We start from the raw sequence: 144179 nt of genomic DNA on the forward strand, positions 1-144179 counted from the left end.
TTATTCAGGTCAAAAAACATTTTTAACTCCTGTTATTATATGTAGACTGAGATATTCTGCTGGTCCGAGTTGACCCTTTTATTCAAGGTCATTTTCTAGTTACATTATCAGCTGGTACTTGGTAGTCATGCCTTGACTCCAGGGAGGCTCATACCTGGGAGTCATGTCCCATGCTGGGGGGAAGGCAACACATTTACATGCTGAGTTTGGCTTCGAAATTGGCCACATTTGAGCAATATGGAGGCTCTCAGGAGGTAACTCTTAGGCACCATGCAGCTCTAGGCCTTGTTCTTATTTCAGGTGCACAGGCTCAAAAGCATAGTCATTAGTATCAAGGGCTCATTGTTGGACCTTCCTTCGTTTTTGGATTTGCTGTTGCACTTGGGGGATTGTTGCTGTTAGTTTAGGGACTGTGACAGAGCTCGGCACTCCCTTGGTTGTTGTTTTTCATTGTATCCACTATGAAAATATCCAAACATTTTTATGTACCCTGGATATATGCCCTGTAGAACTCCCTGCCAACCATGTGTCCCCTGTCAATAACATACCACACCAGTATTCCTCCCCTGCCATTGTTGAACCTCTCTGTGATCCAAAACTTGAAAAGTGAAGCCCAATATATTGCCAGGTTCCATTAATAGTAAAATGGAATATAGTGATGAGTTTAAAGGTTAGATATAGAATACATATTAATTTAGAAAAATTAAGGTAAAAGTAAATTGGGGTATCAAAAAATTTTAAAAACGCAAAAACTTTGTTTTTGATGTGTTGCCTTCCATCACTGCAATAAGTGTTTCCCTGTATGCAAATTGGCAAGGCAACTTCCTCCGTCTTTTCCTCAGTGTCTACGTCTTGTCTTTTACTTTTTTTCCTAATTATTAAGCTTATCTTCACAAAAGTTAGATCACAGTAATTCATATATACAATATACAGTACTCCCACATATCCAACATAAAACCCTTTTCCCTTCCATAGCAATAATCTTTTTACATGTTCATGCTATATTTACTGAAACTGATGCACAGATATTGAGACAATTGCTTTCAAACAAGGTAACATTTGTGTTTACATTGTGGTTTATATTTTAGACTATACAATTTTCTAAATTTTAAGTTATCTTATGTTTTACATTATGACTTACATTTTAACCTATCAGCCCCTATACATATTTGGTGTGATTTAACATGTCTTATATCCAACCTTGCGTAATCTTGTGGAACACTTCTATTGCCCACACAGGTACATTGATTCCATCTATTCAATACCTCTTTCCCCCTCCCTCAGTGCCTACAGTGACAGTTTATCTTCATTGCTTGAAGGGCGATGTTCAGAGATAATTGTAACAATGTTCAGGGCTTGACATGCTCAACTGCCCTAATGCATTGGGAGCCATCATTTCTCTTGAGAGATACAATTCCCTCTATTTGAGAACAACAGTCCTCCCCAGGATTTGGGTATACCTTCACTCTCATTATATGGGTCTCTATCCAATGATATAACCCACAATGGCAAAATGAGCACTCACACACTCCCTAGATGCCTGTCCTGTGCCAGATTATCCCCTTTAAGTATCATAAACAGGTAACATTATTATATTTTTGAAAAAGTTTTCTCAGCATTATACTCTCAACCAAATACCTGACAATATCCTATGTTCATATGTTCCCCAACCTGCCCACAAATTTCTAGGGCAATATTACCCATCCTATCATCCCTAGCCCCCCTCAATCCCACAAAGCCCCACCTAAAGATAACCCTTTGCCCCCATTTTATCCCTTCCTTGTACAAATACTTACCTCCAGCTCATCATATATTTCACCCATGTAGGTGTCAGCTTACATCCTTCCTCTACCCCCCAATTTTCTTTAAGCCTATCATCCAGTCTCTAGCTCTCTGAGCAGCTTGGTTTACTTATTTCATGTCACTGAGGTCATGTAGTATTTGTCCTTCAATGCCTCGGTTGCTTCACTCAACATAAGATTCTCAAGATTCATCCATTTTATCACATGTGTTTGTAGAGTATTCGTTCTTAAAGCTGAGTAGTATTCCATTGTACGAATATACCACATTCTATTTATCCATTCATCTGTTGATGGGCATTTGGGTTGATTCCAACTTTTGGCAATAGTGAACAATGATGCTATGAACATTGGTGTGCATATATCGGTTTGTGTTCTTGTTTTCAGATCTTCTGGGTGTATACCCAGCAGTGGAATTGCTGGGTCATATGTCAAATCTATAGCTAGTTTTTTTTTTTTTAATTTTTTTATTTTTTATTGACTTTGTAATAATATTACATTAAAAATATATATGTGAGGTCCCATTCAACCCCATCCCCCCACCCCCCCCTCTCCCCCCCCCCAACAACACTCGTTCCCATCATCATGACACATCCATTGGATTTTGTAAGTACATCTTTGGGCACCTCTGCACCTCATATACATTGGTTCACATCATAGCCCATACTCTCCTCCATTCCATCCAGTGGGCCCTGTGAGGATTTACAATGTCCGGTGATTGCCTCTGAAGTACCATCCAGGGCAGCTCCATGTCCCAAAGACGCCTCCGCCTCTCATCTCTTCCTGCCTTTCCCCAATACCCTTCGTCCACTATGTCCACTTTTCCCATTCCAATGCCACCTCTTCTATGTGGACATTGGATTGGTTGTGTCCATTGCACCTCTATGTCAAGAGGAGGGTCAGATTCCACCTGGATGCTGGATGCAATCCTCCCATTTTCAGTTGTAATCACTCTAGGCTCCATGGTGTGGTGGTTGTCCTTCTTCAACTCCATCTTAGCTGAGTGTGGTAAGTCCAATAAATCAGATTGTAGGTGCTGGAGTCTGTTGAGGCTCAGGATCTGGCTATCACATTGTCAGTCCAGAGATTCAAATCCCCTAAATATATCTTAAACCCCAACATTAACTGCACCTCCAGCACATTGGCATGAAAGTCTTATGAAGGGAGATCCCATCTGAGTCCAGATTCATCACACATAAACACCATTTCCAAAGAGGGGCCATCTGCCCTGGTAGTTAACCCCATCGGCCATGACCATAACTCCCGTGGGTCTCTTTAGCCCTCAAAGGAACCAATATCTGGGGGTTGTATCTGCTTTATCTGTCTCTCTGACTCTGCTCAGTTGTGCATGGGGGCAAACCTTCTGCCAGCCTCCAGACTCTTTTTTAGAAACTCGTTTTTTGAGAAAAGGCCAAACTGTCCTCCAGAATGGCTGGATTCTCCCGCATTCCCACAAGCAGTGGACGAGTGTTCCCATTCCTCCACATCTTCACCAGCATTTGTAGTCTTCAGTTTTCTTCATAGCTGCCAATCTTATGGGAGTAAGATGGTATCTCATTGTAGTTTTGATTTGCATTTCTCTAATATGTAGAAATTTGGAGCATTTTTTCATGTGCTTTTTGGCCATTTGTATTTCTTCCTTGGAGAAGTGTCTGTTTAAATCTTTTTCCCATTTTTTAAATGGGTTGTTTTTATTTTTATTTTTGAGATATAGGAGTTCTTTATATATGCAGGTTATAAGGCTCCTATCAGATATATGGTTACCAAATATTTTCTCCCATTGGATAGTCTCTCTTTTCACTTTCTTTACAAACTCCTTTGAGGTGCAGCAGGCTTTATTTTTGAGGAAGTCCCATTTATTTATTTGTTCTTTTGCTGCTCGTGCTTTTGGTGTGAAGTTCATGAAGCCATTTCCTATTACAAGGTCCTGTAGATGCTTCCCTACACTGATTTCCAAAGTCTTTATGGTCTTGGATCTTATATTTATGTCTTTGATCCATCTTGAGTTGATTTTTGTATAAGGTATGAGTTGGTAATCCTCTTTCATTTTTTTATATGGATATGTTTTGAAGTCAGGTAGTGTGATTCCTCCAATTTCGTTTTTCTTTTTCAATATGTCATTGTCTATTCGAGGCTTCTTTCCTTTCCAAATAAATGTCATAGCTAGGTTTTCTAGTTCATTAAAGAATGCTGTGTTGATTTTTATCGGGATTGCATTGAATGTGTAGATCAGTTCTGGTAGGATAGACATCTTTTATTTTATTTTATTCATTTTTTAAAAAAATATTACATAAAAAAAATATGAGGTCCCCATTCACCCCCACCGCCCCCACCCCACCACTCCCCCCACAGTAACACTCTCCCCTATCATCATGAAACATCCATTGCATCTGGTGAGTACATCTCTGGGAATCGCTGAACCCCGTGGCCTGTGGTCCACACCATAGCCCACACTCTCCCACGTTCCATCCAGTGGGCCATGGGAGGACATACAATGCCCGGCAATTGTCCCTGCAGCACCACTCAGGACATCTCCAAGTCCCGAAAATGCCTCCACATCTCATTTCTTCCTCCCATTCCCCGCACCCAGCAGCCACCATGGCCACTTTTTGCACACCAATGCCACATTTTCTCGATTATTAACCACAATAGTCCATGAATAGAATATCATTAAGTCCAATCTAATCCTTACTGTATTCCTCCTTCCTGTGGACCTTGGCTTGGTTGTGTCCACATCAATGTCAAGAGGGGGCTTAGATTCCACATGGATACTGGATGCAATCCTCCTGCTTTCAGTTATAGGCACTCTAGGCTCCATGGTGTGATGATTGACTCCATGTTAGCTGAGTGGGGTAAGTCTAATAAATCAGAGTCTAGGAGCTGAAGTCTGTTGAGGCTCAGGGCCTGGCTATCATATTGTCAGTCCAGAGATTCAAATCCCCTAGATATATCGTAAGCCCCAGCACCAACTTCAATTCCAGTAAAGTAGCATGAAAAGCTTGTGAAAAGAGATCCCATCTGAGTCCAGCTCCATCACACAGAAACACCAGCTCCAAAGAAGGGCCAACTGATATGATAGTGAACTCCATCTGCCATGATCATAGAACCTGAGGGTCTCTTTAGCCCTCAAAAGAACCAATACCTGGGGTTGTATCTACTTTATCTGTCTCTGAGACTCTGCTCAGGTGTGCACAAGGGCACTCCTTCTGACAACCTCCAGACTCTTTATTTTAGAGACTCATAGTCATATAAACTCATTTGTCCTTTCCATTTCCCCCTTACTTTAGGTCAAACAGCATTTTTAACTCCTGTTATTATATGCAGACAGGGATATTCTGCTGGTCCACATTGAACCTTTAATTCAAGGTCATTTTCTGGTTATGTCATCAGCTGGTACTTGGTAGTGATCCCTTGGTGCCAGAGAGGCCCATCCCCGGGTGTCATGTCCCACGCTGGGGAGAAGGCATTGCATTTACATGCTGAGTTTGGCTTTGAGACTGGCCACATTTGAGTAACACAGAGGCTGTCAGGAGGGAATTCTTAGGCACAGTGCTGCTCTAGGTCTTGTTCTTATTTCAGGTGTATAGGCTCATAAGCATAGTCATTAGTATCAGGGGGTCACTGTTGGACCCTCATTCCTTCCTGGTCCTTGCCATTGCACTTGGGGGACTTCCGCTGTTCCCCTAGGGACCATGCCAGAGCCCTCCCCCTGACCAGGAACCCAGTACCCCCCCAGCTGTTGTTTTTAATTGTTTCCATTATGAGTATATCCAAACATTTCCATGCACCCTGGACACATGTCCTTTGTAGCTCCCTGTCAACCATATATCGCCTGTCAGTAACATGTCATACCAGTATTCCTCCGCTGCCATTGTTGAACCACTCTGTGATCCAAAACTTCCTGAAAAGTGAAGCCCAATATAATGTCAGGTTCCCTTACTAGTAAAATGGAATATAGCGATGAGTTTAAAGGTTAGATATAGAATACATACTGATTTGGAAAAATTCTACATCCTATCTTTTCCTTTTCTTTTTTCCCTAATTATTGACCTTCTCTTCACAAGAGCCCTCGATCACAGTAATTCATATATACAATACACAGTACTCCCACATGTCCATTATAAAACCTTTTCCCTTCCACAGCGATAATCTTTTAACTTATTCATATCATATTTACTGAAACCGATGAACAGATATTGAGACAATAGCTTTCAAACAAGGTAACATTTGTGTTTACATTGTGGTTCATACTTTAGGCTATACAGTTTTCTAAATTTTTTAGTTATCCTATGTTTTACATTATGGTTTATATTATTAGTCTGTCGTCCCCTATATGTTTTTGGTGTAATATTACATGTTTTATACCCATCCTTGTGTACTCTTGTGAAACACTTCTTTTGCCCTCACATTTACTTTGGTTCCATCTATTCAATATCTATTTCCCCCTCCCCTTGGGGCCCACAGTGACTGTCAATCTTCATTTCTTGAAGAGCCATGTTCAGAGATACTTGCAACAGTGTTGAGGCCTTGATTTGCTCAACTGCCCTAATGCCCTGGGAGCCAGCATTTCTCTTGAGAGATACACTTCCCTCTGTTTGATGGCATTAGTCATCCCCAGGTTGTGAGTCTACCTTCACTCTCATTATATGGGTCTCTACCCAATGGTATAACCCACTCTGGCAAAATGAGCACTCACATATTCCCTAGGCATCTGACCTGCATCAGATTATCCCCTTTGAGTATCTTAAACAGGTAACTTTCCTACTTATATTTTGAAAAGATTTTCTCAGCATTTTACTCTCAACCAACACCAGACAATTTCCTATGTTCCTGTGTTGTCCCACCCTTCCCCCAATTTCTTGGGCAATATTACCCATCCACCCATCCCTAGCCCCCTTCAAACACCCAGAGCCCCACCCGAAGGTAACCCTATGCCCCCATTTTATCCCTTCCTTGTACACATACTTACCTCTAGCTTATCATAGATTTTGCCCATGTAGATGTCAGCTTACATCCTTCCTCTACCCCTAATTTCCTGTAAGCCTATCTTCCAGTCTCTAGCTCTCTGAGGCAGCTTGTTTATTTCATATCATTGAGGTCATGTAGTATTTGTCCTACAATGCCTGGGTTGCTTCCCTCAACATAAGGTTCTCGAGATTCATCCATGTTATCACGTGTGTTTGTAGTGTATTTGTTCTTAAAGCCGAGTAGTATTCCATTGTATGTATATATCACATTTTATTAATGTAATCATCTGTTGATGGGCATTTGGGTCAATTCCAACTTTTGACGATAGTGAACAATGCTACTATGAACATTGGTGTTCCTATATTGGTTTGTGTCCCTGCCTTCAGTTCTGCTGGGTATATACCCAGCAGTAGAATTGCTGGGTCATATGGCAAATCTATGGTTAGTTTTTTGAGAAACTGCCAAACTGTCCTCGAGGATGGTTGGATCCTTCTGCATTCCCACCAGCAGCGGATGAGTGTTCCTATTTCTTCAGATCCTCTCCAGCATTTGTATTCTTCTGTTTTTTTCATAGCTGCCAATCTTATGGGAGTAAGATGGTATGTCATTGTAGTTTTGATTTGCATTTCCCTGATAGCTAGAGATTTGGAGCATTTTTTCATGTGCTTTTTAGCCATTTGTATTTCTTCTTTGGAGAAGTGTCTGTTTAAATCTTTTTTCCATTTTTCAAAAGGGTTGTTAATCTTTTTATTTTCAAGATATAGGGGTTCTTTATATATGCAAGTTATAAGTCTCTTATCGGATATATGGTTGCCAAATATTTTTTCCCATTGTGTAGTTTCCCTTTTTACTTTCTTGACAAACTCCTTTGAGGTGCAGAAGGCTTTAATTTTGAGGAAGTCCTATTTATCTATTTGTTCTTCTGCTGCTCGTGCTTTTGGTGTGATGTTCATGAAGCCATTTCCTATTACAAGGTCTTGTAGATGTTTCCCTACACTGCTTTCCAAGGTCTTTATGGTCTTGGCTCTTATATTTAGTTCTTTGATCCATCTTTTTTTCTTTCCAAATTCTACTCAATTTATTCATTTTTTAAAAAATATTACATTCAAAAAATATTAGGTCCCCATTCACCCCCACCACCCCCATCTTGAGTTGATCTTTTTATAAGGTGTGAGATGGTGATCCTCTTTCATTCTTCTACATACAGATATCCAGTTCTCCACGTACCATTTGTTGAAGAGGCCATTCTTCCCAGTTGAGAGGGTTTGGTGGCTTTATTGAATATTATATGACTATATATATGAGGATCTATATCAGAACTCTCAATTCGGTTCCATTGGTCTGTGTGTCTCTCCTTGTGCCAAAACCACGTTGTTTTAGGTACTGTAGTTTTGTAGTATGTTTTGAAGTCAGGTAGTGTGATTCCTCCCATTTCGTTTTTCTTTTTCAATATGTCGTTGGCTATTCAGGGCCTCTTTCCTTTCCAAATAAATGTCATAGATAGGTCTTCTAGTTCATTAAAGAATACTGTGTTGATTTTTATTGGGATTGCAATGAATGTACAGATCAGTTTTGGTAGGATAGACATCTTAATAATATTTAGTCTTCCTATCCATGAACAGGGAATATCCTTCCATTTATTTAGGTCTTCTTTGATTTCCTTGAACAGTGTTGTGTAGTTCTCTGTGTATAAGTTTTTTACATCTTTAGCTAAATTTATTCCTAGGCATTTGATTTTTTTATTGACTATTGTAAATAGTATTTGTTTCTTGATTTCCTCCTGTGCTTGTTCATTATTGGTGTACAGAAATGCTACTGATTTTTGTGCATTGATCTTATAACCTGCGACTTTACTAAACTCATTTATGAGTTCTAGAAACTTTGTTGTAGACCTCTCAGGGTTTTCTATGTATAAGATCATGTCATCTGCAAATAATGAAATTTTGACTTCTTCCTTTCCAATTTGAATGCCCTTTATATCTGGTTCTTGTCTCAGTGCTCAAGAAAGTACTTCTAAGACAATGTTAAATAGAAGAGGTGATAGTGGGTATCCTTGTCTTGTTCCTGATCTTAGAGGAAAAGATTTTAGAATTTCACCATTGTAAACGATGTTAGCTGTGGGTTTTTCATATATACTCTTTATCATGTTCAGAAAATTTCCTTGTATTCCAATCTTTTACAATGTTTTTTATCAAGAAAGTGTGCTGTATTTTGTCAAATGCTTTTTCTGCATCTATAGATATGATAATGTGATTTTTCCCCCTTCAATCTGTTTATATGGTGTATTACATTGATTGATTTTCTTATGTTGAACCATCCTTGCATACCGGGAATGAATCCCACTTGGTCATGGTGTATAATATATTTATTTAATGTATTGTTGAATATGGTGAGCAAGTATTTTGGTGAGGATTTTTGTGTCTAGGTTCATTAGAGAAATTGGTCTGTAATTTTCCTTTCTTGTTGTGTCTTTGGCTTTGGTACTAGAGTAATGTTGGCATCATAGAATGAGTTAGGTAATGTTCCTTCTGTTTTGATTTTTTGGAATAGTTTCAGCAAGATTGGTGTTAGTTCTTTCTGGAATGTTTTGTAGAATTCACCTGTGCATCCATCTGGCTGTGGGCTCTTCTTATTTCACAGGTATTTAATGAATGATTCTATTTCTTTCTTGTTATTGGTTTGCTGAGACCATTAATTTCTCCTTTCATCAATATAGGCTGCTTAAGTGTTTCTAGGAATTTGTCCATTTCCTCTGAATTGTCTTTTTGTTGGAATATAGTTTTTCAAAGCATTCTTTTATGATAATCTTTATTTCTGTGGGGTGAGTGGTGATATTTCCTTCCTCATTTCTTATTTTGTGTATTTGCATCTTCTCTCTCTTTTTCTCTGTTTGTCTAGCTAAGAGTTTGTCAATTTTATTGATCATCTCAAAGAATCAGCTCTTCGTTTTGTTTATATTTTCAAGTGCTTTCTTATTTTCTATTTCATTTAGTTCTGCTCTTATCTTTGTTATTTCTTTCTTTCTTCTTCCTGTGTGGTTACTTTGTTGTTTTCTTGCTAATTCCTCCAAATATGCGCTTAGTTCTTCAATTTTTCCTCTATCTTCATTTTTGCTGTAGGAATTCATGGCTATAAATTACTGTTTTTGCTGCATCCCATAAGTTTTGGTATATTGTGTTATCCTTTTCACTAGTTTCAAGGTAGTTATTAATTTCTTTTGAAATTTCTTCTTTGACCCACTGTTTTTCTAAGAGTGTGCTGTTTAATTTCATATCTTGGTGTGAAATTTGGGCCTCTGGCCCTTGCGGATTTCCAGCTTCTCTCCACTGTGGTGAGAGAAATTGTTTTGTATGATGTTGATATTTCTGAATTCATTGAGCCTTTCTTTGTGGCCTAGCATATGGTCTATCTTGGAGAATGAGCCATGTGCACTTGAGAAAAATGTATATCCTGCTGTATTCACGTGTAATGATATGTATATGTCTATAAGGTCCAGCTACTCTAATATACTTTTCAAAGTTTTTGTTTCTTTATTGATTCTCTTTTGAGATGTTCTATACAAAGTTGATAGGGGTGTATTAAATTCCCCCACTATAATTCTAGTGGTATCTATTCTTTCATTTAGATTTTCCAGTATTTGCCTCACGTATTTGGAGGCGCCCTTGTTACGAGCATAAATATTAATGAGTGTTTCATCATCTTGAAAGATTATCCCTTTCATTAATATGTAGTATCCATCATTGTTCTCTCACAATTGTTTCACATTTAAAGTCTATTTTGTCTGATATTAATATAGCTACTCCTGTGTTTTTTTGGTTATTATTTGCTTGTAAGATTGTTTTCCAGCCATTCACTTTCAACCTCCATGAATCCCTGGGTCTAAGATGTGTTTCTTGTAGACAGCATAGAGATGGGTCATATTTCCTTATCCAATCTTCTAGTTAGAATCTTTTGACAGGTGAGTTTAATCCATTGACATTCAGTGTTATTACTTTCATGGAATTATTTATGTTAGCCACATTTTGTTTGGAGTTGTGTCTGTCATATATCATTTTTTTTCCCTTCTCTTTTTGTTTTTTTTTGTTTTGTTTCTCTTTCACTCTCCTCCATCCCTGCCTCTCCTGTTTTTTTTCTTTCTTTCTGCAGAACTCCATTTAGTATTTCTTGAAGGGCAGGGTTCCTGTTGCCATACTCTTTTAATTTCTGTTTATCTGTTTTTATTTTGAACTCTCCATCATTTTTGAATGCTAGCTTAGCTGGGTAGAGTACTCTTGGTTGGAAATTTTTTTCGTTTAGTACTTTCACTATATCATACCACTGCCTTCTTGCCTCCATGGTTTCACATGAGAAATCAGCACTTAATCTTATGGAACCTCCCTTGTATGTGATGGTTCTCCTTTCTCCTGCTGCTTTTAGAATTCTCTCTTTGTCTTGAGCATTGGATAATTTGACAAATATATGTCTTGGGGTGGGCCTGTTGGGATTTATGGTGTTTGGTGTGTGTTGTGCTTCCTGGACATGTACATCCATCTCCCTCAGTAGATTTGGGAAGTTTTAGGCCTTTATTTCATCCAATACTCCTTCTTTCCTCTTTCCCTTCTCTTCTCCTTCTGCAATGCCTTTGATATGTATGTTTGTGCATTTTGCATTGTCATTCAGGTCCCTAAGTCCCTGCTGGATTTTTTCTATCTTTTTATCAATTAGTTCTACTATCTGTTTGATTCCAGATGTACCATCTTCCACATCACTAGTTCTCTTCTCTGCCTCTTCTAAACTGCTGCTATTTGCTGAGAGTGTATTTTTGATTTCTTGAACTGTGGTGTTCATCAACATCATACCCGTTATGTTTTTGTGTATGATTGCAATTTCTTCTGTATTCTCTCCAAGTGTTTTCATTATGTTGTTAATCTCTTCCTTTACTTCATTATGTTGGTCTCCAATATATATTTTGAAAGCTTTAATTAATTTTCTGAAGTTCTGTTCCTCTTACTTGTTTTTAGTTTGTTCATTTGATTTTGCAATGATTTTCTGATTATTGGTTTGGTTTGTAGTTTTTTGTTATTGTCTGGTCATCAATTTATTTTGACGGGTTTAATCAGTTCTTTGGCCTCTTTGTCTAATCTTGGGGATTAATTAGTTTTTTTTGTGTGTAAGTGTTATGCCTTCTCTTTGTCACTTTGTTCTTACTCTATTTTCTTGTTATTGGCTAAATTCACTTTGAAGGAAAATATTAGGGGCAGGGAAAGCAAAATGAATAGGAAAAGAAAATGTATAAAGTAGTATTTATAATAAATGTTAACAGAGAAACAATATGAGATCTACGAGAATGGATATTAGACTCATGTAATTTGTGTAAAGTTATAGCAGTAAGTAGAGTACCTATAATGAGACAGTCAACTGAATATGGGGAGGAATATATTATGAATTAAAGGGCCAGTGTTTTCATGAGAGAGGGAAAGAGAAAATAAAGTCAATAATGTAAACAGAGAATAAAAGACAGAAAACATAACAAAGGTATTAGAAATAAAAAGTCAGACAGTTTGGGGGCCAAACAAAGTGAGGTGGAATGTGAGAAAAGCAGTAGATGGTGAAAGATAGAAAGATGGAGAAGAAAGGGGATAGTGCAGGTGGCCAAAACCAATACACACAGAAAAGAGGAAATGGAGGATGTGGAAACACTGGAAATGTGAAGTGCTCCCTGCATCACCTATTATATAAAGAAAATAAAATAAAAAAGCAGAAAAAGAGAAAAAAAGAAAAAAAGAGAGAAAAAGGGGGGGCAAAAAAAAGAGAGGGAGACAAGCAAGTAAAAGAAAAAGAAATAAATGACAGAAAAGAAAAAGGGCCTTGGGGTATAAAATGGGAGACAAAACCAGGAGACAATGCAACAGTAACAACCACACACACACACACACACACACACACACACACACACACACACAAAGAACCAAAGTTTCAAGCTAGGAATCTTCTTTGTAGTTAAATAAAATGCTTAGGGATCTGACATTCCCCCTTTCTCCCTTCCTCATTTCTCTCTCTCCCAGGACAGCAAGAAAGCTGCATGAGGGAACCAGTAGGAGATTCAAGTGAGTCCTTGTTGAACCAACTCAACACAGAAGACAATGATGATTTCCAGCATGAGAGCACCTACACCTCACCAGAAACCCCAAAATGTTATTGGAAGCTTGGATAGCCCATCCTACAGTCCCTCCCCCTTAGGTGTGCTAGGGGAGGTCTAATTCATTTTCTGACTCCAACTTCTCCCAGACCAATTTCCTATCTCAGGACATTTAGGTAAACTTGGCTTTCTCAGCAGATTTGCCTCTCCTTTCTTCCCAGTCTCTCCCCAAGTCAGCTGGTACGCTCCTCCAAGCTCAAAGAGAAAAAATGAAAACAAAAACAAAAAATACAGAGGGCTGGGGTAATCATGGACCTCAGACGGACTTCATGGCATGCTGGTTCTGGGAATGGGAAATCTGGAATATTGTAGACTTAAGGTATGTGAGTTTGTGGAGTGTGAGCTACCAGGATTTAGGGGATAAGGACCTGGGAACCATGCATCTGGTAAACACAGGGTTTGGGAACACCACAGCAGAACAAAGATTTCAGGGATCACTGCAGCCAGGCCGCCAGCCCTAGGGGGAAGAGTCCTGCCCACAACTTCTTACCTCCATGTCAGAAACCCAAAATTCCACCTCTTGCAAGAATGTCTTCTGTCGCTGTCTCAACAAATCGACATCCAGACACCTCCTGCCCTGCAAGCTCCTGAAACAACCAACTCAGGGTTTGCAAACACCGCAGCACAACAAAGATTTCAGGGATTGCCACTGCCAGGCTGCCAGCCCTAGGGGAAAGGGTCCCACCCATAACTTCTGACCTCCGTGTAAGAGACCCAAAATTCTACCTCTTGCAAGAATTTCTTCTGTTGTTTTCTCACCAAATCGATGTCCAGACACCTCCTGCCCTGAATGTCTCCAAAACAGCCCACTCCAGCATGACTCCAACCCTACTCAGCTGCTTCTTTGCAGGAGAGATTATGAGGTGCACTCCCTCAGATGCCATCTTGCCCCACCTCTCCAGCAGAACATGCTTTACAAGCTTCCAATAGTATATTTAGGGTTCTTGGCAAGGGGTGGGTGCTCTCTCAAGAAATTGAGACATTATTTTCTGAGATGGCTTGGTTCACTAGGGACCCATTTGAATTTTCTACAGGAGTCCTCATGCAGCCTTCATGATGCCTTGGGAGAGAGGGAAGTGAGGAATGGAAAAAGGGGGAAGGTCAGACTCCTAAGCAGTTTATTCAGTTGCAAAGAGAATTCATTGCCTGAGGTCTTCCCTGGTCTTTTTTGCTGGGTTTTCTTCCTCTTTATCCCCCCCACGGCCCTTTTTTTTCCCTCTCCCTCTTTTCTTGCATGCTTTCTTTTCCCTCTTCTCTCTTTCTTTTTCTTGTTATATTAGGTGCTGCAGGTGACATTTCTTTTTATTTTCTTTTTTTAAAATTTCATTTTATTTATTCATTTTTTAAAAAATATTACATTAAAAAAATATGAGGTCCCCATTCACCCCCACCACCCCCACCCTACCACTCCCCCCAGAGTAACACTCTCCCCCATTATCATGACACATCCATTACATCTGGTGAGTATATCTCTGGGCATCGCTGCACCCCATGGCCTGTGGTCCACACCATAGCCCACACTCTCTCACGTTCCATCCAGTGGTACATGGGAGGACATAAAATGTCCAGCAATTATCCCCACAGCACCCATCAGGACAGCTCCAAGTCCCAAAAATGCCTCCACATCTCATCTCTTCCTCCCATTCCTTGCCCCTAGCAGCCACCATGGCCACTTTTTCCACACCAATGCCACATTTTTTCGATAATTAACCACAATAGCTCATGAATAGGATATCATTAAGTCCACTCTAATCCTTACTATATTCCTCCTTCCTGTGGACCTTGACTTGGTTGTGTTCATTCCACTTCTATGTCAAGAGGGGGTTTAGATTCCACATGGATATTGGATGAAATCCTCCTGCTTTCAGTGGTAGGCACTCTAGGCTCCATGGTGTGGTGGTTGACATTCTTCAATTCCATGTTAGCTGAGTGGGGTAAGTCCAATAAACCAGAGTGTAGGAGCTGAAGTCTGTTGAGGTTCAGGGCCTGGCTCTCATATTGTCAGTCCAGAGATTCAAATCCCCTAGATATATCATAAGCCCCAGCACCAACTACAATTCCAGTAAAGTAGCATGAAAAGCTTGTGAAAAGAGATCCCATCTGAGTCCAGCTCCATCACACAGAAACACCATCTCCAAAGAAGGGCCAAATGACATGGCAGTGAACTCCATCTGCTATGATCATAGAACCTGAGGGTCTCTTTATCCCTCAAAGGAACCAATACCTGGGGTTGTATCTACTTTATCTGTCTCTGAGATTCTGCTCAGGTGTGCATAAGGGCACTCCTTCTGACAACCTCCAGACTCTTTATTTTAGAGACTCATAGCCATATAAACTCATTTGTCCTTTCCATTTCCCCCTTACTTTCGGTCAAACAGCATTTTTAACTCCTGTTATTATATGCAGACAGGGATATTCTGCTGGTCCGCATTGAACCTTTAATTCAAGGTCATTTTCTGGTTACATCAGCAGCTGGTACTTGGTAGTGATCCCTCGGTGCCAGAGAGGCTCATCCCCGGGTGTCATGTCCCACACTGGGGAGAAGGCATTGCATTTACATGCTGAGTTTGGCTTTGAGACTGGCCACATTTGAGTAACACAGAGGCTGTCAGGTGGGAATTCTTAGGCACAGTGCTGCTCTAGGCCTTGTTCTTATTTCAGGTGTATAGGCTCATAAGCATAGTCATTAGTATCAGGGGGTCACTGTTGGACCCTCATTCCTTCCTGGTCCTTGCCATTGCACTTGTGGGATGGCCACTGCTCCCCTAGGGATCATGCCAGAGGCCCCCCCCCAGGCCAGGAACCCAGTACCCCCCCAGCTGTTGTTTTTAATTGTTTCCACTATGAGTATATCCAAACATTTCCATGCACCCTGGACACATGCCCTGTGAACCATATGTCCACTGTCAATAACATCCCATACCAGTATTCCTCCGCTGCCATTGTTGAACCACTCTGTGATCCAAAACTTCCTGAAAAGTGAAGCCCAATATAATGTCAGGTTCCCTTACTAGTAAAATGGAATATAGCGATGAGTTTAAAGGTTAGATGTAGAATACATATTGATTTGGAAAAATTCTACATCCTATCTTTTCCTTTTCTTTTTTCCCTAATTATTGACCTTCTCTTCACAAGACCCTTAGATCACAGTAATTCATATATACAATACACAGCACTTCCACATGTCCATTATTAAACCTTTTCCCTTCCACAGCGATAATCTTTTAACTTATTCATATCATATTTACTGAAACTGATGTACAGATATTGAGACAATAGCTTTCAAACAAGGTAACATTTGTGTTTACATTGTGGTTCATACTTTAGGCTGTAAAGTTTTCTAATTTTTTAGTCATACTATGTTTTACATCATGGTTTACATTTTTAGTCTGTCGTCCCCTATATGTTTTTGGTGTAATATTACTTGTTTTATATCCATCCTTGTGTACTCTTGTGAAACACTTCTTTTACCCTCACATTTACTTTGGTTCCATCTATTCAATATCTATTTTCCCCTCCCTTGGGGCCCACAGTGACAATCAATCTTCATTTCTTGAGAAGCTATGTTCAGAGATACTTGCAACAGTGTTGAGGGCTTGATTTGCTCAACTGCCCTAATGTCCTGGGAGCCAGCATTTCTCTTGAGAGATACACTTCCCTCTGTTTGATGGCATTAGTCATCCCCAGGTTGTGAGTCTACCTTCACTCTCATTATATGGGTCTCTACCCAATGGTATAACCCACTCTGGCAAAATGAGCACTCACATATTCCCTAGGCGTCTGTCCTGCGTCAGAATATCCCCTTTGAGTATCTTAAACAGGTAACTTTCCTACTTATATTTTGAAAAGATTTTCTCAGTTTTATACTCTCAACCAACACCTGACAATTTCCTATGTTCGTGTGTTGCCCCACCCTCCCCCAATTTCTTGGGCAATATTACCCATCCACCCATCCCTAGCCCCCCTCAAACACCAAAGCCCCACCCAAAGGTAACCCTATGCCCCCATTTTATCCCTTCCTTGTACACATACTTACCTCTAGCTTATCATAGATTTTGCCCATGTAGATGTCAGCTTACATCCTTCCTCTACCCCCCCATTTCCTGTAAGCCTATCTTCCAGTCTCTAGCTCTCTGAGGTAGCTTGCTTATTTCATATCATTGAGGTCATGTAGTATTTGTCCTACAATGCCTGGGTTGCTTCACTCAACATAAGGTTCTCGAGATTCATCCATGTTATCACGTGTGTTTGTAGTGTATTTGTTCTTGAAGCCGAGTGGTATTCCATCGTATGTATATACCACATTTTATTGATCCACTGATCTGCTGATGGGTATTTGGGTTGATTCCAACTTTTGGCGATAGTGAACAATGCTGCTATGAACATTGGTGTTCATATATTGGTTTGTGTCCCTGCCTTCAGTTCTGCTGGGTATATACCCAGCAGTGGAATTTCTGGGTCATATGGCAAATCTATGGTTAGTTTTTTCAGAAACCACCAAACTGTCCTCCAGAATGGTTAGTATCCCCTAAGGTCTTTTTTTTTCATTTATTTAGGGTTTTTTTGTTGTTGCTGTTGTTGGTGTTCTATATCTTCTTTTCTTTTCCTTATTTGTTCCCCTCCCTTTTCTTTACCCACCTCCCCTTTTTCTTTCTTTCTTTCTTCTCTTGTTTTTTCTCTCTTTTCTCTTGTCCCTCATTTTCTTCTTATTTTTTTATCTTAATTATACAATAGGTGCTGCATGGAACACCTCACATTGCTGGGTTTACTCATCCTCTGTTGCCTCATTTCTGTGTGAATTGATTTTGGCTGCCTACACTATCCCCTTTCCCCCACATATTGATATCCTCCATCATCTACTGTCTCTCCTATATTCCACCTCCCTTTCTTTGATCTCCAAATCATCTAACTCTTAATTTCTAATACCTTTGTTTTGTTTTCTGTCTTTTATCCACTCTTGAAACTATTGTCTTTCTTTTCTCTTTCCCTCTCTCATGAAAACACTAGCTTATTAATTCATACCATATTCCTCCCATATTCAGTCAACTACCTCATTATAGGTACTCTACTTACTGCTATAACTCTACACAACTTACATGAATCTAATATCCATCCTCCCAGACCTCATATTGTTGCTCTGTTAACATTTGTCACCAATACTACTTTAAACATTTTCCTTTCTTACACAATTGCCTTTCCCTGGCCCTAATATTTCCTTCAAAGTGAACTCAGCCAGCAATAAGAAATTAGAATAAGAACAAAGTGACAAAGAGAAGATATAACACTTATGCAAAAACAACAGCTAATTAATCCCCAAGACTAGACAAAGAAGCTAAGGAACTGATTAAACCCATCAACATAAAATGATGACCAGACAGCAACAAAAATCTACAAACCAAACCAGTATTTAGAAAAATATGGCTGAATCCAATGAACAAACTAAAAACCAGGAAGGGGAGCAGAACTTCGCACAAGTAATGAAAGATCTCAGAACATATATCAGAGACAAATTTAATGAAATAAAGGAACAGGTTAACAACATGAAGACAACCCTTGGAGGGGAAATTGCAGACATATGCAAAAAGATAACAGATATGATGGGAATGAACACCACAGTTCAAGAAATCAAAAACACACTCACAGCAAATAGCAGCAGATTAGAAAAGGCAGAGCAGAGAATTAGCGATGTGGAAGACGGTATATCGGAAATCAAACAGATAGTAGAATTGATCAATAAAAAGATAGAGAAAATCTAGCTAGGACTTAAGGACCTGAATGACAATGCAAAATGCACAAACATACGTATAATAGGCATCCCAGAAGGAGAAGAGAAGGGAAAGGGATCAGAAGGAGTGTTGCAGGAAATAATGGCTGAAAACTTCCCAAATCTACTGAAAGACACAGATGTACATATCCAAGAAGCACAGCACACCCCAAATATCATAAACCCCAACAGGCCCACCCCAAGACATATACATGTCAAATTATCCAATGCTCAAGACAAAGAGAAAATTCTAAAAGCAGCAAGAGAAAAGAAAACCATCAAATACAAGGGAAGCTCCATAAGATTAAGTGCTGATTTCTCATCTGAACCCATGGAGGCAAGAAGGCAGTGGTATGATACAGTCAAGGTACTAAAAGAAAAAAATTTCCAACCAAGAATACTCTATCCTGCTAAACAAGCATTCAAAAATGATGGAGAGTACAAAATATTCACAGATAAACAGAAATTGAAAGAGTATGCCAACAAGAAACCTCCCCTTCAAGAAATTCTAAAGTGAGTTCTGCAGGAAGAAAGGAAAAAACAGGACAGGCAGAGCTGGAGGAGAGTGTAAGAGCAACAAAAAGGGCAAAAAGAGAAGAAAACAAACAAACAAAATATGACAAACACAAGTCCAATAAAAATATGGCTAACATATATAATTCCTCGAAAGTAATAACACTGAATGTCAACGGATTTAACTCACCTATCAAAAGATTCAGGCATTTCTTATTTGCTGTTCTTCCTCGTCCCCAATTTCCTCTTTTCTGTGTGTACTGATTTTGGTTACCAACAAGATTCCCTTTCCTTTACATCATTCTCTCCTCCATCATTTATTTTTTCTGTTACATTTCTCCTCTTTGTTTAGCACTCAATATTTCTGACTTTTGATCTTTAATATCTCTAATCTTTTTTATTGTATATTCACTTTTTACATTATTGTCTTTTCTTTTTCCCTCTCTCCTGACCACAATGGTCTTTTAATTCATACTATATTCCTCCCCATATTCAGTTTTCTATCTCATTATAGGTACTCCACTTTTTTATGCTTATAACTATACACACCTTAATCACTTAAATATCCATTCTCCTAGATCTCTCATGGTTCATCTGCTAACATTTTCTATCAATACTACTATTACATTTTTCTTTCTTACCCCTTTTGCTTTCTCTGGACCTAATATTTTCCTTCAAGGGAACTTAGCTAAAAATAAGGCAATAGAATAAGAAGAGCAAAGTGACAAAAAGAAGACTCAACATGCACACAAAAACAACAACTAATTAAACCCCAAGATGAAACGAAGAAGCTGATCAACTGAATAAACCTAACAAGATAAAATGATGACCAGACAGCAACAAAAAACCACAGACCATACCAATAATAGGGAAAACATGGCCCAATCCAATGAACAAACTAAAAACCAGGAAGAGAAGTGTAACTTTGAACTAGTAATTAAAGCTTTCAAAACATGTATCATGGACCAATTCAATGAAGTGAAGGAAGAGATTAAGCATATTAAGAAAACACCTGGGAGGCAGAGCAAGATGGTTTCTGAGGGAGTGCACCTCATAATCTCTTCTGCAAAGAAGTGGCTGAGTAGGGTTGAAGTCCTGCTGGACCGGGCTGTTTTGGGTGTTTGCAGGGCAGGAGGTGTCTGAATGTTGATTTTGTGGGACAGTGACAGAGGAGATTCTTGCAAGAATGAACTTATCCAGCAACAAGAGAATAGAGTAAGAAGAACAAAGTGACATAGAGAAGACACAACACTTACACACGAACACAACTAATTAATCCCCAAGACTAGACAAAGAAGCTAAGGAACTGATTAAACCCGTCAAGATAAAATGATGACCAGACAGCAACAAAAAACTACAAATGAAACCAATAATCAATAAAACATGGCCAAGTCCAATGAACTAACTAAAAACCAGGAAGGGATAAAAAAAAAAATAGAATAGGCTAAAATCTTAGTAATCTGAAAAAATACTGGAATTCAATTTATGTAAACAATTTTATATAAAAATTGAATTAATTATGTAAAAATTAAAGCAGATAACACAATGCAGGACATAATTTTGTTGTAATTTCATTTACTATTGAACTGTACAAATATTTGAGAGGAATTCAAGGGTTTATTTTTAATTTGACATTTTTTATTTTATTTTCCTATGAAAATGGTATCATTTGTGCATGAAAAACAAATATAAGAGGATAAATATTTATTAAAATTAAAAAAATAAAATAAAATAAAAACCAGGAAGGGGAGCAGAATATCGGACATGTAATTAAAGATCTCAAAACATATATTAGAGATCAACTTAATGAAGTAAAGGAAGAGATTAACAATATGAAGAAAATACTTGGAAAGGAAACTGCAGACATATGCAAAAAGATAACAGATATGATGGTGATGAACACCACAGTTCAAGAAATCGAAAATACACTTTCAGCAAATAGCAGCAGATTGGAAGAGGCAGAGGAGAGAATTAGCAATGTGGAGGACAGTTTATCTGAAATCATACAGATAGTAGAACTGATCGATAAAAAGATAGAAAAAAATTCAGCAGGGACTTAGGAACTTGAATGACAAAGCAAAACACAAAAACATACGTATTATAGACATCCCAGAAGGAGAAGAGAAGGGAAAGGGGACAGCAGGGGTGTTGGAGGAAATAATGGGTGAAAACTACCCAAATCTACTGAGGGAGATGGATGTACATGTCAGGAAGCACAACACTCACCAAACACCATAAATCCTAACAGGTCCATCCCAAGACATATACTTGTCAAATTATCCAATGCTCAAGACAAAGAGAGAAATCTAAAAGCAGCAGGAGAAAGGAGAACCATCACATACAAGGGAGGCTCCATAAGATTAAGTGCTGATTTCTCATGTGAAACCATGGAGGCAAGAAGGCAGTGGTATGATATAGTGAAAGTACTAAACGAAAAAAATTTCCAACCAAGAGTACTCTACCCAGCTAAGCTAGCATTCAAAAATGATGGAGAGTTCAAAATAAAAACAGATAAACAGAAATTAAAAGAGTATGGCAACAGGAACCCTGCCCTTCAAGAAATACTAAACGGAGTTCTGCAGGAAGAAAGAAAAAAAAAGGAGAGGCAGGGTTGTAGGAGAGTGCAAAAGCAACAACAACCAAAAAAAAAAAACAGAAAGAGAAGAAAAGAAACAGACGGTATATGACAAACACAAGTCCAAACAAAATGTGGCTAACATAAATAATTCCTTGAAAGTAATAACACTGAATGCCAATGGAGTAAAATCACCTGTCAAAAGATTCAGACTGAAGATTGAATGAGGAGAGATGACCCATCTATATGCTGTCTACAAGAAACACATCTTAGACCTAGGGATTCATGGAGGTTGAAAGTGAATGGCTGGAAAACAATCTTACAAGCGAACAATAACCAAAAAAAACCCACAGGAGTAGCTATATTAATATCAGACAAAATAGACTTTAAATGCTAAACAATTGTGAGAGACAATGAAGGATACTACATATTAGTGAAAAGGATAATCTTTCAAGAAGAACGAACAATCATAAATATTTATGCTCCTAACAAGGGCACCTCTAAATACGTGAGGCAAACACTGGAAAAACTAAGTGAAAGAATAGATGCCTCTACAATTATAGTGGGGGAATTTAATACACCCCTATCAACTCTGGATAGAACATCTCAAAAGAGAATCAATAAAGAAACAAAGACTTTTAACAGTATATTAGAGGAGCTGGATCTAATAGACATGTATAGATCATTACACCCAAATACAGCAGGATATGCATTTTTCTCAACTGCACATGGATCATTCTCCAAGACAGACCATATACTAGGCCACAAAGAAAGGCTCAATGAATTCAGAAAGATCAAAATCATACAAAATAATATCTCTGACTACAGTGGAGTGAAGCTGGAAATCTGCAAGGGCCAGAGGCCCAGATTTCACACCAAGATATGGAAATCAAATAGCACACTCTCAGAAAAACAGTGGGTCAAAGAGGAAATCTCAAAAGAAATTAATAACTACTTTGAAACTAATGAAAATGATAACACAACATACCAAAACTTATGGGATGCAGGGAAAGCAGTACTGAGAGGGAGATTTATAGCCATGAATTCATACATCAAAAAAGAAGAAAGAGCAAAAATTGAAGAACCAAGTGCATATTTGGAGGAATTAGCAGGAAAACAACAAAGTAACCCCACGGCAAAAAAAAGAAAGAAAGAACAAAGATAAGAGCAGAAATAAATGAAATAGAATATAAGAAAGCACTTGAAAAGATAAACAAAACCAAGAGCTGGTTCTTTGAGAAGATCAATAAAATTGACAAACCCTTAGGTTGACTAACAGAGAAAAAGAGAGAGAAGATGCAAATACACAAAATAAGAAATGAGGAAGGAGATATCACCACTCACCCCACAGTAATAAAGACTATCATAAGAGGATACTTTGCAAAACTATATTCCAACAAAAATGACAATTCAGAGGAAATAGACAAATTCCTAGAAACACATAAGCAGCCTACATTGACAAAAGAAGAATTTGATGATCTCAACAAACCAATCACAAGTAAAGAGATAGAATCATTCATTAAAAACCTCCCAGCTAAGACGAACTCTGTACCAGATGGTTTCACAGGTGTATTCTATCAAACATTCCAGGAAGAAATAACACCAATCTTACTTAAACTCTTCCAAAAAATTGAAATAGAAGGAACATTGCTTAACTCATTCTATGATGCCAACATTGCCCTAATACCAAAGCCATACAAAGACACCACAAGAAAGGAAAATTACAGACCAATCTTTCTAATGAACCTAAATACAGAAATCCTCAACAAAGCACATGCTAATCGTATTGAAAAACACCTTAAACAAATTAAATACCAAGAGAAAGTGGGCTTAATTCATGGTATGCAAGGGTGGTTCAACATAAGAAAATCAATTAATGTAATACACCACATAAACAGATTGAAGTAAAAAAATCACATGATCATATGTATAGATGCAGAAAAAGCATTTGACAAAATACAGCACCATTTCTTGATAAAAACACTGCAAAATATTTGAATACAAGGAAATTTACTGAACATGATAAAAAGTATATATGAAAAACCCACAGCCAACATCGTTTACAATGGTAAAATCCTAAAATTTTTCCCTTTAAGCTCAGGAAGAAGACAAGGATGTCCACTATCACTGCTTCTATTTAACATTGTCTTAGAAGTACTTGCTCGAGCACTGAGGCAAGAACCAGATATAAAAGTCATTCAAATTGGAAAGGAAGAAGTCAAAATTTCATTATTTGCAGATGACATGATCTTATACATAGAAAACTCTGAGAGGTCTACAACAAAGCTTCTAGAACTCATAAATGAGTTTAGTAAAGTCACAGGTTATAAGATCAATGCACAAAAATCAGTAGCATTTCTGTACACCAATAATGAGCAAGCACAGGAGGAAATCAAGAAACAAATACCATTTACAATAGTCAATAAAAAAATCAAATGCCTAGGAATAAATTTAGCTAAAGATGTAAAAAACCTATACACAGAGAACTACACAACACTGTTCAAGGAAATCAAAGAAGACCTAAATAAATGGAAGGATATTCCCTGTTCATGGATAGGAAGACTAAATATTATTAAGATGTCTATCCTACCAAAACTGATCTATACATTCAATGCAATCCCAATAAAAATCAACACAGCATTCTTTAAGGAACTAGAAAACCTAGCTATGAAATTTATTGGGAAAGGAAAGAGGCCCCGAATAGCCAACGACATATTGAAAAAGAAAAACAAAATGGGAGGAATCATGCTACCTGACTTCAAAACATACTACAAAACTACAGTACCGAAAACAACATGGTTTTGGCACAAGGAGAGACACACAGACCAATGGAACTGAATTGAGAGTTCTGATATAGATCCTCATATATATAGTCATATAATATTCAATAAAGCCACCAAACCCTCTCAACTGGGAAGAATGGCCTCTTCAACAAATGGTGTGTGGAGAACTGGATATCCATATGTAGAAGAATGAAAGAGGATTACCATCTCACACCTTATACAAAGATCAACTCATGATTGATCAAAGACCTAAATATAAGAACCAAGACCATAAAGACTTTGGAAAGCAATGTAGGGAAGCATATACAAGACTTTGTAATAGGAAATGACTTGAAGAACTTCACACCAAAAGCACGAGCAGCAAAAGAACAAATGGATAAATGGGACTTCCTCAAAATTAAAGTCTTTTGCACCTCAAAGGAGTTTGTCAAGAAAGTGAAAAAAGAGCCTACCCATTGGGCGAAAATATTTGGTAACCATATATCTGATAGGAGACTTATAATCTGCATATATAAAGAGCTCCTATATCTCGAAAATAAAAAGACAAACAATCCGTTTAAAAAAAGAGAAAAAGATTTAAACAGACAGTTCTCCAAAAAAGAAATACAAATGGCTAAAAATCACATGAAAAAAAAATGCTCCAAATCTCTTGCTATTAGGGAAATGCAAATCAAAACTATAATGAGATACCATCTTACTCCCATAAGATTGGGAGCTATGAAGAAGACAGAAGACTACAAATGCTGGAGAGGATGTGGAGGAATGGGAACACTCGTCCACTGCTTGTGGGAATGTGGAAGGATCCAGCCATTCTGGAGGACGGTTTGGCAGTTTCTCAAAAAACTAGCTATAGATTTGCCATATGACCCAGCAATTCCACTACTGGGTATATACCCAGTAGAACTGTAAACAAGGACACAAACCGATATAGGCACACCGATGTTCACAGCAGCATTGTTCACTATTGCTAAAAGTTGGAATCAACCCAAATGCCCATCAACAGATGAATGGATAAATAAAATGTGGTATATACCTATAATGGAATACTACTCAGCTCTCAGAAAGAATGCACTACAAATACACGTGATAAAAAGGATGAATCTTGAGAATCTTACATTGAGTGAAGCAACACAGGCATTGAAGGACAAATACTACATGACCTCAATGATATGAAATAAGTAAACCAAGCTGCCTTGGAGAGCAAGAGACTGGATGATAGGCTTAAAGGAAATTGGGGGATAGAGGAAGGATGTAAGCTGACACCTACATGGGTGAAATCTATGATAAGCTGGAGGTATGTAATTGTACAAGGAAGGGATAAGTTGGGGGCATAGGGACAACTTTGGGTGGGGCTTTGGGAGCTTGAGGGGGGCTAGGCTTGGGAGGATGGGTCAGATGACCCAAGGAATTGGGACAAAGGCTGGGGGGAACGGGTGAATATGGGAGAATGTTAGGTATATGGGTGAAACTGTACAGTTGAGAAAACTCTTTAGAAAATATAATAAGGAAGGATCATGTGTTTAAGGTGCTTAAGGGGGGGCCATCCGGTACAGGGACAAGATTCTAGGGAGTATGTGAGTCCTCATTTTGTCATAATGTGTTATATATTTTGGTGGAGAACCATATAATGAGTGTGAAGGTGTACCCACATCTTGGGGTGACCTCATGTTCCCAAATAGAGAGAATTGTGTCTCTCAGAATTGCTGGCTCCCAATTAGTTAGGGCAGTCTAGTAAGTCAAGCCCTCAGCATCGTTCCAGTATCTGTAAATACGGTTCCTTAAGTAGTAAATATTGATTGTCACGGTGTGCCCTTAGGGGAGGGGCAGACAGGTATAGCATGGATGGAAGCAGGGCAACTGGGAGGCAATGGAAGTGCTCCACAAGATCATGCAATGATGGATATAGGGCGTGTTAAATTTCAACTAAATTGTATAAAAGTCTATAAACTAAAATGTAAACCATAATGTAAAACACAAGGAAATCAAAAATCTAGAAATGTGTACAGTCTAATATATAAACAATAATGTAAGCCAAAATGGAACCATGTTTGATAGCTATGATTAAAAATCTGTACATCAGCTGCAGCAAATATAACATGAACATGTAAGAAGAGCATTGCTGGGGAAAAGGGAAAAGAGTTTGATGTTGGAAATCTGGGAGTCCCCTCTATTGTGCATGTGAATTACTGTGATCTAAAATTTTTTTGAAAAAAACCCAAAAAACCTTGTCCTGTTTTGGCAGGGAGAAGAAAATGGCCACTGCCCACCTGATAGGCAGTATCAGCCTGTTTTTTTTCTTTTTCTTTTTCCCTGCCATGAGGGCAAAAATTATAAGTTGGCTCTATTCTTAAACGGGGAAGTTTCTTTTCAATGTCTTTTTTCTCAGGGGTGAGGTGGGTGGGGATTGCTGCTGCCTTAGCCAGAGGAACTGCATTGCTTGAGTGTGTGCTGCACACACACATGTGTTTCTTCATGCTAGTTGCTTTCTGCTGCTGCTTCCTGCTTCTCTGGGACTCACGTGCATAACGTGATATATATAAATGGATAAATATGTATTTTATTTCTTTTTATTTCCCTGGAGACTTTTTTTCCCATCAGCTCCTGCTGTCAGTCATAGGAAAATTCTCCTTTCCCTAACTTCAACGTCCATACTGTTCATTTCTTTTGTTGTACCTCAATATAAAGATATAGAAAGGTCAAAAAAAAACTTTTTTGAAGACAAAATTAAAAATTAGAAAATAAAAAGGATGTAGACACTGAGGAAGAAATGAAAGTGCCTTGCCTCTGTACATAAAGGGAAACACCTATAACGGTGATGAAAGGCAAAACATTAGAAAAAAGTTTTATAATATTTTTCATTTTATTAATACACCAATTTATTTTTACTTTACTTTAGTATTTCTGAATTACTATGTATTCTATTTCTAAACTTGAAACTAATCACTATATTTCAATTTCCTATTAATTGAATTTGGCAATATATTAGGAGTCATTCTTTTTTTAAATTTTTTTTTCAAAATTCTACTCAATATATTCATTTAAAAAAATATTACATTAAAAAAATATGAGGTCCCCATTCACCCCCACTGCCCCCACTCCCCCACTCCCCCCATAGTAACACTCTCCCCCATCATCATGACACATCCATTGCATCTGGTGAGTATATCTCTGGGCATCGTTGCACCCCATGGCCTGTGGTCCACACCATAGCCCACACTCTCCCACGTTCCATCCAGTGGGCCATGGGAGGACATACAATGTCCGGCAATTGTCCCTGCAGCACTACCCAGGACAACTCCAAGTCCCGAAAATGCCTCCACATCTCATCTCTTCCTCCCATTCCCCACTCCCAACAGCCACCAAGGCCACTTTTTCGACACCAATGCCACATTTTCTCAATTATTAACCACAATAGTTCATGAATAGGATATCATTAAGTCCACTCTAATCCTTACTGTGTTCCTCCTTCCGGTGGACCTTGGCTTGGTTGTGTCCATTCCACATCTATGTCCAGAGGGGGTTTAGATTCCACATGGATACTGGATGCAATCCTCCTGCTTTCAGTTGTAGGCACTCTAGGCTCCATGGTGTGGTGGTTGACATTCTTCAATTCCATGTTAGCTGAGTGGGGTAAGTCTAATAAATCAGAGTGTAGGAGCTGAAGTCTGTTGAGGCTCAGGGCCTGGCTATCATGTTGTCAGTCCAGAGATTCAAATCCTCTAGATATATCCTAAACCTCAGCACCAACTACAATTCCAGTAAAGTAGCAGGAAAGGTTTGTGAAAAGAGATCCCATCTGAGTCCAGTTCCATCACGCAGAAACACCAGCTCCAAAGAAGGGCCAACTGACATGGCAGTGAACCCCATCTGCCATGACCATAGAACCTGTGGGTCTCTTTATCCCTCAAAAGGACCAATACTTGGGGTTGTATCTACTTTATCTGTCTCTGAGACTCTGCTCAGGTGTGCATAAGGGCACTCCTCCTGACAACCTCCAGACTCTTTTTTGGAGACTCAAGCCATATGAACTCATTTGTCCTTTCCATTTCCCCCTTACTTTAGGTCAAACAGCATTTTTAACACCTGTTATTATACGTAGACAGGGATATTCTGATGGTCCGCGTTGAACCTTTAATTCAAGGTCATTTTTTAGTTAAGTCATCAGCTGGTACTTGGTAGTGATCCCTCGGTGCCAGGGAGGCTCATCCCCGGGTGTCATGTCCCACGCTGGGGAGAAGGCATTGCATTTACATGCTGAGTTTGGCTTTGAGACTGGCCACATTTGAGTAACACGGAGGCTGTCAGGAGGGAACTCTTAGGCACAGTGCTGCTCTAGGTCTTGTTCTTATTTCAGGTGTGTAGGCTCACAAGCATTGTCATTAGTATCAGGGGCTCACTTTTGGACCCACATTCCTTCCTGGTCCTTACTGTGGCACCTGGGGGACTTCCGCTGCTCCCCTAGGGACCACGACAGACCCCCCCCCCCGGCCAGGAACCTAGGACCCCCCTCAGCTGTTGTTTTTAATTGTTTCCACTATGAGTATATCTAAACATTTCCATGCACCCTGGACACATGCCCTGTATAACTCCCTGTCAACCATATATCACCTGCCAATAACATCCCATACCAGTATTCCTCCGCTGCCATTGTTGAACCACTCTGTGATCCAAAACTTCCTGAAAAGTGAAACCCAATATAATGTCAGGTTCCCTTACTAGTAAAATGGAATATAGCGATGAGTTTAAAGGTTAGATATAGAATACATATTGATTTGGAAAAATTCTACATCCTATCTTTTCCTTTTCTTTTTTCCCTAATTATTGACCTTCTCTTCACAAGACCCTTAGATCACAGTAATTCATATATACAATACACAGTACTCCCACATGTCCATTATAAAACCTTTTGCTTCCACAGCGATAATCTTTTAACTTATTCATATCATATTTACTGAAACTGATGTACAGATATTGAGACAATAGCTTTCAAACAAGGTAACATTTGTGTTTACATTGTGGTTCATACTTTAGGCTATACAGTTTTCTAAATTTTTTAGTTATCCTATGTTTTACATCATGGTTTACATTTTTAGTCTGTCGTCCCCTATATGTTTTTGGTGTAATATTACATGTTTTATATCCATCCTTGTGTACTCTTGTGAAACACTTCTTTTGCCCTCACATTTACTTTGGTTCCATCTATTCAATATCTATTTCCCCCTCCCCTTGGGGCCCACAGTGACTTTCAATCTTCATTTCTTGAGGAGCCATGTTCAGCGATACTTGCAACAGTGTTGAGGGCTTGACTTGCTCAACTGCCCTAATGTCCTGGGAGCCAGCATTTCTCTTGAGAGATACAGTTCCCTCTATTTGATGGCATTAGTCCTCCCCAGGATGTGGGTCTACCTTCACTCTCATCATATGGGTGTCTACCCAACGGTATAACCCACTCTGGCAAAATGAGCATTCAGATATTCCCTAGGAGTCTGTCCTGCGTCAGATTATCCCTTTGAGTATCTTAAAGAGGTAACTTTCCTACTTATATTTTGAAAAGATTTTCTCAGCATTTTACTCTCAACCAACACCTGACAATCTCCTATGTTCATACGTTGCCCCTCCCTCCCCCCAATTTCTTGGGCAATATTACCCATCTGCCCATCCCTAGCCCCCCTCAAACCCCCAAAGCCCCACCCAAAGGTAACCCTATGCCCCCATTTCATCTCTTCCTTGTGCACATACTTACCGCCAGCTTATCATAGATTTTGCCCATGTAGATGTCAGCTTACATCCTTCCTCTACCCCCCGATTTCCTGTAAGCCTATCTTCCAGTCTCTAGCTCTCTGAGGCAGCTTGCTTATTTCATATCATTGAGGTCATGTAATATTTGTTTAGGAGTCATTCTTGAAGAAGTTTTGGACCACAGAGAGGTTCAACTATGGCAGGGGAGGAATACTGGTGTGGGGTGTTATTAACAGGGGACACATTGTTGGCAGGGAGTTCTCCAGGGCATGTATATAGGGGACATAAATATGATATATATTGGATATCTTTATAGTTGTTACAGTTATAAACGTCAACTGAAGGAGTGCTGAGTTCTTACCCAGGGGAGCTCTGTCACATTCCTCAATGGAACAACAATAATCCCCCAAGTGCAATGGCAAAGATCAACAAAGAAGGATGGTCCAGTAATGAGCCCTTGATACTGATGACTGTGCTTATGAGCCTGTGTGCCTGAAATGTGAATTAGGCCTAGAGCTGCAGGGTGCCTAACAGTTACCACCTGAGAGTCTCCATGTTGCTCAAATGTGGCCACTCTCTAAGCCAAACTCAGCATGTAAGTGCATTACTTTCCCCTCAGTGTGGGACAAGACTCCTGGGGATGAGCCTCCCTGATGCCAAGGGATTACTCCCAACCACTTCCTGGTGAAGCAACTAGAAAGAGACCTCGAATAAAAGGGTCAACTCAGACTTGCAGAATATCTCAGCTTACATGTTGGTCAAGTGTTAAAAATTGCTTTTTGACCTTGAATAAAAGAGGGAAATGGCAAAGACAAATGAGTTTTTATGGCTAAGAGTCTTCCAAAAAGAGTTGGGAGGTCATCAGAGGGGTTGTGCTTACACAGACCTCAGCAGGACCCCTGAAAAAATCAAAGTAGTTACAACCCTAGATACTGGTTCTCCTGAAGGCTACGGAGATCCACAGGGTATATGGTCATGGGAGATGAATTTGGAGTTCTGTGCCATGGCAGAGGGCCCTACTTTGGAATTTGTGCTCCTGAGTGTGATGGAGCTGGACTTTTCTACACATACCTCTTCTGTCACTTTTACTGAACCTGTGGTTTGCGCTAGGGATGGTGCATACTCAGGAGACTTGAATCTCTGGACAGCCCCTGTGTCAGCAGGGCCCTGAGCCTCAGTAGAGTGGTGACTCCTACTCTCTGGTTCATTGGTTTTACCCAGGTAAGCTAACAGGGAGGTGAAGATGGTCAGCCATCACACCAGGGAACTGAGAGTGCCTACAACCGCAAGCAGAGAAATTTCATCCATCATCCATGTGGATCCTAAGCCCCCTCTTGATCTAGAGGTGGAGAGGGCATCACCATACCAGGGTCCACAGAATGAAGGAGTAACGTATGGACTAGTGTGGACTTACTGATATACTACTATAAAACTATTGTGATGAGTAATAGAAGAAATTTTAACATCGAGGTGGAGAAAGTGGTCACAGTAGTTGCTGAGGGCAGGGAGAGGGAAGTAGAAACGTGATGTGGTGGCATTTTTGGGATTTTGAGTTGTTCTAAATGATATTTCAGGGTCAGATGCTGGACTTTATATATCCTGCCATAACCCACTGAATGTAATGTGGGAGAGCGTGAACTACAGGGTAAACGATTATCTATGTAGTGCAGCAGTGCCCCAAAATGTGTTCACCAAGTGTGATGAGTGTGCCACAATGATGGGGGAGGTTGTTGTTGTGGGAGGAGTGGGGTAGGGGGTGAGGGGTATACAGGAACCTCTTATATTTTTTAATGTAAAAATTTTTTGTGATGTATGTATTTTAAAAAAAATACAATTTACAAAAATAATGAGGTTGTGGGTGGGAAGTAGGTTATATGGGAACCTCTTATGTTTTTTGTTTTGTTTTTCTATGTAATGTTCCTTGTGATCTATTAACATTAATACAAAAAAACAGGAAAAGAAACCTAAATATAAAAACCAGGACTATAAAACTCCCAGAAGAAAATACAGGGAAATATCTTCAGGATCTTGTGTTAGGCAATGGTTTCTTAGACTTTACAAGCAATGAACAAACAGCAAAGGAAAGAATTGATTAATGGGACCTCACCAAAATTAATAACTTTTGCACATAAAATGACTTTATCATGAAAGTGAAAGACAGCCTACTCAATAGGAGACAATATTTGGGAACCACATATCCAATAAGGGGTTTCCAGCCCCAGTTGAGCTGCCTCAGCAAGTGCCACATGGAGAAAAGCTCTGCCCAAATTGCAGAAATATAAGAAAAATGACTGCAGTATTTTAAGCCACTAATTTTTTGTGTAGAGTGTTGTAGCAAAATAATCAGAACATCATGCAAGCAGTTCTACTCCAGCAGCTGCAGCAGGCATACTACTCTGTGGGTGACTGTGCTGCTTCTAGCATAGCCTGTTTCTATTATGGATTGTAAGTCCCTGACATTGTTTCATAAATTACAAAAAAAACGTAGGATTCATGTAATAAAGTTAGGAAATATAGAGAAGCAAAAAGAAGAGAAAGTTTCATTGAGCCATTGTGTAAAAGCCACCTAGGGATAACCACCATCAATATCATGACATTCCAGATAATTTCTAAACATGTAATCATATATATATATACACACACACACATCCATAAGTAATTTTTTGTTATGAAATTGTGGGTTTACAAAACAATCATGCGTACCATACAGGATTCCCATTCATTGCCCCGCCACCAAAAACTCACATGTAGTTTTTTACACTTCATGAAAGAACATCATCATATTATTACTGCTATCTATATTCCATAGCTTATATTTGGTGTATTTTTCCAACAAACCATCCTATTGTTAACACCTTTATTAGTATTGCGTATTTATTATAGTTCATGAGAGAATATTGTCATATTTGTATTGCTAGCTACAATCCATCATTTACCATGGAGTTCACTGTGTTATACTGTCCCCTGCCTTGTACAATTCATCCAAACTGTACCCTCAGTGACTATCACTTTCATCACAGAGTTGTGCTGTCATCAGCTCAGTCCATTGGGAATGTTTTCATTACTTTAAAAGGAAAAAATCCCATACCACCCTTTACATTCCCACTGTTGACCCTTAGCATTGATGTAGTACCTTATTTGCCATTGCTATAAAATATTATAATATTACTGTTAACTATAGTCTTTGTGTTACATTAGTTGTATTTCTCCAAGTATCTTTATGTTCTTAACACCTTGTAATAGGGCATTCTTGTGCTTTACAATTAAGTACAAACATCACCTGCCACTTAAATAACTGTTATACAGTCCCTAGATTTTCCTTTAGCTTTCTTTCAATTGATATTAACCTCCATAGACTACAATATTATTATTACTATAGTGTGTTACCATCACCTCTACCCATTTCCCCACATTTACAATCTACCTCATTAAACATTCTATAAGAATTCAACATCAGCTCCCTCTTTTCAACCCATAGTCTATTTCCTAGTAACCTATACTCTAGAGTTTAAACCCATGATTTTACTTATTGTATTTAGTTTATATTAGTGAGACCATACATTATTTGTCCTTTTGTGTCTGGCTTATTTCACTCAACTGAATGTCCTCAGCCTTCATACATGTTGTCATAGGCACCCCAAGTTCATTTCATGTTACAGATGAATAGTATTCCATTGTATGTATGTACCATATTTTCTTTATCCATTCTTCAGTTGATGGGCATGTGGGTTGTTTACACCTTTTAGCAATTGTGAAGGATGCTACTATGAACATCAGTTTACAAACGTCTGTTTGTGTCCTTGGTTTCAGTTCTTCTGAATATAATCCTAGTAGTGGGATTGCCAGGTCATATGCAGTTCTAAATGTGGCTTCCTGAGGAACTGCCAAATTGTCCTCCAATAGAGGCTGCACTATTTTACATACCACTGACAGTGAAGGATTGTTCTGCTATCTCTGCATCCTCTTCAGCACTCGTAGTTTTCTGTTTTTCCTATAATGGCCATTCTGTAAGGTGAGGTGTTCCAACCTAACTCCCAAAGGCCACGAGTTGGTGTAATCATAAAGCTAAAGAATGCACTGTACAGTGAATCAGACCTAAGCTTTATTGGGGCTTACGAACAAGAGATACTTTGATGGTGGCCAATCAAAGAATGAATTAAGATAGTGCTCTGCAAAGAGATGAGAAAATGAAGGGTGATATATAAGGGTTTTCAGAACAAGGACATTCCTTAGGGTATGAGAAGTGTTCTTGCTAGGGCCATGTGAAGCATACACATGGAGCGTGGTGATGTTTTCACTGCGCTCATAGGAAGGACATTTACCAAGGACGTTGTAGCAGTTTGATTTGGTTATGAATTCCAAAAATAGATACTGGATTACGTTTGTAATCTGGTCTGTACCTGGGCATGACTGAATTATGATTAGGGTGTTGAGTCCCCACCCCTTGGTGGGTGGGGATGCACAGATAAATGGCATGGGAAAGTACAGAGTTGAGGGTTTCTGATGTTGGAGTTTTGATGTTGGAGTTTGATGCTCAAGACTTAAGCTGGGGCCCTGGGAAGTCAGCATGCAGAGAAAAGAGAAGCCAGCCCCTGGAAGAAAGGAACCTTGAGCCCAGAGAAAAGCAAGCTCCAGGAATGTAGGAACCCAGGAAACCTGAACCCTCACTGATGTCGGCTGCCTTTTGGCTCCAAATAGACTTTGGTGAGGGAAGTAACTTATACTTTACTGCCTGGTAACTGTAAGCTCCTACCCCCCAAAATGCCCTTTATAAAAACCAACCCATTTCTGGTATTTTGCATCAGCACCCTTTGGCTGACTAATACAGACATCTACTGCTTTTGGAAGATTATAGTTTATGATAACATCTACACATTTTCTCCCCTCTAGGGAGGGCTGTTAACCTTTAAGTTATGTCTAGGTAATGCAGGCATTTATGTGCTGAGGACTTGGAGGTGGTCCCTGGATCCCCACAATCCACCCCCATGTAGCAGCCTATGCTGACCATAAGAGAAGAATTAAATCCACATTCCACAGAAACAGCATAAAAGACAACAGACTAATAGGAGTAAATATACACAACACTGAATATTAATGAGGGCACAGGTCCCACCTTGTGACACAATGAAAATATCTAAAGTTATCTTGTTTCATAAAACTCCCTTTTGCAATTGGGTAGTTTCTTCACTTAGTAATGAAATTGTTACTTTGGAGTAATTAAAGACATGAACAGTGTGATCGAATACAACCGTTATGTTTTTCAGTAACAATTTTAGCACCACCAGGCACAAAATTGGCCAATGGGAATCACCAGGGGGCACGATTTGTTCTATATCGCGCCTTAATAGCAAAATTATACAACTCAGGAGGTAATCACCCCACACCACGGATTCCCTCATCATTCCAAGCAGACAGGAGCAATGTGATCTAGGGTGACAGACTCAGCCATTAACCATCTGTAGCAGTTTGAAATAGTTATGAATTCCAAAAACAGATATTGGATTATGTTTGCAATCTGGTCTGTACCTGGGCATGATTAAGTTATGATTAGGGTTTTGGTTGGGCCACATCATTAGGGCATTGAGTCCCCACCCCACCAAGGGGTGAGGACTCACAGATAAAAGGCATGGCAAAGGACAGAGTTGGAGGGTTTTTGATGTTGGAGTTTGATGATGAAGCCTTAAACTGGAGCCCTGATAAGGAAGTTGTCAATTGGTTTGTAATAATTTCATTAGCCAAAGACTTACAATTTTCATCATCTTAAATCTTTAACACATATAATGCTAATTTATTTTATTAGTATCCTATAAACCTAGGGAGATTACACCCAAGCTAAATGAAATTGAAACCATTATAGTTTATGCAAGATATGTTCTTTTTTCTTCCTTCCTCCACAGGAGCCTAAACCTCTTTTTTTCTTTAATAAAATTTTAAAATTGTGAATAACCTTAAAAGCATACTGATTGTCAGTTTCTGGAATAATTATAATTGTTTAATTATAATTTAGAAAAATCTTTCCATAGATTTCAAGAACTTTTTCTTTACTTACTGAAATTTGACCATTGAATTACTACTGTCATCTCAAAAGCTGTTAAAATGTAATTGGGGAATTACAGGACAGACTATACACAACTAGGTTTATTCTGTAATATCCCCTCTGTCTCTATTATTTTAATTTCCAGGCCTAGTAGACAGAATTCTAGGCCAAACTCAACTCTCCCTTATCTTTCCATACCCAAGCTATCCCCTTAATTTCTTCAACTGTTTTTTAAAATAGATTTTATTTATTTTCTTAAAGATACATAGATCACACAAAATGTTATGTTAAAAATATAAGAGGTCCCCATATACCTCCACTCCCCCCCCCCACTCCTCCCACATCACCAGACTCTTTCATCATTGTGGCACATTTATTGCATTTGATGAATACATTTTGGAGCAGTTACATAGCATGGATTATAGTTTACATTGTAGTTTACACTCTCTCCCAGTCCATTCAGTGGATTATGGCAGGATATATTATGTTCTACATCTGTCCCTGAAATATCTTTGAGGACAAATCTAAATCCCGAAAGACACTGGAATTCATTCAAGCTTAGGAGAACACTCTGGGGGTATGATAGGCTATAGAATGTTTATTGGAGAATTCAGGATAAACTTTTTAGTTTCTTTTTTTTTAAATAGTTCCTTTATTCAGATTTTATATGACTTTTTTTCCTGTTTGGTTTCTCCAATTTGAGCTTCAGGAGTTCTCATTTACTTATATAAGTACCTATTTAAATTTTAACAATTTGAATAGAGCTTTTTATAAAGAATTTTAATTTGTTGATTTAATATTACCATCCAGCAGTACGAAAATATACACTGAACAAACAGAAAAAGAATTAAGACACAGCAACAAAAACATAAAACTCACTAATTCGACTCACAATTCTCATTCCTTTGGTATGACTGTGTCCAAGCTTCCATCATTTCACATCTCTAATTTTTACCACTTTTAAGATCTCCTCTGAAATAAATGTTGCCTGTAATATGTAAGCTTATTCTTGGAAAATTATTAGTAACTAGCAACCAGTTAGGAATACTTGAGCAGTATAAATTCAGTTAAGCACTAATTTAGAAGTTTAGACAAATATTTCATCTTTATATATGCTGGATTACGCTTCTAGAATACACTTAGCCTCGAAATTCGGGAGTAAGGTATTGATTCAAACCTGAAAATTCTTTTTAACGTTTTGATAAAAATTCTGATCAAAATAAAATGTGAATAAAACTTAAAACATTGTCAAAACAACATCCCATTAAATGCTTCCACTTTGCACAGTTTAATTGGTTAAGGAAACTTTTATCTCTGCCTGTGCCAGGACTTAACTTTTGTAGCTTTAACTTTCCTTCTAAATGACACACAGAGGCCTTTTGCACATCTTCTGCCTTGGTAACCACCCACGAGTCTCCTAACAGGGGCCATAAATAGCTGTCACTATATGGCACTTTTTTCCTTATTGAAGTACAGCTGCTCTGCTCTCTACTTAGCACAGCCAACATACTTGCTGGAGTTTTTCAGGCATCCCATATTCTCTTGACAACCCCCAATCATCCTGGAGAGTAGCCACTCCTCCCCAAATGGATGTTATTGGCCAACCTGAGATTTGGCCCACGGATTCTCCTTTCCCTGAGCTCATGTCTGCTACTGCTGGTGGTCCTTTGGTCTCCTGGCTCGTGACTCACCAACTGTTACAACCCAACTCCTGAAGGGGATGAGTTGGTAAGGCCACAAAACTAAAGAACACACCTGGCATTTAGTCACGCATAAGCTATATTGGGACTTACAAATAAGGGAGATTCTTTGATGGCAGCCAATCAAAGAATGAATGAAGATAGTGTTCTGCAAAGAGATGAGAAAATGAGGGGTGATATATAAGGAGTTTCAGAACAAGGACATTCCGTAGGGTATGAGAACAGAGTTCCTACTAGGGTCATGTAAAGCATACTCATGGAGTGTAGTGATGTTTTCACTATGCTCATAGAACAGACATTTACCAAGAACATTTACTGCTTTGGGAAGATTATAGTTTACAATAACATCTATACATTCTCTTCCCTCTGGGGAGGGTTGTTAATCTTTAAGTTATGTTTGTGCTATTAAGCACAATCATCATCCATCGCTGAAATAACTATGCTATGCATTTCCTAAACTATCCTTTAGCTTTCTTTCAATTGACACTAACCTCTATAGATTACATTATAATCACAAAAATGTGTTACCACTAACTCTATCCATTTCCCCACATTTACAATCTACCTCATTAAACATTCTACATGCATTCCATCAGCTCCCCCTTTTCAACTCATTCTATCTCCTAGTAAACTATACTCTAGAATTTAACTCCATGTGTTTACTCATTGCACTTAGTTCACATTAGTGAGACCATACAATATTTGTCCTTTTGTGTCTGGCTTATTTCACTCAACTTACTGTCCTCGGGGTTCATCCATATTGTCATAGGCACCCCAAGTTCATTTCTCCTTACAGATGAATAGTATTCCATTGTATGTTTGTACCACATTTTCTTTATCCACTCATCAGTTGATGGGCACTTGGGTTGTTTACATGTTTTAGCAAACGTGAAGAATGCTCCTATGAACATCAGTTTGCAAATGTCTGTTTGTGTCCTTGCTTTCAGTTCTTCTGAATATAATCCTAGTAATGGGATTGCCAGGTCACATGGTAGTTCAATATGTGACTTCCTGAGAAACTGCCAAGTTGTCCTCCATAGAGGCTGAAACACTTTACATACCACTGACAGTGAATAATGGTTCTGCTATCTCTGCATCCTCTCCAACATTTGTAATTTTCTGTTTTTTTTTTAAGGAAGGGCAATTTTGTAAGGTGTGATATGATATGTCATTGTACTTTTGACGTGCATTTTCTTAATAGCTAGTGATATTGAGCATATTTTCATGTGTTTTTTTTTCATTTTTAAAAATATTTATTGACGTATATCACTCACACATAAACATACATAAACAATAGGTGTATATTAATAGCTGTGAACTTAAAAAACAAACATACATATTGCATCATACAGGTCTCTTATAACTCACCCTGTCACCAATACCTTGCACTGTTGTTAAACATTTAAAACTATCGATTAAAGGGCATTGTCAAAACATTAGTACTAACCAAAGTATTTTCCCTCAACCCATCCTATTATTATTATCTTATATCATTTATATATGTACATACATAAACAATAAGTGTATAGGAAAAGTTGTGGACTTACAAAGCAAACATGCATAACATTACACAGGGGTCCCATACATCAACCCTCCACCAACACTTTGCATTGTTGTGAGATATTTGTTACAGATTATGAAAGAATATTGTCAAAATCTTACGACTAATTATAGTCCTTCTTATCTTACATTTGGTGTATTTTCCCCCTAACCCACCCTATTATTATTTTTAAATATATTTTTTATGACAGAAGTTGTAAACTTATAAAACAATCATGCACATGTGCAGAATTCCTAAACAACATCATGTGTTTTTTGGCCATTTGTATTTCTTCTTTGGAAAAAATATCTTTTCAAGTCCTTTGCCTATGTTTTAATGGGGATGCTTGCCTTTTTATCATTGAGTTGTATAATCTCTTTATATAACCTGGAGATCAAACAATTATATGATATGTGGTCTCAGAAAAAGTTTTCCCATTGAGTAGAGTGCATTTTTACCTTCTTGACAAAGTCATTTGAAGCACAAACGTGCTTAATTTAATTAAAATTTTAAAAGATTTATTTATTTATTTATTTATTTATTTCTCTCCCCCCCCACCCTGGTTGTCTGTTCTCTGTGTCTATTTGCTGCGTTTTCTTTGTCCGCTTCTGTTGTTTTCAGCGGCACGGGAATCTGTGTCTCTTTTTGTTGCATCATCTTGTTGCATCAGTTCTCCGTGTGTGCGGCACCATTCCTGGGCAGGCTGCACTTTCTTCGTGCTGGGCAGCTCTCCTTATGGCGAGCACTCCTTGCGCGTGGGGCACCCTTACGCGGGGGTATAAGGTTTAAGAAGCCACAAATTACCACAAGATTTTAAAGATGCTTCACTACATTTTCTTCTAGGAGTTTATGGTTTTAGCTTTTATATTTAGGTCTACGGTTAATTTTTGGTTAATTTTTACATAAGGTATGAAATAGTGGTCCTCTTTCTTTCTTTCAGCTATGGATATCCAGTTTTTCCAGCACCAGTTGTTGAATAGACAATTCTGACCTAGCTAGGTGGGTTTGACAGCCTTGTCAAAAGTCACTTGACTGTAGATGTGAGGGTCTATTTCTGAATTCTCAATTTGATTCCATTGGTCAATAAGTCTATCTTTATGCCAGTACTATGCTGTTTTTTTTACCACTGTAGCTAAGTAATATGTTGTTAAGGAATGAAAGTCCTCCAACGTAATTCTTATTATCTAAGACATTTTTGGCTATTTGAGACCTATTACTCTTCCAAAAAATTTGATAATTGGCTTTTCCATTTCTGTGAAAAAGGCTGTTGTGGTTTTTATTGGGGTTTCATTAAATATGTAAATCAGTTTGGGTAGAATTGGCATCTTAATGAAAGTTTGCCTTCCAATCCATGAACATGGAATATCCTTATTTATTTAGATTTTCTTGGTTTCTTTTAGCAATGTTTTGTATTTTTCTGAAAAAGATTCCTTTATGCTTTATGTCCTTGGCTAAGTTTATTCCTAAATATTTGATTCTTTTAGTCCTATTATAAATGGAATGTTTTTTTTCTGACTTCCTCCTCAGATTGCTCATTAGTAGTATATAAAAACATTGCTTATTTTTGCATATTAATGTGGTAAACTGCCACTTTGCTGAACTTACTTTGTTGGGAATTTTTCAAGATTTTCCAGGTATAGAATCATATCCTCTGTGAATAGCAAAAGTTTTACATCTTCCTTCCTATTTGGGTGCCTTTATTTTTTTTCCTTGCCTAATTGCTCTAACTAGATCTTCTAGCACAATATTGAATAACAATGGAGACAATGGTCATCCATGTCTTGTTCCAGTATCAGCGGGAATATTTTCATTCTTTCACTGTAAGTACAATGTTAGCTTTGGGTTTTTCATATGTGCACTTTACCATGTTGAAAAAACTTTCTTTTATTCCTATCTTTTGGAGTGTTTTATCAGGAAAAGATGCTGTGTTTTGTCAAATTTTTCTGTGTCAATTATGATGACCATGTGATTTTTCTTCTTCAATTTATTAACGTGGTTTATTACACAAATTGATTTTCTTGTGTTGAAGTAACCTTGTATACCTGGGTTAAAACCCACTTGATTTTGGTGTATATTCTTTTTATGTGATTTTGCATTTGGTTTGAAAGTACTTTGGGGGGGATTTTTGCATCTATATTCATTAGAGATATTGGTTGGTAATTATCTATTTTTGTTGTATCTTTCCTTGGCTTTCATAAAATGAGTTTGGTAGTGTTCATTCCTGTTCAGTTTTTTGGAAGAACTTAAGCAAGATTGGTATTAGATCATCTTTGAATGATTGGTAGAATTCACTTTTGAAGCCATCTGGTCCTAGGCTTTTCGTCTTTGGGAGGTTTTCTTTCTCTATTTCTTTATTTTTCACTTTTATCATTTGAAGTATATCATTCATAAATGAAAATACATGAAAAATAAGTGTTCAGGAAAAGTGAACTTATAAAATAAACATGCAAACATCATACAGGGGTCACATACATCACCCCACCATGAACATCATGCATTGTTTTGAAACATTTGTTACAAACTATGCAAGAACATTATCTAAATATTACCACTAACAATAGTCCATATCTTATATTTGGTGTATTTTCCCCCAACCCCTCCTTATTATTTTTAAACTATATTTTCATTACAGAGGTTGAGAACTTACAAAACAATCAAGTGCATGTGTAGAATTTTGGGAGGTTTTTGAAGACTGTTTCTATTTCTTGTTTGTTGAGGTCTTCTATTTCTTTAGGGTCAGAGTAGGTTGTTCATATGTTTCTAGGAACTGGTCCATTTAGTTTATGTTGTCTAGTTTGTTGGCATACAGTTGTTCAGTGTCCCTTTATGCTCTTATGATCTCTATTTCTATGAGGTCAATGGAAATGCACCCCTCTCAGTTCTGATTTTATTTATTTGCATCTTCTATCTTTTTTTCTTTCTAAGTCTAGCTAAGGGTTTGCTGAATTTGTTGGTCTTCTTGAAGAACCAACTTTTGGTTTTGTTTGTTCTCTCTATTGTTTTTCTGTTTTCAATTTCTTTTATTTCTGCTCTGATCTTTACTATTCCTTTCCTTTAGCTTTGTTTGTGATTAGTTTGCTGTTTTTTCTAGTTCCCCCAGTTGTGCAGTTAGCTCTTTGATTTTAGCTCTTCCTTCTTTTTAAATGTAAGTACTGAGGGTTATAAATTTCCCTGTCATCACTGCTTTGGATTTATCCCATGGTATTGATATGTTGTGTTCTCAGTTTCATTGGTCTCAAGGTATTTACTGATTTTTCTTGCAAGTTTTTCTTTGACCCACTGTTTATTTAAGATTGACCCACTGATTATTTAAGATTGTATTGTTTAATCTCCAGATATTTTTGAAGTTTCCTTTTCCATCCATTATTGATTTCTAACTTCATTCCATTAAGATCAGAAAAATTGCTATGTATAACTTCAATCTTTTGAAAGTATTTTAGAGCTGTCTTGTGACTCAATATATGGTCTGTCCTGGAGAAGGATCCATGAATACTTGAGAAGAATGTATATCCTCCTCTATTGGGGTGTAATGCTCTATTTATGTCCATTAGAGCTAGCTCATTTATCTTATTATTGAAGGTCTCTGTTTCTTTATTTATCCTCTGTTTAGATTTTCTATCCAATGCTAAGAGTGATATATTGAAGTCTCCAACTATTATTGTAGAGAAATCTGTTTCTCCCTTCAGTTTTGCCAGGGTGTGTTTCATATAATTTGGAGCACCCAGTATAGGTGCATAAATATTTATTATAGTTATTTCTTTTGGTTAATTGCCCCTTTTACTACTATATGATGACCGTCTTCATCACTTATAGTACTTCTGCATTTAAAATATAATTTGTCTGTTATTAGTATCACTACTCCAGATCTTTTTTGGCTATTATTTGCATGGAACATCTTTTTCCAACCTTCCACTTTCAACCTGATTGTGTCCTTACATGTAAGATGAGCTTCTTTTATACAGCAAGTAGATGGCTCATATGTATCTTTTTAATAAATTTTGTCAATCTAAATCTTTTGTTTTGGAAGTTCAATCCAATAATGTTTAATGTTACTATTGTAAATGTATTACCTTGCCCGTTTTATCCCTTCGCTTTCCATTGTCATACCTTATTATCATATATCTTTTTACTCTTAAATTACTCATACTAATAATCTTCATTTCTACACTGTTCTCCAAGTCTCTGATCCTTAGCTTGTCTTTTCAGGCTGTGGCAATCCCTTTAGTATCTCTTGTAAATCTGTTCTTTTTGTAACATACTCTCTGTTTTTGTTTGTCTGTGAATACATTAAACTCACCCTCATTTTTAAAAAATTTTATTTATTCATTTTTTAAAAAATATTACATTAAAAAAATATGAGGTCCCCATTCATACCCACTGCCACCACCCCACCACTCCCCCCACAGTAACACTCTCCCCCATGATCATGACACATCCATTGCATCTGGTGAGTACATATCTGGGCATCGCTGCAACCCATGGCCAGTATTCCACACCATAACCCAAACTCTCCCACGTTCCATCCAGTGGGCCATGGGAGGACGTACAATGTCTGGCAATTGTCCCGGCAGCACCACCCAGGACAACTCCAAGTCCCGAAAATGCCTCCACATCTCATCTCTTCCTCCCATTTCCCACACCCAGAAGCCATCATGGCCACTTTTTCAACACCAATGCCACATTTTCTCGATTATTAACCACAATAGTTCATGAATAGAATATCATTAAGTCCAATCTAATCCTTACTGTATTCCTCCTTCCTTTGGACCTTGGCTTGGTTGTGTCCATTCCACATCAATGTCAAGAGGGGACTTAGATCCACATGGATACTGGATGCAACCCTCCTGCTTTCAGTTATAAGCACTCTAGGCTCCATGGTGTGGTGGTTGACATTCTTGAACTCCATGTTAGCTGAGTGGGGTAAGTCCAATAAATCAGAGTGTAGGAGCTGAAGTCTGTTGAGACTCAGGGCCTGGCTATCATATTGTCAGTCCAGAGATTCAAATCCCCTAGATATATCTTAAACCCCAGCACCAACTACAATTCCAGGAAAGTAGCAGGAAAGGCTTGTGAAAAGAGATCCCATCTGAGTCCAGCTCCATCACGCAGAAACACCAACTCCAAAGAAGGGCCAACTGACATGGCAGTGAACTCCATCTGCCATGGCCATAAAACCTGTGGGTCTCTTTAGCCCTCAGAAGAACCAATACCTGCAGTTGTATCTACTTTATCTGTCTCTGAGACTCTGCTCAGGTGTGCATAAGGGCAATCCTTCTGACAAGCTCCAGACTCTTTTTTAGAGATTCATAGCCATATAAACTCATTTGTCCTTTCCATTTCCCCCTTACTTTAGGTCAAACAGCATTTTTAACTCCTGTTATTGTATGCAGACAGGGATATTCTGATGGTCCACGTTGAACCTTTAATCAAGGTCATTTTCTAGTTACGTCATCAGCTGGTACTTGGTAGTGATCCCTCAGTGCCAGGGAGGCTCATCCCCGGGTGTCATGTCCTATGCTGTGGGGAAGGCATTGCATTTACATGCTGAGTTTAGCTTCGAGATTGGCCACATTTGAGTAACATGGAGGTTGTCAGGAGGGAACTCCTAGGCACAGTGCTGCTCTAGGCCTTGTTCTTATTTCAGGCTTATAGGCTCACAAGCATAGTCATTAGTATCAGGGGCTCGCTGTTGGACCCTCATTCCTTCCTGGTCCTTACCGTTGCACCTGGGGGACTGCCGCTGCTCCCCTAGGGACCACAACAGAGCCACCCCTTGGCCAGGAACCCAGGACCCCCCCAGCTGTTGTTTTTAATTGTTTCCACTATGAGTATATCCAAACATTTCATACCCTGGACATATGCCCTGTATAACTCCCTGTCAACCATATGTCCCCTGCCAATAACATCCCATACCAGTATTCCTCCACTGCCATTATTGAACCACTCTGTGATCCAAAACTTCCTGAAAAGTGAAGCCCAATATAATGTCAGGTTCTGTTAATAGTAAAATGGAATATAGCGATGAGTTTAAAGGTTAGATATAGAATACATATTGATTTGGAAAAATTCTACATCCTATCTTTTTTAAAATTTTTCCTAATTATTGAGCTTCTCTTACAAGAGCCATAGATCACAGTAATTCATATATACAATATACAGTATTCCCACATATCCATTATAAAAACTTTTTCCTTCCACAGCGATAATCTTTTAACTTATTCATATCATGTTTACTGAAACTGATGTACAGATATTGATTCAATAGCTTTCAAACAAGGTAACATTTGTGTTTACATTGTGGTTTATACTTTAGACTATACAGTTTTCTAAATTTTTAGTTATTCTATGTTTTACATTATGATTTACATTATTAGTCTGTTGTCTCCCATATGCTTTTGGTGTAATATTACATGTTTTATATCCATCCTTATGTACTCTTGTGAAACACTTCTATTGCCCTCACAGTTACGCTGGTTCCATCTATTCAATATCTACTTCTCCCTCCCCTGGGGGCCGACAGTGACAGTCAATCTTCATTTCTTGAGTAGCCATGTTCAGAGATACTTGCAACAGTGTTCAGGGCTTGACTTGCTCAACTGTCCTAATGCCCTGGGAGCCACCCTTTCTCTTGAGAGATACAGTTCCCTCTATTTGATGGCATCAGTCCTCCCCAGGATGTGGGTATACCTTCTCTCTCATTTTATGGATCTCTACCCAATGATATAACCCACCCTGGCAAAATGAACCTTCAGATATTTCCTAGGAGTCTGTCCTACATCAGATTATCCACTTTAAGTATCTTAAATGGGTAACTTTCCTTATATTATTTTGAAAAGGTTTTCTCAGCATTATACTCTCAATGAACACCTGACAGTCTCCTATGTTCGTGTGTTGCCCCACCCTCCTCCCAATTTCTTGGGCAATATTATCCATCCGCCCATACCTAGCCCCTCTCAAACCCACAAAGCCCCACCCAAAAGTAACCCTATGCCCCCATTTTATCCCTTCCTTGTACACATACTTACCTCCAGCTTATCATAGATTTCACCCATGTAGATGTCAGCTTACATCCTTTCTCTACCCCCCAATTTCCTATAAACCTATCTTCCAGTCTCTAGCTCTCTGAGGCAGCTTGCTTATTTCATATCATTGAGGTCATGGAGTATTTGTCCTTCAATGCCTGAGTTGCTTCACTCAACATAAGGTTCTCAAGATTCATCCATGTTATCATGTGTGTTTGTAGTGTATTTGTTCTTAAAACCGAGTAGTATTCCATTGTATGTATATACCACATTTTATTGATACACTCATCTGTTGATGGGCATTTGGGTTGATTCCAACTTTTGGCGATAGTGAACAATGCTGCTATGAACATTGGTGTGCATATATCTGTTTGTGTCCTTGTTTTCAGTTCTGCTGTGTATATATCCAGCAGTGGAATTTGGGTCATATGGCAAATATATGGTTAGTTTTTTGAGAAACTTCCCAACTGTCCTCGAGAATGGTTGGATCCTTCTGCATTCCCACCAGCAGTGGATGAGTGTTCCCATTTCTTCACATCCTCTCCAGCATTTGTAGTCTTCTGTTTTTTTCATAGCTGCCAATCTTATGGGAGTAAGATGGTATGTCATTGTAGTTTTGATTTGCATTTCCCTGATAGGTAAAGATTTGGAGCATTTTTTCATGTGCTTTTTAGCCATTTGTATTTCTTCTTTGGAGAAGTGTCTGTTTAAATCTTTTTTCCATTTTTTAAAAGGGTTGTTTATCTTTTTATTTTCAAGATATAGGAGTTCTTTATATATGCAAGTTATAAGTCTCTTATCGGATATATGGATGCCAAATATTTTCTCCCATTGTGTAGGTTTCCTTTTCACTTTCTTGACAAACTCCTTTGAGGTGCAGAAGGCTTTAATTTTGAGGAAGTCCTATATATCTATTTGTTCTTTTGCTGCCCCTGCTTTTGGTGTGATATTCATGAAGCCATTTCCTATTACTAGGTCCTGTAGATGTTTCCCTACACTGCTTTCCAAGGTTTTTATGGTCTTGGCTCTTATATTTAGGTCTTTGATCCATCTTGAGTTGATCTTTGTATAAGGTATGAGATGGTAATCCTCTTTCATTCTTCTACATATGGCTATCCAGTTCTCCAGGCACCATTTGTTGAATAGGCCATTCTCTACAAGTTGAGAGGATTTGGCTATATATATGAGGTTCTATATCAGAACTTTCAATTTGATTCCATTGGTCTGGAGTCTCTCCTTATGCCAATACCATGCTTTTTTCACTACTGTAGCTTTGTAGTATGTTTTGAAGTCAGGAAGTGTGATTCCTCCAATTTCGTTTTTCTTTTTCAATATGTCTATTGCTATTCGGAGCTTCTTTCCTTTCCAAATAAATTTCATATTTCGTTTTTCTAGTTCCTTAAAGAAGGCTGTGTTGATTTTTATTGGGATTGCATTGAAATTGTAGATCAGTTTTGGTAGGATAGACATCTTAATAATATTTAGTCTTCCTATCCATAAACAGTTCTACCATTTATTTAGGTCTTCTTTGATTTTCTTCAACAGTCTTGTATAGTTCTCAGTGTATAAGTTTTTTACATCTTTAGTTAAATTTATTCCTAAATATTTGATTTTTTTATTTACTATTGTGAATGATTTTTGTTTCTTGATTTCCTCCTGATCTTGATCGTTATTGGTGTACAGAAATGCTACTGATTTTTGCGCATTGATCTTATAACCTGCGACTTTACTAAACTCATTTATGAGTTCTAGAAGCTTTGTTGTAGACCTCCAGGGTTTTCTATGTATAGGATTAGGTCATCTGCAAATAATGAAATTTTGACTTCTTCCTTTCCAATCTGAATGCCTTTTCTATCTGGTTCTTGCCTCGGTGCTCAAGCAAGTACTTCTAAGACAATGTTAAATAGAAGGGGAGAGAGTGGGCATCCTTGTCTTGTTCCTAACTTTAGAGGGAAGGATTTTAGGATTTCTCCATTGTAAATGATGTTGGCTCTGGGTTTTTCATATATACTCTTTATCATGTTCAAAAAATTTCCTTGTATTCCAATCTTTTGGAGCATTTTTATCAAGAAAGGGTACTGTATTTTGTCAAATGCTTTTTCTGCCTCTATAGATATAATCACATGATTTTTTTCCTTCTATCTGTTTATATGGTGTTTTACATTGATTGATTTTCTTATGTTGAACCATATTTGCATACCTGGAATTAATCCCACTTGATCGTGGTATATAATTAGTTTAATGTGTTGTTGAATACAATTAGCAAGTATTTTGTTTAGTATATTTGCATTTACGTTCATTAGAGAAATTGGTCTTTAATTTTCCTTTCTTGTGGTGTCTTTGTTTGGCTTTGGTACTAGGGTAATGTTGGCATCATAAAAGGAGTTAGGCACTGTTCCTTCTCTTTCGATTATTTTAAGAGTTTCAGCAGGATTGGTGTTTGTTCTTTCTGGAATGTTTTGTAGAATTCACTGTGTTTTGTAGAATTCAGCTGTGAAGCTGTCTGGCCCTGGGCTCTTCTTAGTTGGGAGGTTTTGAATGACTGATTCTATCTCTTTACTTGTGATTGGTTTGTTGAGATCATCAGTTTCTTCTTTCATCAATATAGGCTGTTTATGTGTTTCTAGGAATTTCTCCATTTCCTCTGAATTGTCATTTTTGTTGGAATATAGTTTTTCAAAGTATCCTCTTATGATAGTCTTTATTCCTGTGGGTTCAGTGGTGATATCTCCTTTCTCCTTTCTTATTTTGTTTATTTGCATCTTCTCTCTTTTTTTCTTTGTTAGTCTCACTAAAGGTTTGTCAATTTTATTGATCTCAAAAAATCAGCTCTCGGTCTTGTTTATCTTTTCAATTGCTTTCTTATTTTCTATTTCATTTAGTTCTGCTCTTATCTTTGTTATTTCTTTGTTTCTTCATCCTGTGGGATCACTTTTTTGTTTCTTTTTACTAATTCCTCCAAATGTTCAGTTAGTTCTTCAATTTTTGCTCTTTATTCCTTTTTTGATGTATGAATTTATGGCTATAAATATCCCTCTCAGTACTGCTTTTGCTGAATCCCATAAATTTTGGTATGTTGTGTTATCATTATCATTTGTTTCAAGGTAGTTATTGATTTCTTTTGAGATTTCCTCATTGACCCACTGTTTTTCTAAGAGTGCGTTGTTTAATTTCCATATCTTGGTGTGAAATCTGGGCCTTTGGGCCTTGCAGATTTCCAGCTTAACTCCACTGTGGGCCGAGTTATTATTTTGTATGATTTCGATATTTCTGAATTCATTAAGCCTTTCTTTGTGGCCTCGCATATGGTCTATCTTGGAGAAAGATCCATGTGCACTTGAGAAAAATGTATGTCCTGCTGTGTTTGGGTGTAATGATCTGTATATGTCTATTAGATCGAGCTCCTCTAATATACTATTCAGATGTTTTGTTTCTTTAGTGATTCTCTTTTGAGATGTTCTGTCCAGAGTTGATAGGGGTGTATTAAAATCCCCCACTCTAATTGTAGATACATCTATTCTTTCACTTAGTTTTTCTAGTGTTTGCCTCACGTATTTAGAGGCACCCTTGTTAGGAGCATAAATATTTATGATTGTTCATTCATCTTGAGAGATTGTCCCTTTCACTAATATGTAGGATCCTTCTTTGTCTCTCACAATTGTTTCACATTTAAAGTCTATTTTGTCTGATGTTAATATAGCTACTCCTGCCTTTTTTTGGTTATTGTTTGCTTGTAAGATTGTTTTCCAACCATTCACTTTCAGCCTCCATGAATCTCTGGGTCTAAGATGTGTCTCATGTAGACTGCATATAGATGGGTCATATTTCCTTATCTAATGTCCCAGTCTGAATCTTTTGATTAGTGAGTTTAATCCATTGACATTCAGTGTTACTACTTTAAAGGAATTATTTATGTTAGCCATATTTTGATTGGACTTTTGTTTGTCATATTTTGTTTGTTTGTTTGTTTTTTCCATTCTCTTTTTGTCTTTTTTGTTGCTCTTACACTCTCCTCCAACTCTGCCTGTCCTGTTTTTTCCTTTCTTCCTGCAGAACTCCCTTTAGAATTTCTTGAAGGGGAGGTTTCTTGTTGGCATACTCTTTCAATTTCTGTTTATCTGTGAATATTTTGAACTCTCCATCATTTTTGAATGCTAGTTTAGCTGGATAGAGTATTCTTGGTTGGAAATTTTTTCTTTTAGTACCTTGACTATATCATACCACTGCCTTCTTGCCTCCATGGGTTCAGATGAGAAATCAGCACCTAATCTTATGGAGCTTCCCTTGTATGTGATGGTTTTCTTTTCTCTTGCTGCTTTTAGAATTTTCTCTTTGTCTTGAGCGTTGGATAATTTGACATGTATATGTCTTGGGGTGGGCCTGTTGGTGTTTATGATGTTTGGGAGGTGTTGTGCTTCTTGGATATGTACATCTGTGTCTTTCAGTAGATTTGGGAAGTTTTCAGCCATTATTTCCTGCAACACTCCTTCTGACCCCTTTCCTTTCTCTTCTCCTTCTAGGATGCCTATAATACATATGTTTGTGCGTTTTGCATTGTCATTCAGGTCCCTAAGTCCTAGCTGGATTTTTTCTATCTTTTTATCGATCAATACTACTATCTGTTTGATTTCCGATGTACTCTCTCCAATATCACTAATTCTCTGCTCTGCCTCTTCTAATCTGCTGCTATTTGCTGGGAGTGTATTTTTGATTTCTCGAACTGTGGTGTTTATTCCCATCATATCTGTTACCTTTTTGCGTATGTCTGCAATTTCCTCTCTAAGTGTTGTCTTCATATTGTTTACCTCTTCCTTTTCTTCATTAAATTTGTCTCTGTTATATGTTCTGAGATCTTTAATTACTTGTACGAAGTTCTGCTCCCCTTCCTGGTTTTTAGGTTGTTCATTGGATTCAGCCATGTTTTCCTGATTCCTGGTTTGGTTTGTAGATTTTTGTTGCTGTCTAGTCATCATTTTATGTTGACGGGTTTAATCAGTTCCTTAGCTTCTTTGTCTAGTCTTGGGGATTAATTAGCTGTTGTTTTGCATAAGTGTTATATCTTCTGTCACTTTGTTCTTCTTACTCTAATTTCTTATTGCTGGCTGAGTTCACTTTGAAGGAAAGTATTAGGGCCAGGGAAAGGCAGTTGTGTAAGCAAGGAAAAAGTGTAAAGTAGTATTGGTAATAAATGTTAACAGAACAACAATATGAGATCTGGGAGGATGGATATTAGATTCATGTAAGTTGTGTAGAGTTATAGCAGTAAGTAGGGTACCTATAATGAGATAGTCGACTGAATATGGGAGGAATATGGTATGAGTTAAAAAGCTAGTGTTTTTGTGAGAGAGGGAAAGAGAAAAGAAAGACAATAGTTTCAAGAGTGGATAAAGTACAGAAAATAAAACAAAGGTATTAGAAATTAAAAGTTAGACAATTTGAGGATCAAAGAAAGGGAGGGGAGTATAGGAGAGACAGTAGATGATGGAGGATATCAAGATATGGGGGAAAGGGGATATTGTAGGTAGCCAACATCAGTTCACACAGAAATGAGGCAACGGAGCATGAGGAAACCCAGCAAATATGAGGTGTTTCCTGCAGCACCTATTGTATAATTAAGATAACATAAAATAAGAAGAAAATGAGGGACAAGAGAAAAGAAAAAAAAAGAGAAGAAGGAAAGAAAGAAAAAGTGTGGTGGGTAAAGAAAAGGGAGGGGAACAAGTAAGGAAAAGAAAAGAAGATGTAGAACAACAACAACAGCAACAACAAAAACCCCTAAATAAATGAAAAAAAAAAGACCTTGTGGAATACAATGGGGGAAAAAACTAGGAGATAATGCAATATTAGCAACCAGGACAATAAAAAATAAAAAATTAAAAAAATTTAAAAAAAAAACGCAAACATTGAGGGCTAGGACAATGAAGGACCTCAGATGGACCTCAGGGCATGGTGGATTCAGGGATGGAAAGTCTGCGATATTGCAGACTCAAGAGTTGTGAGTCTCTGGGGTGTGGGCCAGCAGGCTTTAGGGGACACAGACCTGGCAACATCAAATCCGGTTAACAGGGAGCCTGGGAGCACCGCAGTGCAACACAGCCTTCAGGGTTCCCTGCAGCTGGGTGCCAGTCCTATGGGGGAGGTCACATCTGCAAACTCTGACCTATGTGTCAAAAACCTGCAATTCCCCCTCTCACTTGGGTCTCTTCTGTGGCTGTATCACCAATTCGACTTCAGGACACCTCCCTCCCTGCAAGCCCCTGAAACAGCCAGTTGGGGGCGCCTCTATATGCAGTCAATTTAAGGATGCTGCAGATCCGCAGCCAGGCCTAGGGGGCAGGGCTCTAGCCGGAAGCGCTAATATCAGTGTCCAAAACCGAAAATCGCACGCCTCGCAAAAGATTCCCCTAATTGGCTTCCAGACGCCTCCCACCCTGCAAGCCCCTGAAACTACCTCCTGGTGACGTCTCTTTATTGCGAGCGATTTAAGGCCGCTGAAGATCAGCAGCCGGCCTTGGGGGCTGGGCTCTAGCCGGAAGCGCTATTATTTGTGTCCAAAATAAAAAATTCCCTGCCTCGCAAACAACTCCCGTCTGTCTGACCAAATTGGTTTGCGAAGGCCACCTGCCCTATAAGCCCCTGAATAGACTGCTCAGGGCTTATGAATTCCCCAGTACTGCAGAGCCCCCAGGAATCGCCAGGGTGGTGCTGGTGCCGTGGTTCCATCCACCCCAGGGGGGAGCGTCTTGCGCACAGCCCCTAACTCCGTGTAAGAGAGCCTCAATTTTATCTTTTACACGGATTTTCTCTGTTACCTTCCCTCCAAATCGATGTCCAGACACCTCCTGCCCTGCAAAATCCTGCAACAGCCTGGCCCTGAAGAATTTCTAATGCTGCCCAGCCGCTTCTTTGCAGGAGAGACGATAAGGTGCACTCACTCAACCACCATCTTGCCCCGCCTCTCTCACCCTCATTTTTGAAGGCAGTTTTGTCAGAGAAAGAATTCTTGGCTGGTAGTTTTTCTGTGCCAGAAATTTAAATACATCATAGCACTGCCTTCTTGCTGCCGTGGTTTCTGATGAGAGATTGGCACTTAGTCTTATTGAGCTTCCTTTTTATATGATGCATTGATTTTCTCTGTCTGCTTTCAGAATCCTATTTTTATCTTTGGTATTTGTCATTCTGAATTATAGGTGTCTTGGAGTAGGTCATTCTGTTTGGGGTGTATTGTACTTCCTGGATATGGATACTTAAGTCTTTCAAAGGGGTTGGGAAATTTTCTTTCTGCCCCCTTTCCATTCTCTTCTCCTTCTGTGACTCCTATAACATGTATTTTGCTTTTAATTTTGTTTTTTATTTTTAAAGGACATTTACATTACGTAAGTGTTACATAGAATATATAGGGGTTTCCCATATACCCCATCTGCTCTCCCTCCCATACTTTCCCACATTAAAACATCTTTCATTAGTGTGGTACATTTCTTACAATTAATGAACACATACTGAAGAATTGTTACTAACCATGGTCTATAGTTTACATTGTTTTACACTTTGCCCTTGTAGCAGTTTGACATAATTGATGAATTCCAAAAAGAAATATTGGATTATGTTCGTAATCTGATCTGTACCTGGACATGATTGAGTTATCATTAGGGCATGGAGTCCCCACCCAGTCCCCACCCCTTGGTGGGTGGAGACTCACAGATAAAAGGCATGGCAAAGGACAGAGTTGGAATTTTTTTTTGTCTTTATTCTTTAATGTTACATTAAAAAAATATGAGGTCTCCATATACCTCCCACACCCCTCACCAAACTCCTCCCCCCATAACAACAACCTCCCCCATCACCATGAGACATTCATTGCACTTGGTGAATACATCTCTGAGCACCGCTGCACCTCATGGTCAATAGTCCACATCATAGCCCACACTCTCCCGCAGTCCACACAGTGGGCCATGGGAGGACATACAATGTCCGGTAACTGTCCCTGCAGCACCACCCAGGACAACTCCAAGTCCTGAAAATGCCCCTACATCACATCTCTTCCTCCCACTCCCTACTCCTAGCAGCCACCGTGGCCACTTGCTCCACACCAATGTCACATTTTTTTCTATTACTAATCACAATAGTTCATGAATAGAATATCAGTAAGTCCACTCTAATCCATACTCTATTCCTCCATCCTGTGGACCTTGGAATGGTTGCGTCCACTCCACATCTATATCAAGAGGGGGCTTAGATTCCACATGGATGCTGGATGCAATCCTCCTGCTTTCAGTTGTAGGCACTCTTGGCTCCCTTGTGTGGTGGTTGACCTTCTTCACCTCTATGTTAGCTGAGTGGGGTAAGTCCAATAAACCAGAGTGTAGGAGTTGCAAGTCTGTTGAGGCTCAGGGCTTGGCTATCACATGGTCAGTCCAGAGATTCAGGTCCCCTGGGTATACACTAAACTCCAGCACCAACTACAGATCCAGTTAAAGTAACAGGAGAGGCTTGTGAACAAAGATCACATCTGAGTCCAGCTCCATCACACAGAAACACAAACTCCAAAGTAGGGCCAACTGACATGGCACTGAACTCCATCTTCCATGACCACGGAGCCTCTGGGTCTCCACAGCCCTCAGAAGAACCAATACCTGGGTTTGTATCTACTTTATCTGTCTCTTGGACTCTGCTCAGTTGTGCATAAGGGCAACCCCTCTGATAACCTTCCGGCTCTTTTTGGAGATTCATAGCCATATAAACTCATTTTTCCCTTTCATTTCCTTCTTTTATTCAGGTCAAAAAGCATTTTTAACTCCTGGTATTATATGTAGATTGAGATATTCTGCTTGTCTGATTTGAACCTTTTATTCAAGGTCATTTTCTAGTTACATCATCAGTTGGTATTTGGTAGTAATCCCTCAGTGCCAGGGAGGCTCATCTCTGGGAGTCATGTCCCACACTGGCGGGAAGACAACACATTTACATCCTGAGTTTGGCTTCGAGACTGGCCACATTTGAGCAACATGGAAGCTCTCAGGAGGTAACAGCATTGGAACTTTTGATGCGGGGATTTCTGATGTTAGAGTGTGATGCTGAAGACCCAGGAAGTCAGTACCCAGAGGAAAGAGAAGCCAACATCAGGAAGGAAGGAACTTTGAACCCAGAGAAAAGCAAGCCCCAGGAACATAGGAACTCAGGAAGCCTGAACCCTCACAGAAGTTGACAGCCATATTGCTCCAAATAGACTTTGATGAGGGAAGTAACTTATGCTTTATGACCTGGTATCCATAAGTTCCTACCTCAAATAAATACCCTTTATAAAAACCAACCCATTTCTGGTATTTTGCCTCAGTACCCCTTTGGCTGACTAATACAGTGCCACACAATTTTGTAGGTTTTGACAAAATGTATATGGCTGGTATTCATCACGGTAACATCATGTAGAACAATTCCAGTGTCTCAAAAATGCCCCATATTCCACCTATTTTTCCCTCTCCCTCCCATCAGAACCTCTGGTGACCATTGTCTTTATATCAATATTACAAATTCTTCCATTACTAGAATAATATCTACTTTAGTTCATAGTTGCATTTCCCCCTTATGTCTGTTCATTCCTTTATTTTGAGGATTTGGGGGTGGAATATAACACATCTTTTTGTGCATTTCAGGTTGTCATTCAATTCCCTGTGGACCTGTTCAATTTTTTCCCATTATTTTTTGACTGTTTTCCTGTCTTTTCAAGCTCAGATGTTCAGTCCTCCAAAACATGAATTCTGTCTTCCAGAAATTCAAATCTGCTATTATATACCTCTAATGTATTTTTTAAAGATGTACTGGGAACTGAAATTAGGGCCTCACACATGGGAAGCATGTGCTCAAACATTGAGTCATATCAGCTCCCCAGTGAGAGTTGGCTTTTTCTTTTTTTTTTTTTTTTGTCTTTCTTTAGGAAGTACTGGGGATCAAATCTAGGACCATGTACATGGGAAGCACGTGCTCAACCACTTGAGCTGCATATAGTTGGCATTATAGTTAAACTTTGTTCCACACAATTTTGTAAGTTATGGCAAAATATACACTGACCTGCTCATCCACTGTATCTTTCATTCCCATAAGCTCTATTACCTTTCTTTGCAGGATTTCATATTGTTCTTTATGCTCACCTATTGTCTTCTTAATATCCTTTATTCCTTTAGCCTTATTTACCTTCAACTCTTTTAATTGATTTGGGAGATCTTTGTGATTATCATTGTTTAGTTTTCTTAAATCCTATGTCTCATTAGGATTTTGGTTTATTCCTTTGGCCAGGTCTTCCTGTTTCTTAGTATGACTTCTAAATTTTTGCTGATGTCTAAGCATTCTGATTAGTTTGGTAAACTTACTCTGGCAGTCAATTTCTCTCTCATGACTTGTGGTTTTGTTTCACAGTTCTTCTTTGATTTTTGACCGAACTTACATTAAATCTTTAAATTGCCCAGCTTACGCTATCAAAATAGGGCCAGAGACCCTCTGAAGTGGCACAGATCAGATCCAAGGGTTTTGGGACATGAAAGCCTCCAAAAAGCATTTTATTCCTCCCTTAGTTTCCCAGCCTACAATCAGATGGCACTCTTCTTTGAAACGTTCCATGGAGGTGTTTCTTTCAACCTCCTCTTACCTGTCTTTCTGGTCTGACCAGAGGTGAGGTTCAAAGTGAGCTCTGCTGTCTAAACTTACTATTATAAAAGGAAACCATGCTCTACTTTCCACCACACCCTCATTCTTCCCTGGTAAAAAGATGTCTGTTACCCTCTCAGTGGCTGCAGAAAACCATGGATTTTACCCAGGCTGTTTGTACTGGGAGTTGGGGATCAGTGTCATTTCCAGTGGTGGAGGCTAGTAGCTCACAGTTGTCATTTCATCTTTGTCTCTCTGTCCCTTGCCCTCCTATGAGATGCGCAGCACTCTCCTGGTCTTCAGAGTCCCAAAGCTGCTCCTTTGGACAGGTTTTTACTTTACTTTTCCTTCATTGTTTTTGTAAAAGAGCACTGCCTCTCTACTTGGATGTTATTTTCCAGGAAGTCTTGGCTCATGCTCCACATATATACTATTAAATGGAAACATACCGTGCACCCTATTTTGAAACCTGCTATTTTCAATGAACAATATATCCACATCTTTCCATACCAATAAATATAAGCCTATAGTTTTATTTTTAATGACTACATAGTGTTCCATCCAATGAAAATGAAAAAAAAATTATCCTTGTTGTTGGACTTATGGATTCATTTCAATTTTTCAATCTTATAAAAGATACCTCAATGAACATCTATTTATAACTAAATTTGCACACATTTAATTTTTTCTTTAAGATTATTCAAAGAAATTGATCATTGAGTCAATGAACATGTATATTTCAAGGATTTTGCTCCTAATTGCCAAGTTATGTAGGGCTCTGTTTTGTTGGAACTGTAAAGTGCTCCTGTTGGTATGTGCAACCAGTGAAAGAAAAGACTGAAATCAGGCCCATTTTGAGAATGAAAGTATGAAGTATGTGTTGGTATGAATGGATGAAATTCTTATTGAATCTAAATTCCTTGTATCAAATCAGGAGTGTCTATTTCACACTACCCAGACTGAATGTGAATGCATTACTGAGCACTTGAATTATGACCCTCAGAAAGAAGAGTGTAATCAGGGCTAGGCTAAAGGAGAGATTATGTGCAGCAAGAACATGATCTTAGGCTGAGATCAAATTTAAATCATGTACAGACTGAAATCATGTGTGCCTTGTGAGGAGACTCTCAGTGAGTATCATGGCCAGTGTCTTCTTGGAGAATCTTGGATTCAAGGCAAGAGGGAGATGTGAGTAGCTGGTGAGGCCAAAGCAGCAAAGTGGTATCAAAAGGAGTCTGAGAAAGGAGTGAAGAAGACTTCTCATCCCAGGTACTTTGCATCTCTCCACATTCAATAGATCCCAGGCTATTGGCCACTGTGGGTCTCACGACTTGAGGAAACTCTGAGAATTAACACAAAATCTAAGAGGCATCATGCTAGAACATGTATGTGCTTGTGATAGCAACCTCTACTGAATTTTAAAATCAGTATTCTTTGTGGGTAATTTGCTCTAAGCCCTAAGGCCTCATGAGAAAGGGCATGTTTGTTTTGCCTTTTGATTTAACAGCAGAATAACTGGCACCATAAAACTGAAAAGTCTGTAGTATGATGGAGTCAAATCCTGTTGTGACTAGATTTTGTCCTAGCTGTAGTCTATAATCCATTACAAATCAAGCTTTGCAAGGGGAGTGGGACTAAAACATCATGAAGTTCTCCTCCAGCCTTGAGGCTTTAAGAATCTATGTGCATGTCTATGTGACTTGATCATAAATAGAAAGTATCCAGCAAGCCCAGGATTTTTCCATGGCACTGGTGGAGATTTGGTGAGTGTCTGTGGGTATCTATCCATTGATTGGAGGGTAAGGCTTCTCCATGAGGTTGAAAATAACTATTTTCTTGGCAGAGGAGCAAAAAAGAGAAGTGAATGAATTAAGAGGAAAAGGAATACTTGAGAGTTGGGGAGTAATAATGGGCGGGGAAAGATCCTCTGCCTCCAAGCAAAACAATATTAATTATGGGGGCGGGGGTTGGGAGTGTATGAGTCAGGTTGGCTCACAGCTGGAACAACAGGTGACCTCTATTTGACTCTCATATCCCACGAAAAGATGGTTGGTTGAGGGGCTGAAGTGAAAAAAGTTTAGAAGGCATGCAGCAGAGCCAATAAAGTTGGAGTGGAAAAACTCTTGGCTCACAAGATCAGGAATCTGGCAGCATGTGGGGAAGGGGAGCTTGCCAACTTCATATACCAACTACTGAACAAATGTTGTTAGATATTGTTTGCTGTGAATTCAACTTCTCAATAAGACTCTGCCAAGTGTGCACAATAAAACATGGAACATGAGTAAAGAATACCATTTGATTTCATATTATAGATATGCCTAGATATAACACACTAAATAAAACAGACTACTTATGAAAGTCTTATTGAGGCTGCTTCATGGTAGTCAAAGACAGCCAAAGGGTATGTGTGTATGTTGTTTCTCAAGTGGAATGTTTTGGGGGAGCTCATTAACCTGAGACTGCAGGCACAATTTAGAAAAGAGAAAACAGAAATCTTTCTCAACATTAACTCAAATAGCTTTTATTGTAAATCTACTCTGCACCAGGTGCTGTATATATCTTTTAGTAGGTACTGGGGATTGAACCCAGAATGTTGTACATGGGAAGCAGCTGCTCAACCACTGAGCTACATCTACTCCCTAAAGGGAGTTGACTTTTTCAATTGTTTGCTTTTAGGAGGTACCTGGGATTGAACCCAGAATCTTGTATGTGAAGCAGGGACTCAATCATTTAAAATACATCCACTTATACTCATAGTGGCAACAATTAAAAACCACAGTAGGGGGGGTACTGGGTTCCTGGCCAGTGGTGCTCTGTTGTGGTCCCTAGGGGAGCAGCAACAGTCTCCCAGGTACAGTGGCGGGGACCGGGAGGGAGTGAGGGTTCAACAGTGAGCCCCTGATGCTAATGACTATGCTTGTGAGCTGATAAACCTAAAATAAGAACAAGGCCTAGAGCAACATTGTGCCTGGGAATTTTCTCCTGTCAGCCTTCATGTTACTCAAATGTGGCCAGTCTCGAAGCCAAACTCAGCATGTAAATGCAATGCCTTCCCCCCAGCGTGGGACATGACATCCGGGGATGAGCCTCCCTGGCAACGACGGACCACTATCAACTACCAACTGATGATGCAACTGGAAAATGACCTTATACGGAAGGTTCAATGCGGATCAGCAGAATATCCATGTCTACATAAAATACCATGACTTTAAAATGCTGTTTGACCTAAAGTAAGGGGGAAATGGAAAGGAGAAATGAGTTTATATGGCTACGAGTTTCTAAAAAAGAGTCTGGAGGCTGGCAGAAGGATTGCCCTCATGCACAACTGAGCAGAATCAGAGAGACAGATAAAGCAGATACAACCCCCAGATATTGGTTCCTTTGAGGGCTAAAGAGACCCATGGGAGTTATGGTCATGGCCGATGGGGTTAACTACCAGGGCAGATGGCCCCTCTTTGGAAATGGTGTTTATGTGTGATGAATCTGGACTCAGATGGGATCTCCCTTCATAAGACTTTCATGCTAATGTGCTGGAGGTGTAGTTAATGTTGGGGTTTAAGATATATTTAGGGGATTTGAATCTCTGGACTGACAATGTGATAGCCAGGTCCTGAGCCTCAACAGACTCCAGCACCTACAATCTGATCTATTGGACTTACCACACTCAGCTAAGATGGAGTTGAAGAAGGACAACCACCACACCATGGAGCCTAGAGTGATTACAACTGAAAATGGGAGGATTGCATCCAGCATCCATGTGGAATCTGAGCCTCCTCTTGACATAGAGGTGCAATGGACACAACCAATCCAATGTCCACATAGAAGAGGTGGCATTGGATTGGGAAAAGTGGACATGGTGGACGATGGGTATGGGGAAAGGCAGGAAGAGATGAGAGGTGGAGGCGTCTTTGGGACATGGAGCTGCCCTGGATGGTGCTTCAGAGGTAATCACCGGACATTGTAAATCCTCACAGGGCCCACTGGATGGAATGGAGGAGAGTATGGGCCATGATGTGAACCATTGTCTATGAGGTGCAGAGGTGCCCAAAGATGTACTTACGAAATCCAATGGATGTGTCATGATGATGGGAACGAGTGTTGTTGGGGGGGGGAAAGGGGGGTGGTGGGGGGAGTTGAATGGGACCTCACATATATATTTTCAATGTAATATTATTACAAAGTCAATTAAAAAAAATGTAAAAAATAATAAAATAAAATAAAATACATCCACTCCCCCACCCCAGACCCTATATCTATGTAGATGAAGAAGACTTGATTTTTGGCCCCTGAAGAACGCACAGTCAACGTGTGAGACAATGATAATACAATTTTATAAATACGCTACAAGTCTGCTCAGGTGATAACTTGGAGAGATTTAATCATTCCTTGAGATCAGGAATAAGTTAAGAATTATCTGTGTGGGAAGTGGACTTGGCTCAATGGATAGAGTGTTCACCTACCACATGGGAGGTCCGTGGTTCAAACCTAAGGCCTCCTGACCTGTGTGGTGAGCTGGCCCACGTGCAGTGCTGATGCGCGCAAGGAGTGCTGTGCCACACAGGGGTGTCTCCCGTGTAGGGGAGCCCCATGCGCAAGGAGTGTGCCCCATAAGGAGAGCCATCCAGCATGAAAGAAAGTCCAGCCTGCCCAGGGGTGGCACCACACACACACACAGAGCTGATGCAGCAAGATGACACAACAAAAAGAGACACAGATTCCCGGACCTCTGACAAGAATAGAAGCGGATACTGAAGAACACAGTGAATGGACACAGAGAAGCAGACAACTCAGGGGGAGGGGAAAGGGAGAGAAATAAATAAAAAAAGAAATCATAAAAAAAGAAATAATCTGTGATGGTGGCAATGAATAAAATGCTTTTAATGAAGAGGTGATATAAACTAGTGTGGGGAAGATTAACTAGTCCGGCTACTAGGTGGTGCATGAGTTGAGGTCTGTGACATAATTGAGAGAAGGGGATCTTATTCGTGGTGTCTGGTAGCATAAGGAAGATTGTTCTCCTTAAATACGAAGCCTGAGAGAGAATAACATTTCTGCTTCTGTCTCTCAATTAGCGCTAAAGACTATTTTATAGGAAAGTGAGCAGATGTTTGGGAATTGAGGGGGAAATGCCTGGGATGCTCTTGACATGGGGGATCTCACCAACGTGGGTCCCAGTGGGGTTAGGCTAGGGACACATGGCTGGAGACATTGGTGGAATGGGAGAGCTGGCAACATGACACTGGCAACAGGGCATATGGCAGGCACCACAGGGAACCAAGCACAAGAAGATCCCCTCCTTCTCCAGTACCAGAGAACATGTCAGTGATCACTGTAATGAGGGGATTTTCAGCTTCCACATGCAATCTAAATTCTGTTAAAGTGACTTCATTATATATATTTTTTCTGGTGTACCTTTATATTCTGGTGCAACTTTAATTTCCCCAGGCCTTTTCAGTTAGTGGGTACCAATGGGATTACATGAATAGAGATCATCTAAGTGTCTCTGGATGGTGTCTCCACCCACATGATGCTGCACTCCGGAACCCTGACCTTTGCAAGTTTAGACCTAGCAAACCCTGGGGTTTCACAAACAGTCCTCTCATGGTATAGCTGAGACTTCATTTAAACTTGTATTGAGTGTCCTCAAGAAAAGAGGATACTTTTATTTAATTTTATTTGTGATAGTGGTATTGTGATTGTACTTAAAAATGAATCCATATTTTGAAATATCTGTGGACGAAATTATATGATGTATAAGATTTGCTTCACAATCATATGGGAGAGTGAGGTGGATATGGCTATAGATAAAATAAGGTTGGCCAGTTGATAATTCTTGAAGCTGAGTGATAGGTACATAAGGGTTCTTTATATTATTCCACCTAATTTTACATATGTTTGAAATTCTTCATGATATCAAAGAGAGGGGAAACATCCTGTGAGTTGATCAGGATAACATATTTCTATGTAACTTGTTGGACTAAGTGAATTAGACTTTCCAATTTTCCTGTCCCCAACAGTAGCCTGAACTCTCGAACAATACAAGAGTTATACCAATGTAAGGCAAACATCAACTCTTAAAAGAAAATAGCAGATAAGTTACAGGTATCAGAAGGTGGGAAGATTGGAAAGATCTTGGATAAGATCTTCATACTAAATCACCAAGATCTGCCTCAAAAGAAGAATAAAACACCCCCAGAGTCTTTTGAGAAAGTACAAAGATGTCATATCCCCTAACAGTTGAGGTCTATGGCAAGAAGAAGCTTAAGTGATCTGGTGCAATTTTAGATGCTTGGGTGCAAAACCACTGTGCTAACAAAATATAGCATAATGGTTAATTGCAGTTTCATTTTATGTATTGACAGACAAGAAGTTACCCAGGTTAAATTCAAGGACTCTTAAGCTTACACATTTAGTTCACAGTACTAGAATGCTCCCATCCTGGAGTGACCTGGGGGGTGAGCAGGTGAAGTGCCCAATACAGCCTTCAAATGTGGTGGGAAGGTGCTATACTCAAGCCAAACCTTACCCTGTTTGCTCCATCACAGGAGGTGATACCTCTCCCAGTAACTTAGGTAGAGTGGAGATGCCCAAAGTTCAGCATCTAGAGAATACCTAAAAGTTGTTTCCTGTCCACTGAGAGTTAGAATTGCAGATGCGCGCATTATTAGTGTGGTTTGCTTATCCAGTTCTGGCATAGTGAATGTGTGGTTACATTCAAAAGCAACATCTATGATAAAATAATATTTTTAAAATGCCAAATGAGCAGAAACCTTCCTGTTATTTCTTGGGACCTGTGATGAATGCCACTGGTTCTTCTTTTCTTCCTCCATCGCCAGCCCCATTTGTTCTCCCATGACATTTGGAACCCATGTAGGATAGTTTCCTGCATGTTTAATGGTTGGTAAACAAATACATTTTGTAAGCAAGAGTCTGAGGTGATCTGAAATTTACAGAACTACTGGTTACAAATCAGGACCAAGGAAAGGTAAAATAGCACCCCAAACTGCTTGATTTTCCAAACGTTTTCTTCCCTATCAAAGTTCTTTACAATAGCTGTGAAGCAAATTCTACTTGACATTTCAGCCAAGTCCCACCTGCATATCAGAGTACAGTCTTATCTTCTGCAAAATACTTTTACAGAGGAAATATTCCTGGTCTTAACTCATTATTTGAAACAATAGCCAGTAATTTTTAAAACAGAATATCATCAGAAGAGGAAAAAATGGGCAGAAGGCCCCCAGTTGTAACAATCTTTCAGTTGACTGCCTGATTTCTTGGTTGCCCTGCTCCATAGCACAGGATTGTGTGAGGAAGAGAAGCAGTCATGTCACCCTCTCATGAGTTTGCTCAGGAGACAACAAACAGCTGATGGGGCAAGGGTAGATGGGGTATCTTCAAGGACCCCATGGAAAGACAGTCAGGAGACTGAATCCCAGCCCTGAATATAGGATTTTGAAAAGAGAAAACTGCTTACCTTGGGTTCTTTCACTCATTTCGGAGTCTCATAAGCTTATAAGGAAATTGTCAAAGATGAGTTATCTTATTCAGGATGTGACCAATTAGATAGGAAATTATTTCCTACGAGTTCTAATCCCAACACCAGAGACCCAAATAATCTCACCTCCTCTGAGCTCCCTGTGCACTCTGTACGCTGTCTCTTTTTTTAAAAGGAGATACCGAGGATTGAATTCAGGATGTTGAATATGTGAAGCAGGGGCTCAACCACTGAGCTACACCCACTCTCCATCTCTACTCTCTTGATAGCACTCATTATCTGGTGTAGTGATGATTCATTTGTCTCCATGTCTGTTCCCTAGCTTTATAGTGCCCTACAGGGCAGAAACCTTATCTAATTAATCTCTGTATACTCAGCACCTCAAAAAGTGGCTGGAATAGAGTAATAATTCATTAAATGTTTTCCAGTGAATGGATGGATAGATAGGATGGTATAAAATGTTTTTCTCTCCATTCAGTGGCTGGAACTAAGAGCAGGTAGATGAGTTATTTCTATTCAGGACCCATACTTCTCTACCATGGAAACCTAATAAATGTTCAATTGAATTCAGCAAGCATTTGAGAACTTATTGTGTTTAGAACTACATTAGGAACTGTGAGGGGCCTCTGAAGAAGTATAAGGTGTGTCTCTCTGTCCTCCAGACCACTTAACAATGTCATTGGGCATACAAAATAATAAAGCCATGAAATATTCATGCAACAAGGGAAGGCAGTGCTATAACCAAGGACCAGATGGTTGATATTAACAAGTTCTACAGGAGTTTAGAGAAATGAGAAGAAAATATAGACCAAAGTAGAGCAACCACAACAAGCAAATATGGGAGTGAGGCATGCCAGGCACAGGAGCAAAGACAAGGAAGTGAGCATTTATGGCATGTCTATACAACTTTCCATTTTCCTGTGAACTGCCCTCTCTCTGCCCATTCCCATGCTTCTAGAAGGTTCCTCACCTTAATTGGGAAAATCAGAGTCTTTCCCAGGGTATTTTAAACTTGAATCAATAGATTTAGTGTCTCAGGAGGTGCCACTGGCCAAGTTTCCCACCATATAAAGGATGCCAATATGCAGTTAAAGAGAATGAAGCTGAAGCAAAGGGAGAAGCTGAGATAAGAGACAGGGGTGGCAGATAGATGGGTGGCATTTCAGCCTCTGGGATCAGTTGTTCTTGAGATCCAACTACATTCTTGCCCTTCTCTCAGCTTTACCCCAGTATCCTTCCTGTAACTTCCTCTTTTATTCTACCCTAGTTAAGTTGAATTTCTGTTATGAGTAAACACAAAGAGTACAGATTAATAGAGTTGTGACCCATTGAAAAACATTGTATTTTCAGAATGGCTTATAGAGAGTAGGGTGTGTTGGAGTGGGTGGTGGGGCCACTGGAGCATTTTAAACAGATGAGTGCCATAGTCACTTTTGTCCTTAGGAAGACCAGTGGTGGAAATGTGGACCATGGACAGGAAGGGGAAAAAACCAGAGGTTGGGAGACCAATTTTCAAAGGAAAAACTGTATCTTGAATCTCTTACATGTTTACTACACCTAGTAGGAGTTAACTCTCAGAGAATACAAACTTAGGTTATAAAAAAAAGCGTACATGGGGGAGTATGGGAAAAGTGTACCAAATGTATGGTATGGACCATGGTTGATTGTAATAGTCTGATGATATTATCTCATAATCTGTAACAAGTGTTCCACCACTGTGTGGTGTGTTGGTGAAGGGGCATTGTCTGGGAATTCTACACGTGTGTGATTGTTTTGTAAGTTCACAACTTCTGTAATAAAAATACATTAATAATAATAATAGGATGGGTTGGGGGAAAATATACCAAATGTAAGATATGGACTATTGTTAGTGGTGATATTTTGAGGATGTTTTTTCACAATTGTAATAAATGTTTCACAACAATGCAAGGTGTTGGTGGTGGGGTGATGTATGGGATCCCTGCATTATGTTATGCATGTTTGTTTTGTAAGTTCACAGCTTTTACTATATACACTTATTGTTTGTGTATGTTCATGTATGAATGATATACTTTGATAAAAATTTTTTAAAATGCTTACAAAAAAACTGAGTGAAATATAAATGATTACCATTACTGCACATATACTCAAAAACAATGTAACACCAGACTTTTATAGAAATGCCCTTAAACTATTCTTGCAAATTATTTTAGGTCATTTTTATTGTTACTTTGCAACCATTACCCTTAAAGTAATCTGATATCAGGCTCCTTCTCTTCCTTCTCTGTCTTCCCTCCTCTGCCTCCCATATACTTTCTTTCTTCTTACCTTGACTGACCCTAAACTATGGTTACTGGTTCAGGGTAACACAGACTAGAGTCTCAAGAAGGAGACCTCTCTCCTCAATAATCAGGAGTTGTGTGGAAATGTCATTATGGATTTTTATGGCATAAAGCCCAGATTACCTACTAGTAAATATCTAAATTTGAATCAGAAATATGGAAAGAGATCCAAGATTACTAATGAGCTGCCTTAGTCTGCCAAGAAACTAACTTGATATCAGAGAAAATTCTATTGCATGGCATCTGTCTGTAATGTTAGCCAGAGTGTTGTATAATGGGAAGTCACAATTGAAAATGACCTTCATTATGCTGAATTCATTTCTCTAATGTGTCCATTTTTTCTCATCTTACATCTTGACAGTAATAATAGACATGGAAATAAATCCAAATTGTGATTCAAATTTCAGAATGTAGGATTCACAGGTGTGGTGGCTTTTCTCAGCTGAATGTGGGGGGTAGATGAGTAAGAAATCTAGGAGGATTTAACTAAGTGAGGAGAATTGTTCAGTAAATCAGACATGGGCATAGCATGGGCAAGACTGTCTTTCTTAAACAAGAATCTTTACATGCACCAAGAATTTAAGTGTATGATCTGCAATTTACGAAGAAAAAGTTAGCTCTTACAAAGGAAAATCTTGTTCTACTGATAGCCTCCAAAATATACTTTGAGCACCTGCTTCTTCCTTCTCAGTGTTGTGTCTGCATGCTCCCAGGAGCCACAGATCATTTGGCTGCTGTTTGTTTAAACTGGCAGTGTAGAAAGAGCACTGGACTTAGGAGACCTGGGGTGGAGCCCTGGCTCTGTTACTTATTGTCTTTGCTATGTTGAGGAGTCACTTACCCTTGAGCTTTAGTTTCTACAATTGTAAAAGAGGACTATAATCACTCTTCATCCTACTTTGCAGAGTTGTTAGGATCAAGTGACATAATGGATATGGAAGTGCTTTGTCAATTGTTAAAGATATTGTTATTATTGCTGTCAGAGTGATTCATCTCCCTTATTTCAGAAGACACAAATAGCAGAAAACGAGTGTTATGGGTCATAATTTCCACTGTACTAAAAGTCCTGCTTGTCCATAATCTGATATCTTTATGCAAGGCCCTCTCTCTCTCATGCTCTCTTTCCCTTTCTCTCTCTCACTCCCCGTCTCCCCTCACTCTCTCAGTTTTAGCTTTGTCCCTGAGAAATCTCAGCCTGGGTTGCACTAGCTCTCTCTTTTCTCTCTCTCTACTGAAGTGTGTGTGATGTGCAATTTGATAAAGAGGCTTTGTGGTTGATTGGGAGACCCAGGCTGGGTCAACACAATACCAAATCAGGATCAATTCAGTGCACAAAATCATCAAGCCACTTGATCGATCTTTATGCATGTACCACCTCAATCTCCTTGCTTAAAAGACAGTGGCAAGATCATTACCTTTACGTAATACAATAGCCTGTTGCCTGCTACCACTCTGAATATCAAAAGAAACTGCCAACTCAACCTGAGGGAATAATTTCTTAATGAGATCCCTCAAAATATATAAGAATGGACAGTGCTGCCATTTCCATGAAAACAGGAATTATAACAGGAACTCCATTTCCTTTACCTAATGACTTATTCACTTGCTAGTGGGAGGACTTTTTATTTTTCTGGAGAATAACCTTTGCTTAACAGAATAATAACCATCCATGCTATTTTTTTAAATAGAGCTTTTGCATACATTATCTCACTTGAACTCATTTTATTCTTATAATCACCTCCTTGCTCTGTCCTTTCATCAAGCTTCCTAAGAGTATTTTGTCATTGCTTTATCCTCGTAATTGCCTCCCAGTCACTTTTCAGCTCTCTCCACTGACTGAAATTGTTTTGACCAGGTCATGACCAGACACCATTTAATTGTTAACTTTAATGGTCTTTTCTCCATCCTCAACTTTTTTTTTTAAAGAAGCTTTATTTTTTTTAATGTTACATTAAAAAAATATGAGGTCCCCATATACCCCCCACCCCCCTCACCCCACTCCTCCGCCATTAACAACAACCTCCTCCACCATCATGATACATTCATTGAACTTGGGGAATACATCTCTGAGCACCACTGCACCTCATGGTCAGTGGTCTACACCATGGCCCACACTATCCCACAGTCCACCCAATGGGTCATGGGAGGACAGAAAATGTCCGGTAACTGTCCCTGCAGCACCACCCAGGACAACTCCAAGTCCTGAAAATGCCCCCACATCACATCACTTCCTCCCACTTCCTACCCCCAGGAGCCACCATGGCCACTTTCTCCACACCAATGCCACATTTTCTTCGATTACTAATCACAATAGTTCATGAATAGAATATCAGTAAGTCCACTCTAATCCATACACTATTCCTCCATCCCGTGGACCCTAGAATGGTTCCTCATCTTAACCAGATTTTTGGGTGCCTTTGGTTATTTCATACTTTCTCCTGCTTCAAAAATCTTATCTCCAGAGCATTATTTCTCATCATTCTATTCCAGTCTCTTTTGTGAGTCCTTCTTCTGCCCCTTCGAAACCCTTTAGGGCTCAGATCTGGCCTATTTTCTCATTCTATGTTCTCTCATTAAGCAATCTCATCTTCTGTTATGGCTTCAGTTATCATCTCTAGGTACTCATGATTCAAAAACACATTGGATTCCAAAATCCAGTCCAGACTTCTTGCCCTCTGTCTTCAAGCTGTAAACTCCTAAAAATTTACTAGATGTCTCTATACCTCAAACTGAACATGTTCCAAAACGAATTATAGTCTCTCAAATGTCTTGTATTCCCCATCTTATTAATCATTCCATAATCCACCCAATTGTTTGAGCTAGAATCACTTACTCCTTTGCTTCCATTTCTTCCCATATTGAATCAAACATCAAGTCCTCTCCATTCCTTTTAAATATTCTTCAAATTTATTTTCTCTCCACCATAACTACTACAGTCTTAAGTTTGAGAGCAACAAATAATGTTTTACCTGTTCCTAACCAAATTGTTTTCTGTTTCTCTTTCCTCTACCTCATCCCCCACACTGCTTTCTAAACACACAGATAGGAGTTCAGTATTCTTCAGCTCAGAACTCTTCAGTGGCATCTCATTTTTGACAGGATAATGTCCAAACTCCTTAGCATAGCCCTCCAAGCCCTTTACAAATTATCTCTAAACTGGAGCCTCAATTTTCATCCTCTTCACACATGTTTTTTGCTCCCTCTCTAGCTATACAAAATTTATCATTTTTTCTTCCATGCAACATATCAGTATTTTCGTTCGGTTAAGTACCCTTTGCCATCTGAGCAGATATGGAAACCATGGGGAAACCAGGTCATGGGAGAGAGGAAGAGAATGAATAAATTCTATAGGTTTGTCATATATATAGAAAGAGAAAGAGAGAGAGTATCACATTGTACAAATTATTTTATTTCCTTTGCTGTATTAATTAATAAAATAATTTGATGCATTTTAATTATCATTGCCATTTTAAAGATATGAAAACTAAGGCCCAGAGACTTGCCAAAAGTAACATAGCTTAGACAGAGCTAACACTGGGCCAGGACTGGAACCTAGATCTTATGGCTGCCGATTCTGGTTTCTTTCCAGTCTCCCAGAAGAGGATTACAAGCCTGAAGGAACACAAACAGTCATATTTTCCCTTAAGATAGGAATGCACTGAAATAGACCTGATGGCTAATCTTTATTGTTGTGGTGATCTGGAGTGATAGAATTCCCGTACTGATTGGAACAACCAGTTACATCCCTAAAAACATCATAACAACACCTTTTATATGCAAAACACTTACTGAGAGAGGATACCAATCATCAATCAAATAAGAAAACTGGGATTATAACCATTAGTATAGGTACAATCTCTTTGCTTTCTCATAAGCATGGAACCTTCACTTGCTGCCTGTGCCAACAGATATGGGGTCACTTCCTCAAAGCTGATCATGGCCTCAGTATTCCAAGGTTTGGTTTTATGTGCTTCTGCCTTCTTCCCTTCAAAAGCATTGTCAAAATAACCAAATGTGATTAGCAATATATGACTGGAAAGAGGTCAATTAGTGATGTGGAATAAAGGAGAAAGAATTAGGACTTATATGAAAAAATTGGAAGTCTTAAGGTGCCTTGAGGCTGATGAAAAACTTCACCAAATTCCTAAATTTGTAAGGCAGATTATCCTTAGAGTGGGAATACTCTGTGTGGTCAGGTGGGGCTGACAAGTTCACATCCAGATGTTTATGTCTGTTTCTACCTCCTGTTACTTTCATTTTGAGACTTATTTGGAGGAACTGATAGTATTCAGGGTATTGTTGTTTGTGTTCTTTATATTTTTATCAGAACACAAATGAATCTGTTTAGAAGATTTGCAGCATTCTTGGGTGTGCTTCTCTTACATTCAGTGGTTAAATTTCCCTCTAAGAGATCCAGCTCCAATTTTATGAGAGAAAAGGGAAAAACAGTGGAATTAAAGCACATTTTGCTGGGATATGTCTGTTAGCTTTTGCAAAGAAGATCTAAAATTTTACATAACAATTTTGACATTCCTTTATTTAAAAAATGCTTACAGGCAAATATTTGCAAATCATATATTTGATAAGGTAGCTGAATCTAGAATATATAAAGAACCCTTACAAGTTGATAATTGAAAGACAAACAACCCAATTAAAAAACACAGAAAAGATTTGAATAGACATTTCTCTAAAAAAGGTATACAAATGGACAAGAAGCATATGAAAAGATGCTCAACATCATTAGTCGTCATAGAAATGCAAATCAAAACCACAATGAGATACCACTTCACACCCAATAGGACAGCTATAATCACAGTGTCAGACAATAACAAATGTTGGCAAGAATATGAAGAAATCGGACCCCTCATACATTGCTATTGGGAATGTAAAATGGTGCAGCTGCTGTAGAAAACAGTTTGGAAATTCCTCAAAATGTTTTTTATATATAATTGTGGTTTACATGTAAATATATGTATAAGCATAATAAAAATCAAGATGATTTTAAAGGAAGAATTTGGAAAAGATAAATATATTTTTTAAAAAACTGCATTTCATTTTACTGGAATTTCTAAACTAAATATAAAGAAATAGCTGATGTCTATTTAAACATTTTTTTTCCACAAGAAAAATTATTACCCCAAATTCTCCAAAGCTAAGTAAAAAGATTAGAAACAATTTTTAAAAAGTTAAACATAGCGTTACCCTATAACTGAACAATTCCACTCTTAGGTATATACCCATGAGAAATGAAGACATATGTGTACAAAGAAATATGTACTGGATTGTTCATATCTGCATTATTCATAATAGTCAAAAGGTAGAACCAGGGAAGTGGACTTGACCCAGTGGTTAGGGCATCCGTCTACCACATGGGAGGTCCGCGGTTCAAACCCCGGGCCTCCTTGACCCATGTGGAGATGGCCCACGTGCAGTGCTGATGCATGCAAGGAGTGCTGTGCCACGCAGGGGTGTCCCCGCATAGGGGATCCCCATGCACAAGGAGTGAGCCCCGTAAGGAGAGCTGCCCAGCGTGAAAGAAAGTTCAGCCTGCCCAAGAATGGGGCCGCACACACAGAGAGCTGACACAAGATGACGCAACAAAAAGAAACACAGATTCCCATGCTGCTGACAACAACAGAAGCGGACAAAGAAGAACTCACAATAAATAGACAGAGACAACTGGGGCGGGCGGGGGGGAGAAATTAAAAAAAAGGGTAGAACCAACCCAAATGTCCTTCAAAATATGGTGTATCCATACAATGTCATGAAAAGGAATGAAGTACTGAATATGCTACAATATGATTGAGCCTTGAAAACATTATGCTAAGTGAAAGAAACCAGATAGAAATGTCGACAACTTATATGACTCCATTTATATAAAATGTCCAGAATAGACAAATATAGAATGACAGAAAGTAGATTAGTGGCTGCTTAGGGCTAGTGGGAGGTGATGGGGAATTGTGGGTTGATGGCTAAAGGGTATCGGATTTCTTTTTGAGGTGATAAAATTGTTCTAAAACTGATTATGGCAATTGTTGCACAACTCTGTAAATATACTAAAATTATTCACTTGGACATTTTAAATGGGTGAATTTTATGGTATGTGAATTATATTTTAATAAAGCTGTTCCAAAAAAGTGCTTCCTGGACATGTTCTCTGTGTCTGCAGCAATTACCAGGTGCTGGGCATGGGGGTACAGAGATAAGTTAAGACTCAGAAGCCCTCAAGGAGCTCATGATTTAAGGAGAGAGATAGAAATGAAAACAATTATCAAGACAGAATAAAAGAAGTGCTGTAATAGAGCTTGTGGCCTCTGGCAGAAAAAACGAATAGTTATGACTGACGTAATTAGGGAATACTTCAAGTAGGAGGTAGAATTTAAGCTGGAGCTTGAAGTGTGAATAAGAATTCAATTCAATAAATCAAGCCTTAGGATGTTAGGGTGAGGATAGAAAAGGAAGGTCATTCCAAGTTGAGGGGTCAACACATGCACAGAAATGGGGGCCTGCAGTTGTCTGGAACAATCAGGAAACCACCAAGAATTTGGATGGCACATAAGGAGTATGGAGGGGTATTTTGAGAGATGAATCTGGAAAAGTAGCTGGGTGTTGGATTCCTGAGGGCCTTGAATTTCCTGGAGCTTGAAGTTTGTTCCCTAATTTAGGACTCCATTTTCCATGGCATTGGTGTGGTAAAGCCCTCAGTAGGAATTATAAAATGGTGTCTATGACTGCCACGTATTAGCTGTGTGACCTTGGCCAAGTCAACATACTTAACCTAAAAATGAAGACAATCATCCTACTCAAATGGTTGTGAGGCAGGTTAGTATATTAAAAGGGGGAAGGAGGCTGGCCTGGCAGACAACATGGCCAGCAGACCACATGGCTGTGAGAACCTGCGAGGAAACGTCCTGAGAAGATGGTTCCTGGAAAGACCCCATGAGAATCTCATTTGGAAGAAGAGGGAAAGCCCTGAATATCCTCAAAAGGCCTCACCATTGGCCCCTGGAGAAATGATAGGTGGGGCAGCAAGCTGAACAGCAAACAGACTTTAGAAGCTGTGACCTGAGAGCCCACCCACACAACTCACCCTGCAGTTCTTCTGCCGTTCATGCCTTGGCATGACCCATGTACTTTTCTCATTTTCTTGTTTCCTTAATGAATTTTTTACTCCCTTGCCTACCCTATAGTGTGTCCTTAAATTCTTTTATGCAGCATAAGCCAAGAACCTAGAAGTCCAGAATCCAGAGCCATCTGATAACAGTTGTAGTAGGAATCAAATGAAAGGGGAATGTGGCAGACATTGTGGGCTGGTTAACCCAGTTTCCATTCCTGTGACAATTTGAAGCTTTCTGTGAATCCCAGAAAATATCCTATTCATGGAGTTAATCCATTCCTGTAGGTGTGGGAACATTTGATTCGATTGTATTCAGTTTGGGGTCTTCGATTCAATTACTACAGTGCAGCATGACTCGGGGATCTCTGCCCTCTTGCTGGAGTCCTATAGAAATGGGAGAAATATGAAGAGACACAAAGAGAAAAAGAAATGTAAGCTTTTACCCTGCTATCTGAGAGGACTCCAGGATTATCTACAGTCACAGAAAGATAGAGAAACCCTGAAAGGCTAAGAGAGAGACTGGAGCAGAGCAGCAGAAGTTGAAGCAAGTAGGCTGGAAGGAGAGGGGAGAACTATGCACCTGATCACGCACAGCTGAGCTTAGGGAGAAAGTGTGTCTGAGGAGAAGGCAGAGACCAGCTGCCATTTTTCCTTGCCACATGGCAGGAGTCCAGGAACCAACAGCTGACCTTTGGTGAGATAATGATGCCAAGCAAAAGTGGGTTATTTTCTCCTGATGCATCCTTAAAGCCAATTCCCGAGACACCAGGGTTTCAAAGAGCGAAAGAGTTTTATTGGTTGTGCAAGCAGTGGAGCACAGTGGCCTTCTGTCTCAAAATTGCCTCCCTGATCTGCAGAAATTCTAATATTTTATAACACTGAGGTGCTAATGAATAATTGGTGTGGAGCTGAACCCAGGTTCCTCCATTAGTAAACATAAAGGGGCTGAAAAAGACAGATGGGTGAGATAGCAAACGAGGGTCAGTCACAAGAATTTGGGATGGGAGTATACAGAACAAAGGTCAGTTACAATGTCTTTCATATTAATATTAAACAGAGATTAATGGAATCGTTAGCATCCTAAGAGTAAGAACCAGAATCAGTTCAATCTAGAATTACCGTCACAATAGTAAGCATACACAAGGGTAAGGTTAAAGTCTAGAGTAACCTTAAACACGGGTGGGACCACTCTACCCAGCTTCAGTAATTTCAGGTATTACTCTTTTTCTATTTTCTATTATAAACACATCTATAAAATGGTTTAGTAATCATAATTATTTTAAAATTCTTAACCCTCAGTTGCAACAGCATCTCTGAGGATGCCTTGATTTGGAAATTTTCACAGCCTTGGAACTCTAAGATTTTATCCTAATAAATCTCTATTATAAAAGCCAGCCCATTTCTGGTATTTGCATCCTGTGGCAAACTAAAACAATTCCCAACCCTTTTCTCCTTTGCTTGCACCTACAATGGCCACTTGACAGTAATACACTTATGGATAATGACACATAAACCAAAGATTGTTGAAGAGCTTCTAACAGAGCTTTTGCTTTCCTGAAGTAAAGATAAAGATTGCTAATGTTATCTACCTCACTGCAGTTTCTACCTTGAATACAGACTTGATTCCTGGGGCTATAATAACCATCTTGGGACTTAGGTGTTGGTACCAATAAAGATGAAAACCAACATGTTATGAATTGTAAAGAAGAAATACCGAAAGAGAGTCTAGGTCCTTGAAGACACGAATGTGCCAAAACCAGCAACCCCCTACTTTTGGACTTGCAGTTACGTAAGAAAGTATTTGTATATGTCACTTGGGTTTTCTATTACCTGCAGCCAAAAGCATTCTTAAATGATGCAAAGTTTATGTACAAACTTTACAAACCAAAGAGTGAATTACAAAAATAAAAAATTACTTTGGATAAGGTGAATGATATAATTTGAGTTATGTTTTCAGAGCAGAGTGAAAAATAAATTGGAGGAATGAACTGTTGGAGGGAATGCTGGTGAGGTAGCAATGACAAGAATATAAGCAATAAACGATGAAGGTGCAGTGCACTTAAGATGGGGAGGAGGAGACAGATACCAGAGATAACATGGAGAGAAAACTTAGCAGCTTATTCGACATATGGGGAAGGTGTGGGAATAGGAGGAGGTGAAGATGCTTTAGAAGGTTTTAGCCTAGGTGACTAAGGATGATGGGATTGTAAAGCTACTTTCATAACACAGGACCAAATATCACTTTAAGGAGAAAGATAATGAGGTCTATTTTGGACATATTGACCTTGAATTGTGTGCAATACACCTACGAGAGGTCCTGCAGGCAGATGAAAACATGGAATTTAGGTTGAGAGGAAAGATGGAAGATGACGTTAGGCATGCGGGTGTCATCAGTATACAGGTGGTAGCCAAAGCCAAGGGACTGTGTGAAATCATTTACAAGGATCAGTTATAGTAGAAGAGAAGATGGTTAAAGATGGAAACGCAAGGAAAGGTATTCACCTTTAAATATTGCATGGAAATGTAAGAGTCAGTGGAGAAGAGAAACTAAGAAGAAACATTCATTCATTCACAAATATTCACTGAGTACCTATGATATGCAGGCTCTGAGCTTGAGGCTGAATAGTCAGACCTATTCAGGTAGGAAGGGAATAAGAAGAGTGCAGTACTGGGTAGGTTGGGGAGCAGGAGTTGCTGGTCAACAGTGTCACAGGCTGCGGAGATGTCAACTGACGTTAGAAATGAGGAACTTCTTTCCTCTGCCACCCTCATCTGAATTCCTTTAATGGGAATTTATTGTTAGCAGTAATAACCTGTCTAGAAGATAAATGCTAAATTAATTTGGAAACTGACTTGTAATACTCTCAAGTGGCCTAAATCATTTAAAAGAGGTTCAAATTCCATTATGTGAAGTTGAATTGGTTTCTGCAGGTGGTTGTGCAACATTCTGTCTTAGAGATCTGTTTGTCAAATATGGCTTTTGTCCAGTTCCTCCTAGGAGGAAAAATAGTGGCAGTGTGAAAGAAGTGCTACTCCAGCAAGTTGCTTGATGTCTTATTCTGTGCATAAAAATTAGAATATCTTGCTTTGCACTCCAGTAGACTTTAGTGTTTGTGCTGTGTAATATATACTCAATTCACATGGATTTTTCCCCTTTGTGTCATGTGTATTAGTTTTGTTTCCCTAAATAGATGGAAAGTTCCTCAAGGGTAGAGATTATGTCTTGCTTCTCTCTAATTCCCCACAAGCCTGAGCTAAAAGTAGGCATTCAATAAATATTTGATTAAGTAATGAGAGCATGATCAAGGGAGTTTTATTTTTATTTTTTTATTAAAATTATTTATTTTTAAAAATTACATTAAAAAAATATGATGTCCCAATCAACCCCACCGCCCCCACCCCCCACTCCCCCCACAGCAACAGTCTCTCCCATCATCGTGAGACATCCATTGCACCCAGTAAGTACATCTCTGAACATCACTGCACCCCGTAGTCAATGGTCCACATCATAGCCCACACTCTCCACGTTCCATCCAGTGGGCCCTCGGGGGATCTACAATGTCCTGTAATTGTCCGTGAAGCACCACCCAGGACAACTCCACGTCCCGAAAACGCCTTCACATCTCATCTCTTCCTCCCATTCCCCAAACCCAGCAGCCACCATGGCTACCCTTCCCACACCCATTCCACATTTTCTCTGTGGACATTGGATTGGTTGTGTCCAATGCACATCTATGTCAAGTGTGGGCTTAGATTCCACATGGATACTGGATGCACTCCTCCTGCTTTCAGTTGTAGACACTCTAGGCTCCATGGTGTGGTGGTTGACCTTCTTCAACTCCATGTTAGCTGAGTGGGATCAGTCCAATAAATCAAAGTGTAGGAGCTGAAGTCTGTTGAGGCTCTGGGCCTGGGTGTCATATTATCAGTCCAGAGATTCAAATCCCCTAAATATATCTTAAACCCCAGCACCAACTACAATTCCAATAAAGTAGCATGCAAGTCTTGTGAGAAGAGATCCCCTCCGAGTCCAATTCCATCATGTAGAAACACCAGCTCCAAAGAAGGGCCATCTGCCATGGCAGTGAACCCCATCTGCCATGACCATAGAACCCGTGGGTCTCTTTATCCCTCAAAAGAACCAATACCTGGGGTTGTATCTACTTTATCTGTCTCTTAGACTCTGCTCAGTTGTGCATAAGGGCATTCCTTCTGACAACCTCCAGACTCTTTTTTAGAGACTCATAGCCTTATAATCTCATTTCTCCTCTCCATTTCCCCCTTACATTAGGTCAAACAGCATTTTGAAGTCATGTTATTATATGTAGACAGGGATATTCTGCTGATCCATATTGAACCTTTAATTCAAGGTCATTTTCTAGTTGTATCTTCAGCTGGTATGTGGTAGTGATCCCTCGTTGCCAGGGAGGCTCATCCCCAGGTGTCATGTCCCACGTTGGGGGGAATGCACTGCATCTTCATGCTGAGTTTGGCTGTGAGAGTGGCCACATTTGAGTAACATGAAGGCTGTCAGGAGGAAACTCCCAGGCACAGTGCTACTCTAGGCCTTGTTCTTATTGCAGGTGTATAGGCTCACAAGCATAGCCATTAGTATCAGGAACCCACTGTTGGGCCCTCCTTCCTTCCTGGTTCTTGCCGTTGCCCCTGGGGGACTGCCGCTGCTCCCCCAGGGTCCATGACAGTGACCCCCCGGCCAGGGGCCAAGGGAGTTTTATAAAATGCCAATGTGAGGTTATTTAAAATCCCAATAACAGGATGTCTAATTCCATTTTGAACAAGGGATAGTTTGGAAAGTTGTAAAGAAAGTGCACAAGTGAACTAGTTTGTGAATTGTATCTTGGACTACAGAAATAAGCAAGAGAGAAACAGATCCAGCTTGAATGAAGCTTGGTACTACTTGGCAACAATCTCCCATATCTCTTTGGGGAGGAATGGATTACTGCCAATAGGATGGAGGGTATTTCAGGCTAGAATCCACTGCAATGTTTAAAGATATGTGCTGGGGATTTCTATGGGCCCACTCAACAACAGCTGGTAAAAATTGGAACCTTTTTCATAAGTCAGTTCAACTTGATTCAATAAATGTTTATTGAGCCTACATCATGAGCAGGCACATATGTCCAGCGATTAATTATTGAAACTCTTCAAGTCTCAGTCCTAGGCTATTCATCTCTTCTCACTCTACACTCTCTCCTTAGGTTATTTCATTTACAGACACCACTTCAATTACCACCCATAAGCAGATGACTCACATGTTTTTGCCTTCAGAAGAGAACTCTGCTCTGAGATTCAGACCTATATATCTAACTGCCAGCTTGACATCTCCTTTTGGCTGGCTCTGAGAATTTTCAAACAAAACAGGTCTGAAAAAGAGCTCATGCTCTCTCTCTTTCTACAACCTCCCTCCAACCAAATCTGGCCCTTTTCCAGTGTTCTCTGTCTCAGTGGATGACACCTTCATTTATCTTGTTCCATGAGCCAGAAATCTAGCAGTCATCATTGACATATTCCCATTCCATCACCCTCATATCCAGTCCCTCAGGAAGTTCCACCCATCACCTCAATTTGTAAAATATAGCCACACTTTCCTACTTCTCTCTACTGTCACTGCCACAAGCTTTGTCTCAGTCACTATCTTCTCTCACCTGGCCTGCACCATTGCAACAGTTTCTTAATTGGTCTCTTCATGACCACTTCATGTCTTCCTCTAATATGATCTCTACTCAGCAGGCACAGTGATCTTTTTGTTATACAGATTTTGTTATGCCACCCCTTTGCATTAAATCCTTCAATGGCATACTTTTGTCTTAGAATAAAGAAAATAACTTATTTAGCCTACAAAACCCTGAATGATTATCAGGTTTCTAACTTGAGCCTTTGTTTAATATAGAAGGCATATTTTTGCTAGTAAACCCAAACAGAATTTTGAAAGCAAACTTCCAAATCTTTAGAATTGCAGCATATCTGGAGATTTGGGTGTTGCGTCAGACTTAATTTTCCTGATAACTGAAACTTGCTTCTATAAGCATTGCTCCTCATATTTTATGTCTTCATTAAAATGAACATGTTAACCCTTCTCATAAAGACTTCATGATTCTGCCATCTCTCTTCCTGCTAACCTCACTTGTCAGTATGTCAGCTTCACGCATGCCCCTTCTTGTTTCCCTTTTAATGTTTTTTTTTTTAGTGGAAAATGAATGGAGAAGTCATATAACTAAGCTTGTTATATCAGTCAGGGTTCTGCCAGAGAAAGAGAACCACAGAACCAGCACACCATATATGTGTGTGTGTAAATAGAGTGAGAGAGAGCTTTATTGCAAGGAATTGGCTTACATGATTGCACCGATTGTGGGGGCTGGCCAGGTGAGTCTGAAATCCATGGGGAAGACTGTCAGGAAGGGCAAGCTAATCCTGTAGTCAATAGGCAGAATTTCTTCTTCCTAAAGCCTTTCAACTGATAAGATCAAAATTTCTGTGTAATCGTAAAGTTTCTTTAAAAATTAGAGCAGGTGGTGGGTATGTGGATATTCATTGCATTATTCTTTAAGATTTTCTGTATTTTTGAACATTTTCATAATAAAAAATTGAAAAAAAGGATTTGCTTGAAAATCAAAGTAAAACTCTCATGTGCTCCAAAAAAATAAATCAGTCCACTTAGATTATCTTGGATAATCTCCTTTACTTAAAGTCAATTGATTATAGATATTAACCACATCTTCAGAATACCTTCACAGCAACATGTATATTAGTGTTAGAAGAAATAACTGGAGACTCTAGCCTAGCCAAATTGATATATAAGACTGCAATGGATATGTCATGATGATGGGAGAGAGTGTTGCTGGGGGGGGGAGTGGTGGGATGGGGTTGGTGGGGATGAATGGGACCTCATATTTTTTTAATGTAATATTTTTACAAAATGAATAAAAAATTAAAAAAAAAAGACTGACGGTCACACTCACAAAGAGGGTTTTCATTGTTGATACACATTCTAAGCCATAGGCTAGAAGGAGGCTATTAGTCTGCTATAGTCCTCAATGCTCATAGGCGTTTGCATTTCTTCCTGGGTTCACAGATATATTCCAAATGGCCCCACTTCCAGATAACTGAAGCAGTTATATATGGTACATGTAATTCACATATTAAATTTAAATTTGAAACAAAAATAATTAATGGATTATTTGGCAAGTATAATTATAAATGTGTAGGTGATATGCAGAAAGATGCAGTGTCTCAAAGTCAGATGGGACCTAAAATGTACCTCAAAGGATGATTAGGACAAAAAAGAAGAGAAATGGACAGCCAGGAGAGAGAAGGGAACTCTGGCATTGATCAATGAGAACTTTTACACCATAACTGGCTAAACTGTCTATGGGAAAATCTGTCAGAAGTAACACATCCTTTGAGGTTTAGGTATTTATACATATCTTCAGGAAGCAACCACACTAAATGAATCTATGAACTTTGGCATGGTATCATGAAACTGAAAAAAAATTACTAATAAATAATAATAATAATCAAGCACGGCACTAAATGTTTTGGATAAGAATTATCTCTTCTATTTCTCAGACAAGATTTTGTAAAAGTAAGAGTAAACAGAAAGATCATATCATGGTCTGGATGCCACAATCCTTCTTAAGTAATATTGTAGATGGAAATTAAGCTTTAAGTGAAATCGACAAAAGTAACTAAACGATGATTAAGTTGAAGATGTTCTGATGTGTGTTTGGAAAAAATAAGGTCAGCAAATGTATAAGCTTCTTGCTACTAAGAAAGGTGGTGACTAAATTGTTTTAAGAGGGCTTTTTTATTGGGGGGACGGGTATTGGTGGGGAGATAGTATGGAGGGGCAGAAAAGTTAATAAATTTGAGGCATGTATCTTTAAACATCACAAAAAAGACAAAACCATTTCATCTGAAGCAGGTGTGGGTAGTCGACCCTGTAATATGGGCCCAAGAGGTAAACGGTGTTTGGTTCAGAAATTTCAGTGAGCATACTCTAGAGACACCTCTGAATTAACTTGTGGGTTGATGGAACTGAGGGATAAATATGGGGTTCAGGCCTAAAAGCCCTTGCTTTCTCAATGCCCAAGAAAACCAGCTTTGGAAGCAAGGATAGACTAGAAATAGATACCAAGGGAGAATGTGTTAGAGTCAATTCTGAGATTTACATAGCTTGCATATAGTTTTTGTGTTTCTGGGTTTCCTCAGAAGCACAAACTATGCACAAAACAGCTCCAGCTTATACCCCCCACAAATTATGAACAAATTAGTTCATCATGAACAAATCAGTTTCCCAGGAACTACCTTCCACTTTCCTCTCTGATGCTACCGAGTATTCTTTCTTTCCCACACTTTTGGGCAGCCCACCTCCCAGCCACCACTCATTAGTGGCATAGATGATTGGCCCAGGTGCTCATCCTCAGTCCCAGAAGCACTGCCTCCCCTCTGTCTCTCCATATAGGAGAAATAGCATTATTTCTGTCCTAGTTTTCCCCTCCTCCAATTTTTCTCCCTTGGGCACAGCATCTCCGTATTTTTGGCTCTCCCTCATGTTAGGTTTCATTGGCGTGTGGCTCCATATTTGGGGATGAAGTAGCAGGTTATGGGGTGACAGCGCTCAACTTTGACTTGGACTCTCTTGGATTTGCATTCCAGCTCCATCTATCTGAGATTTTGTTGTCCCTATGTATAAAATATGAATAGTATTATCTGCCTTGTCTATCTGAGAGGCTTTTTGAAAACAGCAAAATCAAACTGAGGTAATGGAGAAGAAAGCATTTTAACAACTAAAGGCACATATATACGTCCATATCCTAAGCAGAGACAGAAAAATACAGAGCCTAAGACAAAGACATGCCGAGAAACTCAGAAACCAAGAGAAAGAGAGTAAACAAAATGGGTTATGAAATTTCGCTTTGAGGCTTGGGGCAATTTTTTTGTTGTTTCTGAGTGAAAGCAATGTTCTTTTGTGAGCTGAAAACAATCCTGATCAAGGCTAGGTAAGAGCAGTGCTAGTGATGCATCTGTATCCATAAGCTTTGAAGTAAAATTAGACATTTTTAAAAAGACACAAAATAGTGCCCTCAATCTTGAAAGCCCTGGAAAATGGCTCAAAGTCACTTTCAGCCTTCACTGCAGAAGCCTCCATCTACTTTCTTATTTTTCTTAATTAAATCTGATTTACCTGAAGCACCAGTCTTCAGGATAAACAAACCCAACTTAAGCAAGTATATGGCATTTCATTTGCTGGTATTAAAACATGACAGAGAGCTGATGCATATCTACTAAAAATATCTTACTATGTTCTTCTAAAGTACATTTTTGATGTTAAAGGTAAAAAGTGGCTCCATAGTCACTTTTGATTTTCAATATTTATTTTTTTAAACTGTATTTCAGCCATATTACAGGTCAAAGAAGATTTTGTGGACCAGCCTTGTACCCCTAAATAGAAAGTAAGAAAGTTGATAATAGAGCATATAATTAGAATTCAGAACTTGATTTGGGTCCCAGGTTTACTATCTATTTGCTTTGTGACCTTAGGTTTTGTTAGTCTCAGTTTTCTCTTTTATAAAATGGGGGTGATACTGATATTTCTGGGTTGTGATAGTGACTAGAAATGATATATGTTTAGCTTCCTATTGCTGCCATAACAAATTACCTCAAACTTAGTGTTTTACAATAACTCAGATTTATTATCTTACAGGTCTGTAGGTCAGAGGTCCAACATGGGTCTTACTGGACTAAAATCTAGGTGTCAGCAAGGCTATAATCCTTTCTGGAGGCTCTAGGGGAGAATTTCTTTCCTTGTCTTTTTCAGCTTTTAAGGGCATTCATCATTCCATGGATCGGGGTCCTCGTTTTCCATCTTGAAAGCCAGGAATGTTATATCTCTTTGACAATTCTTGCTTAGCCACATCTCCCTCTGACTCTCTTCTGACTTCCTCTTTCACTTTTTTAGGCTGATTTTTTAAAATAAATCAATTTTATTGGTACATATTAATAAAGCATAAATCCATCCCAAGTGTATAATCAGTGGTATTTGGTGTAATCACATATTTGTGCATGCAACACTTTAATCACTCTTAGATTATATTATAAATTTCTATTTATATTTTGTAAAAACTGTCATATATGCAATATCACCCATATTTGTGCTTTACATGTCATATACAGTTCCATGTTACAATTTTTTGCTTTCCTTCTACTAATATACATGACCTTAGACTTTCACTTTCAACCACTGTCATACCCATACAATAGCTCTGATAGTTACAAACACCATGATAAGGACCCTTTTAAGGACCTTCTACTTTTCAGGACCCATCATCTATGGGTCAACTGATTAGCAATGTTAATGCCATCTGCAACCTTTATTACCCCTTTCCTTGAAACGTAACATATTCACAGGTTCAATGGATTAGGAGGTAGACATCTTTGGGGGCTACTATCCTTGCTTAATGTACCTAATGTACACATATGTAACATATATCATGTTTTATGGTACAAAGACAAATCTCAAAAAACGAGAGCTGTTACTTTTTAAATTTTTAGAAAATTAGTTGAGACTACAGAGTTCCTATATATTCCTCACCCATTTCCTCCTAATGTTAGCATCTTATGCAATTACCATGGTACATTTGTCACAATTAAGAAACCACGCTGGTGCATTAACACTAACTAAACTCTACACTTTATTTGGATGTCACCATTTTTTCCCCTAATGTCTTTTTTTTGTGTTCCTGAATCCAATTCGGGATACCACATTGCATTTAAAAGCTATCACTTTTTTAACATTATAAAATTTTTGGTAAAATACACATACATAAAATTTGTCTTTTTTAACCTTTTATAAGTTTAGCATTCAGTGGGATTAAATACATTCACAATGCTGTGTAATTATCTCCACTATTTATTTCCAGAATATTTTCATCATCCCAAAAAGAAACTCTGTATCCATTAAGCAAAAATCCCATCCCTCCTCATTTCAGCCCATGGCAACCGGTATTCTACTTTCTGTTTGAATATATCTATTCTAGATACCTTGTACAAGCATAATAATATAATATTTGTATTTTTGTGTCTGACTTATTTCACTCAACAAAATGGATTCAAAGTTAATCCATGTAATAGCATGTATCAGAATAATATTTCATTGTACAGGTAGATCACATTTTGATTATCCACCCATCCATCCACTGATGGACATGTGGGTTATTTCCACCTTTGGGCTATTCTGAATAATGCTGCTATGAACATTGGTGTCCAAATATCTGTTTGAGACTTTGCTTTCAATTATTTGGGGTATATACCTAGGAGTATAGTTGACAGTTTATATGGCAATTCCAGTTTAACTTTTTGAGGAACAACCAATCTGTATCACTTTTAAAAAATATCTTTTTATTGAAGTCTGTCATTCACACATGAACATACATAAACAATAAGTGAATAGTAAAAGTTGTGAATTTACAAAATAAACATAAATAATATTATACAGGGGTCCCATACATAAGCCCTCCACCAACACCTTGCATTGTCATGAAACATTTGTTACAAACTGTGCAAGAGCATCATCAAAGTATTACTAACTATAGTTCCTACCTTACATTTGGTGTATTTTTCTCCTAACCAACCCTATTATTTTTTAAAATATAATTTTATTACATAGGTTGTGAACTTACAAAACAATCATGCACATGTACAGAATTCTCATACAACACCCATTCACCAACACACCACATCGTGGTGGAATATTGGTTACAGATTATGAGATAATATCATCAGACTATTACCACCTACCATGGTCCATAGCATACATTTGGCACACTTTTTCCATACCTCTTCCCCCATTATCAACAAAGTACATCTTTGGCACTGATGCAAGAATATTACAGTATTGCTCTTAACCACAGTCCATGGGTCACACCAATTGTATATTTCCCATGCTTCCCACATTCCCACCACCCTGCAATTGTGCCATATATCTGCTCTAGCTCACAGAAGTACACTCTTGTGTCTGTACCATTCTCATCCACCTTTGGGTTTGCTGTCTTAGTCAGTCCCTAGATTATTCTCTAGCTTTCTTTCAACTGACATTTATATCCCTAGACTACTATTTTCAGTTACAATCCCATTTATAAACCAGCTGCTACTCACTATAATGTATTACCATCAACCCTATCCATTTCCACACTTTTATTATCAAGTTAATTAAAACATCTGTATATGTTAAGCATCAGTAGTTCTTCTCAATCCTCTTCTTATCTCCTAATAACCTATACTCTAGGTTTTAACTCAGTGTGTTTATTCTTTGTATTTAGTTCATTTAGTGAGACTATGCAATAATTTTCCTTTTGTGTCTGGCTTATTTCAATTAGCTCATCCATATTGTCATACATGTCCCAATTTCATTTCTTTTCATGATAGCATAGTAAACTATCACATGTATATATCACATTTTGTTTATCCATTTGTTGGTTGATTGACACTTGGCAATTGTGAATAATAACACTATGAGCATTGATGTGCAGATGTCTGTTCATGTCAAAGTTTTTAGTTCTTCTGGATATGTTTCTAGTAGAGGAATTGTTGTATCATATGGCATTTCTATATTTAGCTTCCTGAGAAACCACCAAACTGTCTTCCACAGAGGCTGCACTGTTTTACAATTCCAGAAAAAAAGTGAAGGAATTTTCCTATTTCTCCACGTTCTCTCCAACACTTAATGATTTGTTGTTGTTTTTTTTTTTAGTAATGGCCATTCTATGCAGTATGAGATGATTTCTCATTGTGGTTTTGATACATATTTCCCTAGTAGCTAGTGATACAGAACATTTTTTCATGTGGTTTTTTGGCCATTTGTATTTCCTCTTTGGAGAAATTCTGTTTAAATCTTTTGCCCATTTTTAAGCTGAATTGCTTGTTCTTTTATTGTTGAGTTGTATGAACTCTTTATATAGAATGGAAATGAAACCCTTATTGGATTTGTGGTTTCTGCCTTTGAGTGGCACCTACTTGAAGAAGTCCTTTGAATCAAAAAAGAATCTAAGTTTGAGAAGGTCACATTTATCATGTTTTCTTTCCTTGTTCATGCATTTGGTATAAAGTTTAATAATGCACCACCTACCACCAGGTTTTGGAGATGTTTTCCCACATTTTCTTCTAGGAGCTTTATGGTTTTTGCTTTTTATATTTAGGTCTTTGATCCATTTTGTCTTAAATTTTATAAAAGGTGTAAGGTAGGAGTCCTCTTTCTTTCTTTTGGCTATGGACTTCAGTTCTCCCAGTACCATTTGTTGAATTGACTATTCTGCCCCTGCTGGGTGAGTTGACAGTTTTGTCAAAAATCACTTGACCAGAGATGTGTAGGTCTATTTCCTTTTTTTTTTTAAAGGTTTATTATTATTATTTTAATTTATTTCTCTCCCTTCCCCCCCACCCCGCCCCCAGTTGTCTGTTCTCTGTGTTCATTTGCTGCGTGTTCTTGTTTTTAGTCCACTTCTGTTGTCAGCAGCACGGAAATCTTTCTTTCTTTTTGTTGCATTATCTTGCTGCGTCAACCCTCTGTATGTGCGGCACCATTCCTGGGCAGGCTGCAGTTTTTTTCGCGCTGGGTGGCTCTCCTTACGGGGCACACTCCTGGCGCATGGGGCTCCCCTATGCAGGGGGCACCCCTGCATGGCACAGCACTCCTTGCGAGCATCCGCACTACACGTGAGCCAGCTCCACATGGGCCAAGGAGGCCCAGTGTTTGAACCGTGGACCTCCCATGTGGTAGGTGGACACCCAATCCACTGGGCCAAGTCCACTTCCCTGAAGGTCTATTTCTGAACCATCAATTCTGTTCCATTGTTCTATGTATCCATATGCCAATACCATGCTGTTTTTACCTTTGTAGATAAGTAATATGATTTTATTTTTTAAATTTAATTTTTTATTTTAAAGAAACTTTACATTATATACCTACTGTACGTAATAGGATTTATTATTTTTTAAACTTATTTATTTTTACTCTTCCTCTCCCCTTTCCCCGTCCCCTCGCCCCAGCTGTTTTTTAAATTTTTTTTACTGTCTGTGTTCACTCTCTGTGCCATCCTCGGCATCCATCTCTCTCTTTTGCCTTCTCCTCTCATCCTTCTCCTCTAGGATTCAGAGGGATTCAATCCTGGAGACCTCTGATGTGGAGAGAGGTCCCCTGTCAATTGAACCACCTCAGTTCCTAGTCTCAGAGAGCCCTGCCCAAACTTTCCCTTTCTCCCTCCCTTGCTGGGTCACCATCTTGTTGTGTGACCCACCTGTGTGGGCACTGGCTCACCGTGCAGGCACTAGCTCATCACATGAACACTCGTGTGAGCACTCATGCAGGTGCTTGGCTCACTGCACGGGCACAGGCTCACCATGCAGGCACGCTTTCTCCTCCTCCCCTTTACCAGGAGGTCCCAAGGATTGAATCCAGGTCCCCAACATGGTAGGCATAGGCCTTATCATTTGAGCCACATTTGTTTCCCAGGTAATATGATTTAAAGTCCAGTGTCCTCCAACTTTGCTATTCCTTTTTAAAGTATTTCTGGCTATTGGGGACCCTTTATCCTTCCAAAGAAATTTGATAATTGTGTTTTCCATTTGTTTAAAAAATATTGGTGTGATTTTTATTAGGATTGCATTGATTCTGTATATCAGTTTGGGTAGAATTGACATCTTAATGATATTTAGTTTTCCAATCCATAAGCATGGAATGTTCTTCCAATTATTTATTTTTTTTTAATTTCTTTTAATAATGCTTTGTAGTTTTCTGAATACAAGTGCTTCACATCCTTGGTTAAGTTTATTCCTAAATATTGATTCTTTTAGTTGCTATTGTAAAAGGAATGTTTTTCTTGACTTCCACCTCAGATTGTGCATTACAATTGTATAGAAACATCATTGCGCATTGATCTTGTATCCTGACATTATACTGAAACTGTTTATTAGCTCTAGCAGCTTTGTTGTACATTTTTCAGGACTTTCTAGATATAGGATCACATCACCTGTGAACAGGGAAAGTTTCACTTCTTACTTTCCAATTTGGATGCCCTTTATTTATTTTTCTTGCCTGATTGTTCTAGCTAGAACATCTAGCACTATATTGATTAAGAGTGGTGACAGTGGCCATCCTTGTCTTGTTCCTGATCTCAGTGGGAAAGTTTTCAGTCTTTCACTGTTGAGTACAATGTTAGCTGTGACGTTTTTATATATGACTTTCATCATGTAGAGAAAGATTTCTTCAATTCCTATTATTTGGAGTAATTTTACCAAGAAAAGATGCTGGATTTTGTCAAATGCCATTTCTGTGATGATCTATAAGATCATGTGATTTTTCTTCTTTGATTTATTAATGTGGTGTATTATGGTGACTGATTTTCTTGTATTGAACCACCCTTGCATGCCTGCTTTAAAACCCTTTTGATCATGAAGAATAATTTTTTATTGTGTTATTGGATTTGATTAGCTAGTATTTTGTTGAGGATTTCTGCATCCATATTCATTAGCACAGTGGGTCTGTTATTTTCTTTTTTCTTAATATTTTTATCTAGCTTTGGTATTAGGGTGATACTGCCTTCATAGAATGAGTTTGGTAGCATTCCTACTTGTTCAATTTTGTTTTGCAAGAGGTCGAGTAGATTGGAATTAAATCCTTTAGTGCTTGGTAGAACTCACCTGTGAAACCATCTGGTCCTGAGCTTTTTATTTTGGGGAATTGTTTGCTGAGTGTTTCATTCTCTTTATTTGTGATTGGTCTGTTGAAGTCTTCTATTTCTTGTAGAGTTTGTGTAAGTTGTTTGTACGTTCCTAGGAATTTTTCCATTTCTTCTACATCGTCTAGTTTGCTGGTGTACAGCTGTTCATAGTATCCTCTTATGATCTCTTTTATTTCTGTGGGATCAATATTAATGTTCCTGTTCTCATTTATTTTATTCCATTATATTTATTTGCATCTTCTCTTTTCTTTGTCAGTCTAGCTAAGTGTTTGTTGATTTTGTTAATCTTCTTGAAAAACCAGCTTTTAGTTTTGTTAATTCTGTTGTTCTTTCTTTATTCTCAATTTTATTTATTTTTGCTCTGGTCTTTGTTTTTTTCATTCCTTCTACTTGCTTTGAGAAGAGTTTCTGGTTCTTTTTCTAGTTCCTACAGCTGTGTACTTAGTTCATTGATTTTAGTGCTTTCTTCTTCCTTTTTTAAAGATTTATTATTTTAAAAATGTACTGCCCACCCCCTGCCCCTATTCCCCCCATTGTCTGCTCTCTGTGTCCATTCACTGTGTGTTTTTCTGTGTCTGCTTGTATTCTCAGTGGGAAGCTCTGGGAACCGATCCTGGGACCTTCCAGAGTGGGAGAGAGGCAATTACTCTCTTGTGCCACCTCTTCTTTCTGTTCTGCTATATCTTCTTATTTTTTTTCCTCTGTGTTTCTTGTTGTGTAATCTTGCTGCATCAGCTCTTTGCATTGGCTGGCACTACCGCATTAGGCAGCTTTCCCATGTGGGGTGATATTCCCACACAGGGCAGCATCCCTGTGCAGGGCCACATTCCTGTGTGGGCTGGCACTCCGTGTGGACCAGTTTGCCATGTGGGCCAGGTTGCCCTCACCAGGAGACCCTGGGCTTTGAACACTGGACTTCCTATATTGCAGACAGGAGCCCAAATGGTTGAGCCACATCTGTTTCCCTCTTCTTTTTTAATATAAGTATTGAAGCCTATAAATTTCCCTCTCAGCACAGCCTTTGCTGCATCCTATAGGTTCTGATAAGATGTGTTCTCATTTTCATTTGTCTTGAGATACTTATTGATTCTCTCAAAATTTCTTCTTTGACCCACTGATTATTTAAGAATGTGTTGTTTAATCTCCATATATTTGTGAACTTTCCCTTTTACTGCCTCTTGTTGATTTCCAGCTTTATTCCATTATTATCAGAGGAAGTGCTTTGTATAATTTCCACCTTGTTGCATTTACTGAGATCCGCTTTCTGACCCAACATGTGGTCTGTCCTGGAGAAAGATCCATGAACACTTGAAAAAAATATATATCCAGCTGTTTTGGGGTGCAGTGTTCTGTATATGTCTGTTAGGTTGAGTCCACTTATCATATTATTCAAACTCTCTGTTACTTTATTGATCTTCTGTCCAGATCTTCTATCTAATATTGAGAGTGGAGTATTGAAGTCTCCAACTATTATTGTAGAGATATCTATTTTTCCCTTCAGTTTTGCCAGGGATTGCCTCACTTATCTTGGGACATCCTGGATAGGTGCATATATATTTATGATTGCTATTTCTTCCTGACAAATTGCCCCTTTTATTAATATATAATGTCTTTCCTTGTCTCTAATAACAATTTTGCTTTTAAAATCTATTTCATCCAATACAAGTAAAACAATTCCAGCTTTTTGTTTACTGCATGCAAGGAATATCTTTTTCCATCCTTTCACTTTCAATTTATTGGTGTTCTTGGGTCTGAGGTGAGTTTCTTGCAGACAGCATATAGACAGCTCATATTTACTTATCCATTCCGCCAGTGTATCTTTTGAATGGTGAGTTTAATCCATTAATATTCAATGCTATTACTGTTAAGGCAATTCTTATTTCACTCATTTTGACCTTTGTGTTTTATGTCATGTTTTATTTTCACCACTGTTTTGGCACTTTCAGTTACTGTTACTCATACAGTCTTCATTCCTAGATTCCAACCCTCTCTCTCCTGTCTTTTTTTTCAGGCTGTAACACTCCTTTTAGTATTTCCTGCAAAGCTGGTCTCTTTGTTATAAACTCTCTCAGTTTCTGTTTATCTGTGAATATTCTAAACTTGCCCTCATTTTTGAAAGACATTCTTTCTAGGTATAGATCCTTGTTTGGCAGTTTTTTTTTCTTGCAATATCTTAAATATAATACCACTGCCTTCTTGTCTCCATGGTCTGTGATGAGAAATCTGCACTTAATCTTTTTGGGTGTTCCTTATATTTTATGCACTGATTTTCTCTTGCTGCTCACAGAATTCTTTCTTTGTCTTTGGCATTTGACATTCCAATTAGTATGTGTCTCAGAGATCGTCAATTTTCAGATTTATTTGGATGGGAGTGTGTTGTGCTTCTTGGACATTGATCTCTATTTCCTTCAATAGGGTTGGAAAATTTTCTACCATTATTTCTTCAAATATTCTTTCTGCTCCCTTTTCCTTCTCTTCTTTTTCTGGGACACCCATGGCACATAGGTTTGCGTGTCTCTTGCTGTCATTTAGTTTTCTGAGAACGTGTGCAATTTTTTCCATTCTTTTCTTCATCTCTACCTTTTTATGTTTGTTTTGGAGGTCATGTCTTCAAGTTTACCAATCCTTTCTTCTGCTTTCTCTAATCTGCTCTCATAAGTCTCCAGTGTATTTTAATGTCATTTATTGCTCCTTTCATTCACATAAATTCTGCTGTTTTTCTATTTATGCTTTCAAATTCTTTTTCATGTCCACCCAGTGTCTTCTTAATATCCTTACTTTCTTTAGCCATCTCATTGGGTTTGTTTGTTTGAACATCTACGATTAGTTGCCTCAAATCCTTTATATCATCTAGAGGTTTATCTTGTTCCTTTAACTGGGCTATATTTTCCTGTTTGTTGGTATGGATTGTAAGTTTTGTCAGTGTTTTTTGCATCTGGCTTGCTAGATGTATTTATTCTGGGTGCAGTTTTTCTAATTTAGGGCTTTATTGCTTTTTCTCCCTTACTGATTGTGTAGTAGGAGCTGAGGATGTAGTTGGTGCTATAGGTTGTGGAGGCTGAAGCTATCTGCTTTGCCCCAGTAATTGATGGATCTTCTCCCATATTTCTCTTTTACCAGGGGTAGAAATAGAGCTGCAGCTGTGTGTAATAATTCAAGTCATGCAGGACAAGATTGTTTATAGTCACCCAGAGAGACTGATGAAGCTTTACAACACTTCCTTTCCTACCTGCGGCAGGGATGGACCTGTACATGTGAGCAGAAATCTATGCCATGCAGGTCCAAAATAAATCTAGTTGCCCAGGTAGACTGATGTAGCACTGGCTCTTCATTACCTGTCAGGGGTGTGGATGGACCCTCTGGAGTGATCAACAATCTAATGCATGTGGACTGAATACACCTGCAGTTGCCCTGAGAGACTAAGGGAGTACTATCCCTTTTGCCTTTTAGGGATTGGGAATGGAACCACCAATGCCCAACAGTTCAGTTCATGTAGGTTGAAAGTGCCTGCCATTGCCTGGAGAGGCTGTGGAAACACCAGTACCCACCTATCCTATTGGGGGTGAGGTTGGATCCATAGGCATTCAACATTTCAGTCTCTCTAGGCTGAAAGTATCCACTGTGGCCTGGAGAGGCTATGGAGACACCAGAAACCTCCTGTCTTATTAGGGAATGGGGGTGAATCCACAGGCATCCAGCAGTCAAGTCTGTGTCAGTCAAAAGTGCCTGCCATTGCTCAGAGTGGCTGAGGAAAGACAAGCCCCCTCTTATCATACTGGGTGGTGGCAGTGGATATACAAGCACCCAACAGCTCAGTTTATGCAGGCTGAATGTGCCTGCTATTGCCCAGAAAGGCTATGGAAACACCAGCACCCTCCTTTTCTACTGGGGAGTTAGGGTAGATCCACAGGTACCCACCAGTCCATGCCATGCAGGTTGAAAATAGCTCCAAAAGGCTAAGGAAATACAGCTCCCCTCCTATCTTACTTCGGGGCAGGGATGGAGATACAGGTAGCTGACTATTCAGTCTGTGTGGGCTAAAAGCACCTGCAGTTACCCAGAGAGGCTGGGGAAATGCAGTCCCTCTATTGTCCTATTGGGGATGATGGTGGAGCCACAGGTGCCCAATAGTCAAGTCTGTGCAGGCTGAAAGTGCATGCAGTTGCCCTGAGAGGCTGAAGAAACACCAGACCCCTCCTATCCTATTGGGGCACAGAGGTGGAAATGGAATAGAAGGTGCTCAACAAATCAGTTTGTGTGGGCTGACAATACCTGCAGTTGCCTGGAGAGGCTGTGGACACACAGGTCCTGTCCTATCCTATTGGGGTGTGGGAATAGAGCCCCAGGTGTCTGATTATCCACTCTGTGCCAGCTAAAATCACCTGCAGTTACTCAGAGAGACTGTTGCTGATCCTCCCAGCTTCCCCCCGCCAGAGGTGGGGCTGGGGCTTAGGCTAGAGCTGCAGGTTGATCTGGGTGCAAAGAAGCTGGTCCCTACAGTCACTGTGATTTTCAGTCAGCCCCGCTCTTCTCATGCCAGGGTGGTGTTAAAATGGTGATTGCTGGCCTCTTTCTGACTTGGACAGGTTCAAACTTTAACTGTTCTTAGGTTTATACTTTAGCCTCCCGAATTTACTAATCAGTAGCCGAAGTTGGTGCCCAACCATCTCTTCCAATTCCAGCTGCTGAATGACTCCTGAGGTGACTTGTGGTGCCAGTAGAGCCTGAGCACTGGCCTTTGTGGTGTGGAGTGCTCTACTTTTGAATCTTCACTGCAGGTGGGCAGTCTCCTCTTTTCATTCCTTCAAGGATGTTGCAGGATGCTCTTCTAGGCTCCTGGGGCCCCCAAACAGGTGCTTTAGATTGCTCTGGGTGATTCCTAATTGCCCTGTAGCTTGATATGACTCCAGGAGCTCCTTCCTCTGCCACTATGTTGCCCACGTCCTCCAAACTGTATTACTTTTAATAAAAATCTTATGTACTATTAAGTTTATGAAAAAATATATTCTAATTCCAAGCAACTGATTGAATTAAAGTTTAAAAATTTTCCATACAGATGAAATAGACAGAAATATGTTTCATTTTAAACATTTATTTGAATATGTTGGGGAGGTAAGGTTTTGCATAAAGTTTCTTTCTTTCCTCCCTTCCTAAACATATTTATTAAACATTTACTATGACTCAGATGTTCTTTTAGGCACTGAAGATGCAGAAGTGAATAAAAAGAATCCCAGCCCTTGTGTAACTTACATTGTAGTAGAAGTGATTGGAAACAGACAAAAAATGAGATAAGTAGTATATATAGTTTGTAAAATGGTGATAAATTCGATAAAGAAAAATAAAGTAGTGATGGGGATAAAAAATGCTGGGTGTGTGTGGAACAATTTAAAATAGTGTAGTCATGAATGCAACAGCGAGGAGTGTGAGCCATGAGGCTCTCTGAGTGGAGATTGTTCCAGGCTGAGAAAATAGCTGGGAGCAAAGCCCCTGAGGCAGGAACTTCCTGATGGGTTGGAGAAGGAGATAAGAAGACAGAGTTGTTGGAATAGAGTGAATGATGTCAGAGAGGTAATGTAATAACGTGCCAGATTGTATGAAGTCTTGTAAACAACTGCAAGGATTCTGGGTTTGACTTTCAGGGAGATGGGAAGCTATTGGAAAGTTCTGAGCAGAGGTTGACATGATCTGATTTTCATTTTTATAAGAATCAACTCTTGCTGCTGTGTTGAAAATAAACTTTAATGGGGCAAGTTTTGCAGGAGAAGCAGTTAGAAGACTATTGGAGTAATCCAGGCAAGAGGTGGTGGTGGTTAGAGGGAGGGTGGTAGTGGTGAAAGTGGTGTGAAGGGGTTAGATTACTTCCCTTTTAAGGCATTCAACTGACTGGATAAAGTGTCACCCATTGCTGATGGCAATCCCCCTGATTGATGTAATTGTAATCAGCTATCTATGATTTACCACTGCAGTAAATTCAATGGTGACTAAAGTCCATAAATGGCCTTGTATTACAGTTAGCCCAGCGCTTGCTTGACCAAACAACTGGCCACCATTACCTGACTGAGCTGACACATTAGCCTAATCATCACAGTGAGTATGGGCAATACTCTTTTGAGTTTTCTTTCTATAAATGGTGAAAGAGAAATGGGCAGTAGTTGAGGGGGGGAAACATAGGGTCAAATTCATTTTTAAGGTGAGAGAAATAACATATTTGCTTGCTGATGGAATGATTCACTAGAAATGGGGAAATGGATGATGTAGGAAAGGAAGGAGAGGATTACTGGGAGTCGGTCCTTAAGTAAGTGAGAATAGATGGAGTTGGGTGCATAATGGAGGAGCTGGTCTTAGCTAGGAGGACATACAGTTCACCTACCATAACAGGAGGGAAGGCAGTGTATGTGCACACAGATGGAGGTCAGCTGGAGGTGGGAGTATGGGAAACCTCTTCTGATTGCTTCTAATTTCTAGTGAAATAAACAAGGTCATCAAGTGAGAATGAGAATTGGGGAGATTATGAGAGGTCAGGGATAGGACTTTATTCACTTAGAAAAGTTAGAGTTACTGAATTAGTAAATATAATAAAATTACTGGGCTACATTGAGGACCCACTTGAGGATAGTGGTTGTAAGTTTCATGTGAGACCAGTAGGCATGTGATGTGTTTTCCCTAGTCACATTTAGCTACACAGATGCAAGTGCAGAGGAGACTGAAAATTTGATTTAAATATGGTGGAGACTCTGCCTGTTGAGTATGATGAAGCAAAGCAAAGCAGGGACAAGGAAGTTACTGGTATACACAAGGAAGAAACTATAAAGATAGGCTATGGAATCTAAGCCATGTAATGAGGGAAACAAAGACCAAAGGATAAGAAATAGTGGAAAGGTAATAGGATCAATGAATTAAAGGTCCTTACGGGATTGAGGGATTGCTGACAATGGGGCACTAGAGGGAATGAGTGGAGAAATAAGAAGTGTGGAGCGGTAATGGCATGCATGAGGTTCAGATGATGGAGGAGGGTTGTGATGATTGCATAGATGGCTCATTATATCTACAATCAACTGAGGCGATTGCCATCAGCAGTGAGTGACATCTCATCTAATCAGTTGAGGGCCTTAAAAGAAGTGATTTCAGCATTTACAGAAAGAATTTCCTTCTCTACTTCAGACAGCCAGTGTCTCCTGGGGAACTCATCAAGGACCTCATTGGAGTCCCTGGCATGTAGCCTGCCCTACAGAATTTGGACTTGTGCATCCCCTCAGTTGTGTGAGACAATTTTATAAAATCTCATACTATTTACAGATATGTCCTGTCAGTTCTGATTCCCTAGAGAACCCTGACTGATACAAGGGTGCAGTTACTGTTAATGATCAAATTGAGGATATGATCACGGAAATAAATGGTGAGGTGAGGTGGAAGACAAGATCACTGAAGGAAAAGAAAGTTTAGGGTGCTGGTAGGATTACTGAATATTTGTGTTGTTGAAAAGGCCAAGAATTAAGGCAGGCATGGTATTGAAGAGAGAGACATTGTGCCAACAGGTAAAATATACAAGAAACCAGGGTCTATGGATGACTGCAACAATAAGGGGTACTAAGTAGTTTGGTTTGATAACATGAGATTCAAAAATGAGGGGCTTTTAGTGGAAGAATGAAGAATGGTCTGGAAATGGCAATGGAAAACAAGAATGATACCCATTCCACTTTGAGATCCAGTGGTGTGTGGGATTTAGTAGAAAAAGAAAACTGCTTGAGAAAGCAGCAGGGGAAATGGTGCTCTTAGGAGAAACCAGGGTTTCAGAGCATGGAAAGGAAAGAAAATTTCAAAGAATTCATAAGATTGTAGGAAAAGTAGTTTAGAGAAAAAAGAGTGGACTTTGATGTAGAAATATTTGGTCCTCTGGCTGGTGTCAGCAAAATATTACCTCCATGTGTCTTGGGCTGTTTCATGTCACAGAGTCCTCTTAGACACTCGGAAAAGAAGAGCTGTAAAGTAAGACATAGTCAGTGTGTCTCTAGCAGTGGCCACAAGTGAGGGGTCTCTGAATAGTCAACATAAATCCTGGGACCCACTGGGAAGATTTGTTGCTTCAGCAGAGAGGCAGAACTCACCATACTGCCAAGTTTGTTGACTGTCCTTTGAAGCCATATAACAACTCTTCTCCTGAATTCTGTACTCTTTAAACATACTTTGGATTTTAATTTGGTTTTCCAAGTAATCTTTCCTTCTGACAGAGAATGTGCTGACTGACTGGCAGTTCTATTTATCAGTGTAAATTAATCAAATGGTTGCCCATTTAATTAGTTAAACTCCTGTAAATTTGGTTGGCATGAGTCAGTCCCCTGAAGCCTGCTCACGTCTGTGGATATGCCATAAAAATCAAGTTTCTGAATTTGTTAAGATGAGGACTAGACACTGGCACTCCTGGTGACCCTAGTAATCAGGCCCAGCCTGAAGCAATCCATGTCTGCTATCCCTACAGGTGTACCTTAATTCTATTCTACTAAGAATATGTCAAAAAGAAAACAGGGCTCACCCTTCAAACATGCACTCTTTTTTAAGACAATAAAAGCCAGTTGACGGAGCTGGACTCAGATGTGATCTTTGTTCACAAGCCTCTCCTGTTACTTTTACTGGATCTGTAGTTGGTGCTGGGGTTTAGTGTATACCCAGGGGACCTGAATCTCTGGACTGACCATGTGATAGTCAGGCCCTGAACCTCAACAAACTTGCAACTCCTACACTCTGGTTTATTGGACTTACCCCACTCAGCTAACATAGAGGTGAAGAAGGTCAACCACCACACCAGGGAGTCAAGAGTGCCTACAACTGAAAGCAGGGGAATTGCATCCAGCATCCATGTGGAATCTAAGTCCCCTCTTGATATAGATGTGGAGTGGACACAACCATTCCAAGGTCCACAGGATGGAGGAATAGAGTATGGATTAGAGTGAACTTACTGATATTCTATTCATGAACTATTGTGATTAGTAATCAAAGAAAATGTGTCATTGGTGTGGAGAAAGTGGCCATGGTGGCTGCTGGGGGTAGGGAGTGGGAGGAAGAGATGTGATGTAGGGGCGTTTTCAGGACTTGGAGTTGTCCTGGGTGGTGCTGTGGGGACAGTTACCAGACATTGTATGTCCTCCCATGGCCCACTGGGTGGACTGTGGGAGAGTGTGGGCTATGGTGTGGACCATTGACCATGAGGTGCAGTGATGCTCAGAAACGTATTCACCTAGTGCAATGAATGTCTCATGATGATGGAGGAGTTTGTTGTTATGGGGGTAGGAGTGGAGTGAGGGGGGTGGGGGGTATATAGGGACCTCATATTTTTTGAATGAAACATTAAAAAATAAATAAAGACAAAAAAACACAAAAACCAGTTGTCATCATGTTATTTAGGCATAATGTGAATATGGTAGGAGATACAAAGGAACAATGTGTTCGGACAAGCATTTTGGTGAACTTCAAACTACTCATTTTTTTCGAGAGCATTGGCTGGGGTAACAAGATATCTTGGTTGCCCTTAATTTCAGAAGAGAAAGGTAAAGCCCAGGTGGCTAAGAGAATTAAGGCAGAGATGGGTTAGATTTCTCAGGCCACAAATGCCTGGGTCCATGTTCTGAAGAGAAATATTTCTGATTTGAAGCACAATACAACAACTAGCTAAGTCCCACCAAATGATTTGCATGAATGAGTGACTCATCCCTTTTTATTCTAAAATGTATGCTTTTGTGATAAGGACATATTGTGTTCCTTCCTTGTAAATGGACTGGCTTTATTCATAGTCTGAAGCACTGAAAGTAGAAAAGATAATTGGTCCAGGCACCCCAATTGCTGAGAATAATAAGGAAAGATGATGATCTCAACTTCTCTGTCCGTGTATGTGTGTGTAAAACTTATGTTGTTGTTGGGTTAAAATAAAATCACAAGGAAAAGTAAAATGATAATGCTGGTGTCAGTCTGTAGGCTTTTGACATGTAGGCAAAAGTGGAAATAATGAAGCTGAGTAGAAAGAAAATAACAGAAAGGAAACACCTATTATCCCTTCCCAAACATTCATTAGTTGATGATGATATTCAGGTGAAAGAATAAAAGACCTATAGCTACTGGTGGATTTGACTAGCCAAAACAGGTGGTGAAGGTAATAAATAGAATAGAGGTCAACAAACTGGCCTGCAGGTTAAATCCAGCCCACCATCTGGTTTTGTATGGCTAGCAAGCTATAAATGGTTTTTGCACTTTAAATGGTTGCAAAATTGAAAGGAAGGATAAAATTTCATGACACCTGAAAATATATAATATTCAAATTTCAGTATTGATGAGTAAAGTTTTATTGGAACACAGCACAGCCATTCACTTACATAGTCTATGACTGCTTTCATACTATGACAGAGTTGAGTAATTGCAACAGAGGCCAAATGGCCCACAAAGTCAGAAATATTTAATATCTGGCCCTTTACAGGAGAAGTCTGCCAATTCTTAAGCTAGAATGATGACATGCTATTTGATTTTTATTAGACAGCAACTGTTTATCAGCTCCCATCCTCAAACTGAAAACCTGAAGTGATTTGGGGAGGGATTGAATGGATATTTAATATCTTTTCAACTAATTTATTCTTCAATAAAATCCTTAACCAATGAATGCAAACACAAGTATTTACTCAGTAGTGAGAGAGCACCAGCTAGTATTTTCGAAACTGAGATCCAGAATTCAAAATATCTTCGGTGCTCTAGCTTTTGGTTCTTTCCAGTGATATGGGTAGTAAATATCCATCAGGAGCAAACTGCACAAAAGGAAGAATAAAGAGGCTTGTTAAAATATTGAATTTACAATCTGAGAATAGGAAAGTGTCTTTTCATATACAAATCTGATAAAATTAAAAATTCATCAGAACAGCTAAACAACAAAATGGGTAAAGAATGAATTAATAATTGGAAACTCAGGTAGAGAAAATCTTCTAAAATGTAAAAGAAAAAATCAAAGAGCTAGAGACTACCAAAGAAAAGTTAAGACATGGAGGATCAATCCAGGGGACCCAACATCTTCCTAATAGCTCCTCCAAGGTAAGAGAGCAGAGAATGGATGTGAGGAATTAACTCTAAAAATAGCAGAAGAAAAAGTTTCCCAAGCTGAAGGAAGTCATGACTCTTCAGATTGAAAGAACTCATTAATTTACAAGCAGGACAAAAATAATACAAACAACATATCATGTTGAACGTTCAGAACTCCAAAATTTAAGCAAAAATACTAATATCTTCAAAGAGACTGAACATCTTACCCCAAAGAAATAAGACTAGACTGTCATCAAACTTTTAGTTCTCTATATAATGCTAAAAGATACCAGGACAATGTTTACAAACATCTGAGGGAAAACGATTTTTGAGCCTAGAATCCTCTATCAGTCAGGATTAAATTTGATTGCATGAAACGAAACAATAAAAAATACAGTGGCTTAAACACATAAAGGTTTATTTTCTCATGCAAAAGAATTCTGAAGGTGGGATGTCCATGGCAAGTACAGAAACTCCAAGCTCCATAAAATTATCAGGAATTCAGGACCCCTCTATTTTTTTATTGTCACCATTCTCAAGGTATGGCTTTCATCCTCAGTTTACCTAATAGTCCACATTCCAGGCATCTAGAAGGAGGAAGTGGGTTAGAAGGGCAAAATGAACACCTTTCCCAGTTTTGTTAGTTCTCTTTAAGAAGCCTTCAAGGAAGTCCCATGGAATATTTATTTTAATTTCATTGGCCATAATTTGATCATGTGGCCACATTTGATTAAAAAGAGGCTGGAAAATATAGTATAATATATACTATTATATATAGCAGCAGCAATAATATAGCAGCAATATAGCAGCAGTGTATTTTGCTGAAAATTGAGGTATAGTTATTGAGGAAAAATAACTAGCAGTATCTGTAATATATCCTGCCTTAGAAAAACTGTCATTAAATGTAGGGTCAAAAACATTCTCATAAAGTTTACTCTCATGTACCTTTTCTGAGATACTCCAGGGTGTACCAAAACCAAAAAGAATATACTAAAGAGAAAAACATCACATACAAGAAACCAGTGATGTGCTGGTAAACATGTAACAACTGACTGGCGAAAACAGTATTTGCTAATTTCTGTAGTGTATATACTCCCAACCATAGAGAATTCTAAGCCTCCAATGTGGCATCACTGAACACAGAGTTGGAAAGCAATCCTAACAATTGGCTAGTGTGAGTCAGTGCAAGCTGAAGGAAGCAGTGATAAACAAAAACAAAAAGGTAAAATCTTCAGTTGCATCTAAATAATTCTAATGCCTAAGGCAAAAACAATGAATAGGGTCTGGAATTAAAATCTCATGTCATCATACCTCCAGAGGTGAGAGAAGGGGACAGTGTGGTATAACGTGTTAGTAATGGCATGCTAAAATTCTTATCTGGTTTGGAGAGAGCATACAGCTATTGATTAATTATGGATATTTATAGAGTAATGTAAGCTTATATATGTGGTTAAATTTTTAAGGTAACTAGTAGGAAAATAGAAATTGGTTGCTTAATTTCGAAATCAGTAAAGGAAAAAAATGGAACAAAGAAAGCCAAGCAATGTAACTACAGTAGACATTTATTATTCTTTTTGGATGCCCAGTAACTATGAACATTCTTCTATGTTTGGGACATTATCTTACCTGAAGAGTCAGAACATTTCCATTGTAGGAGTCAGAATGTTGCTTCCCCAGCCTCCCTTGCAGCTAGGGCTCAAGCATGTGACCTAGATCCATCAAGCAGATGCACTTACGTGACACTTTGAACTTGAAGTTAGTAACAGAGAAGGAGGCACCATGCATAGCTTCCAGCAAAGGAGGTCTTAAATGCATCCATGCTGACACAGGGGATAGTGGCAAAAGCAGAGTAGTCAACACCCAGAAGTAGCTAGCACCCAGCAGCAGTAGCAGTGTCTCCATTGGAACAGTTCTGCAGAGTGATTTGTGTTATTAATATGTAGATTTCAAGCTTGTTTTTTAAACTTTCCCAGAGATTCTGTGATCTATCTAAAATTAATAAATTCATATTTAACAAACTAGAGTTTAAATAGAGTTCCTCTATTTTTGTAACTAAAAGTCCTTATTGATACACAAAGAGGTGAAAAAAAAGAACAAAAGACACTATAAAGAGAAGCAAAAGATGTGGAAGGGAAAGGTTTTGTGGTGGATGTATGGGAGTGCTGTATACTATATATATGCATTGCTGTGGTCTAGGGCTCCTGTGAGGAGAAGCTCAATAATTAGGGGGGCGGGGAAAGATAGGATGTAGAATTTTTTCCAAGTCAACACGTATTCTTTATATAACCTTTAAACCCATTGCTATATGCCATTTCCTAGTAAGGGACCCTGACATTATATTGGGCTTCAAATTTCAGGGAGTTCTGGATCACAGAGTGGTTCAACAAAGGCAATGGAGGAATACTGGTATGGGATACCATTGACAGGGGATATATGGCTGACAGGGAGCTGTACAGAACATATGTCCAGGGTGCATGGCAATGTTTGGATATACTCATAGTGGCAACAATTAAAAACCACAGCAGGGAGGGTACTGGGTTCCTGGCCAGTGGTGCTCTGTCGTGGTCCCTAGGGGAGCAGCGACAGTCTCCCAGGTGCAGAGGCAGGGACCGGGAGGGAGTGAGGGTTCAACAGTGAGCCCCTGACGCTAATGACTATGCTTGTGAGCTGATAAGCCTAAAATAAGAACAAGGCCTAGAGCAGCATTGTGCCTGGGAATTTCCTCCTGTCAGCCTTCATGTTACTCAAATGTGGCCAGTCTCGAAGCCAAACTCAGCATGTAAATGCAATGCCTTCCCCCCAGCGTGGGACATGACACCCGGGGATGAGCCTCCCTGGCACCGAGGGACCACTATCAACTACCAACTGATGATGCAACTGGAAAATGACCTCATACGGAAGGTTCAACGCGGATCAGCGGAATATCCCTATCTACATAAAATAACATGACTTTAAAATGCTGTTTGACCTAAAGTAAGGGGGAAATGGAAAGGAGAAATGAGTTTATATGGCTACGAGTCTCTAAAAAAGAGTCTGGAGGCTGTCAGAAGGATTGCCCTTATGCACAACTGAGCAGAGTCTGAGAGACAGATAAAGCAGATACAACCCCCAGATATCGGTTCCTTCGAGGGCTAAAGAGACCCATGGGAGTTATGGTCATGGCCGATGGGGTTAACTACCAGGTCAGATGGCCCCTCTTTGGAACTGGTGTTTATGTGTGATGAATCTGGACTCAGATGGGATCTCTCTTCATAAGACTTTCATGCTAATGTGCTAGAGATGCAGTTAGTGTCGGGGTTTAAGATATATTTAGGGGAAACGGACTTTGGCCCAGTGGTTAGGGCGTCCGTCTACCACATGGGAGGTCCGCGGTTCAAGCCCCGGGCCTCCTTGACCCGTGTGGAGCTGGTCCATGTGCAGCGCTGATGCGCGCAAGGAGTGCCGTGCTACACAGGGGTGTCCCCCGCGTAGGGGAGCCCCACGCGCAAGGAGTGCACCCATAAGGAGAGCCGCCCAGCGCGAAGGAGGGAGCAGCCTGCCGAGGAATGGTGCCGCCCACACTTCCCGTGCCGCTGACAACAGAAGCGGACAAAGAAACAAGACGCAGCAAAAAGACACAGAAAACAGACAACCGGGGGAGGGGAGGGGAATTAAATAAATAAAAATAAATCGTTAAAAAAAAAAAAAAGATATATTTAGGGGATTTGAATCTCTGGACTGACAATGTGATAGCCAGGTCCTGAGCCTCAACAGACTCCAGCACCTACAATCTGACTTATTGGGCTCACCATACTCAGCTAAGATGGAGTTGAAGAAGGACAACCACCACACCATGGAGCCTAGAGTGATTACAACAGAAAGTGGGAGGATTGCATCCAGCATCCATGTGGAATCTGAGCCTCCTCTTGACATAGAGGTGCAATGGACACAACCAATCCAATGTCCACATAGAAAAGGTGGCATTGGATTGAGAAAAGTGGACATGATGGCTGATGGGTATGGGGAAAGGCAGGAAGAGATGAGAGGTGGAGGCGTCTTTGGGACATGGAGCTGCCCTGGATGGTGCTTCAGAGGCAATCACCAGACATTGTAAATCCTCACAGGGCCCACTGGATGGAATGGGGGAGAGTGTGGGCCATGGTGTGAACCGTTCACCATGGGGTGCAGGGGTGCCCAGAGATGTACTTGCCAAATGCAATGGATGTGTCATGATGATGGGAGGGAGTGTTGCTGGAGGGGGAGAGGTGGGGTGGGGGTGGTAGGGTTCAATGGGACCTCATATATATATATTTTTAATGTAATATTATTACAAAGTCAATAAAAATAAATAAATAAATTTTAAAAAAAGAGAAGCAAAAGATAAGAAGGATAAGTTCAAATATGTCAATAATTCCGATAAACTAAATGCCAATATTACTTTCAATTTGGGTTAAAATGGCAATAGTTATGGCAGAAAAAGAGGAATTCAAGGAAAAAATTAAATGGGTCAAAATGATAATTCATAGAAAGGGAAAATTCATTGAGAAGATTTAATGTTAATGCTTTATACCTAATTGCATACTTTTGAAACAAAGCCAACACTGTTATTAAAAGTGGTCAAATCTGCAATCATAATGGGACAGTTTAACACATCTCTTTCAAAAATAGATAACTATGGAAAAAGTGTATATAGAACATCTAAATACTACAATTTACAGGTGCTTTCCGTAGCTAACATAAAATGCATGTCTTCTCAAAATAGACATGGATCTTGTATTATGCCAAAACTAAAAATTAAAAAAAATAAAGCTTATAGCCCATATTCTCTAACCACAATGCAATACATTTAGATATTAACAATGAACGGATAACAAAAATTTTAGCCTTGGAGATTTAAAAATAAACTCATTCTAAATAATTATTTGATTACAGACACAAAACAAATGAGAACTATTTGGAATTGAATGAAAATTAGAGAACTGCATATTAAAATCTTTGGTGTGTGGTTAAAATAATACAGAAGAAAATTAAAGCCTTAGGTGCTTATATACGTAGATATCCTGAAAATTAATGCACTAAGTAACCAACTTAAAAAGTTGGGAGAGGAAGAGTAAAATATTCCCAAGGAATACAGATGGAATAAATTAATAATGATACAAGCATTATTTAAATGGAAAAAAAGAAAAAAATAGACTTGATCAATAAAACAAAACGTTAATTATTTGAAAAGTGCAATAAAATAAAATAACATAACAATTGTCAAGTCAAATTAAGAAAAAAAGATGATTTAAATAACTAACCTGTGAAAAAAGATGGAGGACATAATAGATAGGAAAAAATTAAAACATTTACAAGACCTGAGCATTCCTTTTGTTATGTCTTTCTGTTTGTTTGTTTGTTTATTTTAGGAGGTATGGGGGATTGAAGCCATGATCTTGTACATGGGAGGCAGGCACTCAACCACTAAGCTATACCCACATCCTTGGTATGCTTTTCTGAAAAAAGATCTATTTATTTATTTATTTATTTATTTATTTATTTATCCCCTCCTCCTTGTTTGTGCTTGCTTACTGTTCTCTGTATCTGTTTGTTGTGTGCTCATCTTTTTAGGAGGCTCCAGGAACTGAAACCCAGGGCCTCCCATGCAGGAGGGAGATGCCCATTGGCTTGAGCCACCTCTGTTCCCTGCCTGTAATGCCTAATGAGAGTGTTGTGTTTTCCTCATTGTATCTCTTCCTTGTGTGATCTTGTTGTATCATTTTGTCATGTCAGCTTGCTGTGCCAGCCCATTGTGTCAGCTCATTGTCTTGCTTGTCTTCTTTTTTTTTTTTTACCTTTTACTTTTTTTTAATTATTTTTTTATTTTTTTATTTTTTATTGACTTTGTAATAATATTACATTAAAAATATATATGTGAGGTCCCATTCAACCCCACCCCCCACCCCCCTCTCCCCCCCCCCCAACAACACTCGTTCCCATCATCATGACACATCCATTGGATTTGGTAAGTACATCTTTGGTAAGTAGGCAGAAGTCCAACTACTTGAGCCACATCCACTTCCCTTGGTATGCTTTTGATATTTGAAACTATGCTGATATTTTACATATTCAAAAATATAATTTAATCAATAAGTATGAGAAATATCCTAAAATTAAAAATACACTAGGGAGATAAACCTATTTGTATACCAAACAGAAAACACAACCAACACGGAAGAAAATGAAAACTAATCAAAGTAACTTTTCACCATATACCCTTGGTTTAAAGACAAAAAGAACTGTAAACAAATCTTGAACTTTTCTTGGTAGATTTATTGTTGGTAGTGGTATGGGTATAGTGCTTCTGAGACTATTTTATGTGTGTTGTAGGACTGAGCAAATGAATAATTATATATTGTTCAGAGTCATGGTTCTTGTGGTGGGAGTAGGAAGATACAAGTATGAAATGAAGGAAGAAGAGGAAGAACCCTATTGTATTGGACTGGAATTAGAGGTATAAGTATAAACTGATCCTCAAATTGTGTAGCAGTTTGATATTATTGATGAATTCCAAAAAGAAATAATGGATTATGTTTTCAAACTTGTCTTTTCCCCTGGGCATATTAGATTATATTGGATTCAGCAGTTTACTGGATTAAACCTCTTGTGCCAGTGGAGCGTTGAGTCCCCACCCCTTGGTGTGTGGGGACTTACAGATAAAAGACATGGCAAAAGACAAAGTTGTGGGTTTTTGATGTTGGAGTTTAATGCTGAAGCCTTAAGCTGGAGCCCTGGGAAGTAAGCTCACAGAGGAAATAGAAGCAAGCCCAAGAAAGAGAGAAACCCTGAGCCCAGGAAAAAGAAACCTGAGGAATGGAGGAACCCAGGAAGCCTGAACCCTTGCAGACATCGGCAGCCATCTTACTCCAACACATGAAAATAGACTTTTGTGAGGGAAGTAACTCATGCTTTATGCTCTGGTGTTTGTAAGTTCCTACTCCAAATAAATACCCTTTGTAAAAACCAACCAATTTCTGGTATTTTGCATCAGCACCCCCTTGGCTGACTAATACAAACTGTGTTCACTGAAAGGTCCTAGAAGTAGTAATACCCCAGGAGCAATGAGCACACTTAAGGCCAAGATCTTGGTTTCTAAATACCATTTTCCACTGAAAGAAACCTGGACCTTTTGATGAAATGATTGATTTCAGGACTAGGGCAGAAACAGTATAAAATAAATGGGGGATATCTTGTTTCAAAATAAAAAAAAAGGAAGATAGTGATCAAACTGAGAGGGACATATCAAAAGGAACCAGTTTGAAAGGTTTCTACTACCAAATAGGGGACAACTTTAGCATCAAAATAAATCATTAGGGAGCAGATGTGGCTCAAGCAGTTGAGCGCCTGCTTCCCACATGGAAGGTCCAAAGTTTGGGTCTCAGTGCCTCCTAAAGAAGCAGACAAACAATGAGCAGACAACGAGCAAAAACAATGAGCAGACAACAAGCAAAAACAATGAACGGATAATGAGCAGACAGCAAGCAAAAACAAGTTGGGAGCAGATGTGGCTCAAGTAGATGAGCACTGCCTCCCACATGGGAGGTCCTGGATTTGGTTCCCAGTGCCTCCTGATGGAAAAAAAATAAAACAGACGAGCAAAAAAAATATCATGAATGCAATAGATTTAACACACCAAATAAAACATAATCCATGGGTCCAAACTGACACTAAAAACTAAAAATAGACGAAATAACGAATCAGGACATTAAAAAAGGGAGGGATTAGTATGTGAGAGCCACTGAATATACACTTTTGATAGAACGTACAAAGCATGGGACTGTATAACACAGTGAACCATGTGGTGGAAGATGGACTATGGTTAACACTACAAATGTGAGAGAGTTCTTTCATGAACTATAACAAATGTACAATACTAATACATAATATTAATAATAGTGGGTGTATGGAAAAATATGCCAAGTGTATGCTATATACCATGGTTAGGGTTAATAGTCTGATCATATTCTTTTATAATCTGTAACAGATGTTCTACAACAGTGTAAGGTTTTGGTGGAGGGGTGACGTATGGGAATTCTGCACAATATGTACGATGTTTTTATAGTTTCACAATTTCTGTAATTTAAAAAAATGAAAAAAAGAAGGAGGAAAGGACTTCTTTATACAGAATGCTAACTAATACATGTAGAGGGAATGACAGAATTTGAAATAAATATTTTGCAATTGACATAGTATTAATTAATTTAGGCAAGAATCTAAAACTATTGGGTATAAGTTTACTGAAAAGAATTAAAGTTATTTTCCATAGATTTTGTATTAATTATAAAGGGAAAAATATATTTATATGCAGAAACCTGGCAGGCATCACCTTAACCAAGTGATTAAAGTGAATATTTACAAAAAAATGAGTCAAACTGATATCATGTGTGTTCTACTGTGATATATTGAGAAAGACACAGCATCACTTCTTTGTTATTCCTACCAGAAGTGCCTCACCTGAATACAGTCATAAGGAAATATCAGCCAAAACAAAATCGATGGACATGCTACAATATAACTCACCTGTCCTCTTCAAAAATAGCAATGTAATGAAAGATAAAGACAAGCCAAGGAACTGTTCCAGATTAAAGGATGTTAAAGGCAGAGGACAACTAAATGCAATGCACGATCCTAGACTGGAACCTGGGTTAGAAAAAAAAATTCCTATAAAGACCATATTGGAGTAAATGGTGAATTTTGAATTTGCAATGTACATTATATAATTGTATTTTATCAATGTCAAAGGTCCTGAATTTGATCATCTTAGTGTGGCTACGTCAGAAAAATACTTATTTTTTGGAACTGTATGCTGAGGTATTTGGTGGTGAACTGTCATTTTAACTGCAACTTGCTCTCAAATGGTTCAGAAAAAACACATGCATATATTTATAAAGAAATAACGCAAATGTGAAAAATGTTACAAAGTTATTTTTTAAAGCTGCTGTTTCCCACAATATACCAATAAATGAAAATCTAGGCACAAGTTTCTAGGAAAATATATTTTCAAAGTTTACTCCAGGAGAGTTTTAAAATCTGAATAAATCTATTACCACAGGAGAAAATTTCAAAACATTTAATTTCTTTCTTATATAAACTGTTCCAGAGCATAGAGAGCAAGAGGAAACACAAATGCAAATCTCTTTTAAATTATGGTTTCCAAATTATGCATTTGCATTGGCATGTCATTGTAATAAGAAGGCAACTCAGCATAATAGAAAGTCCAGTAGTCAGCAGACCAGGTTACAGCACATACTCTGCCTCTCAGTGGAGTGGGATTTGGCAAGTCATATAATTTCCTTGAGCATCCATTTCTTCCTCTGAAATGTTAGACTGTATAAAAGGGAGCTAGTTAGTAATGTTTGCTCTTCCTATATCGCAGATCTGCTGTGAAAATCAAATAATATACCACAGGAGGTAAGTATGGTAGCAAATAATAAGCCCTGGACACATATAAGAAATGCTAGTCAAGAATTCAGGGAACTCCTGTGCTTCGGTTTACATAGAATCTTAGGATTTGACCTGTATTTGCAATCCCTTTTCAACAAATGTCTTCTGTTAAAAATAGTTACATTTTTTCAAAGCTGTGAATTTTAAAAAGGTCAATGGTGGAATTCCCTAAACTATTGTATATTTGACATTGGCCTTGGAAAAATTTATATAACCAAGAAATTGTATTTTCCTTGAGGATTTGGGACCCATGTGGGAATGTAAATATATAATTACTTCTTTGCATTGATGACCTTTCCAAAAATCTCTCCTGACCTTTCTGGACCAGGACAAGGCCCTTGCCCAAGAGCATTTTGCATTTGTTTTTCTCATTACCCATCTTCTCCCTGATAAACCATAAGCTTTATGAGGGCAGAACCTGGGTCTAGTTCATCATTATACCTTCAGTACCTACAACAAATATTTCTTGAAATGAATAAAAATTATTTTATTAATTTCAGAGAGAATAAAAATCCTCTCGGAAGAGAGAGTCACCTTTTTCAACAAATATTTTTGAGCACTTACATTGTGCAATGCCCTGTGCTAAACAATATGGGGGTTTTAGAGATCATCCCAAATCTCCCAGGAGTCTTCCAGTTTCTGACAACCACCCAGTTCCTAAGCTGAGTCATTTTCTCCTTGGATGCTGGATTGTGACTGTATGCAGAGTCACTCTGCCACCTTTTGGCTGTACCTAGTAACTGCACCTCTGCCATCCCAGCCTCCTGAGAGGAAGACCTTTAAACTTGCTCTATAGCACTAGGGCATCATCATCTTTTATTCATCTTTCCACAGATACTCATCAAACACACCCCCCATGTCAGTTTCTGGCTGGCATATATACAGGTGAAAAGGCAGACATGGCTCCTGCCCTCAAAGTGTTTGCAATCTGGTGCTGGGGGTGGGGTGGTGGTGGTAATAAGCTTGTAATTGCACAAATAATGAACTACAATTGTGTTCAATGCTATGGATGAGAAATACAAGGTGCTATAAGCATGTCCTATGTCCTTCTTCTCCATCTTTTTCCTGGAGCAGAAAGCTGGCTTTGCTACACTCAGACACATCATCCTAAGCATAGAGAGTGGAAACATAATACATTTTGTGGCCCTAACGAGAAGAGCATGAAAATGCATGGGCACAGATGGAGATGCAGAATTATGATCAGAATGGTTGGGGTGATTTGTGTGGCTTGGATTTTTGCAATAGCCAGGCCTGCTCTTTGCCTAAATCTAGGCTGGTATCCAACGAATCCATTCAATGTGATTTGCTGCCACACATCAAATACTCTAGCTTACCTTAATAATAATAGTAATAACAAATAGCTGACATCAGTTGAGATCTTGCTTTGTGCAAGACACTGCTAAGTATTTTAAATGCAGCCCCTAGCATAATAATCATAATAATCCTAGGAGGTAGATACTATTATTGTTCTTATAAGGGCATTAATGGTGAAGAGCAGAGTCTGGGATAGGATTGCCCAACTTTGAATCCTAATGTCCCATCTACTCACTGTGTAATTCTGGGCAGTTTGCTTAAGTTCTCTGTGTCTCAGTTTTCTTATCTATAAAATGAGGATTATAAGAATATAGGGTTGATATGAGAAGAGAATGAGTTAATACGTGTAAAAAACTTAGAACAATATCAGTCACATAGTGGGGGCTCCATACGTGTTAGATTATATATATACATATATTTAAAGATAAGGGTATTTGGGTTTCAGTAATTTGCCCAACCTCCCATAGTTGCTGAATAATGCAGATGATGTGAACAGAGGCAGTCTGATTCTTCAGCCTGACAGGCATGCTCATCCACTATGCTATATCGAATACCCTGTTCCTTGGTACCTTGTTTCTCTGGCAACAGAAGTCTCAGTTGACTCTGCACAGTAACATTCTGGAATCATTTTGCTGGCATTGGTCTTAGCTGCACACTGGCAAAAGTAGGTTTTCAATAGGCACTTGCTATTTCATTCCCCAGGAAAAGATCACCCAGGTAATGGTGGATGTAATCTCTTCTTTTGATATTGATGGTATCACTGGAACAGGACAGCTTTCAACAACATTATTTTGCATGTGATGGCTTTGGGAACATGAGGTAATTGCTGTGTAAAGAACAAAAGCTTTAAAGCCAACCAGAGCTGGACCCAGATTCTAGCTCTATGATTTGACTGCAGAACCAGCTTTTATTTTGTCTGAGTCTCAGTTTCTCATTTGGAATTAAGGGTTATAATAGCTACATAAAGGGGTTGGTGCAGCAGGTAAAAGAGAATATATATAAATATATAACAGGACTTAACACCTTACCTGAGTTTTTTAAAATGTATATATATATATATATATATATATATATATATATATATATATATATATATATATAATAGGACTTAACACCATACATGAGTTGAGTTTTAACAAATGTCCATCTCATTACGGGGTTATTTGTTGTAGTTACAAAAAGGTTAAGGGACTGGGGAAAGTCCAAATGGTAGGCAAGCATAGAAAGCCAACATATGGGAAGAACAGAAAAACGGAAGAAAGAGGGAGGGGAAAGGCAAATAATTTAATTCTGGACTCAGGCCCAAAGTACAGAGTGAGGGATGTCTTCTTAGAAAAGAGTCAACCGTGATACATGATGACTGGAGCTCACAGGTTCTGACAGCACTATCTGGGATGAATGTGTTGCTTTAGAGGTGCGACCCCAGCCACTTCTTCTGCAACTCTAAGAGGAAAGTTAATGGGGGAGTTAAAGGAAATGGCAGGTAGAACGCATTTCTTTAGCTCATGCCTTCTCTTGCTTTAATGAATGTCACTTCCAAAGGCTTCCTTTCCTTGCCTCCAAAGCCAAATCAAGCTAAGTTGATACCTTTTCAGATGCTTTCTTGATCACTTAGTTATATGGAAAAACATCAGGGTGCAGGTGATGGAACAAAACCTGCACTGCTTCCTGATTCACATTTCTACTGGTTAAAGCCTGATAATTTCCTACAATAAGGCTGAGACCTCGGAGTGTATTAGGGAGAAACTGGGTTGGTAGCAAACTGGGTTGGGAAAAAACTCCATCTTTACCTAGAGTTTCAGAACTCAAGTTATGCCACTTTGGAATCATGCAAATGGGAATTCAAACAAAATGGAAATTTACTGAGAGCTGGTGCTATGTCAGATGCAGAACTTGGAGCCAAGACAGTCAACTTTTAAGATGTCTGAGAGGTGGAGATTCTGCAATATTTGTTTTCTGAGGTTTGCTGTAAATGAGCTGGAGTCTTTGATGGCCCCAGTAACTGCAGAAACTCCATTTCAATGCTTCTAGAGTACATTTGCCAGTTAAATACAAGGAACTCCTCTCAGCAGGGAGTCAATACCATGGTTGGAATGTTTGCTGTGGCTCCTCTGTGCAAACTGCACAGTTACAGAAACCTGGCTTAATGGTGCCCAAAATAGTCACCTTTATCTGTGAGTGGAACAGGTGAGAAGTTACCTCAAATTCAGTCAATGTTGGCAATCAAGTATTCATTGACTATTTTCTCTATGTGCCAAACATTCTATTAGACATTGTGAGGGATTCAGAAGAAGTAAAATACATGGCCTCACTTTTCCACCCCATCATTAAGCAGACAGTGAAAAAATAAACACATGTAAAACCATCTATGAACAGTGAAGAGAAAGATTGAGAAGTCTAGCGGCATTCAGAGAATGTGGTGATAGGAAATGGTGGGCACAGAGAGATTGGTAGGTGTTTTAGTTTCTCAGGCTGCTTAAGGCAGATACAATGGAATGGTTTGGCTTAAACAATGGGAATTAATTCACTTAGAGTTTTGAGGCCAGGAAAATATCCAAATCGAGTCATCATCGAGATGATGGTTTTTTCCTGAAGTTGAGCTACTGGTGATCCTTGGCTCCTTTGCCACATGGCAGTGTCTGCTACTCTCTCCCTTCTTTTCTGGATTTCATTGCTCTCAGCTTCTTGCTTTCATGGCTTTCTTTGTCTGAATTTTGTTCTCTTATAAAGGACTCCAGTAAGAGGATTAAGACCCATTCTGATTGTAGTGGGTCACAATTTAACTGAAGTAGTCTTATCAAAAGGTCTTTCTTACAATGGTTTCACACCCACAGGAATGGATTAGAATTAAGAACGTGTCTTTTCTGGGATACATACAGCTTCAAACCATCACAGTAGGGTTGGATAAGTTCTGAGGCAGGGGTCAATGAAAAGACCACCTGACTGCAGCACAAGATCTAGATGAGGGATAGAATAAGGTGGGGCAGGTAATATGGGGGTAACCAGAGAGGAACTCCTAGGATGGGTTGGGGAGTTTAGATAATAGGAATGGGATAGATGGTGAAAAACTTGTTTTAGGAGGAATTGGCCCTTTCTATCCCTCTAATCTCATCTTTTACCATGCTCTTGGTATTGAGGTAAGTAATGGTAGCTGCTGAAAAGATCACTCCAAATTCTCAATTGCTGCTTTGACTCTACACAGTCACTCAGGGACCAAGTGCCATATATCTTGTGGCTCCAAAATCTTCAAGATGCTTGGAGTTGTACACTTCTGTTTTTGTTTTTTCAAAGATTTATTTTATTTATTTCTCTCCCCTTCTACCTTCCCCCACCCCCATTGTCTGCTCTCTGTGTCCACTCACTGTGTGTTCTTCTGTGTCTGCTTGCACCCTTGGTGGCAATGGGAAACTGCGTCTCTTTCTTTGTTGGGTCATCTTGCTGCATCAGATCTCTATGTGTGCAGCGCCATTCCTGGGCAGGCTGCAGTATTTTCACACAGGGTGGCTCTCTTTGCAGGGTGCACTCCTTGAGTGTGGGGCACTCCCGCGTGGGACAGTGGCATAACACTCCTTGCATGTGGCAGCTCTGTGCATGGGCCAGCTCACCACATGGGTCAGGAGGCCCTGGGGATCAAACCCTGGACCCTCCCATATGGTAGGGGGATGCTTTATCAGTTGAGCCACATCTGCTTCCCAGAAATTGTATGTTGATTCTTTTGCAGGTAGTAAGTAGGTAAAGGAAGAGAGAGAATAAATAGCATGCTAAACGGCTTCAAGCGCCAGTCCTACAAGTGACATTCTTCACCTCTGCTCACATTCCATTGGCCAGAACTCAGTCATATGGCTACAACTAATGACAAGAAAGGCTGGAAAATGTAGCTTGGCTGTGTGCCCACTAAGAAGAAGAGAACAGGTATTGGTGAGAACTCACAGTCTCTACTACATGCCACCATAATCGCTATGATCCAGTTCCACTGATTTGACAGCTCTTTCAAGATGCCAAGATTCTTTTCCCCTCAACGCTGTTCCTACGCTTTTATAAATAACACCCCAGGGCTGGCTGATTAAAAATCACCATTTCAGAAAGGCTTTCCCTGATCACTTGAATGAGGAGTCTCACTCTATCACATTTTACTCACGAATCTGCTTCTAAACACTGCCTCGTTAGCACTAACCCACCTCCAAGCTCAAGATTGATGTCCTCCTCTCTGTCTCTTCAGAGACAGGTTCTGGGACCCAGTAATTGAAAAATGAGTTCAGGGGAGGGATGTATTATTCAGTTGGAACCTCATAAAAGAAAATGAGCACATTATATTTCAGAAGAGAAGACTGTGCAATAAGTCTACCCCCATCACCCCCAAAGAGTGGATTTAATAAAAGTTGAATCATCTCCACCTGCCTCCCCATAGCAGTTACAAAACAAAATAAAAATAAAAATAGAAATTCTTCTGGTTGTCATTTGAATATCTTGAACAGTGGGGAAAATAGTGTGTAATGCATCTCTCATATGATATCATATGAATCATGAACTTCGGTAGAGAAGTTAAATCACTTTTAGTGGCTCCTCCTCCTCTGCTCGACTTCTATTTGCTGAAGTATCTAAGGGCTTAGTCTGGGTCTCCTTTTTTTCTCTGTCACCACTCTCATCTTGTCCTTAGGTTACCCCATCAAGCCCCTGGCTTAAATTACTATCTATATGCTGAGGACACGCAAATTTGTATCTCCGGCCCAGACTTCTCCTTTGAGCTCCAGACTCCTATTCATAACTGTCTACTTGACATATCCACTTGGGATATATAAAAGGCATACCAAATTTAGAAAAAAATAATTGTTTCCTGTACCCTCCCCTTTAAACTTGCTCTTTGCCCCATTTTCCCCATCTCAGCGCATGTTATCACTGTGCCCACAGTTGCTCAGATTCCAAATCCAGGGGTCATCCTTGATTCTTCTATTTCTCGCATACTCTACTCCTATTCTAACAACCCAACCACCATTAAATCCTGCCAACTCTATCTTCAGAGTATGTCTGGAATCAGTTAACTCCTCTCCTTCTCATTTGCCATCATCCGAATTCAAACTTACATCATCTCTTGTTTGGATTACAGCAATAGCCTCTAAACTGGTGTCACTGGCTCCACTCTTGCAGCAGCTAGAGTTACCATGTTTTGTTGGGCTTTCATAAAATATTTCAAAAGTGATCTTAAAAATGTGATTCAGTGAATGCTATGGTACTATATTATAATAGGAGACATTAGTATGATGGTTAGTTTAATGTAGATACAAATAGATAGATACAGAAATAATTATAGATACATATGTACACATGGATAAGCACAGAGACATATATTTCCTTGTTCTGTCAACTGAGAGGGCCTGGAAGCAAAAATACCCTAGTACAAATGAGCATACCCAGTGCCAAGATTTGAAACCAGGAATCCTTGGAGAAATGCCTGATTATAGAGCTTGGGCAAGTAAAATACAAGATAATTCTGGAGAATTTTGTAATGCCAGAAGGTAGGAAGTGCTCAAACAAACAAACAAAAGCCAAGATAGGAACAAGTCAAGGGGATACAAGAGATCCCAATGGCCAAAGCTAGAACAACATGAACAACAAAATAAAATAGTATTTATAAGTGACAGACTGACTGACTGAATGAATAAATAAATAAATAAGAAATAACAACTCTTCCTTACAAAAGAATTCCAAATAATATATGTAGAGATTCACTAATTTGAGAGGTTGAACTTAATTCCCTCCTCCTACCTTCTTGAGGGGGGGGGTTGTTAAGTTTAGTGACTTGCTTCTGAAACATAAAGTATGAAAAAGGCGAACTAGTAACTTTACATTGGAGAGACTTAATAAACACTACCTTAACCAAATGATAAAGGTTCACATCCCCAGTGATGTCACATGTACATCACATACCCACTGATAGGATGTGATGAGAAGGACATGCCATCTCTGATATTCCTTCCAAAACCCATAACCTAAATCTGATCATGAGGGGAAAATATCAGACAAACTCAGATTGGGAGACATTCTACAGGGTACCTGATCAGCATTCTTCAAAACTGTCAAGGTCATGAAATACAAGGAGAGACTATGAAATTGTCACAGCACAGTGGAGACTGTTGCAACATGACAACTAAATTCAATGTGGTATCCTGGATTTGATTCTGGAACAGAAAGAGAACATTAATGGGATAACTGGTGAAATCCAAGTAAAGCACTGAGTTTAGTTAATATTAATGTTTCAATGTTGGTTTCTTAGTTTTAACAAATACAACATATTTTAAGATGTTAATACGGGGGGAAAGTGGGTGAGGGGCACACAGAAATTTTCTGTCTTATCTTTGCCACTTGTTTGTAAATCTAAAATTATTCCAAAATTAAAAATTCATTATAGAGAATATGATTCTAATTATGTGGCTCTCTTATTTAAAACTTTCAAAGATTCCCCATTTCATTCAATAATAAAACCTAAACTCTTAACCAGGCCCATTAGGCCCTCTCCCAATTCTTCACCTAACAGTCTTCCCTTGTACTTATACTCTAGCCATGAAAGACTTCTGATATTTCTCAAACACACTACCCTTTCTCCATTAGAGAGGCCATCCCTGACTCATCTATAGAAGCAAGCGCCTCCTACCCCTAGTTCTATCCCATTGCCCAATTTTATTTCCTTCATAGAACTTCTAATAATTTGACAATTTGTTATTTATTTATTTCATTATAGCTTAATTATAAGCTCCACAAGGGCAGGGGCCATACTTGTTTTGTTTATCATTCTGTCTCCAGCAATGTGGTAGATACCCTATAAGAGCTTTGGATAATAAATGGATCATTTGGGGCTCTGAAAGTCCCATCTCTCTTGGGATCACCATCACAACTGTCGAGAGAGAGGAATAAGTAGGGAGACTGAGCGATTGAGCTCACTGGGTTTGAGAGGTGTGCCAGACATCTTGTTCTCCCTTTCTCTTTTTCTCTCAGAAGCACAACACAGGGACAGGTGATCTTTGGTTGGAAAACAGAAGGGTTTATAAATGGATGATTTAAGGATGTAGATCTTAATCCTAGATGCCTCAGAATCACTGGGGTAGCTTGTTAGAAATATAATGTCTCTGGTCATATAGTGATTCCAAATTTCCATGGTTAGCACCCTAGCTATCAGGTCTGGGCTGGTGCCCAGGAGCATCTGTATTTTTAGCCAGCTCCCCAGGGAATTCCGATACATAACCAGGATTGAGAATCATCTGTTCAAGGGATGCAGAGGAAAAGAAAGAGGAAAATATGAACTCATTGGAAGGCGAGGAAAAAAGGCATTGCCAATTCCTGAGTAGTTTCCCTGGGAAAAGGAAAGGCAGAGACTATTTCCTAGAGTTCAGATTCAAGGTTGTCCAGGCTGATTCACTAAGGATGGAAGGTAGCAGATGTTCTGTTTAAGTCATTGTTGGATCTCATGGCTGCCTGAAGTGTCTCTTGTATAAGCAACTTTTGCGAATCAGAGAATGGACCTACATAGTATTTGTGGAGACTAATATTGAGTGCTTAATTTAGGTATTTAGATATATGGTACAATAAGGCTTCACAGCAGTAATTCACAAAATGTGGTCCTTAGTTCTTCTACATCAGAGACAACATTGGGTGCGGGGTGGAGTTGTATAAAGTGCAGATCCCCAGGCCTCAAGAAAGACCTACCAGAATCTTCATTTTTAACTCAGTACTCACTAAAATTTAAGAATCAATGCTTTACAATATTAGGTGAGAAAAAATTTTTTTTTCTATTGAAAACCACTAATATTCCAGAAAAAAGTTAACCAAAGTTCACATAAGTTAATAAAATAAAACCAAGTTTGAGTAACTTCTTGTAGCTAGCAATGATGTATTTTATTTTAAAAAGAGCAGGGAATCTAAAAACTATCCAGTATATATAACAAGCAATGAAAAATACACTCCAATTCTACACTTGTGGATAATTAAGGAAGTTAAAGATGAATACAACAGATAAAGAGAGGAAGGGAAAGAATATAAGGGTGCATGAACAAGAGGCAATGTCCATGCTCAGTGACCCTTACTAATTGTAACGAGACTATAGATCTATGGGAACTTCTTACATTTTTTAATGTAACATCTTGTGTGATCTACGTATCTTCAAAAAAAAGATAATAAAAGATTTTTAAAAAGCGGATTAACTGTGCCAAATTTTGCTGCTTAAGATGCTTTAATTATCCCATCTCAAGTTCATGCCTTCTGATAGTCTGGAAACGCTCTTTTTCCCACCTTCAAGGAGAAAATTCCTAACTTTCTGCTCTGAAAAGAAAGAAGCCCTCGATCTCGGTTGCAAAAGGACAGGGTCTACTTTCACGGAGTAACACCTCTATCTGGTGGCTTTCCTAAATATTGCCTCTAAACAAAAGGAGTTTCTGCGCCAGAAGCAGGATGACTCCACCTCCACCGCCCCCACCCCAACCCGGAGGAAGCCAGGTCCAGAGGCAGGGGGCGGTGAAACCCCGGGCTGGTCTTGCTGTCTAAAGGATGGATGAATTCCCGCCTCTCCCCAGGCTCTGCGGCTGACCGCCACTTCACAAGTCTATTTTAGCACGGAGCACATGCTGCCTTAGAATTAGTCAGTGACTGACTTCCTCCTCTGTGGACAGGGATTGTTTCTATGATTGGATCCCCAGGGTCAGCAAAAGGTTAGTCGACTCGTAGGGCCTCCATAAAACTTTGCCTCAAACTGAAATTTAGCATAAAGCGGAGACTGTCCCAAGTTGCCCCAAAAGTACACATTAAAAACCTGATGAGACTTCAGCTTGTGACACAGCTGTTTTTGTGAAATAGAGGCTTTCTATTTGTTTTTAAGATTATTTTAAAGCAGTGTTTAAACAGAGATATAAATGAGTTTAAATGAGTTTCCTCACAGAGACAATGGATTTGTTTTAATCCCGGATTTTTTTTTTTTTAACGACTGAATGCTTTCGTGAACTTGTCATCCTCTGATTGTCAGTGATCACGACAGAGCAGTGATGTTGCACACCAAATGCTCTTTTAAGAATAACGAGTAATTACATTCAGGGAGGCTCCCTTACTTTCCTAATGGGATTAACCATACACATGCCTTCCAGACACAGAGAAAGTATACACTTATGTAACTCTTTCGCATAGATTACTTGGTTTTAGTTTCATACACTCCTGGATTTGACAGAGGTGCTGTCATTTCCATGTTTCAGTTAGGACACGGACACAGCTTAAGTAATGTGGTCAAGGTGATCTACAAATTAGCATTGGAGCCAGGACAGGTCCATATAACTCTTTCCTCTAGATTGGGATGCTGGTGGGCTGGGTTTTCGCAGTTAGGATGTATTAATTCTTTGGAGGGCAACATTAAAACTAAATGGTATCTGCCAACATCTTGGAGCTCTATAGGCATATGAAACCTCCTTCCAAATCGGTCCATTTTCTACAGGGAAAGGAAATCTTAAGCCCATGGGCAGCATTCTTCAGGGTACCTTAGTGTCATTTCCATTGCTGTTGTTTCTAATTCAGTTGGTTCTGCGGCTGCTCTTCCTGTGAGAACAGATTTGTGGAAAGAGTGACAGCACACGATCTGTTGTCAACACTGTCCCACTTGCCGCTTTTGTAGGGTGTCCCTGCCATTGTTAAAAGGGATTGCAGAATGCTGTGTGAGCAGCTTTGTGGAGGTAGACAAGATGATGCAGCTCTTCTTATTTAAAAAAATATATTTTCTTAATTTTTTTAAAAAAGCTTTAGATTACATAAATGTTATATTGAAAATATAGGGGATTCCCATACACCCCCCCGCCCCCCGCACACACTTTCCCCATTAACAGCATCTTTCATTAGTGTGGTACATTTGTTACAATTGATGAACACATATTGAAGCATTGCCACTAACCATGGTCTATAGTTTACACTTTGCACTGCACAATTTTATAGGTTTTGACAAAATGTGCGATGGCCCATACTTATCACTGCAATATCATACAGAACAATTCCAATATCCCCAAATGCCCCATGTTACACCTATTCGTCCCTCTCCCTCCCCTCAGAACCTCTGGTGACCACTGTCTTTATACCAATTTCATAAGTTCTTTCATTACTAGAATAATAACAAGTCTACTTTAGTCCATCATTGCTGTATTAGTCAGCCAAGGGGGTGCTGATGCAAAATACCAGAAATCTGTTTGTTTTTATAAAGGGTATTTATTTGGGGTAGGAGCTTACAGTTGCCAGGCCATAAAGCATAAGTTACTTCCCTCACCAAAGTCTGTTGCCACTTGTTGGAGTAAGATGGAAACCTATCTTCACAAGGCCAGCTGAGACCACCAAGTGAACAGCTCTGTCTCTCTTCTTGGGGCTTGATTCTCTCTGGACTCAGCTATTCTGCGTTCTCCCATGTGTTTACTTCCAAGGCTCCAGCTCAAAACTCCCAACTCTGTCCTTTGCCATGCCTTTTATCTGTGAGTCCCCACCCTCCAAGGATGGGGACTCAACCCCCTACTGATGTGGCCCAATCAAAGCCCTAATCATAATTTAATCACGCCCAGGTACAGACCAGTTTACAGACATAATTGAGTATCTATTTTTGTAATTCATGGACAATATCAAACTGCTACAGTTGCTGATGCGATTCTTCTTGCCCTTGGAATTTCCAAGGAGAAAAAACAAAACTAAGGCTTTTTCATTTGTTTAGGTTGTTTACTTCTTTTAATAGAAGCCAGGAGTTTGAAAGGACCTCATGCATTATTTAGTCCAGTGTATTCCTCTTACTTATAGGGATCTCAAGTGGAGATGTGCCATGCTCAATGTCACATAAACACTGTCAGATCCAGGGCTACAGTTGTGATGTCTTATTTCCAGCCCAGTGCTCTTTTCTTCAGTTGGAACTGAAGGCAGAGTCAGTTCTCTTCATATTTTTATTGAAGTTAATGTTAATTAGAAGAGCTAATGTTTATTGAGCACGTACAATGTTTCTAGCACTGTGCTAAGTGCTTTACATGTATAAGCTGCTTCTTTTTCAAAAAAACAGCAAACCAGTAATATTTTATTCTCACACTCTCTTTTACCTGCCGAGTGAAAAATATGAAAGCCTTAAGTGAACGTTGAGTTTTACCACCCCATGATGGCTCCTCTGGGGCTTTGGACCTGTGAAATGTTTTCCTTCAGACCTTGCTCAATGTTCTCTCTCACCACCTACCTCCATGGTTGGTATTGAGTTTTATTAATAGTGAAACAAGATCTTAACCTTTAAAATATATAACAATTGTCCTTTGATCTAGGTTTTTAATATGCTGACAAAATGCCATCAAATGACTAAATATATGCATGTGTACTTTCTTCTTATATAGTGTGCCTTCATCTCATTCTGAGATATTTCCCTTTATAAATACTATCTCTCTCATCCTCATGATTTCCTTCTCTGCCTTTGAACAGCTTGCTGGAAGAGTCTTTTTAAAAGTACAATGGCTTTCATCTTTCTAAAGAAGACAAAGGGCTAAATTAAAGACACAGCTGGTAACTTGCCACTGGCTGGGACAGGGAGACCTAGTTAGTTTTCATTCATTTACCTCTGTCTGGTTGACTTGCTTTCTCTCTCCTTTTTCATATCCTGAGGGCTGAAAGTAAAGCATCACCAGGTTCTTCATCCTACTTCCAGCAGTTGGAATTATTAGCAGTTACCTGCCTGGTTTTGTCTTCCCTTGCTCCAAAGGTGAGTCAATTCGGAACCAGGATATCAAGAACAGAGGAAATCCTATTAGAAAAATGTAATCATTTCAGGAAATGTTCACATATTCTCTTTTTTAGAATAAATTTATTTTTAAAAGATACTTAGATTACATAAAATGTTACATAAAAAAAAATAAGGGATTCCCCTATGTCCTACTCCCCACACTTCCCAATTTTCCCTACATTAACAAACTTCTTTCATTAGAGTGGTACATTCATTGTAATTGATTAACGCATTTTGGAACATTGCCACTAAGCATGGATTATAGTTTATATTGTGTTTACACTTTCTCCCACTACATTCTCTAAGTTATGGCAGGATATATAATGTCCTGTATCTGCCTTTGCAATGTCATTCAGGACAATTCTAAGTCCTGAAAATGCCCCCATATTACACCTCTTTTTCCCCCTCCCTAATTTTAGCAACCCCAGTGACCACTGTCTCCACATCAATGATATAATTTCTTCCATTCTTAGAATCACAATAAGTCTATAGTAGAATATAGTAAGTCCACTCTAGTCCATATTTTATTCCCCAATCCTGAGGATTCTGGGCTGGTGATACCCACTCCCCTCTAATTGAGAGAGGGCTTGGATCTGACATGACTGAAGGATGGGACTCTCCTGCTTGCAGCTGCAGACTCTCTCAGTTCTTTGGTGTGGTGGTTGTCCATCCTCACCACCTTGTTAGTTGTCCTGGGTGAGTCCAATGAACTAGAGAGTAAGTGTTGCAACTCTGTTGAGGCTCAGGATCCAGCTGGCACATGGACAACCAAGAGAGTCAAGTCTCTTTGACATACACCTCCCAACTCCAGCACCTTATAGATTCAATAAAAGGGACAGAAGAGGCATGTGTAGAGAAGCCTCATCAGAATCCAACTTATCACACTCGGGAGCACAAACTCCAAAGTTGGGCCCACTGGCAAGGCACCTAACTCTGGAGCTCTCTGCCATGATCATGTGAACTAGGTATCTCTGGAGCTCTCAGGAGACTCACTACTGCGGGTATTATCTACTTTGACAGTCTATGAGATCCTGCCGAGACGTGCATAAGCGTTACCTCTCTGATGTCCTCCCAACTCACTTTGAAGTCTCTTAGCCATATAAATTCATCTGTCTTTACCATTTCACCCTTTTATTCAAGGTCTTTTACCAGTTGCTTCGCCAGCCAGTGCTCGTTGTAATCCCTCGGTCCCAGGGAGGCTCATCCCCAGGAGTCATGTCCCATGCTGGGGTGAAGGTAATGCAGAGTTTGGCTTAGAGAGTGGCCACATTTGAGCAACATGGAGGTTCTAGTAGGTAACTCTTCGGCACCCTACAACAATAGGCTAAGTTGCAATTTCAAGAGCAAAAGGCTCATAAGCATAGTCATCAATATCAACGGCACATCAATGGACCATCCTTCTGCATTAGCCATTGCCCCTGTACTTGGCGGATTATTGCTGTTCCATTAGAGAATGTGGCAGCGATCCCCAGGATGGGAATTTGATATTCTTTTGGTTGTTCTGTGAATCTCTGCCCACCATGACAATGTCCCATGAACACCTGAACACATTTATGTGCCTTATATGTATGCCCACATGAACTTCCTCCCATGTAGCCCCCATTACTCACACCCCACACCAGTGATCCTCCCTTTTCATAGTTATAACCCCTCTGTGATCCAAAACTTCTTAAAAAATAAAGCCAAGAATATTTCCAAATTCAATTCGTAGGAAAATGAGACAGTAACGATAGGTTTAAACATAAGAGCTAAAATACGTAATCATTTAGAAAAACTAAAATAAATTTTAAAAAATTGCAGTATTAAAAAAATGAAAAATATTAAAATAGTTTTTGACGTTCTCTCTTTCATCACAGTAATAACTGTTTCATGTATGGACAGTGGCATTTTCTTCCATTTCTTAACCAGTGTCTTACTTTTATTCATTGTCTTCAAAGAAGTTTTGGGTCATAGTAAAGTCACATACAGAATATTGGTGACTCCCGTATACCCAACATCCTCCCCCTTTTCTCCTTTCCCTATAAATAATCTTTTTACATGTGGATGGTACATTTGTTACAACTAATGTACAAATATTGAAATATAGGTACTAACCATGGCTAGTAGTTTACATTATGGTTTACATTTTAGACCATACACTTTTATAAATTTTTGATGAAATTCAACATGGCCTGTATCCATCATTGCAAGATCATGCAGAGCACTTCCATTGCCCCCTTGCTACTCCCTCTTCCATCTACTCTTTTCCTCCCTCCCCCTCCCCTTGGGACCCACAGTAAAACCACTAGGCGTCACTCCTTGAAGGAAAAGTTTCATAGATACTTGCAAGAATGCAGAGGGCTTCCCTATTAAGAACCTTCCATAATCTTGAGAGACACCCTTCCCTCTGTTTGGGAGCATTGGCCCTCCCCAGTGTTGGAGTCCAACTTCTTCCTACTCATTATGTGGCTCACCCCCCAATGATACAACACACTAGGACAAAATGATCACTTGCACATTCTCAGGAAGACTGCCCCAGGGCAACCTGTCCCAAATGCCCCACCCCCTCAAACACCCTAAACCAGTAACTGTTCCTTGTCATATTGCCAGAAGTTGTCTCAACATTGTAGTTTCAACCACGTACCTGCCAATCCCCAGGACTCATGTTCTCCCTCCTCCAACCATCCACACAGTTCCATGTACCGTCCAACCCATCCTCCCCACACTAGCCCCCTGTCAAGCTTGCACCACCCAATTCTATGGCATCAATACACCCCTATCATATCCCTACACTGCACAACTACTCAATTCCACATTTTCATAGATTTTGCCCATATGAGCATTGGCTTGCAACCCTGTTCTCCCTTTCTATTTCCTGTAAACCTGTTTTCCAGACTCTAGTTCTCTGAGTCAGCTCCATTTGCTTAATTCATATCAGTGAGGTCATGTAATATTTATCCTTTAATGCCAGGCTTGCTTCACTCAACATAAGGTCCTCAAGATTCATCCATGTTATCCTATGTGTTAGTACTGTATTCCTTCTTATAGTTGATTACATTCAATTGTATGTATATATGACATTTCATTTATCCATTCATCTGTTGATGGGCATTTGGGTTGATTCCAACATTTGGCAATAGTGAATAATGCTGAAAAGAACATTGGTTGGCATATATCTGTTCCTGCCCTTGCATTCAACTTTTCTGGGTGTATACCCAGGAGTGGAATTGCTGAGTTATATAGCAGATCTATGGTTAGTTTATTTATTTATTTATTTATTTTTATTTTTTTTAATGATACATTGAAAAATATGAGACCCCCATATAACCCCCCACTCCCCTCACCCCACTCCTCCCACATCAACAACCTCTTTCATCATCGTGGCACATTAATTGCATTTGGTGAATACATTTGTGGTGCAGCAGTGCTCCAAAATGTATAGTTACTTTTTTGAGGAACTGACAAACTGTCCTCCACAGTGGCTGGATCATTGAACATTTCCACCAGCAGTGGGTGAGTGTTCCACTCCTTTACATCCTCTCCCACACTTGCAGTCCTGTTTTTTTTTTAATTTTTTAAATTCATTTTTAAAAAATATTACATTAAAAAAATATGAGGTCCTCATTCACACACCCCCCACCCCACCATTACCCCCACAGCAACACTCTCCCCAATCGTCATGACACATCTATTGCATTTGGTGAATACATCTCTGGGCATCACTGCACCTCATGGTGAATGGTCCACATCATAGCCCACACTCTCCCACGTTCCATCCAATGGGCCATGGGAGGATCTACAATGTCTGGTAATTATCCCTGCAGCACCACCCAGGACAACTCCAAGTCCCGAAAATGCCTCCACATCTCATCTCATCTCTTCCTCCCATTCCTCGCACCCAGCAGCCACCATGGCCACTTTTTCCACACCAATGCCACATTTTCTTTGATTACTAACCACAATAGTTCATGAATAGAATATCATTAAGTCCACTCTAATCCTTACTTTATTCCTCCATTCTGTGGACCTTGGATTGGTTGTGTCTATTCCACATCTATGTCAAGAGGGGGCTTAGATTCCACATGGATGCTGGATGCAATCCTCCTGCTTTCAGTTGTAGGCACTCTAGGCTCCATGGTGTGGTGGTTGACCTTCTTCAACTCCATGTTAGCTGAGTGGGGTAAGTCCAATAAACCAGAGTGTAGGAGCTGAAGTCTGTTGAGGCTCAGGGCCTGACTATCATATGGTCAGTCCAGAGATTAAGATCCCCTAGATATATCTTAAACCCCAGCACTAACTACAATTCTGGTAAAGTAACAGGAAAGGCTTGTAAAAAGAGATCACATCTGAGTCCAACTCCATCATGCAGAAACACCAACTCCAAAGAAGAGCCAACTGACATGGCAGTGAACTCCATCTGCCATGACCATAAAACCTGTTCGTCTCTGTAGCCCTCAAAAGAACCAATACCTGGGGTTGTATCTACATTATCTGTCTCTAGGACTCTGCTAAGGTGTGCATAAGGGCAACCCCTTTGATAACCTCCTGGCTCTTTTTTAGAGATTCATAGCCATATAAACTCATTTGTCCTTTCCATTTCCCCCTTTTATTCAGATCAAAAAGCATTTTTAACTCCTGTTATTATATGTAGACAGAGATATTCTGCTGGTCCGAGTTGAGCCTTTTATTCAAGGTCAGTTTCTACTTATGTCATCAGCTGGTACTTGGTAGTGATCCCTCAGCGCCAGGGAGGCTCATCCCTGGGTGTCATGTCCCATGCTAAGGGAAAGGCAATGCATTTACATGCTGAGTTTGGCTTCGAGACTGGCCACATTTGAGCAACACGGAGGTTCTCAGAAGGTAACTCTTAGGCACCCTACAGCTCTAGGCCTTGTTCTTATTTCAGGTGCACAGGCTTACAAGCATAGCCATTATATCAGGGACTCATTGTTGGACTTTTATTCTTTTTTGGTCTTTGCCATTGCACTGGGGGATTGTTGCTGTTCCTTTAGGGACTGTGATAGCGCTTCCCTGGCTAGAATCTCAGCACTCCCTCAGTTGTTGTTTTTAATTGTTTCCACAATGAAATATCCAAACATTTTTATGTACCCTGGATATATGCCCTGTAGAGATCCCTGCCAACCATGTGTCCTCTGTCAATAGCATCCCACTCTAGTACACCTCTGCTGCCCTTGTTAAACCTCTCTGTGATCCAAAACTTCCTGAAAGTGAAGCCCAATATATTGCCAGGTTCCCTTAATAGTAAAATGGATTATAGCGATGAGCTTAAAGGTTAGATGTAGAATACATATTAATTTGGAAAAATTCTACATCCTATCTTTTTCTTTTCTTTTTTCTAATTATTAAGCTTATCTTCACAAGAGTCTTAGATCACAGTAATTCATATATACAATATACAGTACTCCCACATATCCAATATAAAACCTTTTCCCTTCCACAGCAATAAACTTTTAACATATTCATACCATATTTACTGAAACTGATGTACAGATATTGAGACAATAGCTTTCAAACAAGGTAACATTTGGGTTTACATTGCGGTTTATATTTTAGACTATACAATTTTCTAAATTTTTAGTTATCTTATGTTTTACATTATGATTTATATTTTAGCCTATCAGCCCCTATATATTTTTGGTGTAATTTTACATGTCTTATATCCATCCTTGCATACTCTTGTGAAACACTTCTATTGCCCACAGTTACATTGGTTCCATCTACTCAATACCTCTTTCCCCCTCCCCTTAGGGCCCACAGTGACAGTCAATCTTCATTGCTTGAGGAGCCATGTTCAGAGATATTGCAAGAGTGTTGAGGGCTTGACATACTCAACTGCCCTAATGCCCTGGAGCCACCATTTCTCTCAAGAGATACAGTTCCCTCTATTTGATGGCCTCAGTCCTCCCCAGGATGTGGGTATACATTCATGCTCATTATATGGGTCTCTACCCAATGATATAACCCACTCTGGCAAAATGACCATTCACATATTCCGTAGGCATCTGTCTTGTGTCAGATTATTCCCTTTAAGTATCTTTAGAATTTTCTCTTTGTCTTGAGCATTGAATAATTTGACAAGTATATGCCTTGGGGTCGTCCTGTTTGGGATTTATGGTGTTTGGGTGCGTTGATCTTCCTGGACATGTACATCCATCTCCCTCAGTAGATTTGGGAAGTTTTCAGCCATTATTTCCTCCAACACCCATCTGTCCTCTTTCTCTTCTCTTCTCCTTCTGGAATGCCTATCATATATATGTTTGTATGTTTTGCATTGTCATTTAGGTCCCTAAGTCCTAGCTGGATTTTTTCTATCTTTTTATGATCAATTCTACTCTCTGTTTGATTTCAGATATACTGTCTTCCATGTCGCTAATTCTCTCCTCTGCCTCTTCTAATCTGTTGCTATTTGCTGAGAGTGTGTTTTTGATTTCTTGAACTGTGTTGTTCTTCACCATCATATCTTATCCTTTCCATATGTCTGAAATTTCCTCTCCAAGTGTTTTCTTCATATTGTTCATCTCTTCCTTTACTTCATTAAGTTTGTCTCTAATGTATGTTTTGAGATCTTTAATTACTTGTCTGATGTTCGCTCTCCTTCCTGGTTTTTAGTTAGTTCATTGGACTCAGTCATGTTTTACTGATTGTTGGTTTTGTTTGTAGTTTTTTGTTGCTGTCTGGTCATCATTTTATCTTGACAGGTTTATCAGTTCCTTTGCTTCTTTGTCTTGTCTTGGGGATTACTTAGTTGTTGTTCTTGCATGAGTGTTATGTCTTCTCTTTGTCACTTTGTTCTTCTTACTCTCTTTTCTTGTTGCTGGCTAAGTTCACTTTGAAGGAAAATATTTCAGACAGGGAAAGCAAAATAAGTAAGAAAAGAAAATGTATAAAGTAGTATTGGTAATAAATGTTAACAGAGCAACACAGTGAGATCTAGGAGAATGGATTTTAGACTCATGTAAGCTGTGTACCGTTATAGCAGTAAGTAGAGTACCTATAATGAGACAGTCAGCTGTATATGGGGAGGAATATAGTATGAATTAAAAGACCAGTGTTGTCATGAGAGAGGGAAAGTGAAAAGAACGACAATAATATCAAGAGTGGATAAAAGACAGAAAACAGAACAAAGGTATTAGAAATTAAAAGTCAGACAATTTGGGGGTTAAAGAAAGGGAGGTGGAATGTAAGAGAAACAGTGGATGATGGAGGATAGAAAGATGTAGGGGAAAGGGGATAGTGTAGGTGGGCAAAATCAATACACACAGAAAAGAGGAAATGGGGGATGAGGAAACACAGCAAATGTGAAGCGCTCCCTGCAGCACCTATTATATAAAGAAAACAAAATAAAAAATAAAAAAGAAGAAAAAGAGAGAAAAGAAAAAAGAGAGCAGAAAAAAGGGGGGGCAAGGAATGAGGGGGGAACACCAGCAAGAAAAAGAAAAAGAGAAAAAAACTAAATAAATGAAAAAGGATGTTGGGGGATAAAATGGGAGAAAAGACCAGGAGACAATGCAATATTAGCAACCACGACAAAAGAAAAGAAAAGAAAAGAAAAGAACCAAAGTTTCAATCTAGGAATCATCTTTGTTGTTAAATAAAACACTTAGGGATTTGACCTTCCCCCTTTCTCCCTTCCTCACTTCTCTCTCTCCCAGGGCAGCAGGAAAGCTACCTGAGAGGTCCGGTAGGAGTTTCAAGTGGGTCCTTGTTGAACCAACTCAACACAAAAAACGATGGCTCTTTCTTTCCAGGTATAGGTGTACCTCACCAGAAACCCCAAATATTCTATTGGAAGCTTGGATATCATGTCCTACAGGCACTTCCCCTTAGGTGTGCTAGGTCGAATTGATTTTCTGACTCCACCTTCTCCCAGTCCAAGTTTCCTATCCCAGGACATTTAGGTAAATTGGGCTTCCTCAGCAGATTCGCCTCTCTTTTCTTCCCAAACTCTCCCCAGGCCAGCTGGTATACTCCTCCAAGCCCAAGGAGAAAAAAAACAACAAAAATTGCAGAGGGCTAGGTTAATCCAGGACCTCAGATGGACCTCAGGGTGTGGTGGATTTGGGAATGGGAAGTCTGTGATATTGTAGACTCAAGGTGTGTGAGTCTCTGGAGCATGGGCTACCAGGGTTTAGGGTATACAGACCTGGGAACCATGCATCGAGTAAACATGGGGCTTGGGAACACCACAGCACAACAAAGCCTTCAGGGATCACTGCAGCCAGGCTGCCAGCCCTAGGGGAAGGGGTTCCACCTACAACATCTGACCTCCATGTCAGAAACCCAAAATTACAACTCTCACAAGAATCTCTTCTGACACTGTCTCACCAAATCAATATCCAGAGACCTCTTGCCCTGCAAGCCCCCAAAACAGTCTGCTCAGGGTTTGGGAACACCTCAGCACAAAAAAGATTTCAGGGATTGCCACGACCAGTCTGCCAGCCCTAGGGGAAATGGTCTTGCCCACAACTTCTGACCTTGTGTAAAAGACACAAAATTCTACCTCTTGCAAGAATCTCTTCGGTCTCTGTCTCACCAAATCGACGTCCAGACACCTCCTGCCCTGCAAGCACCCGAAACAGCCTGGTCCAGCAGGACTCTGACCCTACTCAGCTGCTTCTTTGCAGGAGAGATTATGAGGTCCACTGACTCAGACGCCATCTTGCTCCACCTCCCTTGTTTTTATTTATTTTTAAAAGATACTTAGATTACATAAAATGTTACATAAAAAATATAAGGGATTTCCATATGCCCCATTCCTCACACCTCCCACCCTTCTCCACATTAACATCTTCTTTCATTACTGTGGTACATTCATTGCAATTGATGAACAGATTTTGGAACATTGTCATTAATCATGGACTATAATCCATTAATCATGGACTATAGTTTATGCTGTAGTTTACACTCTTTCCCACTGAATTCTATAGATTATGTCTATATATGTAATGTCCCATATCTGTAGTTACGATGTCACTCAGAAAAATTCCAAGTCCTAAAATTGTCCCCAATTACACCTTTTTTGTCTCTCTCACTGACTTCAGCACCTCCAGTTGTTCACCTACTCTCTTGACATGTCAAAATGTTGGAACTGTACAGTCCTAGCTCACTGGGCAATATTTTTTAATTTAGGGGAATACAGGTTAAGGATCCTTGTGAATTTCCATGTTATTAAAATTTGCACTGTTGACAGCCTGAATTCATTCAGACTTGGCCTAAGGACTCTGGAGCCTGGAAATAAGTGTGTGTGTTTTGGAGTGATGAATAGGGCAGAGAAAGGAGTAGCTTTGGGAGTCTCTGTGGTCTCAGATTTGAGTCATAGGCATAAAGCAACCTCAAATGAAAACAAAATAGGCAATAAAAATAGAAAATGCTTTCAAAACTTTATTAGAAAGATGTGGAAATTCTAGGAACTGGTGTATGGCTCCCTTGGGATGGTTAGTCCCATGAGGTCCTCAGCTTATTCTATTATTTTTATTTGGTTTTAATTAACTAAATAAAAATAGATCAAACATGCACATGGTATATTAGCTGTTCAGTATGCTTCTTTTAAGGCAACCACCTTGACCAGTTTCTTATCTATCTTAGAAATATTCTATATATATACAAGCATAAAAGTATATAGGTTTTAAAAATACCCAAACAAATAGGAGCAGAGTATACTTATTGCTCATACCTTGCTTTTTTCACTCAAATATATTGAGGTTAATGTTAATATCAATATAGAGAGAGTTGCCTTGTCCTTTTAATGAGTACAAAGATGAGACTGGGGGGAATCCCATATTTCACCGTTACTATTGATGCTACAGTGAAAATCTTTTTATGCAGAGAGACCACAGATTGTGACTGCTAAGGACACAAACTATGGAGCCAGACTGCTGCAGTTTGAATCTCAGTGCTGCCCTGTGACTCAGTTTCTTCATCTATAAGGTCAGGATCATTATAGCTTTTTATGGATTTGTTGACTGAATTGTTGAATAAGTGAATAGTTTTGTCCTCATTTTAATTTGTTTTTATTCACAATTGCCAGTTGTTAATGTTTTTAGCTATAAAACTGAGCTCTCAGTACAAGTACATGTCCCAACCCTTGTTTTTTTGACACATTAGACGTATTTAGTTATCTTTGATGGCCTTAGCATTTACAAAATAAAAAATTGTAAATAAAATTTTAATTACTGTTTTATAAAAATATGTCCTTTATGACAAAGGCAAGAAATTTGAAAATAGGGTATAAAACACAGTCCCAAAGATTAGGAGTCCCTGCCTTAGAATATGGATATAAATCAGTGTTCCCATAAAGTTTCCAAGGCTTCAAATGATTTAGAATCTCCTCTAGACTAGACCACCCTTCTGCCTCCAAAAGGGAACTGTTCTTCACACTTATAGACATGATGGCTGTTTGTACCTTTCAAAATAAAAATAGCAAGCTCCCTCGGGTGGCATTTCCCTGAGGTATTGTCTTCTTAGAACTTTCATGGTCAGGAAACTCTTCTTTGGGGAGGAACAAATAAAATATTATACATTAAAGTCCTTTTTAAAACATTAAAGTGTTATACAACAATAATATTTTTGCTAGGCATTGTGCTTTTAAAGCCTATTTCCTCTTCTTTTGCCCTCTTAATCAGCTAACATAATTTTCTTTACTGATCATCTACTTAAAAGAACACTACTTGAGAGGAAAATTAGAAACATCTACATTGGAGATGCAACTATCCAAGTACTTGAATTAGTAGAGTGTTATGTTACTGGACAAAGTGCTATAAATTAAAATGGCTATATCAAGATTAATTTTCCTATAGAAAATATGTTACCTAGAGGTAGTATGATGGAGTCTTTAGGAACATGAGCTCTGGGGTCAGCATATCTGGTTTTGAACCTTGGCTGGATGATTTACAGGGGAGTGATCTTTTTTTTTTATCATTTAAAAAAATATTACATTAAAAAAATATGAGGTCCCATTCAACCCCACCGCCCCCACCCCCCTCCCCCCACAGCAACACTCTCTCCCACCATCACAACACATCCACTGTACCTGGCAAGCACATCTCTGAGCATCACTGCACCCCATAATCAATGGTCCACATCATAGCCCACACTCTCCCACGCTCCATCCAGTGGGCCCTGGGGGGATCCACAATGTCCCATAATTGTCCATGAAGCACCACCCAGGACAACTCCACGTCCCGAAAACACCTCCCCAGCTCATCTCCTCCTCCCATTCCCCGCACCCAGCAGCCACCATGGCCACCCTTCCAGGGGAGTGATCTTAAGCAAATCATTTAAATTCTCTGAAACTCATTTTTTCTTACCTGTAAAATGGAAGAAAGATTTGTATATATTTCCTAGTGATATTGTAATGATTAAACAAGATAATGTATGTGATACACATAGCACAACGTCTGGCACATAAAAATTATTCAGGATACAGTATACAGTAGCTCTTATCACCATTATTTTTAGGATCATCAGCACTGGCGTTGGAGCCACGCTACTTGAATTCAAGTCCTAGCTCTGCCATGTACTTGCTAGGTAATCATGGAAAAACTTTGATTTCTCTGTGCCTAATTTCCCTCATCTATAAAATGTGGGTGATGATGCTAGGGTCTACCTTATAACATTGTTATGAGCATCAAATCAGATACCACATGTAAAAAGCTTAGAAAAAAGGGTCTGGCACATAAGGAGGGCTCAATAAATGTTTCTATTACTCTTGCTATCTTATATCCATTCTGGAAGAAGATGAGAAGCATGTTGCTTTAATCTGTTGTGTGCTGTCACAACCCTCTTCATTCATCAGAGAATTTGGCATCTGGGTCACAGATTTCTTTTCTACCTTAAATTACCTACCAACCTCCTGGAAGACTTCATCATTGACATGGACAATCTAAGCACTACTCTGGTCTATTAATTCTTTTACCTCTTAGACTTCAGTGACCTTTACCTCTATCTCACTTCTCAGCCACCCACTCCCATAGCCATACCATGGATATTTTATCAACTGAAATAATGATATCAAACATTCTATCTTTCCAGGTGTCTCATTGCATCTGGTTTTCTTTCTCACTAGTACCTGAGTTTTTTGTTCTTTCCTCTTTCTCTTTATTATCCCCTCCTCTCTTGCCTTCCTTATCCAGTTCACTCCCATGTTCCATTGCTTCAACCACTCTGTTACCACCACCTTAAACCCATCAGATCTTTGGCTTCCTTATTTCATCTACCTGGCAAAATTCAAACCCTAGAGCAATGCTCAGCAACTCTGCTTTTATTCTCTGGCTTCTGTGAGCTGGTAGAAAAAAATCTCAGAATGTTCCAGATTGACACATCACAATTTTAGGGTTTCCAGCTCATTCTGAGTCTCAAGAATCTTTAGGAATCAATATGCTATTTTCTTTTCAGTCCTTATAATTTCCAAAGCTACTCTTTCAAAATTTCTTCACTTTCTTTTTTAAAAAAAATTTAAAAAATTAAAGTTAATAGATCACAAGGAATGTTACATTGAAAAACATTAAAAAAACAAAAAACATAAGAGGTTCCCATATAACCCATTCTCCACTCTTTCTAAACTCCCTACCTGTTTTCCTCCCTGTTCACTCTTATTTGACCCTATGTCCTACTTCAGAGAAAATGGAAATTAACAGATGGAAATTCCTTCCAGTTCCTACATCTCTGTCTATAAATTTACTTGTATCTTCCTTATTGTCTATTTCTTATCCCCTGAAATGGTGGGGCAGTGACTTTCCTCTTTGTATGTCCTCCCATGGCCCACTGGGTGGACTGTGGGAGAGTGTGGGCTATGGTGTGGACCATTCCCCATGAGGTGCAGCAGTGCTCAGAGATGTATTCACCAAGTGCAATGAATGTCTCATGATGATGGAGGAAGGTGTTGTTATGGGGGGAGGAGTGGGGTGAGGGGGGTAGGGGGAATATGGGGACCTCATATTTTTTTAATGTAACATTAAAAAATACAGAAAAAAGTGAAAAAAAGCTAACTTAATTCAGTTTTTCTAATCTCATTCTCTTTGTCTTCCCGCTCATCTATTGCAAGTTCCTTCTACCTTTCTTTAACCACTGACTTCTTCCCAGCAACACTAGAACACGTGTAAGTCATTCAATTCTTTAGAAACAAACAAATCAACAAGCAAAGTTTTATTGATCTTCCCCACTTTCTACTTACCACCTTAGCTCTTGCTTCCCATTGACAACCAAACTTTCTGAAAGAGTTATCTTTCCCTCTGCTCTTTTCCTTATTTTCTTACCATGCTACTGGAGATGCTCTCATCAAGGTTACAACAGTTTTTGTTGTTAAACCCTGTGGACAATTTTACCCTCATCTTACCTGACTTTTCTCCAGCATCAATGAATACTTTTTCCCATGGCTTTTCCATGACCCACCCTCTCTTGGTTCCTTCCTTCATCTGATCTTTCTTGTCTTTCCATAAGCCCTCTTCCTCTTCCTCTGAATGTCCTTTAAATGCCTTAGTTCCTCAGCAGTCTGTTTAGACCTCTCCTCATTTTACACACTCTCCCAGGTAATCTCTCCCACTTCTATGGCTGAAAACTTTCTTCCAAATCTGTGTCTTCATCACATATATTGAGTTCCAGGCTCATATATTCAACTACCTGTTGGTAAATTCTCCTGGAAATCTGCCAAGTCCTTAACTCTGTGTGTACAAAATTGAATGTATGACCGAACTCCCCTAACTTCCTCCAAACTTCTCCTGTGTTACCAGTTGCCCATGCCAGAAAATGGGTCTATATTTGACTCACTTCTCTCACCCTATCCATCTATTCAACATGTCCTTATATTTTTATCTGAAGAGACAGTAGACAATAGTGGGTAAGAGTGGGAGCCTGCTTCTAGATGAGGGATCTTAGGCAAGTTGTTTAATCTCTCAGTGCTTCCATTTTCTTACAAGTGACCTCTTCATAGGGCTGTTGTGTGGCTAAAGTGAGAGAAAGCAAGTTAAATGCATGTTACAGAGCCTGACACAAAATAAATAGCAGCCATTGTTATTAATTATATCCTTATGGTCTCTCCATCTATATGTTTCTTTTCATTTCCCACTGCCTCTTCTACTTTAAGCCACCTTCATTTTTATCCTGCAATAGCCCTCTTGATTCTTCTGGCCCCTACTAATCTATCTTCTATACTGTGGCTAGAATGATATTTCTGAAATTTGAATTAAATCATATCCTTTCCCTGCTATACTCCTTTCAATGGCTCCCCACTGCCCTCAAGATAAAGTCCAAACTCCTTGTCTCCTCCAGTTTTGTGTCTAGGTACATCTTCCTTCTTTTTTTTATCAAAGTCTTTTCACATATCTTGAATAAACCACCCTTACTCCATCTTTCCCTCGGTAACTCCTAATAATCATTCAAATCACAGTTTATATATCCCTTCCTGGAGACCAGAGACTGGATTAGGCATTCTCATACTATTCTGGTGTCTTTCACCCCTATATCCACCTATAGGAAGAAATTGACATGGCCTGTTTTTTTCCCCTATCTCCCTCAGCAGATTCTAAGTCCCTTAGGGCAGAGAATATATCTTCCTCCCTACTACATACTTAGTGCTTTGCACAGTATGTGCTTTGTAGTAAATGTTCAATAAATATTTTCTGGAAGAATAAAAATATTACTTAAAAGCCAAAATCCCATTTTTACCTAGAAAATATCCATATTCCATAATTACTTATTCAACCATTAACTACATACTTATTTACTTTATAGCTTTCTAAAGCATATATAAATCAGCATAACAAGGGAGTGCTAAAAAGATACCTCATCCTCTCCTGAAGGAGTTTTACCATATTCACTAGTTACCACATTTGTACCAAACGCAAACACCGAAACTACTCACAATGAGAATTTTTCTGGATTTAAATATCAGCTATTTAATGATAAAAATTCAGTACCTAACAATATTGAGGAAGAACTATCACTTCGGGTCTAGAACCAGAGAGAGCCTGTCGTTCCAGTATACATTTGAAAGCAAATTTCCACCATAATAAAATTTGTGCTTTGCATGCTGCTGAAATGATGTAAGTAATATCATGGGTGTAACTGCCTGACATGTGGAAGAGAAATCAGGGAAATGTGAACCTCTGCAAGGTGAGGACTGACTGGAGTGTTCACCATGTGAGGAAGAAAAGACCAATTGGTTCCATCTCTAAGCTTGACTCATTGGAATGTGATTGGAGTGATATATATTTTTGGCTGATTTTTTTCTGCCTCTCCACTGTCTCTCAAAAAAAGTTTTCCTACCACCTCAGAAGTAGGAAAAAATGTACTGCAAGCCAAGATTTTACAGGGAATACTGTAAAATTGGACATCTTGGTAATGTATCATGCTCAGAGTATTTCTGTTAAAGCTCAGTAAACCCATAAATCATATTTATAATGTTGTGACTTTATTTTGTATTTTAAAACTCATTGGAAATAGTATGTGAGACACAGGCTCTAGCCAAGAACTGGAAGAATCTTGGTCAAATTTCAGACAAAGGCCAACCAGTCAGAAGTTTACTAGGACTTAAGATCTGAATTGGACAGCTAGAATGTATGAATCCCTAGGGTCCAGGCCAGATGGAACTTAGAGGCTGAGCTGCAGCTATAGACAGCCAGGTATGTGTGTGTGTGTACATGTGCATACATATATAAGGAAAGAAAACATGTGCTGATAAAGACATACATATTCAGCTATCCCCTCAAATAGTCAAACCCTCATTTATTTCAACAAACTTTGGATGTTTTCTGTGTACTGTTCAAGATACTGGATTTCTATCACTAAGGATCTGATATTTACACCTTGAAAAATAATAATTGTGAATGTGTGTGTGTGTGTGTGTGTGTGTGTGTATGGTACAAAAGTGACAACTGGTAACCAATGGGAAAACTCCCAGAACAATGTGCCTCAGAATATCTCCAAATGGATGCCACATGGTGCCTTTCTGATCCCTCCTCCAACTTAAAGGTGAAAAAAATCATGCAGGAAGAACGCTGGTCTCCCTTTCAGTCTTATATATATGTTGGAATCCATGTCTTGAAGTACTCTGTTTCCTTTCTGGAAACAGCATAATTTGCTACAAAACAGACATTTTAAAAACCAGCTCAGCAGCTGTGGAAATTCTCCTCTTCACTTCTGTCCAACCCAGCATCACAGACATACAACAGCAATGTGAAGTAAACTGCAAGGAAGAACTCTGTTCCTGGAGAAGGAAGTCTAGTCCATGAGCTGGTTGAAGATGTGCTCCATCTTGGTGAAATATTTTTCAGGCTTAGAAAAAATGATTCTGTATTTTTCTGAGAGAAGTTATAGTTTAACGCTATTGAAAGTCAGAGATATATATGATCATTGGCATTTAAAATCTAAAAGATAGTGTGATTATAGAGGATGCACAAAAATGTGGAACCATCATGGACTGTATCATCTGAGCATTATTTTCCAAGGTTCTATTGCAGATTTAAAATTCTGATGAAGAAGGTTTTTTTATGACTTGACCAGATCTCTGCTTAGCTGAGTTGGAAAAGGCCTTCAGAACATGAAGCAGATGTTTAATCTGGTTCAGTGTTCATTAACAGGTTTTCCTGACAGGGAAGGGTTTAAATTTTGTGATGCTTAAAGCGTTTACAATATTGCAAAGTTTGACAATAACACATGATTATTTGGACACATTGCTATGGTGCCTATAAGGGATGGGTCCTGAGACTTAAACTTCATTAGTTGCATGGTAAATTTGCCTACATTCTCAAATCCTAAATGATGCTCATACATTGTGTATTAGTCAGGGTTCTCTCAGGAAGCAGAACTGACAGGAGATATTTGTAAATATTATGAGATTTTATAAAATTGTCTCATGTATCTGTGGGGATGGACAAATCCAAATTCCACAGGACAGGTTACAAGCTGGGAACTTCAATGAAGGTTTTTGATGAATTCTCCATGAGAAGCTGGCTGGCTGAAGTAGAGATGGAAATTCTCTCTTCTGACTGCGGCAATCATCACTTCTCCTTTTAAGGCCTTCAACTGGTTGGATGAGACATGTCTCATTGCTGAAGGCAATCTGCTTAGTTGATTGTAGATGTAATTACCCATAGATGCAATCAATCCTCTGATGATTTAAGTTGGCGAAATGTCCTCACAGTACAGTAACAATTAGGACAGTGTTTTCTTGACCAAACAATTAGGCACCATTACCTGGCCAAGTTGACACATGAACCTTACCATTACACTTTGAATGGGAAGGATCTAAGAAGGAAAAAGAGAGTCATATCAGTAATGATGAGGGTCAGTGTATTTTAAAAAAACTAAACAAGACCTTCTGGAAAGATGACATCAGAATAGGGTGACAGGACTCAACTCACAAAAACAATGGAAGAAAGACAAAAAACTGTCAGAACATGATTCTTTGGGGTTCTGCAGAGCAGGAGAGTGCTGTGCCCCATCCAGGAGGGAGAGGGACAGAGAGACAAGGAGGTTGAAGCAAAAACCATAAGTTACTAGCCCCAACAGCCAGGAATGGCACCCATTCCCCACACTCAAGGCAAATAGTCTGAAACCCATGGCTCACTGCAGGCAACTGAGAAGGGAACAGATGTCTTCCTCCCTGGGAGGAGAGAAGGTGCATCAGAGGGCAGAGAGTGGTTTCTCTTTGGTGATTTTGGGCAGCAACCCCATTTTGAATCTCAGCTCTGGCTAGACCAGAATCATCAGTGAGTGGAGGTTGAGAAAGACACTTTTGTGGAAAGGCTCACTGAAGTGTGCCATCTACTGGTAGGCCAGGAAACTGCAAGGAGTAAAAATGCTTTTTGGAGTCTCTCATGTCCCGGGCTGCCTTTACCTGGTCTGTGCCACATTAGTAGACACTTGCCCTATTTTGATAACTTAAGCTGGGAAATCTTAAAGAGTTAGAATAAGTTAAATAAAAAATCAAAGAAGAGATGTGAAACAAAACCCATAGGCAAGAGAGAGAAGTTGACCATCAGAGTAAATGCACAAACATAATCAAATGCTTAGACACCAGCAAAAAATTATCAGCCATATGAAGAAACATGAAGATATGGCCAAGCCAAAGAATCAAATAAAAAATCTTGATAAGATACAGGATTTAAGAAAACCAATCAATGATGTTCAAACAAATCTCTGAAAAGAGATAAGGATATTAAGAAGACACTGGGTGAGCATAAAGAATAGTTAGAAAACTTGCAAAGAAAAGTAACAGAGCTTTTTGGAATGAAAGACACAATGAATGAGATTAAATATACATTAGAGGCCTATAATAGCAGATTTGAATTGGTATAGGACAGAATAAGTGAGTTGGATGACAGAACACATGACCTTAAAAAGACAGGAGAACAGAAAAAAGAAAATAATGGAAAAAAGGGAACTAGAAGGCTAAAGGATAAAATGTTCAAAGCAAGTAATGCCTTTACAATAATAGCATTGAATGTTAATGGATTGAACCCTCCAATCAAAAATGTAGACTAACAGAATGGATAAAAAAAAATATGAGCCAGTTACATGCTGTCTATAAGAGACTCACTTTAGATGCAAGGATACAATCAGGTTGAAAATTAGAAATTGGAAAAAGATATTCCATACAATTAGTAACCAAAAAAGATCTGGAGTAGCAGTACTAATATCAGACAAAATAGATTATAAATGCAAAATTGTTATAAGAGATGTATTTGTCAGCCAAAGGGGTGCTGATGAAAAGTACAAGAAATCTCTTGGCTTTTATAAAGAGTGCTTATTTGGGGTAAAGGCTTATAGTCCTAAAGCTGTGGAAAGTCCAACTTAAGGTACCACAAGAGGTACTTTCTCACCAAAGTCAGCTGCCACATGTTGAAGCAAGGTGGTGGGTCAACTCTGCCTGTTCTCTCCTTCCTTCTTTCTCTTAAGGCTCCATGGGCCTAGCCTAGCTTCTTCTGATCTCAGCTGTAGGCTGGCATAGGGCTCATTTCTCAGGGCTTCCTTTATCAGTCTAGCATAGGATTCATTTCTTTCCAGGCTTTCTCAGCTGCTCAGCTGCAAACTATCAGGTGAATGGGTCAACTTTCTGTGGGACCCCAGGATCAAACATGACAGAGCTCTTTCCTCTTCCATTTCATGTGTCGTCTTGAGCGAGTTTCCATTTATATCAGCTCTCCAAGGTGGCGGGGGCTCAACCTGAGTTACACCTTACTGATTTGGTCAAATAAAAGACCCTAAATTGATTTTATCAAGTAAGCTTAAGGCTTTTGAATTTAGTACAATCTAAGGGTATCACACCCAGAGGAACAGATCAATTTACAAACATAATATTTCTCTTTTCTGGGATTCATAAATAATATCAAACTGCCACAAGAGATGAAGAAAGTTATTATATATTAATAAGAGGAGAAATTCACCAAGAAGTAATAACAATCATAAATATTTATGTACGTAACTTGGGTGACCAAAATACATGAGACACACACTGGCAAAACTGAAGGGAGAACTAGGTGAAGACTTCAATACACCACTCTCAGCATTGGTTAGAACATTTGGATATAGGATAAATAAGCAGAGAGCTTGACTAATATGATACATAAATTTGACTTAACAGCTATTTATAGAGCATTATATCAAAAAAACAGCAGGATTTACATTTTTCTAAGTATTTATGGATCCTTCTCCAGGATAGACCATATTTTGGGATGATAGAGAGTTCTCAATAAATTTTAAAACATTTAAATTATACAAAGCACTTTTTTTTTATCATAATGGAATGAAGTTGGAAATAAATAACAGGTGGAAAAAGAGAAAATACACAAACATATGATGATTAAACAATACATTCTTAAATAACCAGTGGGTCAAAGAATAAATTGAAAGAGAAATCAGCAAATATCTCAAGATGAATGAAAACGAGAACGAACTTACCAAAATCTATGGGATATAATGAAGGCAGTGCTGAGGGGGAAATGTATACTCAATGCTTACACTAAAAAAGAAAGTGCTAAAATCAAAGACATAACATTTATACATGTGGAAAAAACTAGACAAAGAAGAGCAAACTAATCCCAAACCAAGCAGAAGGAAATAAATAACAAAGATCAGAGCAAAAATAAAAGAATTTGAGAAAAAAAACAAAACAAAAAAAACCACAATAGAGACAAGCAACAAAATCAAAAGGTGGTTCTTTGAGATCAACAAAACTGGCAAATGCTTAGCTAGACTGACAGAGAAAAAAGAGAGAAGATACAAAGAAATAAAATCAGAAATGAAAGGCAAGACATTATCACTGACCTTTCAGAAATAAAAGAAATCATAAGAGGAAACTATGAACAACAGTATGCCAACAGACTAGAAAACATAGATGAAATGGACAAATTTCTGAAATGCTCAAACAACCAACATTGACCTGAAGAGAATTAGATGACCTCAACTAGTAATGAAATTCAAACAGTCATCAAGAACCTCCCCAAAATGGAAAGCCCAGGACCAGACACCTTCACAAGTCAATTCTGCTAATCATTATAAGACAATATAAAACCAATTTTGCTCAAATGTTTTCAAAAAATTGAACAAGAGGAAACTCATTCTGTGAAATCAACATCACCTTAATACCAAAGCTAGACAAAGATACTACTAAAAAAGAAAATTACAGACCAAGTTTTCTAATGAGTATATTATCTGAAG

This window comes from Dasypus novemcinctus, chromosome X, assembly GCF_030445035.2.
Source record: "Dasypus novemcinctus isolate mDasNov1 chromosome X, mDasNov1.1.hap2, whole genome shotgun sequence".
NCBI lineage: Eukaryota > Metazoa > Chordata > Mammalia > Cingulata > Dasypodidae > Dasypus > Dasypus novemcinctus.